Source organism: Zalophus californianus, chromosome 3 (genome assembly GCF_009762305.2).
Source record: "Zalophus californianus isolate mZalCal1 chromosome 3, mZalCal1.pri.v2, whole genome shotgun sequence".
NCBI classification, from domain to species: domain Eukaryota; kingdom Metazoa; phylum Chordata; class Mammalia; order Carnivora; family Otariidae; genus Zalophus; species Zalophus californianus.
Genome location: NC_045597.1, coordinates 138,809,290 through 138,953,468, shown reverse-complemented (window position 1 = coordinate 138,953,468; position 144,179 = coordinate 138,809,290). Strand labels below are relative to the sequence as shown.

General features: G+C 36.3%; 1 protein-coding gene across 4 annotated transcripts; it reads left to right on the top strand.

The window, feature by feature from the left end:
- The first annotated feature begins 41,140 nt into the window (after positions 1–41,140).
- Positions 41,141–125,813, top strand: LNPK (lunapark, ER junction formation factor). 4 transcript variants are annotated; one of them, XM_027590834.1, is made up of 14 exons: positions 41,644–41,777; positions 47,580–47,672; position 48,738; positions 49,182–49,223; positions 50,469–50,656; positions 69,526–69,584; positions 77,198–77,238; positions 83,491–83,574; positions 83,657–83,708; positions 97,459–97,671; positions 106,202–106,307; positions 107,742–107,812; positions 115,708–115,878; positions 124,799–125,813. In XM_027590834.1, exons 1-14 carry the CDS (start codon positions 41,647–41,649, stop codon positions 125,032–125,034), a joined length of 1,488 nt encoding a protein of 495 aa, XP_027446635.1. In that variant the 5' UTR covers positions 41,644–41,646; the 3' UTR covers positions 125,035–125,813. The 4 variants fall into 4 exon arrangements, with proteins under 4 accessions (XP_027446633.1, XP_027446635.1, XP_027446632.1 ...); XM_027590832.1 differs by lacking the exons at positions 41,644–41,777; position 48,738 and adding an exon at positions 41,141–41,445 and having other exon boundaries at positions 47,580–47,668; XM_027590831.1 differs by lacking the exon at position 48,738 and having other exon boundaries at positions 47,580–47,668.
- The last annotated feature ends 18,366 nt before the right edge of the window (positions 125,814–144,179 follow it).

Here is a 144,179-nt window from a genome sequence, read left to right as displayed (position 1 = left end):
CACTTCTTTTCATGAATGAATTCTCTATAGCATGCAATGCTGTTTGATAGCATTTTGCCTCCAATAGAGTTTCTTTCAAAATTGGAGTCAATCCTCTCAAACCCTACTGCTGCTTTATCAACTAAGTTTATGTAATATTCTAACTCCTTTGCTGTCCTGTCAACAATCCTCACAGCATCTTTACCAGAAGTAGCTTCCATCTCAAGAAGTCACTTTCTTTGCCCCTCCATAAGAAGCAACTCCTCATCCATTCAAGTTTTATCATGAGATTGTAGCCATTCAGTCACATCTTCAGGCTCCACTTTTTCTTTTTAAGATTTTGTTTTTAAGTAATCTCTACACTCAACGTGGGACTTGAACTTACAACCCTGAGATCAAGAGTCACATGCTCTACTGATTGAGTCAGTCAGGTGCCCCCAAGCTCCACTTTTTTTTTTAAGATTTTATTAATTTATCAGAGAGAGAGAGAGCACACATGAGCGGGGGGGAGGGGCAGAGGGAGAGGGAGAATCAGGCTCCCGGCTGAGCAGGACCCTGGGATCATGATCTGAGGTGAAGGCAGAGGCTTAGCCAACTGAGCCACCCAGGCGTCCCCCAGGCTCTACTTCTAATTCTACTTTTCTTGTTATTTCTACCACATCTGCAATTACTTCCTCCACTGAAGTCTTGAGCCCTTCAAAGTCATTCATGAAGGTTGGAATTACTTCCAAACTCCTGTTAATATTGATATTGTGGCCTCTTCCCATGAATCACAAATGTTCTTAATGGCATCTAGAATGATGAATCCTTTCCAGAAGGTTTTCAATTTACTTTGCCCAGATCCATCAGAGGAATCACTATGTATGGCAGCTATAACCTATGAAATGTATTTCTTAAATAATAAGACTTGAAAGTCAAAATTACTTCTTGATCCATGGGCTGCAGAATGGATGCTGTGTTAGCAGGCATAAAAACAACATCAATCTCATTGTACATCTCCATCAGAGCTCTTGGGTGACCAGGTGCCTTGCCAATATGCAATCATATTTTGAAAGGAGTCTTTTTTTCTGAGCAGTAGGTCTCAACAGTGGGCTTAAAGTAATCAGTAAACCATGTTGTTAAACAGATGTGTTGTCATCCACAGGCTTTGTTGTTCCATTAGATCTGCTCAGGCAAAGTAGATTGATCATAATTCTTAAAAGCCCTAGGATTTTTGGAATGGTCAATGAACACTGGCTTCAACTTAAAGTCACCAGCTGCATTAGTCCCTAGCAAGAGAATCAGCCTGTCCTTTGAAGCCTTGAAGCCAGGTGCTGACTTCTCCTCTTTAGCTATGAAAGTCTTAGATGGTATCTTCTTCCAACCTAAGGCTGTTTCATCTATATTGAATATCTGCTGTTTAGTGTAGCCATTTTCATGAATGATCTTAGCTGGATCTTCTGGAGAACTTGCTGCAGCTTCTACATTGGCACTTGTTGCTTCCCCTTGCACTTTATGCTGTGAAGATGACTTCTTTCCTTAAACCTTATGAACCAACTCTGCTAGCTTCCAGCTCTTCTTCTGCAGCCTCCTCACCTCTCTCAGGCTTCAGAGAATTGAAGAGAGTTAGGACCTTGCTCTGGATTAGGCTTTGACTTAAGGGAATGTTGTGGCTGGTTTGATCTTCTGTCCAGACCACTCAGACTTTCTCCATATCAGCACTAAGGCTGTTACACTTTATCATTCTTGTGTTCACTGTAGTAACACTTTCAATTCCCTTCAACAACTTTTCCTTTGCATTTGCAGCTTGGCTAACTGGTACAAGAGGCTTTCAGCCTATCTCAGCTTTCAGGCATGCCTCCCTCAGTAAGCTTAATCATTTTTAGCTTTTGATTTAAAGTGAGAGACGTGTGACTCTTCTTTTCCCTTGAACACTTAGAGGCCACTGTAGGGTTATTAACTGGGCTAATTTCAATATTGTTGTGTCTCACGAAATAAGAAGGCCTGAGGAGAGGGAGAGAGAGAGTGAGGAATGGTGGGTCGGTGGAGCAGTTGAATATACAAAACATTTATTGATTTAATTCACTGTCTTCTATAGGTGTGGTTCGTGGCACCCCAAAGCAATTGCAGTAGTAACATCAAGGATCCCTGATCACAGGTCACTATAATAAATATAATAATAATGAAAAGTTTAAAATATTGTGAGAATTACCAAATGGAACCCAGAGACATGAAGTGAGCAAAACTAATTGGAAAAATGACCCTGATAGACTTGTGCAACACAAGGTTGTCACTAACCTTCAATTTGTAAAAACCACATATCTGCTAAGTGTGATAAAGCAAAGCATAATAAAATGAGGTGTGCCTGTACTTAAAAAACTCTTTGTCTTATGGAAATTTTCAAACATTCAAAAGTATTTCTTTGTGTTCTAGTGTGAGTTTTTTATTTGATATGGGGTCCTAAAAGATTCAAGGGTCAAAGGTTATGCATATTTTACATTTTGATAGTGTCAAATTGTCATCCAAAAAATCTGTGTCGATTATATTCCTATCACATATTGTATGAGTGGTACCAAAAACCTTAACCTAACTTGGAAATTTGAGGTACTCATTTTAAAGAAAATGACAAAGCTATTAAGTTTCCGGTTTGATCCACTGAAAGACATTCTCACTATGAAATTTTATTTGCCAATTCAAAAGAGCATTTCATAGAAGGAAGTAAACATGGGTCTTTAGTTCTTTCAGTCCAGTATTTACAGCTGAGGCTATTTGCTATTAAAATGCAATTCACCAAAATTTAGTGCTTAACCACATGAACAACACTTCTGGTTTCTATTAGCTTCCTATCCTTGTACCTCACTGACTTTAGTAATGGCTCTGATGATTTATGTCATAAGCAAAGAATGTGCTTAACTCTTGGCATTAAAGGAAATGTGGCTAAATGACATTCTATAGTTTCTAGTTAAACAAAACTAAAAAAGAAAAGAAAAGAAAGAAGAAAGAAAGAAAGAAAGAAAAAAAGAAAGAAAGAAAGAAAGAAAGAAAGAAAGAAAAAAGAAAAAAGGAAAGAAGGAAGAAAGAAAAACATCAAACAGATTTGCTTAAATTCCCATACTTCTGATTATTTTAAATTCTATCATCTCATTTTTTCATTCAAAAATATTTATATTTAGTTTCTGCATGTCTATTCTATGTACTAAAAGGATTAAAAAATTAGATATGGTTCCTTTTTCTAAGAACTTCCATACATATAAAAATATATATTTAGAGGAATCTTTCAATCTCTTCATCTATCCATCCATTCGGCCACTTACTCATTCAATAAAAATTTGTCTCTAGTGTCTACTCTGTTGCAGCAATGCATTTGGAACTCAAAGTTAATAAAAGATGGTCCCTGTCTTCAAGGAAGGACAACCTAGTGGGAGAAATAGATAATGCTTATGTTCTATGAGGGGATTAGAGAAAGCTTTCCAAGAAAGGTGGCATTATAGATATCTGAAGGATATGTAGGATTTCAATAGAAGGTCTAAGAGGAAGTTCATTCCAGGTTACGGAAGTATGAAATATGCTGGGCAAAGGCATGCAGATGCAAAAGTGCATTGGAAAGCAGGTTGGAGGGGGAAGTTGAGTGATACAGCAGATGCTGAAGTTGAAACTGGAAAAAAGTTGGCTAGGATCAGTAAGAAGAAAGGGTAAACCCTTTTGGGTAAAAATGGTTAGACTTAGAGGAGAAGTAGGGTGTACTTAAACACAACTTTGAAGGATGAGTAGGATTTGATAAGCAGGTTGTAGGTGTGAAAAGCACCAGAGGCAGAGAGAACAGTATAAGCATAGATTTGTGTCCTTAGGGGGCAAAGGAATGGATCTGTGTTGGAAATAAGAAGTATCTAACATTGTATCACATTCTTTCCAGCATTAGGGTTTTCCTGTAGGCTATTTTCTCTGCCAAGAATCCCTCTTTGCCTGTAGCAGAATGCTTTTGATAGCCATTAACAAAAAACCCAAAGTGGATGGACCGGGCATTGATTTAGCCCTTAATTTATAATCCCACCAGGGCTTCATTTCACTGGGATTATCCTGGTTCTTCCCTCTCTTGGATATTGGCTTTATTTTCAAGCTGGCTTTTGTCCTGGTAGAGAGATGGCTGCTGATAGCAGAAAGGCTTTCCCTGATCTCCCAAACTAGAGTCTTCCTGTTCTAGCGCAAGGTATCCTACAATTATCTTTTGTAACACTTACCACCTTTAAGTTATACACTTATTTGTGTGATTATTTGTTAAAGGCCTGGCTCCTCCACTAGAATCTAAGCTAGGTGAGAGCAGCGACCATGAAGTTTTCTCTTGCACGGGTCCCTAGCTGGCACATAATGGGTAAAAATGTGTGAAATGAATGAATGGATTCATCTCAACTCCTATTCAGCAAGGAGAAATCTTACTTTGGTTAGTTTCAAAATTGCTATTGTACCAGGGAGAGGGAACATAAAAATGAATGCTAAGCTCGGAGCTGTGTTACGGTGTGACCCAAAACTGATCAGCGCCATGTACCACAGATAAGGTACTCGAGGAATTACATGGATTGAAAGACTAACTGCTATTGTAAATGACACTGTCAAAAGCTAGTTTTGCATAAAAAGTCTTCTCATCTGTAAAAAATATTCATTCCCACCTTTTTTATATTATCAAGGTATATCGCACAGCAGAGCAAATTTTAAATGCATTTACACAGACCAGGACTATCTTGCTTTTCTTATAATAAATTTTCTGCATCAGAAATACACAATCATGGAACCAAAGCTATAAAGAGGTTTTTATATGGGCTAAGGAAATGATTATAAGTCAGTAGAACTGCTGTCATTCAAAATATGTATTTTGACCCCTGGCTGTTTCAAAATTTATTTTCATATTAATTTTGGTATAGTTTTCAATTAGAGGGATTTTAAAAAAATCAAGTTTTTTTAAAAATTTTTTATTGTTATGTTAATCACCATATATTACATCATTTGTTTTTGATGTAGTGTTCCATGATTCATTGTTTGTTCATAACACCCAGTGCTCCATGCAGAATGTGCCCTCTTTGATACCCATCACCAGGCTAACCCATCCCCCTCCCCTCCTCCCCTCTAGAACCCTCAGTTTGTTTTTCAGAGTCCATCATCTCTCATGGTTCGTCTCCCCCTCTGAGTTACTCCCCTTCATTCTTCCTCTCCTGCTATCTTCTTTTTCCTTTTTCTTAAAATATGTTGCGTTATTTGTTTCAGAAGTACAGATCTGTGATTCAACAGTCTTGCACAATTCACAGCACTCACCGTAGCACATACCCTCCCCAATGTCTATCACCCAGCCACCCCATCCCTCCCACCCCCCACCACTCCAGCAACCCTCAGTTTGTTTCCTGAGATTAAGAATTCCTCATATCAGTGAGGTAATATGATACATGTCTTTCTCTGATTGACTTATTTCACTAAGCATAGCACCCTCCAGTTCCATCCACATCATTGCAAATGGCAAGATCTCATTCCTTTTGATGGCTGCATAATATTCCATTGTGTATATATACCACATCTTCTTTATCCATTCATCTGTCGATGGACATCTTGGCTCTTTCCACAGTTTGGCTATTGTGGACATTGCTGCTGTAAACATTGGGGTGCACGTACCCCTTCGGGTCCCTACATTTGTATCTTTGGGGTAAATACCCAGTAGTGCAATTGCTGGATCGAATGGTAGCTCTAATTTCAACTGTTTGAGGAACCTCCATACTGTTTTCCAGAGTGGTTGCACCAGCTTGCATTTCCACCAAAAGTGTAGGAGGGTTCCCCTTTCTCCACATCCCCGCCAACATCTGTCGTTCCCTGACTTGTTAATTTTAGCCATTCTGACTGGTGTGAGGTGGTATCTCATTGAGGTTTTGATTTGGATTTCCCTGATGCCGAGCGATGTTGAGCACTTTTTCATGTGCCTATTGGCCATTTGGATGTCTTCTTTGGAAAAATGTCTGTTCATGTCTTCTGCCCATGTCTTGATTGGATTATTTGTTCTTTGGGTGTTGAGTTTGATAAGTTCTTTATAGATTTTGGATACTAGCCCTTTATCTGATATGTCATTTGCAAATATTTTCTCCCATTCTGTCGGTTGTCTTTTGGTTTTGTGGACTGTTTCTTTTGCTGTGCAAAAGCTTTAAAAAAATCAAGTTTAACACTTTGAAATATTCATGTCATGAAGTGTGGGTCTACTCTATCTCTCCAAACCTCAGCATTCTGGTTGAAGATGTTTGGAAAATCCACCTATAGAGCATTAATTAAATTTGGTCAAATTATTTGGACAGTCTTAATGTAATTACTTTCTATGCTTTCAGTGGGAAAAAAGTCTCATTGTTGGATTGGTCCTGCAGTGTTTTAGTGGCCATACTATAACTGGTTATTGATTTTATCACTTTTTAAAAAATTTTTATTTATTTATTTGTCAGAGAGAGAGTACATAAGCAGGGCGAGCGGCAGACAGAGGCAGAGAGAGAGAAGTAGGCTCCCTACTGAGCAAGGAGCCCAAGGTGGGACTCGACCCCAGGACCCCAGAACCATGACCCGAGGCGAAGGCAGACGCCCAACCGACCGAGGCACCCAGGCGCCCCTCCCCTAGAATTATAAAGGCATGGCTCCACAATCTTCTAGCTATCAGCATTACTAAGAAGGTTCCTATGATCCTGATATATAATCACTGGAAATTCTTCCTACAGAACCTTCTTGATATCTCTCTTTTTAATTTGTATTCTAAAATTTCAAAATAACATGCTTCACCGTGGATCTATATTTTATTCACGTGTACATGTGAGTTCCTTCAATCTGAAGACATGTCTTTCCTTCTGGGAAATTTCCTTGTATTATTTCTTTTTTTTTAAGATTTATTTATTTATTTTGAGAGAGTGAGAATGAGAGAGAGAGAGTACATGAGAGCGGGGAGGGTTAGAGGGAGAAGCAGGCCCCTCGCCGAGCAGGGAGCCCGATGCCGACTCCAGGATCATGATCTGAGCCGAAGGCAGTTGCTTAACTAACTGAGCCACCCAGGTGCAGTATTCAGGCACTCGTATTATTTCTTTGGTCATTTCTCCCCCGACTCCCTCCTCAGTTTTTTTCTGCTCTACTTTTCCAGAACTCAGATTAGCAAGTCTACTGCTAATTGTGAACAGAGAATTGTGACAGCACCACACAGAAGCCTTCTCTCTGCTCCGGGACGTCAGGGCCTCGGCTGGAGGATCTGCTTCCAAGGGGGCTCGCTCACACAGCCAGCAAGATGATGCTGCCAAGCTGGTTTCCTTGTCACAGGGCTGCCTGAATGTCCTCATGACCTGGGAGCTGGCTTCCCTGACAGTGAGGGATCCAAGAGACCAAAGCAGAAGCAGCAAGGTCTTTCATGACCTTCCCTCAAAGTCACATGCTGTAGTTCTTCCAGTTTGGTTGCCCATGCAAGTCAGCCCATATTTATTCGCTGTTCATTGACATAAAAGGCAAATTCTAGCCTCTGCTTATCACTTTTTAAAAAAAGATTTATTTATTTATTCTAGAGAGAGAGGGAGCAGGGGAGTGGGGAAGTAGCAGAGCGGGAGGGAGAGGGAGGAGGGGAAAAATCTCAAGCAGACTCCTCACTGAGTACGGAGCCCAAAGCAGGCTCAATCCCACAACCTTGAGACCATGACCCAAGCCAAAACCAAGAGTTGGATGCCCAACCCACTGAGCCACCCAGGCGCCCCCATCCCCCCCTTTTTTTTTAAGATTTTATTTTTAAGTAATCTCTGCACCCAACGTGGGACTTGAACTTACAACCCCAAGATCAAAAATCTCATGCTTTACTGACTGAGCCAGCCAGGTGCCCCTGATTTTATTACTTTTTAACATAAACATATTTTTGCATTGTTGTGCAGAAACAACCAAAGCATCATGTGTTTAGGTTCCTACTAGAATATGTGAAGAACTTTATATTTAATTTGATTTCATTTTTTAAAATAATTTTTATTGTTATGTTAATCACCATACATTACATCATTAGTTTTTGATGTAGTGTTCCATGATTCATTGTTTGTGCATAACACCCAGTGCTCCACGCAGAATGTGCCCTCTTTAATACCCATCACTAGGCTAACCCATCCCCCCACCCCCCTCCCCTCTAGAACCCCCAGTTTGTTTTTCAGAGTCCATTGTCTCTAATGGTTCGTCTCCCCCTCCGACTTACTCCCCTTCATTCTTCCCCTCCTGCTATCTTCTTCTTCTTTTTTCTTAACATATATTGCATTATTTGTTAATTTGATTTCATTTTATAGTCTTTTTCCAGTCTTAAGTTATTCTGAATTTACAGAGCCTGAAATTTTTAATTCAGTAGTAGTGATATGGAAATTAAAGATTTAAGTCATTTCTTCCGTAGGGAATCTAAAATCAGCATTTGGTAGGGTGGATGTGGGCTAATCTATTTAGTATAATAAGCATTTTATTAGGCAATCTCTGGGGGTAAGCATTCATTTGGGAAAATAAATCATCAATAAAGGGACACTTTCTTTTTCTGCCTCTCACCCACTGTTTGTCCTTATTGATTATTTTCTTTTTATCTATTTCTTTATTTAATTTAAATTAATTAACATATAATGTATTAATGGTTTCAGAGGTACGCGTCTGTGATTCATCAGTCTTCTATAACACCCAGTGCTCATTACATCACGTGCCCTCCTTAATGTCCATCACCCAGTTACCCCCATCCCTCTGCCCGCCTCCCCTCCAGCAACCCTCAGTTTGTTTCCTGTGATTAAGAGTCTCTTATGGTTTGTCTTCCTCTCTGGTTTCATCTTGTTTTATTTTTCCTCTTGTCCCCTATGATCTTCTGTTTTGTTTCTTAAATTCCACATATCAGTGAGGTTATATGATAATTATCTTTCTCTGACTGATTTATTTTGCTTAGCATAATATCCTCTAGTTCCATCCATGTTGTTGCAAATGGCAAGATTCTTATTGACTATTTTCTATACTATAAAGAGTACTGATTAAAATTTATAAGAATCTCATTATATGAAGAAATAAAGACATTATATACAATTAAAGAAATAAAAATCTCAGGTCCTTACTTTACAACAAGCCATATTTTCTAGAATGTGCAAGACACAGCTAAAGCAGTGAGATGGATTTTTGTATGGCCAAAGGATCTGTTGGCATTTTTTTAATGGGTCATCTTCATATCCCAGTCTTACTTTGTTCTGCTCATGATAACTCTATAGACATGTTTGAAATCATTACACCCTCCACAAAACCAAAACAAGATATTAGCTTTTCATTAAAATGTTTCATTTTTAGAGAAGCTCCTGGCTGTTTCCCAAATCTAGGTTGGGTTTTTAATATCCCATTAAGAGAGCCAGCTTAACCTGGTGAGATAAAAATGGACATTAGGACAATCTGTGTCCCACTGTTATTTCGACAATAACTTTGGATAACTGCCCAAGACTTTTGTGCCCCAGTTCTCCATCCATAAAATACTTTGCAGTAGGTGTTCAGTGTTTGTTAAATGAATGAATGAAATAATAATAACCAACATTTACTTGGTGCTCACAACACGCTAGGTAGTTTACTCGCATTATGACTCTGAAGCTCTATGAAGTGGATGCGGTCATTAACTCTAGTTTATAGAGGAGAAAGTTAAGCTTAATTAGCTTGCTCAGAATCATACAGCTAGCACGGTGTGATATTTGAACCCAGGCTACCTAAACCCAGTGCCTGTGTTCTTAAACATGCTATGATTGAGGCTTCCCGGCTGGCTCCAGGAGGAGAAAGTCAGCTAAAAGCAACTAACAACACTCCAGCTATGCTCTGCCTGGTGAACTTACTCTGTGTTTTGTCTCATCGTTATACCTCTTGAGGAAGGAATTCAGCAGGGCTGGAATCTCTCACTGTGTGGTGTCAGTGGTTTTGGGCTCAGGAAAACTCTTTAACCTTTTGTGTCTTGAAGATTGCATAACTAGGGTCCCTCTAAACCAAAAAGACAGAGTAACTGACCTCAAAATAGGTACTGCCCTTTAACCCCTTTGGGGGTAAGTCAGGGGCATAGAGCTAAGTATCACTGCCATCTCTTCCAGAAATCTAACTAGAACACCTTCAAAAAGAAATCTGATATCTTGTAGAACAAATGGCCAATAGATGCTTTAGACCTAGATGGCAGTGGCTGGGGGGTTTGGAGGAGGAGGCTGCACCCCAGTTTATCGAAGCCTCAGAGTATCCTAATTCATATTTAGAAAGTGTATACATGGGCAGAGAGGCTGAGTTGCTAGGACTCTAAAAACCTTCATTTCATTTTGAAAGCAGTCAGTGCCTATGTGAAGTTCGAGATGTGATTCTATGTTCTTCCTGATGGTTTAGAAACACGTTCCATATTTTGGAAACATATTGAAATCTGATTTATATAGTGAACACAATCTAGGGCGTAAACTGAATATTTTATAAAGCTGAAGTTAAGTGAGAGGGACTCTAGTGACATCGGGGTGTCAAGGGTGTGCTGAGACAGAGCTAACCCCGTGGGTCTTAAATAAAATTGGGGACGGCTGCATATGTGAGAGGTCAAGGGGAACTCACAACCTATTAGATCAGGCATGAGTGACCGATATCAGAACTAAACAGGCTTATAAGCGTCCCTAATCTATTTAAAAAACATCTTTAAAAAAAAATGCAGGTTGGCTGTGAGGAAGAGAACAGAGAGGTTACCCCCGTCAACACAGAGGAGTGGATAGGCATGGAGCAGAGGGGAGAGCTGTGAAGGAAACAAAATGAAATGTGATTTCTGAGTGTTTTCTTAAGCAGAATTGCATATTTGAAAGAGATTCATGCTTCATAAACTCTCAAAAGTACTTATCAAAACACAGAAGACATTTTAAGTGCCCCCTCTGCAAAAAAACAAACAAAACCCCAAACAAACAAATTACACCCTCCCCCGCAACTAGTAAGACTGCGATACAAGCCTTTAGGAAGCAAAATACTCTGTGAATTTTGGAAGCCTACCATATGTCACTGTAACACAACGGAATGTTGTTTTAATGGCTCTCTTAACATACCCTGTAGTGTCTGAGTATTGGATGACACAATATCTTCCTGGTTTAATTGTGCATTTCCCTGCTTCCTTTGGTTTCTGTCTGTCGAAACAAATATTTTAATGTTGACGCATATAAATATAAAAAAATTAATAGTTAATAATGGAACAATATAGTATGCTTGAAACATTTAAAAAACTCAAAGCAAAGTCCACATAAAACACTTTTTAAATTTTCAGTAGGAACCTCTAAAAACAGAGTTCTGTGTTAATAATTTACCTTCCAAATTAGATTCGGGGAGAGACATTTTAAAGCAGTTATTCAAACCAAGTACAATGCATAATTATTTAAAATGGGTGTAAAAAATGGAGGTAACTAGCTCCGAAGAAATTATGTAAAAGAAAACAGTAAATGGTATTAAACTGTTAACTTATAAAATTGAGTACCATAAATGTTCAAGGTACATTTATGATATCTCGGCTCGATTACTTGCATTTACTTCAAGTGTTTTTCCTTGTCAAGATATCTTAATAGCTGCACTTTAATCATTTGAAACGCATTTGTATGCATTTAAGATATTGTGTTTTTGGAATCAAAATCTATTAGGAAACATCTGAATGTCTGATGATATGTAATTATATTAATTAGGAACAACGACAACAACAACAACAAAATGATAAAATGGCTCGGTGTACTCTAAGACACTATAAATAATAACGCAGTCAAGAATGAGGACAAACGGAGGTGTTAGTCATAATGCCGTATAGGTAAAGATCATCTTTTCTTCTCACCACACGTCCTCTTATCTCTGTGTTAAATTTAAAGGAAACTCCTCTTTTTAAAGAATTTAAGAATAGTGAAATGTTATGATTAATTTAATATCCTGGGTAACAAAACAATTGCCACACATATAAAACTTTTCATTTTGGGTCATACGTTTCAAGGAAATATACTATAATAAGGTGACTTTAATATCAAGACTAAGTCAAACAGTTGTATTGCTTGGTGCTTCTGAAGGTACTTTCGTCTTGCAGTGTCGCAGGGCCATCTACAGAAACAGAAGTAATCACTGCCTATGACAACAAAGAATTCTGGTTATGGGAGCTTACGGCATTTTCTTCAGTTCTTCTTTGACTTTATATAAATAACACCCTTAGTGAAATGGTTTTCATAACTTTTCCTAATGGTCTTTTTATAGTACAATAGAGACTTTTATGTTAGATGTTTTCTTCAAAACTCAAAGTCACAAACGACTTGCAGTAACTTAATGTTCTATTTCTTAATTTATGTCTGATTTCATATACTACATTATTAACTAATATTATAATATAAAATGCGATATATAACAAAATAATATATAGTATATTACTAAGTCAGAAGTAAATTCAATCTATCCATCATCCATCTATCCATGATCTATTGTCTATATATCAGGTAAAATCACTGTAATATTACATTTATCATTTGCACGACTACATTGTTTTAAACTCCAAGTTTAATTCGGAGATCAGTGAAGGGAGCATATCCTTTTGAGCTTTAAAACTTTGAAACTCTGTAGTACATGTCTTACTCTCCCCCCCCAATGAAAACAAAATAATTAACATTTCACAAGGCTAAGAGGGGGGCAAGAACATTCTATTCTTTTACCCCAGGTAAGATGGTTTATTTTTAAAAGTATCTTGCAGAGTCAGAATTACAGTTTTACTCATTTCTCTCTCATTGTCTTTTTATGGTAATACTGTTTGACTTCCAGCTACAATGGTACAGTTATGTCTAAAAAAAAGATTAAAATCATAAAAATTATCCACCTTATAAGAACATTATGACTAAAAGGAGAGGCTCCTGAAAAAGTCTTTTAATGTTTTGGAAAAACATGTATCATGTGAGAAAAAGCATTATTATGTTGAGTTTAGGAAAATGTATTTATTTCCCAGTGGTTCTTTTAAGGGAGTTGACATTTCCCATGTTAGACCACATACAAAACAGGTGCATGGCTACGGGGGAGTTTATTTTCCCAGCTGACCTAATCAAATCGTATAGATCCACTTAGATTTTATTCACGGGAAGACACAGGACGTGTATATTATTGTTGATTTTTTAACTCAGGAGAGTTTAAGACAAAAGGTAGAACCCAATAATCTGGTGTTTCTGTGGAATTATGAAGGTAAGTTAATATTAAATATTTGATTTTTGTGCTAGAGGTTGAGATATTTGGAAACTGAGGACATGTTATCATTGCTTTGAATTGACCACCAGGCAGCCTGAGTAATGGCAGTCACATCACTCTCATTGATTATACATCCAAATTTATTAGTGGTTTTTAATAGAAATATTTTATATGCTCTACTAGGATAACTTTTAAGGTAACTCCTTATCTTCCTAGAGCCTTTCTTGCCTCCAAATGTTTACTTGAGTCTGCATCATAGCAATAGTTCCTTTTTACTGAGTGCTTACCACATGCAAAACCTTTTGTATGAGTCATCCCAATTAAACCTCACGAAAATCCTTCTAACGTAGGCATTATTATTATTTGTACTTTACCAATAATGAAACCGAGGCTCAGAGAAGTTAAGAAACTCGCCCAAGGGTCTGTTCATGAATGTCAGAAATGGGATTAATTCAGGTCTGTCGAACTGTAAAATCTGAATTCTTTCTACTACACCAGCATCAGACTCCAGACCTTAAATTCGTCACCAACGAGGCAATATTTTGTTAAAAACGCATACATTTCTTAAAGATTAAACATTTCTGAATGCTTTAACAAATTGTCCTTAACTCATCACATTAACTAATGGGCCGCTTTTTTCTTTTGAGGGTCTGTTTTGTTCCTGTACATGACGAATTCAGTTTTATTATCTAGCATTCTTTTTCTATTTTTACAGATTGGATTCTGTTACACTGTGATGTTCCAGATCTTTAAAAGTGACTTACATAGTTAAGTATTTCACATTTCTAGTTTCTGCTGATTTTTGTGGAAGTCATTGTCTTATCATCGCAGAAGATCCCCAATTTTATTTTTATACCTCTCGGTGGGCAAAGAACTGAAGGCCAGGAAATGCTTCTGTCTAGAAAATACCACTCATTTATTTTTTTGGATTTTGTTTTATGTTATTTTATTTTTTTAGGTAATCTCTACACACAACATGGGGCTTGAACTCATAACCCTGAGATCAAGAGTTGCCTGCTCCACCGACTGAGCCAGCGAGCCGCCCTGATACCACTCATTTAAAAAGAATTGAAATCTGAGTTTGATTTCACAAGAAATGATCAGCAATGCAGAAAAACTGCTTCTGATGAAGAAAGGAAATAAAGATAATGAAACACCAGTTAAGGTTCATGGCCATCATAATTTTCCTTATTTTACATGCAGTGGGCACTTCCCTTATAATTTCTATTGCATTGTTTTGTATTTACTTATCTGCTGTTTTGTCAATGTTCTATAGTGTCATGATTCCTCTTTCATCATTCAAATACTTTATAATTTCACCGGAACAGGACCCCATGTTCTGTTTTTTTTGCCTTTTTTTTTTTTTAGATGTGTTCTTGAAGATCTCAGTGTTTGTTTGTTTTTTTAACATTTTATTTATTTATTTGACAGAGAGAGAGACACACACAGCGAGAGAGGGAACACAAGCAGGGGGAGTGGGAGAGGGAGAAGCAGGCTTCCCGCGGAGCAGGGAGCCCGATGTGGGGCTCGATCCCAGGACCCTGGAATCATGACCTGAGCCGAAGGCAGACGCTTAACGACTGAGCCACCCAGGAGCCCCTTGAAGATCCCAGTGTTATGAATAAATCAGCGCTCAATAAATACCTCCTGAAAGAAAGCTGAAATAATCATTTCTGCATGAAGGGAAGAATTAACACCATTAACTAGGAATTAAACTTTATTTGTTTGTTTTTAAAGATTTTATTTTTTAAGTAATCTCTACACCCAATGTGGGGCTTGAACTCACAGCCCCGAGACCAAGAGTGGCATGTTCTACTGACTGAGCCAGCCAGGCACTCCAAGTTTTATTTATTTTTGAGTCAGAGGAACAAGATGGAATTAAATACCCTTTTATAATTATAAAATCACAGTGTACTTTAAAACACGTGCTTCTTCATGAGCGAACACCAACGGATTAAGCTTTCAACAAACTTAGTTTTTCATGGAAAAATCGCGAGGAAGAAAAATGTTTATTACATTCTATAAAGGCGAAGTCTTAGGCTGGGGGTGGTGAGTATCTCACGGCTCTCAGTTGCAGGTTTTTAAAATGGAAATGGAAAGAGCATAGAAAACTTAATGTCTTTTGGCACAAGAGCATCACACTTTTCCTGAGAAGCTGCTAGGGTTTTGGTTTGTGGGCGTGTTACCCAGGCTACTCATCCTTCATTAGGAACCCAAGAACATTGGTTTTACTATGTAGTTTGTCCTTCTGTATTAAATTTATTTGTAATTATTTGCCAGCTCTTATGGCCTCATATTGTTTGGATCTGGACAATCCGGATAAGCCTTTTCCATGAGAGAAATCTAAGGCATAAGAAAGAGTGATGCGCTCAGAGCCTTTTTTTCTACTTCCGTCTGATCTTTTCCCTTCTTCAGCCTGGTTTTGGGGTACAAGATAAACACCAGGTGCAGCTAGCAATAAAACTTATCTCTGAAGACTCCAGAAAAGATTCATGGGTCCTCTTGGCACGTGCCTGATTTACAATTTAGACATAATTTTTGTTTGTTTGTTTGTTTTGGACAATGACTGAAGTAAGGTCTTGTGGAAATGGCCCAGGATATTCCTGACTCCATAGCTGTCTCCCTTCCACCCCACCAAAGTGCTTGCTGAATTTCTCGAAGCCGGGACAGCAATTAGACCCATAAAAATGAAGTTCATTAATGAAAACTAATTGAAAATTAATTCACCACGACTCCAGGGAAGAGCTCTCATTTGAAATGTTGTGTTGTTAGCGAGTGAGTCTCTAATCATCAGAGCATGGCAAAATACTTCAGAATGACACATAGGTTAATGAGGTAGGGAAGCGTCAGAAGAAGAGTCTTGTAATGCTAAAATAGCCACCACAATCCAAAGGGCAGCCTTGCCCCTCCCTTCTGGCTTCCCTTTCTGCCTCCTTCTGCCTTATTGTCTCATTGTCACTAGGCCGAGCACACGCCACGTTGTTATTCCTTCCCCCAACAAATCTTTCCTAGAGAAGAAATTCCACAATAGCCTCCAAGTGTTGATTCCTAAATACGACTTTTGCAAATGCCGATGTATCTAATCCCTAAAACTTAAGGAGCCCACTTTCTCGTTTTTTAAACGTTGATTATGGAAAATATCAAATGTCTACCAAAGAGAGAATGCTATAATAAAATCCTCTCACCCAACTGCAACAGTTATCTATCAGAGACTTATTTTAAACCATATTTTAGTTAACTCAAAAGAGCAAATATTTAGAGTATTTTCTTTCTCACAGAATAGATATTATGTCAGAACAGGCTTGCTTTTCTTCTTTCTTTCTCATTCGTCTAAAAAATGTTTATTAAAGGTATTGTATGTGCCAGATGGAACCAAGAGAGATGGGACATTTCTTCTTTAAAAATTCTACCTGTATCTCTTCTGAGGGGTCATCTGGGATCTTCTTTGAGCAGAGGAGATAGGTTCTGATTTTATGTTTATATTTATCGATTTTTCTTTCTCTGTTAGGTCCCAGCTATCATTGACATTTTACCGTGTCTTTTGGTCACTTCAAGTGGGATTGTTCTCCACAAAGACATCTATCTTCATTTTGTTTTTAACACATTTCATAGTTATGCTGGTATTAAAAATACTGGTGAAGTGGTATGTGAGGGGCGCCTGGCTGGCTCAGTCAGCAGAGTGTGCAACTCTTAACTCAGGGTTGTGAGTTCAAGCCCCCCATTTAAGTAGAGACTACTTAAAAAAAAAATCTTAAAAAAAAAAGCGCTATGTGAAAGGATCTGATGAATCACTGCCTTTCTTTTCTACAGTATTATTATTTTTGACAGGGAGAAATTAAGGGAAAGATTTTGAAGATAAGTTTTTTTCTTCATTTTGTTATCCTCAGTATCAAATTGTATTTCCTTTATTGTCAGTCCTTTTAGCAAATCTCATCTCTCAACTTGTCCAAAATTTGTTATTCAAAGATTATAGCTTCAATCTCAATCCAAAGAAGGTAATAAATATAATCTCTTTGTTATATCTTACAGAAAGTTTTTAAGAAAGCTATTCAAAACTATTGAACTATCCTGGAAATCTTTAGTATATTCTTTCAAGGCATGGAATTTAGACACAGTAGAGCAAGGTCCTCTTAAAATCCCTTCTTTTTTTCACATACTCCTGTGTATATGAGTTTAATCTCTCACTTCTCACAATGAGTCATTTCAGAACAATTCTGCTGTAGTATGTTCTTTAAAAAATTTTTTTTAAATGTATTTCCTTCCATGTCACATTATTCTGATTTGTCAACTAAATTATTTAGGCAAATACATATTTATGGTATTGCTGTGCTGTTATGTTTTGAAATAGGAAATTTTAAAATGGAAAAGAGGAAACCTGACAGAGTAAAAAGTTAAACAGCCTATGAAAATGCCAAGCACTGCCCCAGGTGGCGTAAGAGATTGGCATTGGGCTCTGACTGTGATTTTGTTATTTATTTCATTGCTAAGAAAAGTGCTTGTGTAATTCAATTTTTAAAAGAAAACTTGATAGAATACTAGCACCCACAACCTTATTAGTAGTAGAGCCAATTTCAGTGGGGAAATGGAGACAGGCAGAAGACATGTGAATTATCTTAATTTTGAATATTTCTATTTAATTTATCTGATATTTTTGGTCAGAGATTTTGCTCCTCTGACCGAATTTCTTTTGCATTTACAGTTATTGATTTGAAGAAATATCACATCGTCTATTTTGGTTTCCTTCCTTGTCCCGCTCTGGGACATACCAGTAAACTATGCTTTGTAAGAAACAACGTGATTATAACACAGTAACATGATGATAGCATGATAACAGGACTTGGCAAATAGGAAGGAAAATTGACTTTAGCTGAAGAGATCCATTAGGAGAGAGGAGCCCAAGATTGGATGCAAGAAGCAGCACATAAAGTTGTCTTCTCCTTCACAAAAATACGAGCTTATGTGTAGCACAAGTACTGAATGAAACATACGGACACATTTCCTGAATTTCTGGACTGGTCTTTATTTTGAAAAGTCATACCCATTTTCTGTGTGTCAAGTTTCTTGGCAGTGAGGGGAATTTTAGAACATGAGCAACATATTTGAATGGCAGTATCAAAGGAAAAAAATATATAATATATATATTAACACCCGGTCAATTAAGTATCTTTAATTTTCCTTAGATAACTAACAATGGAAGTTATAGCTGAGACTTGATCTTGTAAAATTTTTTTAACTGTAAAAACACACACACACCACCACCACCACCAACAGAAAAAAAGAATCTTTGCCGTAAGTTGAGTTTGAGCATTTCAAAGCTGGTATTTGCAAACTCAGAAAAAAGAGCCTTTCATTAATCCATGATTTTGGAAACAGTTACTCTAACCCACAACCACATACAAATACAAAAATCCTAATGGGACTATTTTCTTACTAAGCCTGTAACAGTTTACATTCACCTAATGGCCTGGGGTTATGAGCAAACTACTCAATTAGAGAATTTAGGCTGGTTGCCCACATATTTTAGAGCAAATTATCCTTTCACAAATGCAGAACCCCCTATATAAAACGCCTAACCAGTATTTCCTGTAAAAAAATACTATTCCCTAAATTCCCACCTTGAACCTACTAAGAATTTCTCTTTTTGCTAGGGCAAAGATTTTATGGAAATATTTGTTTTTATATCACATACCTTACTGTTGGTCTTCCTGTGGGCTTGTGTTTTGACTTTAAAGCAGCTAAGAAATTATAATCAAGACACTCCTAAATAAGATATTTCTTTTCTGAGTACTTTTGCTAAGTACTTAAGCTAAGAACCTTAAATTGGAAGGCATAGATCCTGCCAATTCTTTGATAACAGATCTTCTGCTTGGGGGGTTAAATGAGTTTCATGGTTATCCTTAACACTTACTATTTCTTCTTAGGCCTCTTTCATTTAAAAGGGGGTCGGTGCTTCCAATCTATAAACACCCATTAAAAGTTCTCCACCCTTTTATACTTGGCTGCCGGTCTTAATTGTCTGCAGATGGGTGGGTCACTGCATTTTTATTTCAAAGTAGAGATTTGCAAAATGTAAACGAGCCTATTAAAAGTTCTAAATCAAAACTCTCCACATTCACTAAAGGGATCCATGTATGAATGGAGATAGAACACAATCTGAAAGTGTCTTTTGTAACAAGCATTTTCAACCACATCTAGGTAAAATTGTATATCACCACCAAAGCATTACCCATGTATTCGACATAAACACTGCATTGTTAGAAAGGTATTTAAAAATTTCAGGCAAAACTTGGAACTAAGGAAAATATGTGTTTGCAGAACATCATTTTTTCTTTTATTGTAGTTGATAGACAAGAGATGCCACGTAACTTATCCCACATTATACACGTTCACTGGGTTGCGAAGAAACAAAAGCATTTTTATATTTTAGACAACAAAATTGAAATTCAATACAATAGAGACCTGTGGTACTAACCAACCTATCTGATTGCATTGAATATAAAAATCTTAAAATGTGACAATTTTTGGTTCACCTACTAAATTATTCATTTCTATACTGGTAAAATTCCTTTTTAAAAAGTAAACCTCAATTCACAGTTGCTTGTGACTGAGAACTGAAACCTGAGCTAGTTGTTCTTGGCACTGTGGTGTTCTGGCTTATCTTGCCTAAGGGACTGACAGTTTATCTCAGATTCTACGGTTTCTTCCATTCTTCTTTCACTAGCATTTCCCCTAGTCTTGCTTTTCATTAGCCCACCCTGATGGCTGACCACTTCTAATCAATAAATTAAACAGAAGGAAAACACAAAAGTGTGCTTCTTTTATCTCTGGAAATCAAACCCACCACAAACCGAATTTAGTCTGATTTCTCTGGGTCTAAAATAAAATACCCCAAGTAGCACAAGGTATTTGCTAGAAGACCTGCACTGAGAACCAGCCTTAGATATTCCTCATCTTGCCATGGAGGAGGCAGTGGGATTGCTTTGGACTATTTTAGTCACTTTGGCTTTGATCCCCATAATCTGTATCTGGTGGTCAAATTAAGGTTTGACATCTGACAACTATATTTCCTTCATCCTTTCTCTAAATGCAAAGCACAATTTATTTAATTTTAGGGGAATGGGGTTTTCCCTAAACTCCAGTTTTAATATACTGATTATAGTGACAGTATTTAAAAGACGGTCCAGTGTTTCAGATTGCATTTTCTTTTTTTACTTAATTTTTCTGTGTGACAAAAGGGAAGCGGAGGTTGGGTATCTAAATAGAAACAAACAAACAAACAAAACCCCAATTTAAGCTACTCTCCCTTAGCTTGCAAAAATACATTTACAAGCTCTCAACAAAATTTTACTTTTAAAAGCCATTTTAATATTTGTTATCTTTTTCTGAGTAAAATAAGCTGATGCTTTTACATGTGGATCTTATTATGTGAAAAGCTGTCTAAGCCTGCTATTGAACATAATCATATGAATTACGAACTGTGACTTTATTTCTTTTATAATCTTTGTAGTTCTTGCCATTACTTTTACATGTCTATGTCTGGCATTATGTAGCTTTGAAACTATGCCAAAAATATTTATTGTCGTATATCTGGCATTCTCATACTATGTGGCTGATTTTGGTTTCCAACCTGGGCAAACCTTATTAGCAGATACAGTTCTTAGCATTTGTTTGAAAAAAAAAATCATATGTAATTTTAGTACCCCCCTGAAATACAACCTTTTGCACTCTTTGAAACATGTATGGAGTCGAAATTCCAATGCTTGAACTATCTCTTTTTCCAATGTTGAGTAATTTTTCTGTTATGAAGCACATAAAATAGAGCAAAAATAACTACAACAAAAGAAACATGAAAGAATGAACTTAATTGAAAACCAGGACATTTTGAAAAATTCACATGGATGGTCTGTGTAAAATATTTCCCTAGTATGCGAATCCCAGGAAACTGGGGTGGGGTCCGCATGGTACAATGCAGTGCTCGTACTTTGTGGTTCCACGAACTAATAATAATGATAAGAAGCAAAATATGTATGAATACTTCTTTTGCTAATCTCTTTGCAGCTTGGCTGGTAAAATTCTTTAAGGAAATGTTATGAAGATAGTCAGTTCCTGTACTGGTTTATTGTGCTCAGGACAGCACAATGCTCTTCATGTAGTTCATGCTCAATATATATTTGTGTAGATAGAATGAACCATTAGCATTATTAAAGATGTTTTTAAGGTATTATTAAGATGTTAAGGGATATTTCTATTTCTTTTAAAGATTTATTTATTTATTTTAGAAAGAGAGAGAGAGAGAGCACACTCGAGCGGGAGGAGGTGCAGAGGGAGAGGGAGAGAAGCAGACTCCCTAACTGAGTGCAGAGCCCAACGCAGGGCTTCATCTGAGGAACCTGAGACCATGATCTGAGCTGAAACCAAGAGTTAGATGCTTAACTGGCTGAGCCACCCAGGCGCTCCTAAAGGATATTTCTAAAAGAAGGTAAAGCCCAACTCATACAAATCTAAAATGAACTCATATCAAATATTTTATTTAATGCATGAATTAATGAGGGAACCAGTAGAATGTTATAAGAATTCAAAGAACTACATACATGTGGGCAATATGGAAAGTTACAATACATTTACAAACAGAGGCAATACTGATCTATATACAGGGCAATAATCAATTGTATTCTACTGGATATAATTTGTTTGCCTTTCTTTGGACAAAAATCATCTGAATTATCCATTTTCTATAATTTACAGAGTAATAAATACCATGTACTTTAGGTAGTAAACGTTCTATTATTTTAAATTTAATATAAATTATATAAATTATATTATTATAAATTACTGTATATATTCATTAATTTTTTTTGAGTACCTATTATGTATCACTGCATTTGAAGCTGAGGATACAATGGTAATTCAAAACAGCCCTCAGAGATCTATAGTTCAATGTGAGAGACAGACACTGATAAAAGCAGCACAAAAATAAATGTACAATTGTAACTGATCAGAGCCACAGAGGTGTCTGAGAGAAGTCTGCAAGGCTCTGAGAGGGTAAAATTTATAGAATGGTAATCTCAATATAGGTTAATTTGACTTTAAGTGGCATCTACATTTCCCGATTTTTGTATTTATCAAGGGTGATACTATAAATTAAAAACCTATTTTTTTATTTTATTTATTTATGTTATTATGTCACCATACATTACATCATTTGTTTTTGATGTAGTGTTCCATAATTCATTGTTTTCGTATAACACCCAGTGCTCCATGCACTACATGCCCTCCTTAATACCCATCACTGGGTTAACCCCTCCCCCCACCACCTCCCCTCTAAAACCCTCAGTTTGTTTCTCAGAGTCCATAGTCTCTCATGGTTCGTCTCCCCCTCCGATATCCCCCCCTTCATTTTTCCCTTCCTATTATCTTCTTTTTTTTTTTTTAACATATAATGTATTATTTGTTTCAGAGGTACAGGTCTGTGATTCATCGGTCTAACACAATTCACAGCGCTCACCATAGCACATACCCTCCCCAATGTCCATCACCCAGCCACCCCATCCCTCCCACCCCCACCCCTCCAGCAACCCTCAGTTTGTTTCCTGAGATTAAGAGTCTCTTATGGTTTGTCTCCCTCTCTGGTTTCATCTTGTTTCATTTTTTCCTCCCTTCCTCTGTGGTCCTCTGTCTTGTTTCTCAAATTCCTCATATCAGTGAGATCATATAATATTTGTTTTTCTCTGATTGACTTATTTCACTTAGCATAATACCCTCTAGTTCCAACCACGTTGTTGTAAATGGCAAGATTTCGTGTGGGGTTTTTTTTGGATAGCTGCATAATATTCCATTGTGTGTGTGTATATATATACATATATATGTGTATGTGTATATATGTGTATATATATATATATCACATCTTCTTTATACATTCATCTGTTGATGGACATCTTGGCTCTTTCCAGACTTTGGCTGTTGTGGACTTTGCTGCTATAAACATTGGGGTGCACGTACCCTTTCGGATCCCTACATTTGTATCTTTGGGGTAAATACCCAGTAGTGCAATTGCTGGGCCAGAGGGTAGCTCTATTTTCAACTTTTTGAGGAACCTCCATACTGTTTTCCAGAGTGGCTGCCCCAGCTTTCATTCCCACCAACAGTGTAGGAGGGTTCCCCTTCCTCCGCATCCCCACCAACATCTGTCATTTCCTGACTTGCTAATTTTAGCCATTCTGACTGGTGTGAGGTGGTATCTCATGGAGGTTTTGATTTGGATTTCCCTGATGCTGAGTGATGTTGAGCACTTTTTCATGTGTCTGTTGGCCATTTGGATGTCTTCTTTGCAGAAATGTCTGAGAAACCTATTTTTAAAACATTCTATCTTTCTGAGTCAATTACCCAGACAAAACCTAGTAATTCTCCAATACACAAATAAGTCTAATATTCACATACTTCAGTATGGCCTTTCATACTCCTGCACCCATCAGTCCCCCTTGGGTGAGGTAAAATGGGAGGAAGTAAATTCCTAGACACTTTCCAGTGTTGGCACGGTGAAATCCAGTTTCCCTGGGGCATCTTCCAAAAACCAGCCTATTATTTGCTGTTGGAAGCAGAAACACACAAAGAGGTAAAAAGGGATCTGAAGAGCACCTGGGTGGCTCAGTCGGTTAAGGGTCTGCCTTAGGCTCAGGTCATGATCCCCGGGTCCTGGGATGGAGTCCCTCATTGGGTTCCCTGCTCAGCAGGGAGTCTGCTTCTCCCTCTGACCCTCACTCCACTCTCGTGCTTTCTCTCACTCTCTCTCTCTCTAATAAATAAATAAAATCTTAAAAAAAGGGATCTGAAGATATTGGGGAGAAACATTGATAGTGTTTGCCACACCTTATCTGGTCCCCTAACATCTATTCTCTTTTTCTTCCTGAGTACATGGTTAGGCTACATTTCCCAGCCTCCTTTGTCAAGTGTGGCCCTGCAACTGTGTTCTCATTAATGCACAGAGTGGAAGTGATGTGTGCCACTTCTGGGCCTAGGAGAGCTCCATCCATACTGTCGTTCTCCTTCCTGTTGGCTGGGACTCAAGAGTGACTCAGCTTTTATACTATAAAGATAATGACAGTGACCTAAGCTATGATGGTGCAACATGACAGAAGGACTGGGGTCTCTCAATGACTTCACGGAGCAGAACTTCCTGATGATCCAAAGCAGTCACACTGGAGTGTTAGGTAAGAAGTAAACCTCTTCTTCAAACCTCTTGGTTATTGTTGGGTCTCTAGCATGGTAGTCTGGTCTTTTTCTAATTACTACAAGATAGTTTATTCTTATCATAATGTTATATTATAGATCCATTTTTAATTATTTTTGATTTCTTCCATTAGAATACATATCATAACATATTGTAAGAGAGCAGGAGATTTGCCTATCTTTTTCTTGCCGGCAAAAAACCCTCAATAAATACTTATTTAGTGAATAAATGAAAGTGTAGTTACCTTGTCCTACAATAATTAAAATTTATAAAAGCACAATACAATTAAAGAGCTTGCTATAATACTAAATTAGGAGTGATACAGAACAAATGGTAAGGGTTTAATGAAAAGTAATCCAAATGATTAATGAGATAAATATTGATATATTAAAGATGGATAGAAGATAAATGATACAATCTTGAAAAAACAAGGCTGAAGGGCACCTTGGAAAGTGTCTTTTCACACTGGAAAGGTGATTAGAAAGAGGTCGCCAACTGTTTTCCATGTCTGCACAGGAAAAACTAGCAGAAAAGAGCTTAAACTGACTTGACAGAAATAGTGATTAAACATTAGAAAAGGCTCCAGAGTAATATTGTGGAATCTCTGTCCCTGTTGAATTTTAAGGACAAACCATCTGTCTTAGACATTTCAGGCAGAGTCTTGCAGGAAGAGAGAGGTCTGGATTAAATGACTCCTTGATCTGGCTCCTTTTCAATTCCAGGAGTCTTTGTCACTATACAGGGTATCAGAGGATCTGGCAGTGACATCTTTCACTCTAGTGACCAGCCAGACTGATTAATAGGCTTCCCCTATCTATAACTTGAGAGAGTTATTTCTCTGTATGAAGCTGATGGGGTGGGGTGCATAGTAGGGAGTAGAAAGACTAATTTTCCAAAATAATGATATTAAAAAAAAGTATATTTTGTACCTAGAACTCTAAGATACTGAGTAATTTCCATATGATCAATACAAATTAGAAAAGTCCTAAGATTTTTGACACATTTTAAGTGCTAGGTTCTATTTAATAAAATTCATTTTTATAGCAAGATGGAAAGATAATGATTTAATGTTGACTTTGAGTTGACACAGAACAGAGAGAAACACTACTGCTGATATCCATTTATAATACTTATTTACACTGGTATCGTAACACTAGCAACAATTCTATTTATGAATTCTGCATTAAAACTTATACTATATTTATATTACTCATCAATAATAATGTTTGAAAGTCCCTAAAGACAAGCTTTCATTAGGAAAGATTTTCTTAGTCTTAGAAGTTTGCTTTTTCATTACTTAATAATATGGAAGCTATTGTTTTAAAGGAAATATTTTTTTCATTGGGATTTATATATTTTTTGCATTTTGGCACTGAATTATACAAAACAATTAAAATGAAGGATATAGGGGTGCCTCGGTGGTTCAGTGGGTTAAGCGTCTGCCTTCGCCTCAGGTCATGATCCCAGAGACCAGAGATCGAGTACCGCATGGGGCTCTCTGCTCAGCAGGGAGTCTGCTTCTCCCTCTGCCTTTCCCCCCTACTCGTGCTTGTGCTCTCTGTCTCTGAAATTAATAAAATCTTTAAACAAAATAAAATGAAGGATTTCCAACTTTACTAATAGATAATTTTAGTGAAACATTCCATGCTCTAAATCCAAACATAAACTTTTGAATTCTTCCGGGAAAGGTGGAAAAACCCTGCTTTTATATTCTAAGATGTTGTAGTGATTGATTGATTGATTGATTGAGTTAGTTAGTTTAGATAGTTAAATGGTAGACAATAACAAGTTACAACTCAATGGGAGTTTTTTTTCACCAAGGGGGGGGGGAAGTCTAATCAAATTTAGAAGGAAATCTTGACTTCTTTTTATGTAATGAATCTTGAAAGTAAATGTTGCTCTTAAACACATGAAGTGCTTGAGGGCCACTGGTCTTTGCATATTATGCCAGTGTTAACTAACATGGTAGATAAAAATGTTCTCAAATCACAGCAGTAATTGTGATTCTCCCCTCCGCCTTTTTCCTTTGGAAGGAATGATCCAGACACCTGACATTTTTTGATTATGTACCTTTAGATGGATCAACACTAAAAAAAAAAAATGTGATGTTTTCTTTTACTCTCCTCAAAACCTTTCCCCGGAAAATTCTTCATTTGTCAAAAGGAGAACTTTGGAGGTGGTTTTGGAGAGAGACTTAGAACATTTGTAATTTGAGGAAGATTAAATCTATTTTCAAGGAAAAGAAAAAACACGTGAAGTGATGTTCAACCTCCCTCATAATTAGAAAAATGCAAAACTACAATGAGATACCATTTTTTAAAACCTATCATACTGTTGAAAATAAAAATGTGATCATACATTTGGTTGTCTAGGGTGAGGAAAGAAGCACACTCCTGGTGGGAACGTGATTTAGTACAATCTCCATGGAGGGTAATGGGAAATACCTATGGAAAGGATAGTTACATGTATCCTTTACAGATGTATATTGACACACAAAGAAATGGCACAAGCACAAGGTTTTAGACTGCTGTGTTGTTTGTAGTGGTATGAGATCAGAAACAACCTACATATCCATTAATGAAGACTAGATGAAGAATGCTACATGCTTTCAATTGAATGCAGCCACTGAAACTGCTGAGAATTGATTCTTAAGATATATGCAGATAGTGTTTCTTTGTGTAAGAAAAAAGAGAAAGAAGTATATCCATATATTCATAAAATATATCTGAAAAACCCAAGAACTGCCAACAGTGGTTGCCTCCCAGGAAGGGGAACTATGCTACCCGAGGCCAGGGTGAGAGAGACACTTAATTTTTCTCTATGCCCTTTTGCAACTTTTGAATTTTGTATCACATGCATGTGTTATCCATTCAAAAATAAACAAAATGGGGGCGCTGGCTGGCTCAGTTGGAGGAGTGTGCGACTCTTGATCTCAGGGCTGTAAGTTCGAGCCCCATATCAGGTGTAGAGATTACTTAAATAACTAAAACATTAAAAAAATAAAATAATTAAAAAAGGGAAATATTGTGAATAGTATAATAACTCATTTATTCTTAGTTTGAGGATTTACTTACATTTAATACAAAATTATCTTCAGTTTCAACATGTAGAATTAAAGCAATTCCAAAATTTTTTAGATTCTGCTCATACTTTGCGTGGGTTATAATAATGGATTATAATTAATATTGAAAATATGAAAACACACCTCAAAACAATTTAAAAATATGCTCTATGTAAAGAGCACAAGATATCATTCTTTTCTCCTTCACCCTTAAAGTATGAGGTCCTTGAAGCCAGGGACCCTGTACTCGTTCACCTAGAAGGATAGAATGGGAAGAAACTACTTCTTTAAAAAATTATTTTAATTATAAAATATGTATTATATATATTTCAAATTTGTAGTTGTTTTCAAATTGACCTTAAGCAACTGCCAATTTATACTTCCACTAACAGTGTATGAGAGTACACATTACAAATCACATCTTAAGTAGAATATTTGAAGTATTTTACTCCACCATCTCAGAGAAATAGTCATAAATAATTGGGCTAAATAATTTAGATGGAAAATAAGAATAACTTACTGATATATAGGTAGAATTCCTAAAGGAAGCATAAGGTCTCTGAAGTACTCTGAAAGAGCCATTCTGCAAGAGGTTGAAAGTGAAATTTAAACAGCCTCAGTGTACGAAAAAATGGAGTAGTGCATTCTCCAGTGATATCATCTCAATAGAAATGATTGAAAGATTTCCAAAACAGTAAGTTACTTCTCAATAGTACAACAATATTTCTAAGATATAACAAAGGCAATTTGCTCCTATTCATCTGTTGTGGAGGGTCAAGCGTTAATGCCAGAAAAATTAATATTAGGGGCGTTGAAAGATGGCATCTGTAAAGACAACTGAATGTGATGAGAATAATTTAAATTTGCTATGAATCATTACAAAGAGAAATAATATTCCAAAGTCTTCCATCAAGTTCTTTTTCCTTTTTTTTCTTCCATCAAGTTTTGATCACCAGTGCCATCGTGAACCATACTGGAGCCTAAGGCAAAAGGAAAAATCAGTAACACTGATCCTGTCCTTATTTAAATTTTTGATATTTTATTCATCATGAATTCTTCTGTTTGATTTTTTAAATCAAACATCATCCTTGGAGGAAACTGCTACGAAGCTTCTTGACGGGGATTGTAATGATGTGTTCACAGGATCATATGTTGTCTGCAAGATTTGCCCAAGTAAGATATTTAATGTCAATCAATGAAGATTGCTGTATCTTTCCCTTCTGGTTTTCCCTCCTTCACATTTTCCCTTGTATTAGGTGGCTTTGCAGTTGGCTCAGGCATTTTGGGGATCCAGCTTAGGGATAGTTGGAGATGTGTTTTTGGGGTTTAGTGGGATGTATTTACATGGTTTATAGCCACTCCTGTGGCTAGCCTTCTCAGGCTAAGAATAACTTCTAGGCATACTCCCATTGTCCATTCTGACTCACTTGGCATGGTGGTATGAAGGTGCAAGGCCACAGGCTATCAAAAAATGAGTGGGACCTGGGTAGTGGGAATAAATTGTTAGTGGAGCAGACACAAGGTTTGCAATGTATGGAGCCAGAAGGTAGTCTGGGGAAAGTTCTTTCACTCATCAGATGAGTAAAATTCTAAGTGGAGGGTTGAGTTCTCATTAACATCTAATGAAATTAAAAGTTCTTTCCTATACAAAATGTACTTGATAATGCACACATGCAATTATACATACTTCACATTTTTTTTCTTTTTTGAGGGGAATTGTGCAAAATAGTTTATCAGAATTCCTGTGTTTGTAGGGTACATACCTGTAGCAACACTAAAATTACAAGCATTCTATGGATTTTCTGCATCCCAATGTATTGTTAGTTCTCTTAGCCTAACTGGTTTATCTTAGCCTGACAAAGTCTTGCGGTTTAGGAAACTAGGTATGCAAATCTGCCATTAACATAGTGATATAGGCAGAGAGCACACAAGTGTTTTAGTGATGAAACTCCTGCACATACTCATCAAAAAACCAGTGTAGGTAATAGGAGCGATAAGTTACACATCTTTCAGCTCATCGCAATACAGTAACAAATTTAAAAATGCATTTGTATTGCTCCTTCACATGTTTTAACTTCAGGGTTAAAATTTTTTTTTTTTTTTAGAATTAATTGATTATTCTAACATTCAGATTTTTCTGGAAGAAAGTATCCTTTCGGAAGCCAAAGATTTAAATGAAAGATTCACAAATCCTCAAAGTATCAAAAACAATCTTATTACATTGGGATTTTCACTAAAACTGTCAAAATTGTGCAGAAAAGAAACATTCATGAGGGCCAGGAAAATATAGATTATTAAAATCACAACAGAGGAGATAAAGATTATGAGAATCAGGACACTTCCAAAGAGGAAATGAAAAAAGCAGAAGAAATAGAAAATGGTAAAGCAAAATAGAATTGTGTAGTCAACAAAGGTTGACAGCAGCTTCAGGCTGATGACTTCATTGACTTTATTTTTTTTCTTGTCAATATTTTAGAAGAGGTTTTTTTTTAAGTTTTTATTTAAGCACCAGTTAGTTAACATACAGTGTGATAAAAGTTTTAGGTTTACAGTGTAGTAATTCAACACCTCCATACGACACCTGGTGCTCATCACAAGTGCCCTCCTTAATCCCCATCATCTATTTCACCCATCCCCCCACCCACCTCCCCTCTGGTGACCATCATTTTGTTCTCTATGGTTGGGTTTGTTTCTTGGTTTGCCCTCCTCTCTCTCTCTTTTTTTCCCCTTTGTTTTGTTTCTTAAATTCCATATATGAGTGAAATCATATGGTATTTGTCTTTCTCTGACTGACTTATTTTGCTTAGCATAATACTTTCTAGCTCCATCCATGTCATTGCAAATGGCAAGATTTCATTCTTTAAAATGTTTTTATTTTATTTTTTTAAGAGAGAGAGCATGTATATGAGTGTGGGGGTGTGGAGCAGAGGAGAGGGAGAGAGAGAATCTTAAGCAGGTTCTGCTCCAAGCACAGAGCCTGCCTTGGGGCTCCATCTTATGACCCTGAGATCATGACCTAGCCGACATCAAGAGTCAGATGCTTAACCAATTGAGCCACCCAGGTGGCCCAAGATTTCATTCCCTTTTTAATGGCTGAGTAATTCCATTGTATGTATATACCACATCTTCTTTATACATTCATCAGTCAATGGACACTTGGGCTGTTTCCATAGTTGGTTGTTGTAGATAATGCTGCTATAAACATTAGGGTGCATGTATCATTTTGAATTAGTACTTTTGTATTCTTTGGGTAAATACATAGTAGTGTAATTGCTGGATTATAGGGTAGTTCTATTTTTAACTTTTTGAGGAAACTCCATACTGTTTTCCAATGAATAGACTATTTTTCCAAAGAAGACATACAGATGGCCAACAGATACATGAAAAGATGCTCAACATCACCCATCATCAAGGAAATATAAATCAAAACTACAATGAGATACCACCTCACACCTGTCACCATGGCTAAACTCAACACTAGAAACAACAGGTGTTGGAGAGAATGTGGAGAAAGGGGACACCTCATGTACTCTTAGTGGGAATGCAAACTGGTGCAGCCACTGTGGAAGACAGTATGGAAGTTCCTCAAAAAGTTAAAAAGAGAACGACCCTATGATTCATTGACTTTAATAAGGACTGTGGTCTTTCATTATGGCCTGTTACAAAAACTAATGTCATCCAATACTTTAATTAAAGATGTTTTTTCCCTTCAAAATTGTGACTCTAATAATATTTATATAGAATCAAACAGAATATAAATTGGGCAAAGAGATGTTTTTAAAAGGATATTTAAAAATTTTTAAATAATTATACTCTTATGGGTTTATTCTAAGGCAAAAAAAGGTCATAAATGTTGTTTTGTTTGTAAATTATTTTCAACAAGACAGACCTTACTTATACTGGATGGGTTTTCAGACTTAATCAATACATTGAAAGCCCTCAAAAGCTGTGTTTATTCTATGCAACACAAGACAACTAGACATAATAGGACAATATACGCATAATGAAAGTGTTAACCAATAAATAAAGCAGACAGCAAATCCTGCCCCCTTACTGTGGAGCCTATGCTGGCTCTGTCCAGCACTGATTAGTTGGCTATTATTGTTCTCTACTGCTGTGACTGAAAACTCTATGTAGAGCTTTAAACTTTTTTACCAACTGAAAACCCGCCTGTGGCTTTATCCAGTAATGGGAAATAACTTTTTGACAATAGTAACCTGCAGTCGAAAACACCCATGCAGTGTTGTCCGGCAACACAGCTGCTATGAGAGGTGAGGAAAAGGGCTCCTAGCACTCTTTAAAGATATTAATAAGTGTGCAGGATGTACACCATGTGTAGCTCATTCCTTTAATCTGGTAAGAGAAAAAGCTGCCTCCACAGTTGTTAACCACATTGGCATTTACAGCAGTTATTTTCCTTTCAGGTTCCTCTCATAAATGGAGTATTTTACATACATATATCAACTTGGATTTAAAAAAAAGGCCATGTAGGGGCGCCTGGGTGGCTCAGTCTGCTAAGGGTCTGCCTTTGGCTTCGGTCATGGTCCCAGGGTCCTGGGATCAAGCCGCGCATCGTGCTCCCTGCTCAGCGGGAAGTCTGCTTCTCCCTCTCCCACTCCCCCTGCTTGTGTTCCCTCCTCGCTGTGTCTCTCTCTGTCAAATAAATAAATAAAATAAAAAAAGTCTAATATAATGAGTTACCCATTATAAAGCTGTTAAAGCCTTGCAACATAGGCCAAAGACATTTCATGCATCCTAAAACATATTTCTCAAAGATGGGGAAGAAAAACCTCAACACAAAAAAAGCAAAAAACTTATTCAAAAAGTTGATAAAAATAAAATACACAATTTTAACTGTAATTCAGAAGGATGCTTCAAAATGCTTCCATGAGACATTTAAGAATTTGAATCACCTGGGGCACCTGAGTGGCTCAGGCCATTAAGTGTGGGACTCTTGATTCCAGCTCAGGTCATGATCTCAGGGTTGTGAGATCAAGCCCCACATCTGGTTCCACACTCCGTGCAGAATCTGCTTGTCCCTCTCTCTCTGCTCCTCCCCCTGTTCATGCTCTGTCTCTAAATAAATAAATAAAATCTTAAAAAAAAAAAGAAATTGCCATTTTTTAAAGATTTATTTGTTTTAGAGAGAGAGAGAGAGCATATGGGGGAGAGGGTCAGAAGGAGAGAGTCTTAAGCAGACTCCATGCTGACTGTGGAGCCAGTCGTGGGGCTCAATCCCATGACCCTGAGATCATGACCTGAGCTGAAACCAACAGTCAGTTGCTTAACCGACTGCACCACCCAGGTGCCCCAGAAGGGCACCATCTTTTGTCATCTTTAAATCTATTCATAAAGAACTGAAAATAATTTCGGATAAAAAATTAGTGGAATATAAAACAAATGTAAAAAAAAGGTACACAATCAATAAAAATTATTCTGACAAATAACCAAATCACCAAATGCAGGAATTCACTAGAAGGAAGAGATACATTTCAAATAGAAATACTGAAAAGGCTCTAGGATTGTCTGATAATCCAATTAACAAAAGGAGGGAACTATATGAACACAATAAAAAAGGATTTAAAGTTCTTGTTGATTTGACTCCAAATGGCTACTCTGATAAAAGTAATATAAACTCATGCCATTACAACAAGGATATCAAGGCTGGGTAACAAGTGTCATTGATTAAAAGAATATTTCGGATTAATTAGTGCACAAGGAAACTTGAAAGTTGCAGACATCTTGTAGCACATTCTAACGAATCTAACAACCTGATAGCACTTTCTCCACATTTGACAGCCATTCTAAAAATTTACCATATTAAGACAAAGCTGAAATATTTGCCTAAACTGCCAATAATGAAAAAAGTTTTTTAATCAACCAGAAGACTGAATTATCTTTCTACTTTTTATAGAAAATGATAAGGGGCGCCTGGGTGGTTCAGTCAGTTAAGTGTCTGCCTTCGGCTCAGGTCAGGATCCCAGGGTCCTGGGATTGAGTCCCACGTTGGGCTCCTTGCTCAGCAGGGAGCCTGCATCTCCCTCTGCCCCTGCCTCTCTCTCCCTGCTTGTAGTCTCTCTTTCTCTCTCTCTCTCTGTCAAATAAGTAAATAAAATCTTAGAAAAAAAGAAAATGATATTACAAAATCATTGTCACATGGAGAGGCAGTTAAAAAGTATGCAGGCTCAACTTTGATGTGGCCAAGATGGAGAAAGCCTACTAGATCCTATCCCTCAGATGATTACAACTAAAATCTCTCTTTAGACAAAATACAAAAAGCAACTATCCGAGGACTTTGAAAACTAAAGAAAAGCAGATAGATTGGGGAAGAGAGCAAACCTGGAGAAGTGAACCGTATGGGAGTGAGTTTCCCATTTTTTCTTCTTTTTGCTCATGTCTTAAGCCAAGGGTGGGCCCCTGGGAGAGCTGGGGCTTTCATACAGCTAAAACTCAGAGAAATCCTTCCTGTCCAGAAGACCAGGAAAGGGGATCTCTGTGGGCCAGAGAATGTAGGAGTAATACTTTTTCTTTCACATCCTCATAGAACTAAGGAAAACAGTTTACTTTCTATTACTAGTTTATTACGAAGGTTACAACTCAAGGCAGCCAAATAGGAGAGATGCATAGGGCAGAGTATGGGGGAGAAGGGATGGCACAGAACTACCATGCCCTCTCCAGGCGGGCCACCCTCCCAGCACCTCCATCTGTTCACCCGTCTGGAAGCTCTCTGAACCCTGCAGTTTAAGGGTTTTTATAGGGAGTTTTAAGTATTTTATAAATCTCTATCAGGCTAAAGAAGTGCTTCTTTGGACCCTCACTTTATACCACGTTAAAAATTAACTCAGAACGGATCAAAAAACTGAAGGGTTAAAATTATGAAACTCTTAGAAGAAGACCTATGGTCCAAATATAAAACTTTCGTGTGTCAAAGTACAATATCAAAGGAGTGGAAAAACAACCCCCAGATTGGGAGAAAGTGTTTTACATTATATATCTTTGAAGCGTTTAATATGCGGAGAATATAAAGAAACTCTAAAGTCAAGAACAAAACTCTACAGGTTTTAAGATTTTATTTATTTATTTGAAAGAGAGAGAGGAGCAATCCGGGAACCCTGTTATCATGACCTGAGCTGAAGGCAGACACTTAACCAATTGAGCCACCCAGGCGCCCCTCCTTAAACTTTTTAAGTTGTTCACAATTTAGCTACATTCAGATCTGCATGGAATTTTATTTATATATTCCATCTGTTATAGATGGAATAATACAGCTTGAATGAGAGGTTTGGTTTAGTATCTACTGTTTGGGAAAATTAGCTCTTATGCTTCCTAAAAAATGAGTTGTATAGTTAGGATTTCCAGTTGTCTAATTTCAGAGGTTTGTCAAGGAAATCAATTCTACGGTCTTTCTCATGTATTGATTGGTTCATGTCTTACAGTTGCAAGTCTTTTCCTCCATCTTCATTTTTCCCCTCTTTCCTCATTTCTTAGGACTTTCTTTTTCATTTCTCTCATCTCTTTTCCATTCTTCCTTCAAGCTTTTGCAATTTCCTCCCCCCCCCCCCCGCCACTGACAAATCCCTGGCATTTTCCAATTCTCTCCTTCTAGAAGACATTTTTTCTATACCCAGTTTTCCATTGGTGGTCACTTTGCAAATCATCATGACTTAATTCCTGTTAGCTACGGCTACACATGTTTTACTAAGCTCCTGAGGGCAGAAAATTTGTCTTTCAATATTTTATGCTTTGTAAAACACCATGTACTCTTATAACTCATATTAACAATAAATCTCAGTATAAATTAGCTAACATTACATCTTCTTTGTTTTATGTGTAAGCTTTAAATGCATAAGAGTGAAGACTCAAGTTTCACCAGCTACCTGATTTGTTATGTGTATCATTAATTTTTAGGTAGCATTAGAATGCCACCTTTTGGAATTACTGGGCACCAAGACAAGAATTTATTTTAACCTCAGTTTATATATATTTTGTTCCAGAATAAGCAAAAGAAATCTTTTTCCATTGTAAGAAGAAAAGGCTGCTCTCTTTTTCAATAACTGGATTGAACTCACGTAGAATTGTCTACATGCCAGGATACCTTGGGTTCTAGTTTTAAATCATGTCTTTCAGAACAAATGGTCTCTGGAATTATGTATTATTGATGACAATAGGAATCTTTACTATTAGACTTGATAAGTATCAATATCAAAATATATAGATATTTTCAGAGTTATTTCACACCAGTCTAGACTCTGTTTCCTCACTTTTTTTATTGGAACATGGGAACCACACTTAGCACACATTTACTTCAGAAAAGTGTGATGAACAAGTCCCACCCTGAAGTGAGCAGATATTGAGGCGCTGCATTGCTCATTCTGCAGTATACTGAGCTCTTGGCCTTTGTTGCTGTGCTTTCCCTGATTTGTTGTCCCACTGCTCCGAGGTACTATTTTTTTTTTAAAGATTTTATTTATTTAATTGTCAGAGAGAGGGAGAGAGCACAAGCAGGGGGAGCAGCAGGTAGAGGAAGAGGGAGAAGCAGACTGCCCGCTGAGCCTGGAGCCTGATGCGGGACTCGATCCCAGAACCCCGGGATCATGACCTGAGTGGAAGGCAGACGCTTAACCGACTGAGTCACCCAGGCGCCCCTCCGAGGTGCTATTTATCTTGTCTACCAAACCCACCTTCAGGCGGTAGCTGAGAGTAGCTTGCAGGGTACCTCTCTCTTGAGCATTTTTACTCTGGATTCTAAAAGGTGAAACAATCTCAATCACAGGATTTGAGGAGTATGACCTTCTTGCTATCATCATCCAGGCTTACTTGATGAGCCAGCAAAAATATTTTGCCTAATTAGAATGGTGTATATTGGCCACAGCGACTTCTTTCAAGACACGTTTCTAAAGGCAAGGGAAACAAAAGCAAAAATGAACTTTTGGGACTTCATCTGGATATCAAGCTTTTGCACAGTCAACAAGAGGCAACCACCGAATGGGAGAAGATATTTGCAAATGACATATCAGATAAAGGGCTGGTATCCAAGATCTATAAAGAACTTCTCAAACTCAACACCCAAAAAACAAATAATCCAGTCGAGAAATGGGCAGAAGACATGAACAGACACTTCTCCAAAGAAGACATACAAATGGCTAACAGACACATGAAAAAATGTTCAACATCACTAGCCATCAGGGAAATACAAATCAAGACCTCAATGAGATACCACCTTACACCAGTTACAATGGTAAAAATTAACAAGACAGGAAAAAACAAATGTTGGCGAGGATGTGGAGAAAGGGGAACCCTCTTACACTGTTGGTGGGAATGCAAACTGGTACAGCCACTCCGGAAAACAACATGGAGTTTCCTCAAGATGTTAAAAATAGAGCTAGCCTACAACCCAGCAATTGCACTACTAGGTATTTACCACAAAGATACAGATGTAGTGAAAAGAAAGGGCACCTGCACCATGATGTTCATAGCAGCAATGTCCACAATAGCCAAACTGTGGAAGGAGCCAAGATGCCCTTCAACAGATGAATGGATAGAGAAGATGTGGTCCATATATACAATGGAATATTACTCAGCCACCAGAAAGGATGAATACCCACCATTTGCATTGACATGGATGGAACTGGTGGGGATTATGCTAGGTGAAATAAGTGAAGCAGAGAAAGACAATTATATGATTTCACTCATATGTGGAACATAAGGAATATCGAGGAGGACCACAGGGTAAGGGAGGGAAAACAGAATGGGAAGAAATCAGGGAGGGAGACAAACCATGAGAGATTCGGGACTCTGGGAAACTGAGGGTTACAGAAGGGATGGGGGTGTGGAGGGATGGGGTAACCAGGTGATGGGTATTAAGGAGGGCACATGTTGGTGATGAGCACTGGGTGTTATATACAACTAATGAATCGTTGAAGATTACATCAAAAACTAATGATATATGTTGGCTAACTGAATGATAAAAAATTAAAAAAAGCTTTCTTTTGATGCCATAAAACATTACCACAATGTTAGCATCTTAACACTCATTTATTCTCTCACTGTTCTGTAAGTCAGAAATCTAGGCACACCGTGACTCAGCTGGTTCTCTGTTCTGGGTTTTACAGGTTGAAATCAAGGTATCAGCAGGTTGTGTACCTTTCTGGAGACTCAGGGGAGACTTTGTTTTGAGGTTCATTTAGGTTGTTGACAGAATTCACTTCCATGCAGTTGTAGGACTGAGTTCTGTTTACTTGCCAGCTGTCCACCAGGAGATGTTCTCATATTCTAGAGCCTGTCTACATTCCTTGGCTCATGCTCCTTCTCCTCCATTTGCAAGATCGGCCACAATGGGTCAAGTCTTTCTTATGCTCTGAATCTCTGACCTCTTCTTCTGCCTCATCTTTTGCCTCAGCTTCCCTCTTCGGCCAAATCTCAGTGACTGACTCCAGCTAGAGAAATTTCTCTTTGCAAGGGCTCAAGTGGTTAGACTGGGCCCACCTAGATTATTCAGGATAATTTTTTAAAAAGTAATCTCTACATCCAACGTGGGGCTTGAATTTACACCTCGGATATCAAGAGTCAGATGCTCTACCAACTGAGCCAGCCAGGCGCCCCTATTCGGGATAATTTATAACTTTAATTCTATCTGTAAATGTCTTTCACAACAGTACCTGGATTAGTGTTTTACTGACTGACCAGGAGATGGTAATCTTGGATGGACGTCTAGAATTCTGCCTACTATAAGGTTTGAGACCCATATGATGAAAATGACATTATTTTTGGAGAATGTATAAAGACACTTGAACAAATATAGAGTTATGCCATATTCCAGGAAGGAAAGGCTCATGTGGAACGATATTTTTGCACCTGAAATTAATACACACCATTAAAGAAAGTTTTATAAACATTGAAATGGGATTGGGGGGAGGTTCTTGATAATCTGATTCCAAAGATAAGAATAAATGAATAAAAATGACAGAGTAGGAAAAAAAAAGTGTATCCCCCAATTCATTTTATGAGGCTAATTAGTATAACTTTTATGGCCAAACCCAAAGAAGGACATTACCAGAAAGAAAAATCACAGATCAGTGTAATATAGTAACGTTCAGCAATGAAAATGAATGAACTAATAGACAACATCCACATGGGTGAATTTTAAAGACATAATCTTGGTCAAAAGAATTCAAGACATGAAAAATACTCACTCTAGGATTCTATTTACATAGGAATTCAAAAACAGGCATAAGCTATATTTTTAAGAATGAATAACTAGAAAGAGTGTGAAGCAAGAAAGTAAATATGCTAATAAACGTGGTGGTTATTTCTGGGCATTTGGGGGTTATAAGGGATGAGATACACTGGGGCCTTTTGGGATATTGGTAATGTTTTGCATTTGACCCAGCGGGGTCACATGAGTAATTTGGGTTACAGTCTTTAAGTACTACACTTCTTTTTTGTGAACTTTTCTGTGTTTGCTGTATTTCCCATCACAAAAAATAATTCCAATCTTCTTTCTTCCCCATACTTCCTGATTCTTCCTCTAGTTAAAAGCATCTACAGTGCCTCATAGAGACTCAGAGTTGTTACAGCAAGACTGCAAAGAGAACAAACAATTTAGTCTTTATTTTTCTTTAAATATTTCATATATTTGTCAGAGAGAGGGAGCACAAGCAGGGAGAGTGGCAGGCAGAGGCAGAGGGAGAAGCAGGCTCCCTGCTGAGCAAGGAGCCCTGGGACTCAATCCTAGGACCCTGAGATGACAACCTGAGCTGAAGCCTTAACCGACTGAGCCACCCAGGTGTCCCAATAATTTAGTCTTTAAAAACAAAAACACTTCCAAAGTAGGTTCTCAAGAATAAAAAAAGCTTTGACAAGAGAGAAACATAGCATCTGACTCTATTTTCCTTCTAACCCTGGCCAGATAAGCTAAAAAAAAAACAAACCCTGAATTGGGAGGAATATATGCAGTGTAACTCTGAAGAAGATTGGGGGTGGGGCAAGATAGGGAAGGATGAGGTTTGATGGGAGTGGTGGAAAAAGAGATCAGTGTGGCACCTGGGTGGCCCAGTTGATTGAGCATCTGACCCTTAATTTTGGCTCAGGTCATGATCTCAGGGTCCTGGGATGGAGCCCGGCATCAGGCTCAATGCTCAGCTCGGAGTCCGTTTGAGATTCTCCCTCTCCCTCTGCCCTTCCCCCCACTTGCTCTCTATCTCTCAAATAAATAGATCATTATAAATTATTATTAATAAATAGATTTCATTTATTTGAGAGAGAGTGCATGAGTGGGGGTGAGGGGCAAAGGAAGATGGACAAGCAGACTCACCACTGAGCAGGGAGCCTCATGGGGGGGCTCCATCCCAGGACCCTGGGATCATGACCTGAGCCGAAGGCAGATGCTTAACAGACTGAGCCACCCAGGCACCTCTAAAATCTTTAAAAAAAAAAAAAAAGAGAGAGAGAGAGAGAGCATCAGGGTTAGTAGAGTGCCAATTTGGTAGACAGGGCAGGAGGCCTGGGCTAAGAGCGGGGGGACAGGACCCATGGGCAGAAGGAGCTAGATGGGGGTTGTGAGGGGTAGCTGATTATACACTTTCAAGTTGGGAGGGGGTTACGGACAGCACAAACCTTCAGCCCTCCCCTTGCCAGGCCCAGTCTCTCTTCTTCTGGAGCAATTACCTATGGAATTTTGTCTCAGAATTAGGTTTTTGGGATGTCTGGCTCCTGGCTAGTTCTTCTTCGTCTCCCCCCTCTTGTTTTTTTCCCCCTTACAACAGACCTTGATGGCTCAATTAAAACTAGAGAACAGATCATTAGCAAGTGGAAAACATTTCTTCCCTGTTCTCTTAGGAAAAGATATTCTGAGGTGAGGAGATATATTTGCATTAACTACACAGGCCTTTTAAAAAATATACTTTGAAACAGCAAAAGATGAAAAATGAAATGGTTAAATTTCCATATCAAAATAGATGAAATGTTTCTTTTCCTATTTTCTTCTAGATTGGAAAAGTACCTGACCCAGAGTACACAAGAAGTAAAGTTTGGTCCTCTTCTGTTCATCCTTTCAAGCTTACAAAGCTGTAACTAGAGATTTTAACAGTGAGGACAAGCAACTCCACAGTGAATTATCTGGTAGCTTCCAGTATAATATATTACTCTTACCAACTAGATCCTACGTTCAGTTTCTTACTTTACCGTACCTGTTTGCTTTGTCAAAGTTTAAATGTAGCACATTAAAACGACACTCTTTAAAAATTATGGAAACACTATTTTAAAACGTGAATGTAACTAAACAAAATAGAAAAACCCCATGAAAAATGTTTGCACAAAGGGTTAAAACATGTCACAGAGGTAAAACATGACCAAAGCTTTTGCTTGCTTTTCAACCCTTCTCCACTGTTTTTGTGGTTCAAGTATCTTTTGTTTAGACTTGTCATTTCCAAATGACTAGGAAATTGAACGCTCTGTAGCCAATGTTTCAAATATGAAGTGAATGCAGCCTGGGTAGTTTACTCGTGGGCCCACGTATCAGGACCTGTGAAGGGAGTATTCTTGAATTCATTGTTTTAAGATAGAAAACTTGGCTTATGTTATCCATGGGTTTGAAATCAACATCTGGCATTTGAAGCTTACCACACACGGGTGAGGTAAGCGTCCTGTCATCAAATGACCCTTTTTGACGTCCACGAGTGATTAAAGCAAGCACTCCTGGAGTCCAGGCTTAATTTTCTCCACTGGCTTGTTTGGGAACTGGCCTCTTCTAAGCTCTGTAGTAGCATTAACTTGCTCGGCTGCCGGCTGAACGACAGCTGATCCTGGGACTCTTTAAGGCGGAGTCCTTGCCAAACGCACCCATCTCCACCCTCAACCCCACTCGTCTCTCTCGGCGGTCTAGGACCACCAGGATCAATTTCGGGGTTTTCTTTCTCCAGTAAGAGTTGGCAGAAGAGGCTTGAAAACAAAAAGAGGAGGCAGAGGAAAAGAAGTAACAGTAGAGGTAAGACTCCTAATAAATGGCATCCCTGCGACGCGACGATGAGCACCCTACTTGGCCGCGGAAGCCAGATGGACAGGCGTCCTGCGGCCAACCGCCGGACAGGCCCGCCCCAACTGCCCGCCCAGGTCACAGTCACGTGACGGCGGAGCGGCGCGCGCCGGCCGTGGCGCCGATTGGCTGGCGGCGGGAGCGCGGGGTTTGATGGGAAGGAGTTGGCCGGGCCCATCCCTCTGTCAGTGGCGGCTGCTGCCTGCTCCGGAGACAGCTTGCGCGGTGGCCGCCGAAGCTGGCAGACGTGGACGCAAGCGCCGGGCTTTGCCCGCTTCTTGCAGGTAAAACGCTCAAAATGAGGGTAGTTGGGGGGACTCGGCAGAGAGGAAGTGCGCTGAGCTTTTCTCTGGGAATTACGCTCCCGGTTTCCCTGCTTGCCTCTCCCCGGCGCCCCCGCCCCACTCCGAGTGGCCTGAGAGCGCTAACCAGTGTCGCCTCCTGCTCCCCTTGATTTCCCAGCAAAGTGCCAGGGGTGACTCTGGAGTAATAGAGAACCCTTTTGGCAAACCCCCCTCGCCACCGCCTCCCGTGAAGGAGAGGTGGTCTCCCAGCCTTGTTCTCGGAGAGTCCGGGGGGTGATTGGGTTGAGTTGAGCATCAGCTCTTTGGCCCACCTATGTCGAGACGAAGAGTCAGAAGGATCAACGCTAAGCTGTCCCTTTGAGTGTTTTGTCCGTCTCTTTTTGTCTGAGTTTGCGGAGGCGCCACGAATTGGACAGATTGGGAGAGACCGAAAACTGTCAGTGTCATGCTGCTCGGCCCAGTCATGTGGGCGTGGATTACGTGCTGCTCAGAGAAGCCTGTCTACAACCGTTGTTCTTATTTGAGGGAAGGTGGGCGGTGTAAGGGTGGAGGGAAGGGCGAGGTTGCGTAGGTGTCAAACGCACGTCCTTAGGAGAAGAGCAAATCTAAACTACCTCAGTAGTTTTAATTGATGGCTGGCTCGGTTGGTGGAGCATGGGACTCTTGATATGGGGGTTGTGAGTTCGGGCCGCATTGGGTGTAGAGATTACTTAAAAATAAAATCTTTTAAGGATAGTTTAATTCTTTAATATTGTGTATGGGGATTGAGAGAGTTGGTATTAGTGAACTCAGTTTTGCTGATGGTGCCCTCATAGTAATAAAACCGGTGACTCACTGAATTTTCCATGTTCCGCTTTTCCCAGTTGGCGTCTGGTTTATGTCACTTGTTTTCTCCTATCTCATTGGCCTGGGTGTCATCATTAACATAACTGACCCTGTTCAACAGCAGTGTGTGTGCATGTGAGTAAGCTTGGCTTCAGGCATGTGTTCGGACTGGCAGGGAATGGCAGGGAATAATAATCTCTTGTTCTCAACAGCCCCCATAGTTCCATTTTAGGAGGAAGTTGATTTTGAACATGTTTTTAAAAACAAGAGTGGTGCGTTTAAAATTAGAATTCTAAGTTTCTCTGTCATCTATTAAGAACAACGCACCACTGTTAATAAATTTACAGTGTTTGTATATCATTAACTTCACAGAGAATCTAAGAAGCTATATGGCTATCAACCAGGTATGATTTAATATAGAGAGCTTTCTACTTAATAGTCATTTCTTGGTAGTGTTTAGTTCGGAATGGACATCAACTTATCATGAAGACCAGAATTAATCAGTGTATAATAAAAGTGCTTTTAGAGGTGTACTTCTTTTCAGTAATTTTATTTTTGAGCAATAAATGCGGTGGTTTGGGATATTTCAGAATTTCCTCTTCAGTTATGATATTTGAAAGAGTTCTAGAACAAATCACTTTTAATCTTAAATTGAATAGTACAATAGAGAGGCACTGTTGATGGTGACTGAATAGTTTGCACTTAGGTCTGGAACTTGATAAACATAAAAGTTAACTTTCTTGGCTGTTAAAGGCCTGCAAGATTATTTTAATGGAAGAGTCTGCAGAGTATTTTGTTTTATTTTTTAATACTAGAGCAAATGAGGGCAATACAATTTCAGTTAAAATACAAACTGTAATTTGTTTTTCCAATTTTAAAATTATGAAAATAGGTACTTTATAAGAAGTTAGAAAGGTGTCTATGTGAGGAGTATTGTCTGTACTACATGTGCTTCCTGATAATAGTGATAATAATGGCTATAATTTATTCTGCGCTCACTACTTGTTGGACACTGTGCCAAGTGATATATAATTTCATTTAATTCTTAAAACAGTTCTGTGAAGTGTAGGTATTTTCACCACTACATAGATGTGGAAACTGAGATTAGAGAGTTTAATTTACCTAAGACCACATTGTTAGTATGCAGCTGAGCCATATTTTGATCCAGACCTTTTTTACTCCATTATTTTACTTTTCTTGAAGATTTATTTATTTTAGAGAGACAGCAGGGGGCGGGGTGAGGAGCAGAGGGAGAGAGAATCTTAAGCAGACTCCGCACTGAGCACTGAGCCCCACACAGAGCTCCATGTCATGACCCTGAGATCACAACCCCAGCCAAACCAAGAGTCAGACGCTCAACTGACTGTGCCATCCAGGTTCCCCTCCATTATTTTAATACGAACTTGAAGTGAGCTGAAAATTTAAGAATGACATGGCCCAAGATTTTAAATTCTGACACCCAAACCTGAGTGAATATCAGTTAATAGGAAACATTGAAATAATATGGTGGGCATTGTTATTTATTGAAAAACATATTAGATGCCTCCAGCTCTTAAGGTCATGTCAGGTGCCATTGTGATATCAGAGTGGGAAGAGACTATACATTCATGGAAGAGTTCTTGGGGATAAGCCACTTGAGATTGAGCAATCTGTCCACTCAAGGACAAACATTGATTTATGCTTCAGAAAGAAATGCTAGTTATTTGCTTCCCATATATTTTGCATGTGTTCGAAGAGATGGACTAGGAAACGGCAATGACCACAGCAGTAAAAACAGTTTGTATTGAGAAATTAGTTATGTGTCGGGCACTGCTGTAATACTTTCGAATGCATTATGTCACTTAAGCCTTTCGACACTTAAAGAGGGTCCTTAACTATCCTTTTTTTCCTGATGAGGATATTGAGTAACTGAGAGGTTAAGTAACTTATTTTCCCAAGGTTTCATAGTAAGTAATGGGCCACAGGAATTGGAGTTAAGATGTTTGTGTGGCAAGGAGGGAAAAAGTGTTTGACAATAGAAGAGGTATGAAATTAAATTAAATTTATTTAATTTTGTTATGCTTTCATATCTTTTGGAAGATACTACCATTACATGAGTATTATAGCAAATTAGCTTCTTTAACAAATACTGGAATTTGGAATTTTAGGAAAGTTGCTGGAACAATGAGGGTTAACTTGTTCTTTACGATCCTGAAAGCATGGATAGGCATTTAATGACTATTTACCCTAATGTCGTTTTAGAGGACAGGTTTTAAAGCATAATACTCTGCTTCAGGGATCTTAAAGGCTAAGCCATAGTTTGATTCATTAACATCAAAACAATTCTCCAAGCAAATAATTGATGTCAAGGTTGGTATTAATTGCAATATTATACAGACATTTCATATTACACTTAAAAAATGATGTGCAGAGAACAAGTAAAGGCAGTACTTGCAGACTTTCAGTACCACTTCTGCCCCTTGCTGGTGCTAGCTGCCAAAATGATTTGGCAAATCATTTAGCTACTCTTCCATGCAGATTTAAGCATTCAGATTTAATCAGATGAAGGAATTGGGCCACATGATACACTGTACCAACACTGTCTCTTGTGTTTATAACTTACTTTCCACTTCAGTAGCTCTGTTTACCAGCTATTTGAGAATGTCAGCGGTGCTTTCATATATCTAATATATAAATATTCCAATCTAATTTATATAAAGCAGATTTTATTTTTGATTTTCTGTTAATGAGAATAACTATTTGCTTCATAAAAAGTCACAACTAAAATGCTGTGTCTGGCTATGCTACTTAATATTTTTGGGAGCAAATTACTTCACTTCTCTAGCCTCAGTTTCTGACATAATAAAATTGGATGATAGTAGTATCTAAATAATAAAATTCACGTAAAGCATTTGTTTTAGGGCCTACTAGAGATAAAGTGTTTGTCAAATATTTAACTGGTATCTTTATTGTTGTCATTACTTTTTTAAAAATGTTATTTAAAAAAATTATTTATTTATTTTTTTAGTGAACTCTACCCCCAACATGGGGCTTGAACCCGTGACCCCAAGATCAAGAGTTCCATGCTCTATCGACTGAGCCAGCCAGGCACCTCTGTTATTACCTTTAAATATTAAAAATTCTGATTTGTGATGGCTACAAACTTAACTCGGAGGCCTATAACTGTTACAAACCAAAGTGTGTAGGTCAGTTGTGTATAAAACACTGTGCTAGATAACCATACAATTAGTTCCCAAATAGTAGGGAATTACTATATACTTTGAAAGTACCAAGTTAAATGGTTCATATAAATCCCTGCCCACAACCAGTCACCTTTCTTGGTGAGTATTTTTAGCATCTTAAGAAGGTTTTAAGATCTATTTAATGTTTTAACTGAGAAATTTATACTTCTATTCATTAAAGTTCCTGGACTTCCTACAACTGCATTTTAGAAATTTGAATACTGAGTTAATATTGAAGGATTAATAGTACTTAGGTTGCAACTTAAATGTGACTTATAACATTCATTTATAAACACCAGGATTTTTTAGGACAGTTTGTAGATATTTCTGGTCCTAGAAATCACTTTGTAAGTGAAAGTATTTTATACTTAGGATCTTTGTTATTTCTCTAACCAAGAAAGTCCAAGATCGGTATGCCTTATGCTAATCCAATCTATAAACAGTGTTGCAGAGTGAATGTGTTTACTTGGTACTGGTGTCATTTTTTATTACATTAATGGTTTTAAAAAATGTGCGAATTATGGCCTAACATTTTTGTGTGTGGAATGAAGTAGTTTTATACACTGACCGTATGTCACTATACCTGGTAAAGATATGTAAATTTGAAAGTATACCTATACTATTTCTTGTTAAAAGGATAAAAACTTATATAATTATGGACTGGTAAATTGATTTACAATCTAAGATGGCTGATACATTTTCATCCACATGGTAATATTGTAATACATTTGAGAGTCATAGAAAAACGACTAAAAGAAGATAGATACACAGCTAGCTGACATGAAGGTCTACTGGCTTGAGGGACTTAGACACAATTTCAGAGAGAAATGTTTATTTGGGTATTGGAACAGTAGTGAACAGAGCAGAGGTCTGAAGATAGGGTAGCTTTGTGTGGTTTTTTTGTTTGCAGAGGGAGAGGAAGAGTGAGAATTCCAAGCAGGCCCCACAACCAGTGCAGAGCCCAACTTGGAGTTCCATCTCAAAACCCCGAGATCATGACCTGAGCCGAAATGAAGAGTGGGATGCTCAACCTACTGAGCCACCCAGGCGTCCCTGAAGATAGTAGCTTTGAATCCTGTTTCTTCTGAGCTATTGGGCAAATCACTGAATGTCTTTTCACTTAATTTTCTTATCTGTAAAATGGTAATAATGAAGGCTATCCTGTGAAAAGTGCTGGTATATTAAGTCTAATTTATGGAAAAGGAAATTAAAGCTCAGAAGCATTAAATGATTTGCTCAAGCTTACTAATAGTCTTGTAACCGTTATTTTCTTCAACATCCATTGGCTTTCTGTTATTACTCATAAAATGATATTATTCTAAACATTGTAAAACACCTCTAATTCCAAATAACTAGTGTAGTTGGGAGACAGCTGAATGATAGAAATGTATCTAAGCATGTAGAATGAAAGTAGTATAGTAAAACTTTTCTTACAACATTAGGGGACCCACTTTAAAGAACAGCAAGTTGCAAAGTGGTATGAATATACACTGCTAAAATGCCTTGCCATTTAAAAGCCTTTTCAGCTTTATTTTCACTTTTAAATATGTCCTGGTGTGGAAGAAGGGATTTCTTGAAGGGTAGATTCTATCCCAAGACTATCTGAACTAAACTTCCACATAAGTGGAGTTCAAAGAAATTAATGTTTTATAGTATTTTTGGGCAGTATTGCAACATCTAAATTTGTGGGTATAGTGTGTGTTTAACTTAAAAATTTTAAATGCTTTATTTCTAGCTGTGAATTCTTTTGGACAGTTGATGATATTTATCATTGTGCCCAGTTTCTACACATAAAAGATGGGTGGATTATTTTCTCGATGGAGGGTAAGTAAAGAAAACTTTCTTTACAGCGAGTTCTTAGTCTAATATAAAGTGTCATATAAACCTACTTGTGAAAATCTTCTTTGTGGTATAGACTTGAGTAGAGCTTGATATTATACCTAATTCTATTTAATTTTCTTCCTTCCCTTATGAGAAGGAGTAGAACTGTTAAAGTTCTACTTGCTATATAGGTATCTTAATGACTGTTTAACATAATTATTTTACTTTGATTTATGAATTATTTTTATTTATGCATTCATGCACAAATGGTTATCTTTTCTTGTTTTCTTCTTCTGTCGCCTACATTTCAATCTTATTGAACTATTTGAAATTATAGTTGTATGCTACATAATACTTATGTTTTTATGGGCTATATCTTTTTGTTTATTATGTATTTGCTGAAGTCATACTAAATACACTTTTAGGAATTAGAGGTTAAAATTTGAAATGCAGTTTGATTTTATTGGTTAAGGCTTTAGAGGATGTATCTCCAATTTAGTGCTATAAAATAAAAAATATATTAATGTTCTTTTCTAATATGAGAGAACAAACTCAGACAAACTACTTTGCTTATTTTTAACTCCTTTTTACCATAATGAGTCTAGCAATACTGGGTAGACTAGTTGCACTGTTACTGGAAATGCTTTGTTTTGGGTTGGTATTCTATTGACTCTCTGCTCCTCCCTTTAAAACTTTATTACAGTTCTGCTTGAGGATCAAATTTATCTACTTTTCCTTTGTCTTTGTTAGGTTGAACCGTATGAAATTGCCAATATTCAACCATTTTGACTTACATAAAAAGCAATTTCATACGGTTCAATCTAATGTTAACAACTCTTGTGGGAACTACAATGAATTGATATCCATTGCCCTCCTATATTATTGAGTATATAATTGGTAAGTGGTTTCTCAAGTGTTGTATGAGACATTTTGGCTGGTTTTTATTCTGGGTGTCTAAAAAATATTTTTAACAAACTGCTATAATGAAGCATTCTTAGATGTCTTTTTAAAATCTGATCTTCAGAAAAATAGGAATTCGGAATGAAGGTAGACTATTGATTTTGACTTTCAGAGTCCTCAGTGAACTTTCAGCAGTAGTAAATCAGACCATCTTTAGTCTTGAGCTTTTAAATATATGATTTCTTTTGAATAATAATATCTAAGAAAATTTTTCTTGGAGGAAAACTTCTTTCTCTATAAAAGCATGTTCTATTGGGATTAGGAATGGTAGAAATGAAAAAAAAAGAATGGTAGAATTTGAGCTGTTGGAGTTGAAAGTACTGCTAGGACTAAAAAGTCAAGTAGGAAAATGCTTATTTCTATAACCTTATGTAGTTCTGTTTATAATTATAATTCTATTTAAATCTAAATCTCATTAATAAATAGGAATACATATTGCTTGACAACATTTGAAAAAACTTATTTTTGAATTAAAATGTTCTATGATTTTATAAGTCAAAGTGTTTCTAAGTTAGGGGTAACAAGTTTTAATGTCTCATATCTGTTTCTATAACAGACAAAACCTTCAACTGTAGAAGTTCTGGAAAATATAGATAAGGTATGTTTTTTGGCTCTGGGGTGTTTTAATTCATCTTAGGTATTGCATAAGTATTATTTCAGTATATGTATATTATTTTGGAGACTGGACCGGGTTTGGGAATTTACAGATGATATAAAGTAAGCCTGAGAACGTTAATGTTATTTTATTTCAAAAAAAATCGGAAGTCTCTCAGTGACTTAAGAAGACTGTGTCACTAGAACCTGTTAGGTTGAAATTAGATGTATATAGCATGGTGTAAAGCAATGTTACAGATAGGATAAAGTAGATTATAAGATAGTCTGCAACAGTTTTTATCAATCTGAAAAGTCATAAACTTCATTATCAAAGATGGTTATTGCTTAGGAATATTGAGAGTGATGAATAGATGGAAAGAATCTAGTATGGGTCACTGTTTCAATTTTTATTAATTCTTTTTGTAGCCAGATTTTTAAAATTAATTATTTTTTAGCCAAAATTTTTTAGACCTTATACAGGGAGAATTATTATTTATTTAGTTTAATAAATAGTATTTATTGATGTCAATTTCATGCTTGATCTTTGCTAATTTGGTAGGTCAAAAATAGTATCTTAATTTTTTATTTATTTTTAAAGTTTTTATGTATTTATTCATCAGAGAGAGAGAGAGAGAAAGTGAGAGAGCGAGCACAAGCAGGGGGAGTGGCAGGCAGAGGGAAAAGCAGGCTCCCTGCTGAGCAAGGAGCCCGACATGGGGTTCTATCCCAGGACCCTGGGATCATGACCTGAGCCGAAGGCAGATGCTTAACCTACTGAGCCACCCAGGCATCCCTTAATTTTGCATTTAAAAGAGTGACTTGTCATGGGTGCCTGAGTGGCTCAGTCCTTAAGTGTCTGCCTTTGGCTCAGGTCATGATCCCGGGATCCTGGGATTGAGCCCCACATTGGGCTCCCTGCTAAGCAGAAAGCCTGCTTCTCCCTTTCCCACTCCCCCTGCTTGTGTTCCTTCTCTCGCTGTGTCTCTCTCTGTCAAATAAATAAATAAAATCTTAAAAAAAAAAAAAGAGTGACATGTCAGGATAGGCATTTTCATATGTTTTTAACTTCATTTCTAATTTTCTTTTTCATATTATGTTCTTTTTAAAAATATTGAGATATTATATTTCATTGACTTTTAAGAGTTCTTCCTATATAATCTATCATTTAAAAATGTTTTTGTTAATATTTTGATTTCTTTATGAAATTTGAGATTCAATTCAATAATATAGGACAATTTTCTCTTAACAGGAAATTCAAGCATTGGAAGAATTTAGGGAAAAAAATCAGAGATTACAAAAATTATGGGTTGGAAGATTAATTCTCTACTCTTCGATTCTCTATCTGTTTACATGTTTAATTGTATACTTGTGGTATCTTCCTGATGAATTAACAGCAAGACTTGCCATGACACTTCCATTTTTTGCTTTTCCATTGATGTAAGTAAATTGTTCTTTTAGTTGACCTTTCTTCTTTTTGAGCAGTTAAAATATATTCAGTCTCTTTTTATTGTGAAATAGTAATGTTTCAGATTGAGTAAATTTGCTTTTTTTTTCCCTTTTGCAAAGTATTTAAAAAAGTAAACCAACTGTATTAAGCTTTAATTTATAATTCAGCATACCTGAGGAATATGACTCAGTGACATTAGTAATAATGGCTCTATATGAGAATCTTGTAATTCTCTAATAGATGGTCATGCCCCCCTAGGGATATAGGGCAAGGAGTGGGCATTTCAGATTGTGGGTAGTTGTAAGTGAGGGAGGGTTTGTAAAACAAATAAAAAATAACTGCCCCAATGATTCTGAATATATTCTATTCATCCTATCTCTTTTCCCCCTCTTTTTAGTCACTGCTATAAAGCAATTGACTCTTATTATAGAAATATTTTATAATATAGCACTTTACTGAAGGTGTGCCATGATTGAGAATTTTGAGAGACAATTGAATAAAAAATTGGTTCATTCACTCTACAGATATTTATAGGTACCAATTTTGTAGATGTTGGAATATAATGGTGTATGGTATACAAAAATACAAAATCTCTGAATGTAGATCTTAGACTACATACATTAAATTAAGTAATAAGTATGATGAGTATCATGAAAGAGAAGTGTCAAATGCTATGGGAACATTTACCAGAGGCTCTAACACTATCTGTGGTGGAGGTGGGGGTCAGGGAAGAGTCTTTGTATTCATTTTCTATTGTTGCCACAAATTTAGCAGCTTAGAACAACACCCATCTGTTGTATCACAGTTTGTATAGATCAGAAGTCCAGGTGGCTTGACTTGGGGTCTCTGCTTAAAGTCTTGCAGGCCTAAATCAAGGTAATCAATCAGTTGGACTGGGATCTTATCTGGAGTCTCTTGGGGGGGAGAATCTTCCAGGTTTAGTCAGGTTGTTTGCTGACTTGTGCCGCATCTCTCTCACTTCCAGTTCTGCCCTCAGCCCAGGGAAAGCTCTGCGTTTCAGGGTTTAACTGATTATATTAGACCCACCAGGATAATCCAGGATAATCTCCCTTGCTTAGAAACAGCTGAGTAATACTTAATTATATTTGCGAAGTCCCTTCACAGCAATACCTGGATTACTGTTTGATTGTATAACGGAGGATGGAAATCTTGGGGAGGAAGAGAGATAGCTTTAGAATTCTGCCTACCACTGCCTCCCTGAGGAAGTGACCTTTGAGTTTGAGACTCAGAGGATGATTATGTGTTGCAAGAGTGGTGTGACATGGTGGATAATCTTTTAGGCAGAAGAAATGGCATATATGAAGGCCCTCAGGGGAATAGAGAATGGTAGATTTAAAGAATTGAAAGAAGGCCAAAGTCTGGTTTATAGGGAAAGTCTGGATAGTTAGGCAAGGGGTATTTCTTGTGGGCCTTATAATCCATAGTAAGGATTTTAGGACTTAATCTAAGAGTAATGGGAAGCCATTGAAGATTTTTAAGAAGGAATATGATGTGATCAAATTGTTATTTTGAAAATACTATTGAGGCTACACTATGGAGAATAAGTTAGAGCGGAATAAGAATGGATCTAAAGCAGCAAGTTAGGTTATGGTTGTCTAGGGGAAAAATGATTGACAGTGATTTGCAACTGAGTGGAAGAGAAGCAGATGGGCTGAATGAGACTTGAATGAATATTGAAGAGACTTCGGAGGTAGAATTGAAGTAGTATGGAGAGGCTCTTGGTGATTGGATGGGTGTGAGGTGACAGGGAATAATTGCCTCAAGGATAAAATTTAAGTGTATGGCTTGGGAAATTTGATGGGAGTGTCATTCATCTAAATAGGGAATACCATCTAAACAGGGAATCCCATGAGGAAGAGCAGGTTTGCTCATTGAGATTAAACTACCTGTGTTCTATTTGGAGAGAGCTGTCAAGTGGGATGGTTAAGTATGAGTATGAAGCTCAGGAGATAAATTTGAATGGGAGATATTAATTTAGAATTGGGCAGCTTATAAATAGAGCCACCATCTGTTCATTCAGTAAATACTGGGCACCTGCAGGGTGTTAGGTATTGGACTAGACCCTAGTGATTGAGAAAGTAGTGACAAGATCTGTGCCTTCATGGAGCTTACATTCTATTGGGATTGGACAGGTAAAAAGTGAGAGACAAGTAAAGAAGTGCAGTGAAGAAAATAAACAGGGTGATAGAGAGGAACAGGCCTCTTTTGAGAAGAACTAATGTACGAGAAAGAATCAGCTTGGGAAGAGTTGGAACTTGTGGAAGATAATTTATATATATATACAGTGTATGATAGCATATGTATCCATAGAAAGATGTACGAAAAGATTATCCTCAAAATATTAATGGAAATTCTCTTTGGGTGGTGGAATTTTTAGTAGTTGTTTCTTTCCATATGTTTTTTGGTATTGCTTGAATTTTTTACATCAGTGTATTCTTCAGATCCTAAAAACAAAAACAAAAATCCAAGAGTTGAGGGAAGGTCTTTACAGGAAGAGAGAACAAAAAATACAAAGGCTCTCAGGTAGGAGAGAGCATGACTTATTTTAGGGTCAAAAAGATCAGTATAAGGAATGTGTGATTGAGAGAAAAAGTGATAGGGGGTGTGTTTGCAGAATCAGGTAGTATCTGGATCATGGGAGGGTCAATGGCCTAGGAGTTTATATTTCATTTTGGGTGAAATGGGAAGCTTGTAAAGGTTTTAGTGGAAGAATGGCATGATGAGATTTAAGTCAAGAGGATCATGTGTACTGCCTGTGGAGATTGAGGAGGACAAGGGTAGAAACAGGGAGATCAGCTAGGATGCTGTTATAGGAGTTTAAAGGCAAAGATGGATTTGACATCCCAGTGGCAGTGGAGATGAATAGATGACTTGGCAGTATTTCAGAACTACAACTGAGACAACTTGGCGGGAGGAAGTGGAAGGTAAGGGAAAAGAAGGAATTGGGTGATATTTAGGTTTTTTAGTTTGACATTTGGCAGGTGTAGGATCTCTTTTTTTGGGACTGATGTAGTAAAAAAATTTGTTTGTTTAGTCTTTAGTGCAGGGCATATTTTCAAGTTGGAACTCCTGGAGATCACAAAATTATAGCTTTGTATATAGATAAAAGAGCCAAAAATTGAGTGCATGCATATTACCAAATAAAATCTCTGCCATTTTATTTTTTTTCTCTTTTGGAATTTTTTGGAATGCTTCTTATCCCAGGTGTGGCAGTAGATTTCATAATGCTGAGCCCCTTTCCCTTGTTCGTTTCTAGTTTTTTATAAAAAGAGGGGAGAAAAGAAATTTAGAAAGGGAATAAATGTGTTTGAAGCATCTTGAAAAAACTCATTTGACCTCCATTTCCATATGAAAATTGATTTTTTGATTATGAAAGATTTTTATCTACTTGCAAAAGAATGACAGGGAACTTTACTGTGCTAATTGTAATGGCTCTTCACCATCTGATTTACTGGATCTGCTATTATGCTGCAGAAGACTTTTTTTGGGCAAATAAAGCATATTACTAATTGTTCTTAAAAGTAGAAAAATGTAATTTCTTTAAGAATGTCTGTTATTTCTTCAGTTTGATCTTTCTACTATTTTGAGTATGAGGCTCTATTATCCTTACTGTGTCCTTCTGCCTGTTCTGCATCACCTGCATCTAGTATTTCTTGGTTTGTTAGGCTTCAGAGCCATTTCTCACTTTGTCTCATTCACATTTGTGACCTGGTTCTCAGCTGCTGCAGCTTCTATTTCACTGAGCTCTTCACTTTTGGAAGCATAGGCCAGTTATCAAAGAATAGAATTGTCCTCCTGATTGATGACAATCAAAAATAAAATACAACAACGTGAAAGTAGATGTTGTGGTATGTAGAAGGAAGACTTACTACAGGACATTTTCTTTTGTGTGAGCTATTGCCTTAGCTTATTCCTGGACTTTTTTCTTTTGGAAACAAATTTTGAGGTGTAGACCAGGGTTTACTTAAAGAAATGGAAGCAGAAAGAGCAATAAAATGTAGTGTTTTACTTATCACTGTCTATACTGATTATATAGCTTAGAAATCTACCTGATAACTGTAAAAAGTGACTGTTATTTCTGCATTCCAGGTTTCCCAAATGCTTTTACTGGACAGAGAAGTCATGGATTCAGGACTGAGCATATATTACATAATCATAACATATCTTAAAATTATCTTTTGTGATAGAATATCAATATTCTATATAAGATGCTGTAATTTTTATTATATCTTCTTTCCTTCATATGGAGGAACTTGGTATGATTCCAGCCTATTATGTTTTTGCCTCTTAGATTCAGTAATTTATATCTCTGATCTTTTCAGCTATTACTGAAACAAATTATAATCTAAATGCTGAACTTATTTCATAGGAGTCATTAAGGCTATGGTCCATGGTGAGGGAAGGTTTGGATTACAGTTTAAATTTTGTATTTCTTGATTATGCTGCCAAGTATGCATTACTGTGGGAATTGGTTCATTTTCTAAGAATGAACAACCATTAAGCTTTGTCTCCACCCTTAGCTAACTCTACAAGCAATCTTAGACTTTTACTTCTGGATACTTTATTCTTACAGATTATAACTTTCTAGAAATTTCATTCTCTGTAAGATCATTACAGAGGCTTATTGGCATAAAACATTGACTTTCCCAGAGGATTTAACAATATTTTCCTTCTGTTTTTTTTTTTTTTTTTTTAAATTCCTCTTAAAATGGGGTTAGGGAGGGGAAAAGTTAAGCAAAGAAACTGAGGAAGGTTGTCTTATCCCTGTTTTTTTATGTTTTCTTGTTTTTTTTTTGTTTGTTTGTTTTTTTCCTACTTAAATTGAAAGCCATTTGAGGATAGGGCTTTGATCTTACACAGCTTTTAATGCCTCCTTCCTGCTCCCCCTCAAACTAACTGGTAAGGGCGCCTGGGTGGCTCAGATGGTTAAGCGTCTGCCTTCGGCTCAGGTCATGATCCCAGGGTCCTGGGATCGAGTCCTGCATCAGGCTCCCTGCTCCTTGGGAGCCTGCTTCTCCCTCTGCCTCTCTCTCTCTCTCTTTCTCTGTCTCTCATGAATAAATAAATAAAAAGTTAAAAAAAAAAACTAACTGGTAAGAGATATTTCCTCAATCCATCTAGAAGAGTTGACAAGCATAGTTTGTAGCCTTTTGAGGAAAGTTAAACATTTCTTTCATGGCACTCTAATAAGAATACAAAGTACCTTTCATCAACTGTGGTTGGCTCTTAAAGGAGAAGGTATCTGTGAACATCTCTTGATATTTACTCAAGGAGAGTATTTTTTTTTTTTTAAAGATTTTATTTATTTATTTGAGAGACAGAGAGAATGAGAGAGAAAGCACATGAGATGGGGGGAGGGTCAGAGGGAGAAGCAGACTCCCTGCTGAGCAGGGAGCCCGATGCGGGACTCGATCCAGGGACTCCAGGATCATGACCTGAGCCGAAGGCAGTCGCTTAACCAACTGAGCCACCCAGGCGCCCTCAAGGAGAGTATTTACTAAGAGGTTTTGCTAGGTAAGAAATCATTTTGCAAGCATCCATTTTACAATATTGATAGATACTTGAATATTGATGGTTGATAGATATTTGAATATTGATAGTTATTCACTTGATAGAATTCTGTACTTAAAGAATAATGTACTGAGACATAATTAAGAGACAGATCCTGTTCTTGGATGGGAAGATTTAGTATTGTTATGAGATTAGTTCTCCCTAAATTAATCTAAAAATATGTGGTCACAATAAAAATATCAACAGTACTTCAAAAATCTTGGCACACTTATTCCATACCTTTAAAAAAAGGATTTACTTATTTATTTGAGAGAGAAGGGGGAGGGGCAGAGGGAGAAGGGAGAGAGAGAGAATCTCAAGCAGAATCCCCACTGAGCATGGAGCCCAACAAGGGGCTCAATCTCAGGACCCCGAGATCCTGACCTGAGCTGATATCAAGAGTTGGACACTCAACTGAGTAAGCCACCCAGGTGCCCCTCCATACTTTTTAATGGAAAAATAAACACATAAGAATAGTCCTGAAAATTCTAAAAAAGGAGAGGAATGAGAAGCAGAGGTCTGCCAGGCATCAAATACATTATAAAACTTCATTAGTTAAAAGTTTGCTATAGTGTATAAATAGTGTATAAAATAATTAAAAGTTTGGCACAGTGTATAAATAAATAGTGTATGAATTAAGTTTGCCACAGACCAAAGAAAGAGACACAAGAATCCAGAAATAAATCCCCAAAAGAATTTTTGCATATGATATAGTATGATCTTTATGGTTTTTATATATGATAAAATGACATTTCAAATCAATGGTGTTGAGTTATATATAAAAAATTTAATAAATATTTAAAATATATAAAAATATATAAAAAGAATTAAAGTTAATTCAATTAAAGAAAAAAGCTTGATTCCTGCCTTATTCCTTATACCAAAATAAATCACTGTTATTAGTTTGTCGGAATGTGAAGGTAATTCTTGCTAAAGCTTTTGATAGTTAAATAAACTGACAGCATAGTAAACATAGTTCTAAATATTGATACCTGTATATCTTTTCATTTTTAGCTTTATATATTGCTAAATTTCATCTAAAAACAATAAATTGGATGGGGGTTATGTGGTTGTTGGAAAGACAGCATCTAAATTTGACAGAAAGTACTTCATGTATGAAAGTTGGTGAAAAACCTTCCATGTTTTGTTTGGAGGTTTGTGGAATGTTAATCCTTTTAGTAAAAGTGAGGAAGGTTTGATTATATTGATTGAGTTTTAGATATTCTGCTATATTTTAACATTTAGCATTTTTAATTTTAGTACAGTAAAGCACTAAGTATTAAGGATTTAAAATATTTACCATAATTTCTGTTATATTGAGGTTATATTGAGGTTCCAAGTATTCCGTTAGTATACCTTTATAATTTTATAGTGCAAGTCACTAGATTATATATAACAGAAATTCATACTGTACTAATTTTTCAAATAGTATCAGTTTCATTCAGAAAAGAACAACTGGGATGATTTGATGAAATAAGGGAGAGTTTTTAGTATATTTTAGAACTGATTGTATATTTGAACTTACTAATTTTCCATACTAATTCTCTGTTCCGCTACAAGAATCATCTTGTTTTTTTTTTTGTTTTGTATTTTTTTCACTATTTTATTTATTTATTTGACAGAGAGAGAGAACACAAGCAGGGTGAGCTGCAGAGGGAGAGGGAGAAGCAGGCTCTCCACTGGGCAGGGAGCCCAACATGGGGCTGGATCCCAGGACCCTGGGATCATGACCTGAGCCGAAAGCAGACACCCACCCAACTGAGTCACCCAGTTGCCCCCATCTTGTTTCTAATAAGTTTTTCAGTTGATCTTTTTGAGTTTACAAGTGTTGGGGCACCTGGGTGGCTCATTCGGTTAAGTGTCTGCCTTCGGCTCAGGTTATGATCTCAGGGTCCTGGGATCAAGTGTCATGTTGGCTCCCTCCTCAGCAGGGAGTCTGCTTCTCCCCCTCCCTCTGCTCCTCTTTCACTATTGCTCTCTCAAATAAATAAATAAATAAATCTAAAAAAAGTTTATGAGTATTCAGACATTTGTGAACAGCAATAATTTTACCACCTTTCATATTTTTTGTCTGATTTTTTTTTTTCTTTTGGCTAATTATGTTGGCTAGTACCTCCAGGACAATGTTAAGTTATAGAGAAAATAGTGAATATTCTGGACTTGTTCCTTGGGAATGCTTCTAATGTTTCCCCATTGGACATTATTTTGACTTTTGGATTGAAACATTTTATCATGTTAAGGAATTTTCTACCCACATTTAGTTTTCTTTTAAATCAAGAAAGATTGTTGAATTTTGTTAAATGCTATTTCATTATCTATGGAAATAGCCATTTGATTTTTTCATCTTATATCCCTTAAAATGATAGATTATATTAAATATTGAATTCAAAGATTGAAATCCTGAATTCCAGGAAAATTTCTACTTTCATAGTTGTAATCATTTTTTATAAACATTAAAAGTTTTTATTTTTTAATGCTCTAGGATAGTTTAAATAGAACTGGCATCTGTGCTTTATAAGTTTGGTGGTATTCTGAGCTTGGGGCTTTTTATGGAGGGTGGCTCTTAACTTTTTAAATTCAGTAGTAGTTAATCTTTTTGGTTTTCTGCCTCTTCCAAGGTTAGTTTTGTTAATTATATATATGTAATTACTCATTCTACAGTTTTAAAGATTTATTTATTTTTTGCGAGAGAGAGAGAGCAAGAGGGGCAGAAGGAGAATCTGAAGTAGACTCCACAGTGAGCCTGAAGCCTGATGCGGGGCTCATCCCACAATCCTGAGATCATGAGTCTAAGATCACGACTGGAGCAGAAACGAAGAGGTGGGTGGTCATCTGACTGCACCATCCAGGCGCCCACTCATTCTACAGTTTTAAAATATATTTCTGTAGAGTGTTGTAATAGTAGTAGTCATCACTGTCTCTTACTGATTTAAAAAATTTTTTGTATGGGGCACCTGGGTGGCTCAGTTGGTTAGGCTTCTGACTCTTGATCTCAGCTCAGGTCTTGATCTCGGGGTCATGGGTTCAAGTCCCGCATTGGTCTCTGTACTGGTTGTGGAACCTACTTAAAAAAAAAAAGTTAAAAAAATTTTTTTGTATCTATGATTATTGCTTCCTTATTGTTTCTTATTTTGTATATTTGTACATTTTCTCTTGTGATTGTTTTTATTAGTTGTTTATATATCCTTTTTCTCTCAAAGAACCAGCTTTTAAAAAATTACTTTTTATTCTTTTTTTCCTCTTAGGCTTATTTTATTCCTGTAACTTAAATTGGATACTTAATATATTTATTTTCATTCTTTCTTATTTATTAATGCAATAAATACACTATATGTGTATTTGAGGTCATGATATTTTCTGACCACTGCTTAATTTTATTCCTCATGTTTTGATATGTAGTGATTTGCCTTGGTTATTTTCTAGATACCATGAATTTTTTTTTTTAATTTAGTGTTTGTAATTTAAGCATTTTTCCCAGGTGATAAATGTGTGTTTGTATGTTTGGTCTCTGGTTTAGTTACTGTTTCTAGTTTTACTGTATTGTTTTCAAAGCATATTGTTTAATATTTCTACCTCTTTGAATTTATTGAGATTTTTTTTGGTCGTATGCTATTTGGTCAATTGTTGCCTTTCACGAACACTTGAAGATGTATTTTTTTTTTTCAGGTACGTAGAGTTTAATAATATCAATGAAAACTACCTTCTTATGTTGTATAGTTCTGTATTCTAGTAAGATATTTCAACTTCTCTCTGTTTAGTTTTGCTTTATGAATGTTCTTTTAAAAGAAACCTTTTTGTTTTGAAATAATTATAGATTCACATAAAGTTGCAAAAAAACACAAAAAAATGTACAAGCAGGTCCCATGCATCCTTCACCCAGCCTTCCCCAGTGGTAACATCTTGCCATGAGTACAGTAAAATATCACAACCAGGAAACTGATGTTGGTTCAACTCATAGAGTCTATCAGATTTTACCAGTTTTACATGCACTTTTGTGTGTGTGTTTTATATTTCTACGTAATTTTATCACATCTGTAGCTTCATGTCACTACCCCACAATTCAGATTCAGAACTGTTTTAAAACCACAGGACTTGGATTGCTTGGCAGGCTTAGTTGGTGGAGCATCATGTGGCTCTTGATCCTCAGGGTCATGAGTTCAAGCCACACTTGGGTGTTGAGATTGAATAAATAAATAAATAAATACCACAGGGCTCCTTTTTGCTATCCCTTTGTAGTTATACCAACCCTCCTCACCTGCCCCATTCGTAACCCTTCCACCTACTAATCTGTTTTATATCTCTATAATTTTGTTATTTCAAGAATTATGAGGTCGCATAGCTTATAATCTTTTGAAACTGGCTTTTTTCATTTGGCATATTCTTGAGATCCATTCAAGATGTTAAGTGTATTAATAGTTTCTTTTTATTGTTGAGTAGTATTCCATGGTAATGATGTACCACAGCTTGTTTAACTATACACTTGTTGAAAGACATTTGGATAGTTTCCAGTTTTTGGCTATTACAAATAAGGCTTCTGTGAACATTTTTATATAGGCATTGTCTGAACATAAGTTTTCATTTCTCTGGGGCATATATTCAAGAATGTAATTTCTGGGGCATATGGTAAGTACATGTTTAGTTTTTAAAGAAACTGCTAAACTTTTTTTTAGAGTAGATGTACCATTTTACATTTCCACTGGTTGCATATAAATGATCTCTTTTCTCTACATCCTTGTCAGCATTTGGTATTTCACTATTTTGATCATTCTGATAGGTATGTAGTGATATTTCATTGTGGTTTTAATTTGCATTTCCCTAAGGGCTAATGATGTTGAAACTCTTTTCATGTATTTATTTGCTATTAATATCTCCTCTTCTGTTCATGTCTGTTCATGTCTTCTAATTTTCTAATTGGGTTAATGGTCTTTTTGCTGTTGAGTTTTGAGAGTTCTTTATATATTGTAGATACAAGTTATTTGTTGGGTGTATGGTTTGCAAATATTTTTTACCAGTCTGTAGTTTGTCTTTTTAGTCTCTTAATAGGGCTTTTGCAGAGCAAAATTTATTAATTTTTCCTTTTATGGATTGTGCTTTTGTTGTCAAGAACCCTTCCCTAACTATAGGTTCTGAAGATTTTCTTCTTTTTTTTTCTATGCATTTTTTCTTCTAACATTTTACACTTAAATTCATAAGCCATTTTGAGTTAATTTTTATATAAGGTGTGAGGTTCGTGTTGATTTCTTTTATTTTTTTCTTTCTTTCATTTTGCCCATGGGTGCTGCGTTGCTCCAGCACCATTTGTTGGAAAGGAGCTGCATCATTTTTTAACACTATGAAATCACTTTCTTTTTCTAGTTTAAAGCTTTCTTGGGGGGGTGGGGGGACGGGGAGGTTCTTGAATTCAGCTTTGTGGGGTATTAAGATACAACCCTTGTTTTGTTAGTATTTGCCTAATATACTTTTGCCCATGGTTTTATTTTCTTCAACTTTAAAAAACTCTTAGTTTTAGGTATTAGTTTATATTATAGGGTTGGGTCTTATTTTTATGATCTAGTCTGAAAGTCTTTTGCTCTGATGAGTTCAGCTCATTTACATTTATTGAGAGGAAAGATGTTGGTCTAGGTTTTGGAACATAATTTTGCATTTTGCCTTTTTTTAAAAAAAAAACTTAAAAATAAATCTCTATGTGGTATGTTTACTTTACTTTTGCCCAGTTATTTGTAGGAGGCTTGTGTGAGTATAGGCGCATGTCTTTCCACATTCCAGGCTATCTAGAATTTTCATAATGATCCGGGATTTAATGTGCTAGTTTGTTCAGCTTTTATCTTTCCCCAGCCAATGGGGTTAGGCAACTGTGTATTTTTTCCTAATACAAAACCTCTTTTCTCTCCTGCCATAGAAACAATGTTCTTTGTAAACAGGGTGTTTCTCAATGGTTTCTCTTTAAGTTCTGTCTTTTCTGTTTTCGTTGTTGGAACCAAACTGAGGAGTTTCTGCCTATAGCACGTGTGTCTTCTTATTGTTATAAATATGGGCTTTAGGCTTTACACTTTGAGAAATTTGTCTTGCTACCGCTTTGTGAGATAAGCAGTTTTCCTTTTCTGCTTGCACTCTTGATCTCCATGATCTCCATTACTTTTGGGAGACTGTCCACATATTTTGAGAGTTGGGTTTTAGCTATATCTTATTTTACCAGGACAGGAATTTGTTTTTGTTTTTGATCTCCTTGTTGTTTAGAATATTTCCTTTTTTTAAAAATCTATTTGAGAGAGAGAGAAAGAGAGAGTGAGCAAGAGAGCACAAGCCACGGGGTGGGGGGAGAGGCAGAGGGAGAAGCAGACTCCCTGCTGAGCCAGGAGCCATATTCGGGGCTCGATCCCAGGATCGTGACCTGAGCCCAAGGCAGACGCTTAACCAAGTGAGCCACCCAGGCGCCCCTGTTTAGACTACTTCTAAGAGGAGAAGAGGGAAATGGAAATTATGCCACTGTTGTCAAAGTAGGACTCAGTAATAGTGTCTTTAATAGCTTCACAAAACATGTTGCTCTATTTTCATAAATTATATTTAATTATTAAGAAAGCAAAAACCGGCCTGGTGATGGGTATTGAGGAGGGCACATTCTGCATGGAGCACTGGGTGTTATGAACAAACAATGAATCATGGAACACTACACCAAAACAAATTATGTAATATATGGTGATTAACATAACAATAAAAAAATAAAAAAAAAAAGAAAGCAAAAACCTTTATTGCAGTAACTAGCACATAGATTTCTGAAGTACCTTTTTCCCCCCTAAACTTTGTTTTAAAAATACAAAAGAATTTCATTTAATTTAGCCTTGAAGATTAACATACTATATATGTTCTGCTGTTCAAGTCTTGAAGGAAATGTATATTGTTTGATAGCTCATTTTCTCCAGCAGTAGTTCTGATAAAAACCAAAAGGAGAACCTCTTGTCTGCAAAGGGGATTACTGTGTTTTATTTTGAAGTAAGGGAGTATATTTCAAATCTTGTAGTTTTTACACTTTGAAAATTATATATGCTTTTGAAAAATAAGAAAATTTACTGATTTCCTATGGAATTCTAGTCACTATCTCTACAGTTCCTTCCAGTGTTCTCTGTTTTCCTGTACTTTTTTTCTTTTTTTCTAAATCATCTCTCTGCTGCCACTATTTCAGCGGGTTTGTAGTGGAGAAATAGTATGAGTTTCCTGTTGTAGGATCCTTGAGAGTTATGAGCAGTATGTCTAACCTCTCCTCTCCCTTCCCTTGATAAGGACAATGCTCAGTGTCTTTTATTGCTTAGGTAGTTGTCTGAGTCATAAAAATGAATCACCACAACATAAAAAACATGTTTTGGTTATCTATTGCTATAATAAGTTGCCCCAGAACTTAGTAGCTTAAAACAACAAATGTTTATTATCTCTCACAGTTTCTGAGGGGCAGGAAGGAATGTGGGAGCAGTTTAGTTGGGTGGTTCTAGCTCAGGGTCTTTATTCATATATAAATTGCAGTTAAGCTGTTGGCTGGAGCTACAGTTACCTCAAGGCTTAACTAAAGATATGGAGAATTTACTTCTAAGCTCACACATGTAGTTTGCAGGCCTCATCTCTTCACTGGCTCTTTGCCAGAGACCTCTGTTTTTTGCCACATGGGACTTCCCATAGAGTTCCCTGAATGTCCTCATGTCATACTAGCTGGCTTCCCTTAGAAGAGAAGAAAGATGGTGAGTGGAAGAGAACTAACATGGAAGCTGCAGTCCTTTATAACCTAATCTTGAAGTTACATACTCTTACTTCTGCCATATTCTATTGGTTACACAGGCCAATACTGGTAAGAGAGGACTACACAAGGTGTAAATACCAGGAGACAGGGTTCACTGGTGACTACCTTGAAGGTGAACTCCCAAGAATAGCAATGAAGTATTTTAGAGTAAAGAAATACCATAAATTCAGATACAATGTTTTTCTTTTCTTTTCTTTTCCTTTCTTTTCTTTTCTTTACCTTCTCTTTACCTTTTCTTTACCTTCTTTTCTTTACCTACCAGGAGCGAGGGCTGGAGGGGCAGAGGGAGAGAGAATTTTTTTTTTTAATTTTTAAAATTCTTTATTTAAATTCAATTTAGTTAGCATATAGTATATTTTACTAGTTTCAAGGGTAGAATTTAGTGACTCATCAGTTGCATATAATAACCATTGCTCTTTATATCAAGTGCCCTCCTTAAGGCCTATCACCTAGTTACCCCATTCCCCCACCCACCTCCCCTCCATCAACCCTCAGTTTGTTTCCTAGAGTTAAGAGTCACTTCTGGTTTGCCTCCCTCTTTGTTTTCATCTTAATTTATTTTCTCTTCCCTTCCTCTATGTTCATCTATTTTTTTTCTTAAATTCTACGTATGAGTGAAATCATGTGGTATTTGTCTTTCTCTGACTGATTTATTTCTCTTAGCATAATACCTGCTAGTTCCATTCACATCATTGCAAATGGCAAGATTTCATTCTTTTTGATGGCTGAGGAATGTTCCACTGTGTATTTATACCACATCTTCTCTATCCATTCATGTGTCGATGGACATCTGGGCTCTTTCCAGACTTTGGCTGTTGCGGACATTGCAGCTATAAACATTGGGGTGCATGTGCCCCTTCAGATCACTATTTTTGTATCCTTCAGATAAATACCTAGTAGTGCAATTGCTGGGTGGTAGGGGTAGTTCTATTTTTAACTTTTTGAGAAACCTCCATACTGTTTTCCAGAGTGGCTGCACCAGTTTGCATTCCCACCAACAGTGTAGGAGGGTTCCCCTTTCTCTGCATCCTTGCCAACATCTGTCATTTCCTGAGTTGTTAATTTTAGCCATTCTAACCAGTGTCAGGTGGTAGCTCATTGTGATTTTGACTTGTATGTCCTTGATGCTGAATGATGTGGAACATTTTTTCATGTGTCTGTTAGTCATTTGTATGTCTTCTTTGAAGAAATCTCTGTTCATGTCTTCTGCCCATTTCTTGACTGGGTTTTTTGTTTATTGGGTGTTGAGTTGGGTAAGTTCTTTATAATGGATACCAGCCCTTTATCTGATAAGACATTTGAAAATATCTTCTCCCATTCTGCCGGTTGTCTTTTCGTTTTGTCGACTATTTCCTTTGCTGTGCAAAAGCTTTTTATCTTGATGAAGTCCCAATAGTTCATTTTTGCTTTTGTTTCCCTTGGCTTTGGAAACGTGTCTAGCAAGAAGTTGCTGTAGCCGAGGTCACAGAGATTGCTGCCTGTATTCTCCTCTAGGATTTTGATGGATTCCTGTCTCACATTTAGGTCTTTCATCCAGTTTTGAATTTATTTTTGTGTATGGTGTAAGAAAGTGGTCCAGTTTCATTCTTCTACATGTGGCTATCCAGTTTTCCCAACACCATTTGTTGAAGAGACTTTTTTCCATTGGATATTCTTTCCTCCTTTGTCAAAGATTAGTTGACCATAGAGTTGAGGGCCCGTTTCTGGGCTCTCTATTCTGTTCCATTGATCTATGTGTCTGTTTTTGTGCCAGTACCATACTGTCTTGATTACAGCTTTGTATTAGAGCTTAAGTCTGGCTTTGTGATGCCACCAGCTTTGGTTTTCTCTTTCAACATTCCTTTGGCTATTCGGGATCTCTTCTGGTTCCATACAAATTTTAGAATTATTTGTTCCAGCTCTGTGAAAAATGTCAGTGGTATTTTGATAGGGATTGCTTTGAATGTATAGATTGCTTTGGGTAGCATAGACATTTTAACAATATTTGTTCTTCCAATCCATGAGCATGGAATGTTTTTCCATTTCTTTGTGTTGTCCTCAATTTCTTTCGTAAGTATGCTGTAGTTTTCCGAGCACAGATCCTTTACCTCTTTGGTTAGGTTTATTCCTAGGTATCTTTGGTTTTTGGTATAATTGTAAATGTATCAAATTTACAATGTATCAAATGTAAAATGTAAAATTCCTTGATTTCTCTTTCTTCTGCTTCATTGTTAGTGTATAGAAATGCAACTGACTTCTGTGCCTTGATTTTATATCCTGTGACTTTGCTGAATTCCTGTATCAGTTCAAGCAATTTTTGGGTGGAGTCTTTTGGGTTTTCCACATAGAGTATCATGTCATCTGCGAAGAGTGAAAGTTTGACTGCTTTCCCTATTTGGATGCCTTTTATTTCTTTTCGTTGTCTGATTGCCGAGGCTAGGACTTCCAGTACTATGTTAAACAGCCGTGGTGAGAGTTGACATCCCTGTTGTATTCCTAACCTCAGGGGAAAAGCCCTCAGTTTTTCCCTGTTGAGGATGATATTCGCTGTGGGTCTTTTGTGTATGGCTTTTATGATATTGAGGTATGTTCCCTCCATCCCTACATGGCGGAGAGTTTTATTTTATCAAGAAAAGATGCTGTATTTTGTCAAATGCTTTTTCTGCATCTATTGAGAGGATCATATGATTCTTGTCCTTTTATTAATGTAGTGTGTCACATTGATTGACTTGAGGATGTTGAACCACCCCTGCAGACCAGGAATAAATCCCACTTGATCATGGTGTATAATCCTTTCAACGTACTGTTGGATCCTATTAGCTCGTATCTTGGTGAGAATTTTTGCATCCATGTTCATCAGGGATATCGGTCTGTAATTCTCCTTTTTGGGGGGGGGTCTTTGTCTGGTTTTGGGATTAAGGTAATGTTGGCCTCGTAGAGTTTGGAAGTTGTCTTTCCATTTCTATTTTCTGGAACAGTTTCAGAAGAATAGGTATTAATTCTTCTTTAAATGTTTAGTAGAATTCCCCTGGGAAGCCATCTGGCCCAGGACTCTTGTTGGGAAATTTTTTTTTACTAATTCAGTTTCTTTGCTGGTTATGGGTCTTTTCAGATTTTCTATTTTTTCTCGTCTCAGTTTTGGTAGTTCATATGTTTCTAGGAATTTATCCATTTCTTCCAGATTGCCTAATTTGTTGGCATATAATTGCTCATAATATTCTCTAATAATTGTTTGTATTTCTTCAGTGTTGATTGTGATCTCTCCTCTTTCATTTATGATTTTATTTATTTGGGTCCTTTCTCTTTTCTTTTTGACAAGTCTGGCTAGGGGCTTATCGATCTTATTAATTCTTCCAAAGAACCAGCTCCTAGTTTCACTGATGTGTTCTAGTGTTTTTTTATTTTTTTATTTCTACATCATTGATTTCTGCTCTAATCTTTATTATTTCTATTCTCCTGCTGGATTTAGGCCTTATTTGCTGTTCTTTTTCCAGTTCCTTTAGGTGTAAGGTTAGGTTGTGTATTTGAGACTTTTCTTGTTTCTTGAGGAAAACCTGTATTGCTATATACTTCCCTCTTAGGACTGCCTTTGCTGCATCCCAAAGGTTTTGAACTGTTTTTATTTTCATTTGTTTCCATGAATTTTTAAAATTCTTCTTTAATTTCCTGGTTGACCCATTCATTCGTCAGTAGGATATCATTTAACCTCCATGTATTTGTGGGCTTCCAAATTTTTTCTTGTAGTTGCAAGTTTTATAGCACTGTGGTCTGAAAATATGCATGATATGATCTCAGTCTTTTTGTACTGGTTGAGACCTGATTTGTGACCCAGTGTGTGATCTGTTTTGGAGAATGTTTTCTGTGCACTTGAGAAGAATGTGTATTCTGCTGCTTTAGGATGAAATGCTCTGAATTTATCTGTGAAGTCCATCTGGTCCAGTGTGTCATTCAAAGCCCTTGTTTCCTTGTTGATCTTCTGCTTAGCTGATCTGTCCATTGCTGTGAGTGGGGAGTTCAAGTCCCCTACTATTATTGTATTGTTATCAATGAGCTTAATTTTATTTTTAATTGGTTTATATATTTAGCTGCTCCCAAGTTAGGGGCATAAATATTAATAATTGTTAGATCTTCTTGTTGGATAGCCCCTTTTATTATAATGTAATAAATATAATCATCTCTTATTAAAGTCTTTGGCTTAAAATATAGTTTGTGTGATATAGGATGGCTACTCCAGCTTTCTTTTGATGTCCATTAGCATGATAAATGGTTCTCTAACCTCCCACTTTCAATCTGGAAGTGTCTGGGTCTAAAATAAGTCTCTTGTAAGCAGTATATTAATGGTTCTTGTTTTTTTAATCCATTCTCATACCCTATGTCTTTTGACTGGAGCATTGAGTCCATTTACATCAGAGTAATTATTGAAGGATATGAATTTAGTGCCATTGTATTACCTGTAAAATCACCATTCTTATGGATTGTCTCTGGTCCTTTCTGGTCTTTGTTACTTTTGGGCTCTCTCTCTGCTCAAAGGACCCCCTTTAATATTTCTTGCAGGGCTGGTTTAGTGTTCACAAATTCCTTTAGTTGTTGTTTGTCCTGGAAACTCTTTATCGGAGAGAGAGAATCTTAAGCAGGCTCTATACCCAGTGCAGAGCTGACCCAGGGCTTGATCACTGGATGGCCCTGAAATCATAACATGAGCCAAAATCAAGAGTTGGATGCTTAATCAACTGCGCCACCCAGGCACCCCTACAGTATTGCTTTTATAAAATTATGAATAATGTTTGTATGCATTCTGCCATGTTCTTTGGAGAAAGAGGTATTTTGCTATATTTACATTGAATTTAAGAGATTATCTTGACAAATTTGTGATTAGGATCATTCTTTGATTTACTTTGAATATCATTTGATGTTTTACTGATGTAAGGCCCAAAGAATTCTCATAAAAATCTTTGAAAGATGGTGTTTAGCTAAGTTTACTTATCAAGTACTTATTTGAAGGTAAGCTTTTTTTCTTCTAGATAGCTCAATTTATTTAGTAGAGAAGATCCTTCGAATGTTAAGTAATAGGGAAGTAGTAATAACTTACATTTGTACAATGTGCTGGATTTGGGGTAAAATGTGATTTTGCCTGAGTACATGGGAATAGACAGATTTTTGGAGTTGATGCTTAGTAAGAAGGGATTCTATAATTTGTTTTTTGGGGGGGGGAGTTTCATAGACCCCTTACAGAGTGATGAACACAGTGGTCTCTCAGAGAAATACACTTACGCACACAAAGGCAATTTCATAATTCTGGGGTACCCTAAGAAGGTCTGTGGATTTTAGATTGAGAACTCTTTTGAAAGCAGATGTAGACCTCTGATGTCTTTGAATGAAAGAGTACTTCCTGGTTTTCAAAATATAAAGGGAAGCACTGTACTGAACTCTAACTGGAAATGTATATTTGTTTTCATTTTATAAGGCTTCTAATTCACTTACCCTAATGATGGGTTTTGTTTCTCAATTTTGCTTCCTCTGTAGCATCTGGAGCATAAGAACAGTGCTTATTTTCTTCTTTTCCAAGAGAACAGAAAGAAATAGTAAGTTTAATTTCTAAGTTTTTATAAATACATTTTAAAAAACACCTTCTTATAGTGCATTGGTTTGTAACTGAATGTAACTGAAATGGTGTATTGAAATGACAGTCTTGTAAATATTGAAGGGTTGTTTACTGTCAAGCATTTTGAATAATCAAGAAGATTCTCTTTTTCATTTGTATTATTTTTGTCTTGTTCATTTAGAATTTTTTTACACAAAAAATTCATTTCATTAATTCATCTCTTACATTGAGAGAAAGTATTTGTTAATCTTTATACAAAACTTACATTATTATAGAGTAGAATATAGACATCTTTTGATTTATTCTATTAATTGTACCTTTCTCTTTAACCTCACAGCTCCTAGGCTTTTGTTTTTATGGAAATATGCAAATTATGATAATAGTTCCTTCTGTATTCTGTGTCTATAGATTTTAAAGTTTTTCAGGTCTTAAAAGTATGAGTTATAATTAAATAAAGATATATAAATTTCATTTAAATGTACTTTATTGTGACTTCTTTCTTGTTTTAACTTTTCATTGTGGAAAATTTCACATACAAAATTACATATACAAAAGTAGGGTGAATAGTATAAGTCCTCGTATACCTATCATACAACGTAAACAGTCATCAACTCATGCTTAGTCTTGTTTAATTTTTAACCCCACCTACTTATCTACCTACTGTATTATTTTGAAGTATATCCCAGTTATATCTATCCATGACAGGCTTTTTAAAAAAATGCATTATACAATACATTATAATTAATATAATGTAATACATTATCATATCTGAAAAAGAATTCTTAATATCATAAAATATTAAATATATTTTGTTTGATTCAAGATCCAAATAAGGTTCATACAGATATATGACTTTCAAACTTCCCCCCCTGAGTTATGACTTCTCTTCAACCTGGTTTAGGCTCACTGGACTAGCCCAATGACCATTCCTTGCAGATACCCTTGATTCCTTTGCCCCTCTTTTCCATCCTACTTGTCTGGCAAAAACTGTACCTTCTTTAAATACTATTATATGCTTATCTGTGACTGGCAAAACTCTATCCTGGTTAAAAACTTTTATAAGCTTAATCTATCTCTGCATCAGAAAAGCTAAATTTATTAGAGGAAAATCATACAGCATAGTGACTAGACTTATTTTTTATTTTGTTAAAAAGATTATATATTTTTTATTTATTTGAGAGAGAGTGCATGAGTTGGGGGGGGGATGGAGGAGCAGAGGGAAAGGGAGAAGCAGACTCCCTGCTGAGCAGGGAGCCTGATGTGGGGCTGGATTCCAGGATCATGACCTGAGCCAAAGGCAGATGCTTAACTGACTGAGCCACCCAGTGCCCCTGACCAGACTTATTTTAAATCTATGATTGTAAATACATGTACTGCTGCACAGTCCTATTTCATAGTTCCCTAGAAAATTTGCTTTTTTCTCTTTGAGAGTATTTTTTTGAGATTGTATTTCTCTTCAAATAACTAATACCTGCCTTCCTACAAAAAAACAAAAACCAAACCAAAATAAAACCAACCAACCAATCAAATAAAAATTAAAAATTCACAGATAAGCAAAATCGCACAAAAATCTACCTGGCCACTCTCATGTGATAGTCTTACTTTATGGAGAAAATAGATATAAACAGATGAGAGCTACCTCCACCACCAAATATATCAAGTTAGCTCCATCTGTTGCTCAGTATGTTGTCATCCTTCAATGGTAGTCTGGAAAACTGGCCTTGATTCTATCTATGGCTAAGCCCTCCATTTATGCTTTGGATTCTGGATATTCTGGCCATCTCAAGAACTTTGTTCTTGCAGTTATCTCTTCCTGCAGTTATCCTCTTTTGTATTAACTATTTCTATTGGATTGTCTCTATTGGTGTATAATCTCGCTTCCATATAATCAACTAAGGGGGAGAAACCCTATCCTGACTTCATATTCCCTTTAATCTACCATGCATTTCTCTCTCCCCTTCAGAGTCCAATCATCTCTACCTCCACAGTTATTTCAGATCTGAACTTCTAACCTGCTTTACTACAACTACTGTTCTAATTCAGGTGATCATCATCTCCTACTTGTACTAGGAGTGGCTTCCTAACTAGTCTATTTTTAAGGTATAAATTAATTGTGTCTTTTCTGCTTCAAATTCTCTAATGGCTTCCCATGGGAGCCATAGTAAATCTGAATTCTTTTAGCCTACTTTCTGGCGTATGCCCATTCGCTAACTTCATCTCTCTCTACTCTTCTTTTTTCACTTTTGCTCCAGCCACACTGGCTGTCTTTTTGTCCTACAGATAAGTTTTAATTCTCTGAACCTCGGTTTCCTAATTTGTAAAGTGGAAACATGTATTATCATCATCATAAATGTGAAATATTTGTTTAGGAAGGATTATTATGAGTATCAAGTGAAACTACCAAAGTATATAAAAACTGCGAAGTGTTAATATACATGTGGGCTGATGGTAGTGATTTTTCTTTTTTAAAATAATTTTTTATTGTTATGTTAATCACCATACATTACATCATTAGTTTTTGATGTAGTGTTCCATGATTCATTGTTTGTGCATAACACCCAGTGCTCCACGCAGAATGTGCCCTCTTTAATACCCATCACCAGGCTAACCCATCCCCCCAACCCCCCTCCCCTCGAGAACCCTCAGTTTGTTTTTCAGAGTCCATCGTCTCTCATGGTTTGTCTCCCCCTCTGACTTACTGCCCTTCATTCTTCCTCTCCTGCTATCTTTTCTGTTCCTTATTCTTTTTTATTTTTCTTGTCTTTTTAATTTTTCTTGTCTTATTTAATGGGTTAGGACTCAGTATAATAGTGAGTTGAAGTGGGAGTAGCAGATTCCTTGTTTAGTTCCTGATTCTCAGTGGAAAAGCTTTTAATGTTTATCAATAAGTATGATGTTTGCTGTGGTTTTAAAAAATATTGATAACTTACTATCAGATTAAGGAAATTAAGCTTATGGTGTTGTTTCCAGTGATATTTTGTAATATGGTAGATGCCAGGAGGACAGGAAGAAGTTTAAAGCAAATATGCTCTCTGACCTCATGGAATTAACAAAATAGTAGAAAATATAAGAGTGCTTGGATATAATATAATATATATATAACATATATATATTAATATTCTCTTTTGTATTGTATAGGATATATAATATAATATAAGAGTGCTTGGAAACACCTTTCTAAGGAAATTAAATGTATGAATATTTTAACTTACAAATAGGCACATCAGAACGTGGTTATTATATCATGGAACTCTACATCAAAAACTAATGATGTAATATATGGTGATCAACATAACATAATAAAATAAAATTAAAAAAAATAAAGGGATTGCTTTAAAAATTTATTTCAGGGACCCTTTTATTTAAAAAAATTTACTAATTCATTTGAATAGGTATTACATGTACATTTAAAATAGACTTCAGAAAAGATTATCTTACAGTCCTACATAAATTTCTTTTTTAGCATAAAGTCAGGTGTACTATATATGTTTAAGCCTGAAGCTATTGATTGTGTCCTTGCTTTTTGTTCTCTATTAGTTTATTTCCTTTGTTTTATACCTTGGACCTAGTATAGATTAAGGGTTGGCAAACTATAGCCTGTGGGCCAAGTCCTGCCCACCACCCTGTACAAGTCATGATTTAAGAATGATTTTTAGGGGCGCCTGGGTGGCTCAGTTGGTTAAGCATCTGCCTTTCAAGGTCCTGGGATCGAGCCCCGCATCAGGCTCCCTTCTCCTCAGGGAGCTTGCTTCTCCCTTGGCTACTCCCCCTGCTTGTGCTCTCTTTCTGTCTGTCAAATAAATAAATAAATAAAAATCTTTAAAAAAATGATTTTTACATTTTTAAATCATTGGAAAATTCAAAAGAATATTTTTTGATATTATATTTATTGAATTTGAAATTCAATTTTTTGTTTTTATTGGAGCAAAACACTGCCCATTCATTTAAATGTTGTCCGTAGCTGCTTTCATCCTACAGTGGCAGAGTTAAGTAGTTGTGACAAACTGTATGTAGTGCTCTCAACACTTCAGACTGTTGGAGGATGTACAACAGATCACACTGACAAAATTATAACTTGACATTTCATGTGCCGTATATATTGTGACAATTTTAGTTTTTTTTTAAATTACCAGTGCATACTCAACATGCAAAAACAACAAAAGAAGAAAAGGTTGGACTTTGAATGTTGCATTTTTGGGCACAGTGGACTGTGGATTATTTTGTTATCAAAACACAAAGCATTGTATTTATTATTCAGTGACATTATAGCTGTGCTAAAAGAATACAAATATACATTGACATTACCATAGTAAGTACTCATGACATTCCCAACTCACAGAAAAGCAATGGTCAGAAAAATTAGAGCTTTTAAAATGGAATATCTCATCATAGCTGAATTTCTTCATAAAAATAAAAAGTGAAAACGGAGCTTCAACCAAATAAGTTTCTGAGTGGCTTATTAATGAAGCAGGGAAAGTCATTTATTTACCGATGGTGAATTAATTAAATTGTGTTCATTGCAGCAGCTGAAAAAATGTGTTCAGAGAAGGTATACTTGCTTAATTAGTAAGTAGCCTTTTGGCAAGAACAATTGCTTGAAGAACTGAGAATATTGGAAGCAAAATAGTCAATTTAAAAACATGGCAAATGACTTAAAGTGATCTTCCTTGGCTCTGATATAGCTCAGTTGTAGTTTATTTGAGGAATCAATACTGACCTTGAAGTTATTGAATTAACTTCTATGTAAAGTCTGTGTAAAACAACTCTAGGACAGAATATTTTCAAAGTTGAAAAAATGCCAATTCAGTACAACCTGAAGTGGAATCTGCTAAGATGTATTATAAATATTGGTGGTAAAATATTTCCAAAGAAGATATACAGATGGCCAACAGACACATGAAAAGATGCTCAACATCACCAATCATCAGGGAAGTGCAAATCAAAACTACAATGAGCTATCACCTCACACCTGTTAGAGAGGCTAAAATCAAAAAAGATAAGAAACAAGTTTTGGTGAGGATATGGGGAAAAAGGAACCCTTGTGCACTGTTGGGAATGTAAATTGGTACAGCCACTGTGGAGAATAGTTTGGAGGTTTCTCAAAAAATTAAAAATAGAAATACCATATGATCCAGTAATTCAACTATTGGGTATTTACCCGGAAAAAAATGAAAACACCAACTCAAAAAGATATATGCACCCCTAAGTTTATTACAGCACTATTTGCAGTAACCACAGAAGTAACTGAAGTGTCCATCAATAGACAAATGGATAAGGAAAATGTGGTGTGTAGGTAAATATATACATATACAATGGAATATTAGCCATAAAAAAGGATGAGACTGTGCCGTTTGAGAAAACATAGACTTAGAGGGTATTATGGTAAGTGAAATAAGTCAGACTGAGAAAGACAAATAACATATAATTCTACTCATAAATGGAATCTAAAAAAAATGAATAAACAAACAAAAGGCAGAATCAGGCCTGTAAATACAGAGAATAAACTGATGATTGCTAGAGGAGAGGGGGGTGGGCGATTGAGCAAAATGGGTGAAGGGGAGAGGGAGATATAGGCCTTGAGTTATGGAGTGAGTAGGTCATGGGAATAAAAGGCACAGCATAAAGAATACAGTCAGTGATACTGTAATAGTGGTGTAATGGGATAGATGGCCGCTACATTTGTGAACATAGCATAATGTATAAACTTGTCAAATCACTAAGTTGTATACCTGAAACTAATGTAGCATTGTGTGTCAACTATACTAAAAAATGTGGGAAGCAGAAAAATGCTTATTTGGATTAATTTACAAACTTGTGAAACTTAAGCATTTAAATTTTGTGGTTATTCATTGTGTTATGTGACAGTAGGTACTTTGCTGAGCATATTTGAACTGACCAGGTGTTATTAAATTAGTGTCAATGTGGAACTTCATTTACTCTCATGAACTTGACTATTGTCAGTTATGTGAACTTTAATCAGAAATAGAAACTATCGTAACCTGCCCAGTCCCACAGCAGTTTGATGGCTCAGCAGTGGTAAAGTTTTATCGTGATATTTTGAGCTCAGGGCCTAGAGTGTAATATTTCTGCCTGAAAAGAATCACCTTCAACCACTGTGATCGAATGCTGACTGGCTTTGGAAAATTAGCTTTTGCTGCAGAGTTGATAGTGGTCCTTAATGAATTCAACCTAAGATTGCAAGACAAACAGTCCTTATGTGCAAAACCTATACTGCTATGAAGTCATTTAGAAAACAAATACCATTGTAATGACACAAAGTAATTTTTAAAAAAGACTGCGAAAAGCTAAAACAAGAAGCAAGATCTCCATTCCCCCAGAAATTTGCAGCAAGTACATGATCCAAGCTCAAACGATAGTTCCAGCAGTGTTTTTCACACTTGATCTTAGCCAAAAGAGAAGCAATCCAGCAGTGATTTTCAGACTTCAAGAAGTGCAAAGGAAATTTCCATATTTCAAAATCCATTTAACTGTACAATTGAGGGGCTTCCACTTATCTTCAGTTGGAAGTGATTAACGTGCAACATAATGATAAGAAAAGGCAAATATCAACAGAAGAATTAAAGAATTCTATAAATGCCTTCCAAACAATGACTACTCAATTAAAATCATGTGCTTGAGGATTGATTTCAGTATTTAGCAGTACCTATATGTGTGAAAAAACATTTTCAAAAATCAGATGTGTAAAATCCTATGACAGATCAACATCGACATATTAATATTTGCAATCAGTTTTGATGATAGGGAACATTAACTTTGAACCTCATTTAAGTGAAATGTTATCTACTTACCCAAAAGAAAATAATTCTATTCTTTTCAGTGATAGACCTATGTTACAAAAAATTGAGCTCAATTATTATTGCATTTGAATTTTGTCAATAAAGACTTGTGGAAATTTGTTTACTCTTTTGCTTTAAAAGTACTGATTTGATTTTGTACTGATTTGATTTTGCCTTTTGGCCCATAATGCCGAAAATATTTACTGTCCGGCCTTTTATAGAAAAAGTTTGCTGAATTCTGGATTAAGGGATAAATATTTGGTTGGTCTTCTGTAACTATAGATGACTATTCTCTTTAAATAGATGTTAGCAGACTTTTTTTTCCCCTTTAGTAGTAAGTCGGCTAACACATTAAAAACTAAAATATTTTGAAAAATTATAGTACAATCTTTGTATAAGTTTGTATTTGGATTTTTACATAAATAATATACTTTGCTTTGGGTATTCAGGTGTTTGCTACTCTAGAAGTTTAATGAAGAAATAATTTTATCTATAAATTTAAAAATTAATAATTACTTATTCTATTTGATAAAATGTTTTGGTCTTTTTAAATTTTGAAAGTTTTATTCTATATAAAGTCAATTTTTCCCTATTTAGCTTTGTAATATGTAGGCAACAATATGGAATATATATGTATAAAGATTGAGATAATTTTTATCTGTACACATCAGTGAGAAATTCTAAGATAAGAAAGTTTTCTTATGGTTGCTTAACATATATTATTTGGCATATTATTTTTAAGGTATCTAAGTATCTTAATATCTGATTTAGCTTTGATTTAAATCTTGTTTTCTAGATGAAGCACTGGATGATTTAAAATCCCAGAAGAAAAAAATAGTAAGTTAACTTAACTTAAAATTAATTTATATAAAACAAATACGTAAGAACTGAATGCAGTGTTTATCTGTTATACGTTATGACCATCCAAGTAACAAGTATGCTTTTAGATAGCATTTTAATGATGAAGCTAAATTATGAATATTTTTGCTAGTTAATAATGATTGACAGGAAAAGTAGTTATGTGGACTGTTTTTGAATCTGAGAATCTTTGCAGTTGGAAGCTGAGAAGCAAGTAAATGAATCATTGGAGGATTAAATGAGGCAGAGGGGTAAAAAGGTGGGTATCCAGATTGATTATTAGGATTTAAAAAAGGATCATCTATCTACATATGTCACTTCTCAGGTTTTCTAGACACAGTAAGGCTAGGTAAGGCTAGGAGAGAGGGAATCAAGAAGGTTGGTTGTAAAAGTCAAATTTAACGTGAAAAGGCTGAAGGAAGGGGGAAAGAAAGAATTTTTTTCTTTCATTTTCTATCAGTAGCTCTGATCACATGGGTATCTTGTGGGGCCAGATAGATGCGTCCTTCAGATGTTTGGAAAGGGGGCCAAGCATAAGAGAAGAAGAGCCCTAGATATTTAGAGGGTGTTATCATACTCTCTAATAAGTGAATTGAACTTGTGTTTGACTTGAATTTATATATGCTTTTTTATATAATTATTTTTGAAGTATGAAAATGATAATTTTCATAACAATGGCTTGTTATGTAGAAACTTATTTAATGAAATTTAATCAGATGCATATGATCAGTGTATTTTAGTGTAACATGTAATAAGTAACAATTATGTATGAAACTAATAAAAAGTATGAAGGTTAAGATTAATGTAAAAATTGTTCTGTGAGGGCGCCTGGCTGCCTTGGTTGGTAGAGCATGCAACTCTTGATCTTGGGGTTATGAGTTCAACCCCCACATTGGGCCTAGAGCTTAAAAAAAATTGTTTTGTGAATTGGTAATAAAAGACACTGGTCTTGAGGGTTTAAGTGCTTGAAAAATAAAGGAACTTTAATTCTGAGAGGATTTCCTCTTTCTTTGAGCTTCTTCAGTGTTCTGTGAGTTATTTATCAACATTGCATTGACATTTTTAATGGTCCTGAAACATAGAAATATTCCCTTATTTCTTATTATATTTCTTGCATTCCATGCATTATGTAACAGCCAGAAATTCAAAGTGAGGAAATACTGATGGTTCTCAGTAATATAGAAGTTGTGATGTGATTGGCTTGGTTTGCTGATGTGATAAAAAGAAGAGCTGATAGAGGTGATCGGAGCCAAGCCCCACTTGTACCACAATGGAGAAATTTTTATTAAAGTAGAAAATAGAAGGAGGAAGACAAAGAAAAAAGAAGAAAATTAAAAAAAAATTTAAGTGAAGAGAAGCTGACCCAGTTTCAGTGCTATCACATGACCAGAAAGCAGAATCTTGGAGAACAGGTGATTGGGCAAAAACTTAGTAAGTAACGGATCCGACTTGGAACTCTGTGAAAAGACAAGCCAAGCTATTTACTTCTTTAATAGCCCTTGAAGGAATCACAACATAAAGCTGCTTCATCTAGGCCTCACAGTTGGAAAATTCAGTTCAGGGTCAACAGTTGTCTTTATCTAAATGGTTCAAGAGGCGTCAATATTACAGAATAGTTTAGTGTGTCATATATCTTGCAGTATGATTAAAGAAAAATAAGTTGGCTGCTCCAACTCATTTTATTAATTAGGGAACACAATTTGCATTGACTTGACTGTTGTTGGTTATGACTGTTGCTACTAGAAACTAGTCCCTGGCCTTTATTACTCAAGCTCTTAATAGAGCTGCTTTGTTTGAGTTGCTTTATACTTTGTTTAGAACAATAGGTGTTAAGGATGACCGTTAGTAAGGAGTATGGTGCTTGCTGATCATTGTGCTGGTAATGAGAGGAAAAAGAAGGGGTACTACTTTTGAACAAAAGCTAAATGTAATCAAATTGATCTTGTTCATGGATATTTAAGTTTAAACTCTACATTTTTTAGCTTTAAAAATATTTTTATTATTGAAATGCCTGTAGGAAAATAACTGTCAGTCTAAAATTACCCAACTCCTATCCCTCCTCTTTCAATAACAAGATGAACACAAATTACATTTACTACTTGACATTTATTAAAGGTGGTTTCCTTAGGGATGCATCTCTTTATTCTGAATAGATTTGTAATATAATTTGTAATTTGTATAAGTGTAATTTGTAAGAATGAACATGAATTATTAATTGATTAAAAAGTTAAATTAGGAAAATTAGTATCTTGACAATGTTTTAAATCAAGGACTTAATGTATTTATTTATTAAAATAAAACTAAGGATCTTTATCTAAAAATCTCCCAAGTTTAGATGTGTACATTTTGCTACTCAAAAAAAGTTCAGCTTTTTAAAAAAAATTAGTTTAATAGGTAATCCCTTTGCATCCATGAGCATTCCATCAAAACAGTTCAAAATCAAGATCCATCAAAACACGAGTTGAAATTTAAGTGGGTTCATGAAAATGCTGTACTTTTCCAAGAATAGTATTTCTGTTTTTTTTTTTTTTTTTTAGATTTTTTTTATTTATTTCAGAGAGCGCGTGAGGGGCGTGGGGGGTGGGAGATGAGCAGGGCGGAGGGAGAGGAGAGGGAAGGGAAGGGAGAGAATCTCTAGCAGGCTCCAGAGGCGGGGCTGGGTCTCATGACCTTGAAATCATGACCTGAGTGGAAACCAAGAGTCGACCTACTGAGCTCAGCTGACTGAGGTACCCAAGTGCCCCTTAAGAATAGTATTTGTATGTGGTAATTCCTTTCTGGCATTTCTCAGGAATTTATGTTTTTCTGAATCCTGAGAAAAATCATTTGAGAAATTAGGAACATGGGAGGAAGTGTTATAATTCTCTGAGTATTATAACCTAACAATAAACTACAAATGTTACTGGTTCAAAGGAATCCACTAATGCCAGTTGAAAGAAAGAGCAAGAAATACTGACATGCTGAGCTATAGGTTAATATGGATATTTGTGGGAACAGGACAGGAGCATGCAGTAGAGAAGTCTTACAATCTGATTAATCAGTCAGTCTTGCTTTTGTGGCCATATTATGTTTTATGGGCCCCGTCTCTTGTTAATGGTGAGTTATTCTTGCAAATAAGTAATAATAAGCTTATACACATGGTATATTTTATGTACAGTCCTGTGAATGACATCCCATGAAATAAATTTTAGAAGCAAAAAAGTCCTTAAATTAGCAAGTTCAGCATGTAATTCTGACTTCACTAGACTAGAAGTTTCAAATGTTACATTTTTATATTACCCAATAATGTTTGCTGCCATTTTCCAGTATTTGAATATTCACTGTAGGCTACAGATCTTTGTAAATACTTTAACAGAAGAACTACAGAGAGAAAAGATGTGACTATTATTTTGGAGTACTCCTATGTGAAATCAGAAAATGATGTAAAATCTAACTAGTAAAAACAATATTGATTTCAGCAGTATAACCAAAATCAGGGTAAGCAGACAGTATTTTCATCATTGTGAAAAAGATGAGTTTAAATAATGCTACATGTACCCTAACACTTTGAGTTGAAGATGCTTTGGGGCATACCCCTAATAGTTTGACCAGTCAATATGTAACAAAAGAAATTTTTCTACATCTAGAATATCTGCCACAAAGCAAAGATCAAGAATATTGGATAGAGCAATTGATGTTTTGTGTGTTTTAAAATTTTATTTCAAGAATGATAATTTAAATATTAAATATTTGCAGGACTGCCTTTTAAAATTAAAAAATTTTTTCTGACATTTGTATTAATGTTCCCTTCTTTTAATCTTATCTATGATAAAATGTCTATATCAAGTAGAAATAATTTTTACATGTTATTGAAATATATAATCTTGTCAAAATATTGATTCATAATAAACTGTTTATTATTTTCTTTTTTAAATAAAAAGCCCTGAAACTTTTGGTATAATGTATCACAGAAGAACAATTCACTCATCTTTATATTATTCATTACTATTTAAAATTAAAAAAAATATTATGAAAAACACAAAACAACTTATACTTTAGGGAATTCTGAGAATCTAGTATTTCATTCCTGAATCCTGGGATGGATATGTGGGGTATTTGGAAACACTGCTGTTTTCCGACCCATTCTGAATAATTGGGTTATCACTAAAGATTATGTGTTATTGTGTTAGGTACTGTTATAGGCTCTCTCTCTTATATTATTATATTTAAAGTGCCTAACAGTGCTATGAAGAAAATATTAGTGTATCTGCTTTACAGAAAGAGAAACCAAGGGCAGTGGAATTGCTCAAAGTCTTTCTAGGTAATTAAGAATAGAGATGTGCTTTGAACCCAGATTTTTTCTGGCTTCAGAGTTTAAAATTTGTTTTTTACACTGGTCAGAATGTCTCTATTTAAAGAAGTTATTCACTTAAAATGTTGTATGGATACATGTGTTTATTAAGCTATTTGAAAAATTTTTGTTAGAAGTGCTAAAGAAAAGGGGAATAGATTTACATCTTTTAGTGCTTTACAAAATGACTTTATTGAAGATACTTTACATAAACATAGACATAAACATGAATACTTGCTGAATGATGTACCAAGTGTTGCAATCATTTGATGAAATTGCATTTTGGTTTTGAGTTTTCTGTGTTGTTTTAAAAATCACAGTGTTATCTAATCTTTTTAAGCCTAGCAGTCATCTTCGTCTAGAACTGTGCTGCCCACATCAGTGGCCAAAAGCCCCACGTATCTTTTAAATTTACATTGTTTAAAAGGGAATAAAACTACAATTCCATCCCTCAGTTGCACAAGCAACATTTGTCACATACGGCTTAGTGGTTACTGTATTGTGAAGATATAAACCATTTCTATCATTACATAAAGTTCTTTTGCAACAACATTGGTCTAAAACATCAAAAATTAATTTGTAGAGATCAGGGATTTAGTTCAGTGATATTCCATGTAGATTTAGGGATATATGCTATATCCTTTTTCTATCTTGATTCCCAGTTTTTCTCAACTCTAAAGTGACACTGCAAACATTTCCTTTACATCAGAACATTAAACTTGCTTGTTTTGAGAATTTATCATAATTTTGAAATAATTAGGAAAATGTTTTAGTTTTACTAAACCAAGGTTAAATCATTCATCTAAGCACTTAGCTTCTTAAATGTTGAATTGAGTCTTTAATGAGGAATCCATTAACTACTATTGGGTGGCATATTTTTAACTATTTTTTAACTTGGTAAATGTCTCTGTATTGTATTCTAAAATAAATGACCTTTTGAATAAATATGACATTTAATGAATCTACGTGGCTATCAGTGGCCACTGAGAAGGAAAAGGTCCCATTCCAGTTTTTACAAAGCATTTTCTTCTACACATTAGCTATTCGTCCTAATACAAGTGTCTTGTACTAAAATTGAACTTTTTCTGATACTGGGCCATAGCTGCTAAAATGATAGTTTACTAGTTATTGCTTTTTAAATTAAACCCTGTATTAAGCCATATAGTGACGTGAGTGTATTGTAAATAAAATGCCATAATAATGAACTCTTTTAATTACAGTCCCTAGTGTGTGTATAGAACTCAGTTAAATTTTTACTTAAATTCTTACTATGGTTTCTTTCCCTCTAAAGTTGTTTGAATCTAAGTAAAAAAGGGGGAACTTCAGCTTTTAAAGACATTTGAGCAAATTCCATGGCTGTTCTCCCAGTTAGTGAGTTTTCACTGCATTTGCAGCAAGCTAATTGCTTCTGCTAATAAATAATCTAAAATCGATGCTGACAGCAGTTAATTGGCACAGAGATTTTATTTTGTAAAGCTCTTGGCTAACGACCTTCTTTAAATTAATAGCATTAAGTGCTATGAGGAAATAAATCTGAGGAATTGCCTGTCATTTGCTTGTCATGTCTAATAACTTCCAATAATGAAGGCTGATAGATTTTTGCACATTCCATTATTGAAGTTGGTGCATGTAATTATTCTCCTCATTATATGTAAACAATTAGCAGTATTTGGTATTTCCTTGCAGTAAAGCTGTTAAATACAAGTAACATATTAGAGGTTAGAAGCCATTTTAAAATCTGGATTTTAATTATTTGAATGTAGGAAGTCTTTGATGCTATCTGGATATATTATATGCTGTTTATTTTAAGCATTGTACTTGAACACTTTTGGAATAGGACTTATAAAAATAAGTTGTGTATGTTTTAAAGTGTGACAATTTATGGAAATTTTTGTTCGTAGCTTGAAGAAGTCATGGAAAAAGAAACTTATAAAACGGCTAAGTTAATTCTTGAAAGGTTTGATCCAGACTCAAAGAAAGCAAAGGTAAGGCTGTTATATCACTGCTATTTTATTATAAATAGTGCATTATAGTAGGTCACTGTAATAATGTTATCGTAATTGACAGGAGTTTGAGCCGCCATCTGCTGGAGCAGCTGTAACTGCAAGACCTGGACAAGGTAAATAACTTTGTAGAAACTGCTGCTGCTGTTGGAAAGATCCATATTTATCCAAGTGAGTTCAAAAGTGTGATAGAGGTGTGTAAAAACTTACGTAGAATGCTTTTATATGAATTCATATTTGGTAACATGGGTTATGACTTGGAGTGAATGGCAATAAATTTATTTCATTTTGATTTTTCAGGAATATGTTGAAAAGTAAAGATGTTATCTGTTGAGATTAAATATGTAATTGGTTTTAAGCTTTTGAAATTTAAACAGTTTCACCAGTATTTTGTAAGGTTTTTTTCCCCTTTCAAATAAGAATCTCTTAGAACACCTTGTGAAAATTCTTACAGGGGCACCTCAGTGGCTCAGTTGGTTAAGCATCCGACCCTTGGTTTTGGCTCAGGTCATGATCTCAGGGTCGTGATATTGAGCCCAGCTTCCGGGCTCTGTACTCAGTATGGAGTCTGCTTAAGTTTCTCTCTTCCTATCCTTCCACCCCTCCCCTCCATGCTCTCACTCTCTCTTTCTCTCTCAAGTAAATAAATAAATCTTAAAAAAAAATTCTTACATTTTTATGATTTATTTTTGAGGAATTTAATGAAGATTTTTGTCAAGCTTGAAGTTTCTTCTAAATACTTTTATTTAGGAAGATAACATAATTTAGAAATTTTGAATTTCTAATAATTTAGAAAAAATTGGAATTACTGCTATGTAATAACATTAACTCTTTTTTTGAAGTTTTATTACCAGATTATTAGAGAAACCATCATTATTATATCATTAAATATTATGTAAAAGTTAAAAAGTCACTATTTTAAGTGGCTACATGAAGTAATTCTAATACTGACATGTGAAAAGATATTTTTGAGTTTGCATTGGCTTTCCTTTTTGTTTTCTTCTCTAGAATATAATAATATAGTTTATAAGGCTTTTGTTGCAATATAGAATATATTATTTTTAAAAATGTAACTTTTATTCTTATAAATCATCAGAATTGTAACTTGGTTTATAATGTTAGAATGACATTTAGAACTTGGAGAAGTCAATTCTTTTATAAATGTCCACAAAGACCATGGGTACTAAATAAGCCATAATAGTTTTAGGTTTTCTGATTGGCAGAGCTATATGGGAAGAACCCCACCCACTCCCATTTTCTGTAAGTAGGATTTGGTTTATAGAAATATAAGCCTGATGTTTTGATGAATGTAAAAGTTTACATATGATGAAAATAAATTAGATACTTGCACTGAAACTCCTGCCTTCATAATCCGTTTAAATTTTTCTATAATTTATACTTTCTAGTAATTTTAAAAAGAGTGGTCTATAGGCCAGGTTTCTGTAATTTTTATGGTATTTTGTATAACTGGCACTTACTTTTCAAAAATACTTTAACTTGAGGAAATATGTTTTTTAAATGTGATATTTTGCAGAAAACTGTTGCTGTTACTTAAAATAATCTGTTCTCTCATTAAAAAAAAGACATATGACCTCTTTACTAACATTCTTAAGTATTTATTAATATTTAGGCAACATAATTTCCTTGAAGAATTAAATTCATTTTTCTTCAGAAGCTTTTGAAACCCAAATACATTTTTTTCCTTCTGATGTCATATTGTAGTTATAGAAAAACCATTGCTGGTCTCTCTGCTCTTGATTCCTGTGGCACTGCTTTTGGATATCCTTCTAGGGAAAATTAACCCTTAGCTATAATATAAATGAATTGTTTATTTAAAAGAACGTTTTAAATAATTCTTAGGTGCAAACATCATGGAGAATACAGAGATGAATATAATAGGGTTTTTTACCTTAAGCTCGTAAGCTTTTTTTTCTTTAAAAAATATTTCTTCTGGAGTGTCCTGTTCTAGCATTACTAGTTCTTCCAGGTCTGTAAGTAATTAATTGGTGTTCGGAATTTTTTCCTTATTTAAAAAAATTCTAAACTATATCTCAACTTCATTCTACTTTTTGAGAATTATAATTGAGTTTTGTTTAATCTTTTCAGATCTCTTTTAGGTTTCTGTCATTTTGTAGGTGACTTAGTCATACATTCCATTTATGTTTAAGTTCTGTGTTCCTGTGAATTTAGTCCAAATATTTATGTCTTTGCTTGAACCATTGTTCATTCATTCTTTCCTTCCCCTCTTTCTCCTCTCTCCCTCTCTTTTCTTCCCTTTCTTGTCTTTTCCCTGTTTCTGAACTGAAATAGAAAGAGGGGAAAAAGTACTAAATATGTGTGTGTGTGTGTGTGTGTGTGTGTGTGTGTAATGCAAAAGAGCTAGTAAAATAAGTACGTATATATATTTTACTAGCTCTCTTGCATGATTGCTGAACCAGAACTGTGATTCATGTGTATAAGGTATCTTTTATTTTTTATTACTTAGTGCTAATGATATATATTATACTGAGATTGATTATAAAATTTGAGAATAGTATTCTTTGATTTGCTTAGGTTTAGCACTAAAAGGAGTGTGATATTTACTGGACACAATACTAACCTGACCATCTCCTCCTTTTTAATAAAGTTAATCTTTTAGAATATTTTTAGATTTATAGAAAAATTGCAAAGGTAGTACAAAGAATTCCCATATACCCTTGTACTAAGTTTCTGACATCTTACATTAACATAGTACATTTGCTAAAATTAATGAACCAATATTGATTCACTATTATTAACTTAAAGTCCATAGTTTATTCAGATTTCTTTAGTTTTTTATCTCAGGTCCTTTTTCTGTTTCAGGATCTCATCCAGGATACCATATTACATTTAGTTGACATGTCTTAGGCTTTTTTGGCTGTGCCGGTTTCTCAGACTCTCCTTGTTTTCCATGACCTTGACAGTATAGTCCTGACCCCTTTTTCATAAGGAATTTTTATTAGTGGGTGCTTAATCTTAGAAAATCAGTGTTATCATTTGATATGAAGGAATAAATGAACATAAAAGGTAGATATATGTGTATATATACATATTTACATTTAATAGAATGATATGGTACTTCGGTGTTTAGCATTTATTCTAGTTCTGTAGGAATCATAGACTGAGAGTCGGGAAGGCTTTGTCCTTAGCAGATTAAAAAGTAATGAAGTTTGGGGGTGCCCCTGTGTGGCACTGTCTGTTAAATGTCCAATTCTTGATCTCAGCTCAGGTCTTGATCTCAGGGTCATGAGTTCAAGCCCTGTGTTGGGCTCCATGCTTAGCATAGAGCCTACTTAAAAAAAAAAGTAATAAAGTTTGGATTTAATGAAAAAGTGGTATTTGCCAGTATAATTTTCTGAATAGATTCTAGAAAATAAAGAAATTGAGATATTTGGGGTTGGTAAGAAATTACATTTCTTTTCAAAGTTTTAATTGCCCTGCAGGAATAAATTGACTTAATAATAAATAATAAATAAATAAACAAAATAGTAAATAAAAAATGACTTCTATGTACTAATCTCTGATTTGTTTTTTATTTATTTATTTATTACTTATTTATTTTTTTTCAATAAATATTTACTTGAGTGTGTGCTCTTTGCCAGGCATTGTTTTAGGCCCTGGGGACATAATAGGGAACAAAACAAACAAAAAACTGTGTGTGTGTGTGTGTGTGTGTGTGTGTGTGTGTGTGTGTGTGAAATAGCCATGTATATACGTTTATATATAAAATGTTAGATGGAGGAAAAGGAAATAATGCAGAATAGGGAGTGCCTTCGGTAAGGTGGGTGGGTTGAAGTTTTAGATAAGGGTTATCAGGGAAAGCCACATTGATAAATTGACCAAAGATATGAAAGAAGTGGGGGAATGAGCCATGCAGATATCTGAAGGGAGAACATTGCAGACAGAGGAATTGGTAAGTGCAAAGACTGAGTAGACAGCAGGCCCAGATTGCTCTGGAAATAGCAAGACCAGTATGGCTGCACTGGATTGAACAACGGGGAGACTAGTAGGAGGGGCGGTAAGAGAGGAAGGAAAGGATCGTACCGTTTAGGGCCTTATCGAGTGTAGACCATTGTTAAGAATTTCAGTTTTCAATTACTTTAAAAGAATTTGGTTTTTGTTTGAGCAGAGGATTGACATGATCTAAATTATGTTTTAAAGGGAAGGTTACTCTGTTGAGGCTGTAAAGGGAGCAAAGGTAGAAGCAGGGAGACTACGTGGGAACCTATTGTAGTAATCTAGGAAAGCATTGATGTTGGCTTGGACCGTGGACCTTCAGTAACAGTGGAGGTGGTTTAAGAAGTAGTCAGATTCTGCATATATTTTGAAGTTAGAACCCAGATTACCTGATGGATTGGATATGGGGTGGGAGAAGGAGGAATCAGAGATAACTTAGGATTTTGGCCTGAGTAACTGGGAAGATGGAGTTGTCATTTACCAAGATGTTAGAAATTGCAAGAGGAACACTTTTTGGGGAAGGGGGAAGTTTGAGGTGATGTGGTGAAGAACAGGGTTTGGTTTTTGGACATGTACATTTGTACATGCCAGACATTCAGGTAGTATTTTAAGGAAGCAATAGAATATAAGTCTGGCAAACAGGAATTATCTGGGTTGGAGGTTTAATCTGGGTATCATCAATATGTGGATGGTATCAAAACCATCAGATTACCAAGGATGTAAACATGGAGAAAAAAGAGAAAAGGACCAAGACTGCCCTGGAGCACTCTAACCTTAAGATGTTGAGAGTAATGAAGAGGAACCATAAAGAGAAACTGAGAAATGGTCAGTGAGAGCAAATCCTGGAGAATGTGGGGTCCTGGATGCTAACTAAAGAGAGTGTTTCAAGGTAGTGATCCCCTATGAGAAATACTGCCAGTTAAGTTGAGAGTCGAGAATTGAACATTGATTTTGTTGAGGGCCATAGTGACCTTGAAAATAAAGGTTTTGGTGGAAGAATGAGGGCAAGAGCCTGATTAGAGTGGGCTTAAGAAAGTAGGGGAGTAGAGAAGTTGGAGACAGAAGAGACTATTCTTTGAATAAGAGGGAATGGAAAAATGGGTAGCTGGACGGGGGAGGATTATGTGTATGTGGGTGAACATATGCTGTATGAAAGAAATAGCATGCTTGTATGCTACCGGGAATGGCCTAGAAGACACATAATAATTGATGATGGAAAGAGTGGACACAGTTGTTGGAAAACTGTTCATTAGGAGGCAAGAAGGGATAGGATTTAGTATACAAGTGTGGGAGTTAGCTTTTGATGGGAGTATGCATAGTTCATCAATAGTAAGAAGTGAAGACAGAGAACATGGGCAGATACAGGTAAGTGGTGGGAATTGTCTTTTGATTGTATCTGTATTCTTAATGAGAGTGAGAATGGGGAAGATGTTGGGGGCCTGAAGAGAATATATAAAATAAATCTCTAGGGGAGTGAGAGAGTAAATGGATTAGGAAAATGTAGGAATGCCAGGGGACACTAGTGTCTGCTTAAAGTTAACAGTCATGAATTTGGGGCACCTGGGTGGCTCAGTTGGTTAAGCATCTGACTCTTGGTCTCAGCTCAGGTGTTGATCTCAAGGTCATGAGTTCAAGCCCCACGTTGGGCTCTACGCCCTGTGTGGAGCCCTACTTACAAAGAAGGAAAAGAAGGAGAAGAAGGAAGGAAGGAAGGAAGGAAGGAAGAAAAAGAAAGAAAGGAAAGAAAGAGAAAAGGAAGGAAGGAAGGAAGAAAAAGAAGAAGGAAAGAAAGAGTAAGTAAGTTAGGTGACAGTCATGAATTTAAAGCATGGTTGTGCATGCTTTCCAGTTGTGTTTAGCTGTATGGGTACAGGCGTGGAGTAGGAAGAGAGTTGGTCTAAACCAAGGTTGGGGTTTTACCTAATGGATTAAATGAAGTGGTAAAGGGGCAACGGAGGTGAAATTTTTCACAAGGGAGTGATTATAACAATGTATTATGGGATCTAAGATGATCATGAGGGAAATAAGGACATGAGAGGAGGATGATGGACAGTCAAAGGTGTTGGTAGTATTAATATAGGGGTCTGCAAACTACGAGATCTATTTAATATGGCTCTTGACCTTAGAACTGGTTTTACATTTTTCAAGTGTTCTAAAAAATAAGGAAGAATAAGAATATGCAAGAGAAACTGTATGTGGTCCGCAAAGCCTAAAATATTTACTATCTAACACTTTACAAAAAAAGTTTGCTGACTGCTTTAATAACTAATGGATCATAGATCCTCTTGGAATTGAAAGAATAATTGAGGAATTAATCTGGAAAGGTAACTGTGGTTTCAGAGTGGGATGCTTGAACTTGAAAAGGGTGCAGTTATCCTTAATGGCAAGGTTCTAGGATTAGGTTATGACTATAAATCCTTAACAGGCTCTCCTATATTTGTTTCAAAAGGAAGCTACATATGCATTTTTTTTTTTTACCTTTGTACATAACCCTGCATCTCTACTAATGAAATTAACAAAAGAAAAGTCAATTGTATTCTCCCACAGCTAAATTTGAAATCAATAAGTATTGCAGAAAAATTTAATGGCTCTAGAAAATGGATTATAACTTATTAAGTAGGTTTTTAGAGTTTACTCACTTGTGTTCCATGGCATATATGGAAGATTAAAGTAGAAATCACTAATCTTTATTGATCTTCGTATTTTGCTGTTTTTTGGGATGTATGTCTGATTAAGAAAATCTGGAAAACACTGGTAAAACAGTAAATTCACTTTTTTGGGGTGTTCTTTACTTAAGTGTCATATCTATACTGTTACAGTTATCTGTTGTATAACATGCCACCCCAAAACTTAGTGGCTTAGAACAACATTAATTTGTTTTGCTCATGAATTTGCAGTGTTGGCAAGTTTGGTAAAGATTGTTCATGTTTGCCTCACATCTCTTGGAGCTACCTGATGGGGCCTGGAAGATATCCTACCAAGATGGCTTATACATGTGGCTGACAAGTTGGTGCTGGCACTTAGTTCCTCTCCACATGGACTTCTCTCATGGGGTCAGTTGGACTTGCTCCAGTGTGGTGACTGGGTTCTAAGAGCAAGCAGCCCAAGAGACAGAAAGTAGTCCAGAAAACTGGGGCACCTGTATTCTCTTGGATAAATGGTAACAGAGCACAGATTCAAGGGAGGAGACATAGACATCCTCCCTTCCCCATTTGATGGGAGGCAAATCAAAGAATTTTGGACGTGTATTATAAAACTGCCACATGTACCTTAAAAGGCATTTAGATGCCCATCCATTTTTCAGTGTTCTTCTTAAATGCCACCATTACCATGAACCCTCCCTGCATCCCATCACCGAATTTAATCTCCCCATTCTTGGACCCTCCACGGTACTTGGACCCTCCACGGTACTTTGTTGGTTCCTTTTTTTATGGCACTTACCTGGTGTTTCATGATTTTGTGTTATCTTTGCTTGCCACCTCTATATGCAGCTCTGTATTCCATTCAGTAGTGCCTAGCTCAGAGTGGTTGCTTAATAAATATATTGAGTTGAAGGAAATAAAAGAAAACTTTTTTTTTTAGAATTAATGAATTTTATTTAAATGTTGTAAAGTAGTAATTTACCAAATGGGACCTTGATGAACGGCAAGGTACAGGTTGTTTAAAGTCGAAAGAGGTAGGAGACAAAGTAGAAATAAATCATCAAGGTGATGAAAAAAAGTAAATGTTGAGATAAAGAACTATAAAGCAAAACATTCTTTTTTTAATTGAACTATAATTGACATACAACATTAAATTAGTTTTAGGTGTACAACATAGTGATTTGACAATTGTGTGCATTACAAAAGACTCTCCAAGCTAGGTGTAGTTACCATCTGTCACCATACAAAGTTATTGCAATATTGTTGACTATATTCCCTATAGTGTACTTTTCATCCCAGTGACTTCTTTGTTTTATAATTGTAAATTTGTATCTCTTAATCTCCTTCACCTATTTTGCCTCCCTGCCCCCATTCTCTGGCAACCACCAGTTCTCTGTATTTATGAGTCTATTTTTTATTAGTTTGTTCATTTGTTTTGTTTTTTTAGATTCCACGTATAAGTGAAATCATATGGTAACTTGCCTTTTTCTGTCTGACTTATTTCACTTAGTATAATACCCTCTAGGTCCATCCATATTGTTGCAAATGGCAAGATCTCATCCTTTTTGATGGCTGAGTAATATTCCATTATATGCATATGTGTGTTTATGTAGACAACGATGGATTTGCTTTTGGCTTTGTTGAGGCAAGTGACATCCAGGTGGTATGGTTTATAGGTGATTGATTATTTTATATGGAGCTCAGGAAAAAGGTTAAGGTTATAGGTACAATTAGGAATCATTGGGACTTATAGATGATAGTTCTTCAAACCATGGGATTGAATGAAATTGCCCAGGGAGAGAAAATAGAGTAAGAAGGCTATGGCAAGAACCCCCGGGAATTAAATTTAATGGTAGAGGGAGAAGGGAGGAACTCAGGAAAAAGACAGAAGGAATGATTAGAGTTAAAAGCAGAACTAAACTGGTGTCTAGAAAGTTGAAGTGTAGTAGGGATGGCATCTGCTGTCATAGTCTGCAAAGGGTCAAGTTAAGTAGAAGACATATGAGGTCATCGAATCTGATAGGTTGGACAGAGTTGAGGGCACTGTTGTAATAAAAACTGGGATTTGTATCCTGCCTCCATCTCTTATTTACTGTGAGACTTTTGGCAAGTTACTTAGCTTCTGAGCTTTGGTTTCTTCTTTTGAAAACCGAGGGTTGGAATTATCTCAAAGAGTTAGTCTAAATATTGGGTGACATTAGTAAACTCACATTAAGCACCTATTATAGTTCCTAGCAGAAAATAGGGATTTGATAAAGAGTAGCTGTAACAGTAATGGTGATAAGTTTGTTGGTAACCAAACCAATGGTGCCTTCAGTGGTAAGTGATACTGTGGTAGCTAAGAAAGAGGACAAAAAACAGATGGTGTTAGGTCGAGGAGTGAAATGTTGGGGAAGTTTTTCTTTCTCTCTCATTCTCTCATTCTCTTTCTTTCTCTCTTTCTTTCCTTCCCAAAGCTTTTCCTCTATGGAAAGGAAGAGGTTATGGAGTCATTTTGTTACTAAAAAGTCATCCACCTATTGAGAAAACAATTTAAGTAGAGAAGTAGGGCTGAGTTTAAAGTAGCTTATTATGAGTAGGATATGTAGAAGATGATACAGTGAATATAGACCTTAGAGAACTTTTTGAAAGTAAAAGGAAGAGATGCCAGGTGCCTGGTCCTTATTTTGATTATTTAGAGGACTCGTATAAATTTAAACAATAGAGACCAGAATTTATATAAATTTAAAAATAGAAACTGTCCTGAAGCTATATCCCCAGTCTCACTTAACTACATTTAGTAATCACTTACAAAGAGCCAAATTCACCCTAAGTTTAAGAATATCCACTTTTGCATATGTGAATCATTCAAAGGCTTTTTCTTGATGCTTTTTCTTATGAGGCTTAGAACTGGACATAATGTTGAGAAAACCTTTGACCAGTGCTAGAGAAAATATGAGGATTGTCTTTGTAGTTTTGCCAACACTTTAAGGAAATTTGAAACCCAGAGTCGATAGAAGACTTTTTTAGTTTGCATAAGGAACTGGTGGTATTGGCTAGGATGAAAATCCAGGCCTCCGAACTGTAGTGTGGTATATTCTTCCTACTATAGCTTAATACCAAAATGAAGATAAAACCCTCTACAAATAATCAGTGTTTAAAAATCTGATAAATCAAGAATTATTTGTTTTATAGAACATTTATCTCAAGAATTAAGAGCAAGCTAGAGCTATAGGTTTAAGTTTTTGCATAAATTTTGAATTTACACATTTAAATAAGTTCACAAATAAGTTTAGGAAAACATTTAGTTTGTACATTAATATCTACACTTTATTTTAATTTTTGCTTTAGAAATTCTAGGTTGCTTAGCTTTTGATTTATTGTAATCTCTGGAACCTTTAGATGAATACTACTTCTAATAGTTTTTGCTTATTAAGTACTTATTAAGTACCTGTGCTTTGGTTAAGCCCTTTGCATTGCTTATCTCATTTAATTTTTACAACAGTTAAGAGGTAAGTATTCCTGTTAAAAGGAAGCTGAACTGAGATTTGTTAGCAACTTGGAAAAGGCTGCATGTACATCTAATAAATAGGGTGGAGCTGAAATTTAAATCAACACAGCTTGATCCCAGAGTCTGCTTTTTTTTTTTCTTTGTAGTTTCAAGTTTTTATTTAAATTCCAGTTAGTTAACACAGTGTAATATTAGTTTCAGGTGTAGAATTTAGTGATTCATCACTTACATACAACACCCCGTGCTCATCACAAGTGCTGTCCTTAATCCCCATCACCCATTTAACCCAGCTCCACCCTGCCTACCCACCTCTCCTACAGCAACCCTCTGTTCTCTGTAGTTAAGAGTCTGTTTTATGGATTGCGTTTTTTCCCCCTCTATATTCATCTGTTTTGTTTCTTAAATTCCACGTGTCAGTGAAATCATATGGTATTTGTCTTTAACTTATTTCAAGCAGAGTCTGTGCTTTTTAACAACTATCTTGTTTTATCATTATTTTAACCGACTGAGCCACCCAGGCGCCATTTTATCATTATTTTAAACTTTGTTTTCTTTTGTTTATTGTAATATAGAAGTTTTAAATATCATTTAGATTCTATTTGCTTCATTTTGAATTAAAAAATATAGACATGTACTCATACTTGGTGGGTATAATTTTTATTGAATTAGTGATTGATCACTGATAAGGATGTTGAAATATCCTCCAGTCAAGAATTGAACTTATGGAACACTCCTTATGATACTTTACCAGATTGGTGTGAAATGCTTGGTAAATCTTTTTTGTGGGATGGTATTTTACGTTTAAATGCAGGAAAAGTTAAATATAACCAATACAATACTTTGTTGAATAACAAAGTTTTTAGAGTAAATGTATTACAGAGTATTTGTGAATGGCAAATCTTAGATGATTTAAATGATAAATTTTAGATGTTTTAAATTGAGACTACCAGAATATTTCATAACACCTTACCAAATACAGATTTGGTGTTGTATTGCTAGCTATTTTCACCTATTGATATTGTAAAGTTACCTGCTTTTCCTTTGAAAACAATGAAACTATGTTTTCTCCCTTTCCTCTTTCATGTCATTTTTCTCCTTTTTCTGTCAAAATTTAGATTCAGAAATTATTAAGCCAAGTCTCTTTCGTGGAATGCTAGACATGGTGTCCTTTGTAACCTAGCTAGTTATAGACCTCGACTTTCGGTAGTTCATGAGTGATACGAGTGATGTGTGTTAAAAGGGCACTTTAATTGTCCCAGGGTAGATGCACATTCAGAGAAAGCAATTTCAAGTCTTTGTGCAAGAAGTGAAAGAATAATAACTACTTTTGATATAGTTTGATACATATTAAACTTCTACTTATCTGGAAGAAAAATGTCATTTTGTAGAGTTATGTTTTAGCTGAAAATTGGCTAAAAAATGATTTACAGTTTTTGATACCTTGTTTTTGTTTTTTGTATTTTTTTTTTTTAAAGATTTTATTTATTTGACAGAGACACAGCAAGAGAGGGAACACAAGCAGGGGGAGTGGGAGAGGGAGAAGCAGGCTTCCCACTGAGCAGGGAGCCTGATGCGGGTCTCGATCCCAGGACCCTGGGACCATGACCTGAGCCGAAGGCAGACGCTTAACGACTGAGCCACCCAGGTGCCCTGATACCTTGTTTTTTTAAAAATTAATTTAAATGACCAAATCTTAATATAATTTCAATGATCTTAGTACCTTTTGTAGCATTTTTTTTTTTTTTTTAAGTAGGCTCCACGCCCAATGTGGGGCTTCAATTCACAACCCTGAGATTGAGTTGCATGCTTTACCAACTGAGCCAGCCAGCCAGGGGCCCCTCAATACCTTTTGCAGAATTTCATGGCTTTCCCAATGTGTAACCACCTTTTAAGGTGTTCCTTGTGAGTAAAAGATAATTAAGTAACCAGCTAATTGGCAGGAGATATTAGGATACAATTAGATCAGGTAAGATCTGAAAATTCTATATAAACTGCATGGAAAATAGCCAGATATAAAGGTAGTTCCATTTATCTCATGATGATCTGCTTGTAATTTATTATTTTGGTGGCTAGGTTAGAGACTAAATTAAGAGCCAGAGGAAAATTAGTTTGTCTTAGTAATTACAGCTCACTAATTGGTCATTTGAAAATACTTTGTGTGGGTGTACTGGGTGGCTCAGTCGGTTAAGCGTCTGCCTTCAGCTCAGACGGGGTCCCGGGGTCCTGGGATCGAGCCCCATGTCAGGTTCCCGAGGAGGGAGTCTGCTTCTCTCCCTCTGCCACTTCCCCTGCTTTTGTGTGCGTGCTCTCTCTCTCTCTCTCAAATAAATAAATAAAATCTTTAAAAAAAAAGAAAACTTTTTAAAATTAAAAGAAAATATATGAAAAGACTGTCATCTGAAATATTATGTATTTGATAAATGTGAGCTATCAATACAGACATCATTTAATCCTTATAACAGTTCTATGAGTTAATATTATTATCCTAAATTTACAGATAAAGAAGAGAGGTTTAGTGAAGTTAACCCATCTGAAGTCATGTAATGCTGCTATAAGCTACAGCCAAGATTCTGACCAAACTTTTCTGCTAGATTGTAGTGAACTGAAACCTGATGCTAGAGCTGCACTTTTAGTTGCAATGAACTCTTCATGAAAATCTTTAACTGTCAAATACAGTCCAAATTTAAATTTTTTTTTCTTCTGGAAGTGTGCATTTTTACCAGTCATGCCAATTAAAATTTAACTTCTTTAGTTTCAGCCTACTATTTCAGGATTTGTGATAATTTAAGGTGATATGTAGAATTAAAAAGCAATAAGCACTTCTTGAGATCTTACCGTTGACATTCAAGTAAGATATTGGTGGGGAGGGGAAATGATAGAACTGGATTTTGTGTTACGGAGTTAGGGGATCATGAAATTTTCTGTAAAGGGCCAGATAGTAAGTACAGTAAATGGCTCTGACAGCCATGTGATCTCTTGTAAATGCTCAGCTCTTCTAAAGCAGCTGTAGACAATATGTAAACAAAAGAGTGTTGCCATGTTTTAATAAAACTACTAAAAGGAGCGGGAGCCTGGATTTGGCACATTTACCACTGCCGTTACAGAAAATCTTGTAATTTCTGCAACTAAAAGATAAGACTTATGATGATACTGCTTATGTAGAGTGGAAGTTTTCCTTTATTGAATGTATTGGCAAAAAAAAAAATTACCAAAAGGCAGTAATAGTATAAAGGAGATTGGGAATAGTACCTAATAGTAAAGACTACTTTTTCAGCATTTCTATGACTACTTAGATTAAGTACCTCATAAATTATTTGATAATTCCAGAATATACTTATTCACTCATTTCTTAGAATTAACCTTTTTCTTGAAGAAACAAATCTGCCATTTTCATCAGATTTTTCACAAATTTTGATAAACTTACTTTCCTTTATCATAAATTAGGAAGGATTACTGTGAAAAGACATGACACATAATTGGGTGATGATTTTATTTTATTTGAATTTATTTTGAAAAGTGGTATCTGTAGATAGATCAAGGCTTTTGTGTAAATATATGCAGTTGGAAGTGTAGGGTCAGAAATGGAGTACTGTTATAGTCAGTTTTCAATGTTACATCTTATAAACTTCTCATTACAAGAAGTTTTGACCCTACAGATGCTTTCTGGTGCTACAAAACTTTATTAAACGTGAATCATTTTGTGGTATTGGCTAATATGGATATTAAGTCAAAAATGCACTTTTTAATTCTTATTCTCAGAGATTCGTCAGCGAACTGCAGCTCAGAGAAACCTTTCTCCAACACCCGCGAGCTCTAGCCAGGGCCCTCCTCCACAAGTTCCAGTATCTCCTGGACCACCAAAGGACAGTTCAGCCCCGGGTGGACCCCCAGAAAGAACTGTTACTCCAGCCCTATCATCAAATGTGTTACCAAGACGTCTTGGATCCCCTGCTACTTCAGTGCCTGGAATGGGTAAACAGAGCACTTAATGTTATTTACAGTTTATATTGTTTTCTCTGGTTACCAATAAAACGGGCCATTTTCAGGCAGTATGGAAATGGCATTTCATTTGGAAATAGCAGAGCAGTTATCTGATTAAGCAGGAGTTCCATATTCAATTAGCCATAACTCTTTACAGCTGGCACCTTGTGATACTGAAACCTATTTCTTGAGCTCATTTAACTGTTATGGCTTCTTTGTTTAAATGGCAATAAAACTTTGTGGTATTCTGTAGTCAACGGTATAGCATATCTTTTTATATTCAGCTTTAGAATGACTCCAGATTTATATAAAATGGGGATAGAAGAGAACACTTTTGGAATATATTCATGCTTTTTGCTAAACTCTTCACATATATTTTTAAACATGACAACATATTCCAGGAAGACTATTTCTGCATTGTGGTATACAATACTATTATTGTTAATATGGGCTGGTAGATTTTTCTTTTATTTAGCGGTTGAACCTTAGTATTTTCTGACAGATACTTTAGCATAAAGTTCTATTAAATTAACAACTGCCTTAATTTCATTTCTTTGGATTCTCTTTTTTCAGTGTGGTAGATCTCTAGGGGAAGATTCCATTTTTGGAGTGTAGTAGATTATATTACCCTGCAGCTTTCTTTTGGAGTGTGATGGGACATGGAAGTCTACTGCTTCAGCAGATCACATTATTTTATATAAATTTCCATGTCAGATCCTTGAATATGATAGTAAATTATTTATCTTATTTTAAGATATTTAATTCTAATTTAAATTACTTTGGTATTTCATGACTAATTACTAACATATGATTTATAATGATTTTGAGGTTAGCCAGTAGTTGATATCAGGTATTCAGGACACTTACATAATAAAAGCAATCTAAATGTTACTATGACAGGAGTTTTTTTTTCCTGCTTTTCCTTCAAAGAAAAGGAGCATAAGATTTTAGAAAACTAGAAAACTGTTAATTTATAAACAAATTAAAACTGGCTACAAATGAAATATATATAAATCGTAACTTTTAGTTATTGAAAAATACTTCTAAACTTGACATATAATGATGTCACAAGGCACCCATGTATTTTGTGAAATTGAGAAAAATTAAGTTGAAAATTATTTTATCTTTCTGTTATTTGATTGATTTGAGATACTCATGATTTGTAAAGTTCTTAATAGTTTAATGGAAGAACTTTTTTTGTGTGTGAGAATGCATGAATTATATACATTTGTGTATCTAAGTTTTAAGGAAATAAAAGTCTAGCAACTTGTATAAAGTAATAAAAACTGTATTGCACATATAAGAATAGGGTTATAGAGGGAACAATGGCCTAAATTTCATGATCATGTAAATAAAACGTATTTTACTGAAGTTTTTGTTTTCCATGTAGAAGACTAAGTTGTGCAATGCCAAAAATATGAATGAGTTAAGTGATTTCTTATAGAGAAGATTAATAATTCATTTTTTCATTATGCCATATTTATGGAAGAGAATCAGTTTAATGTGTATTACCACAGGGCTCCCATATGTTTGAAAATTAATAACCAGCAGGTACTTGATAATTTGCCAAGCTGTGTAAAAATGACCGGTATTCCTACAATGATTGCTCTTGATGTTTGTATTAATTACTGTTATCTGTAATAGCATAAATATGAAGATGTGTTATTTTAAAAGTTAATAGTATGCGCAGCATTTAGGATATTTTTATGAAATCTGTTGTTTTATGTATCCAGATTCCTTTATGGACATTTTCATTTTAAACATACAGAAATAAAATATTCCAGCAAAAGTTAATTTGACTTAAATGTTTTCAAGATATAATTTGGCATACTTATTCAAGTTGAAAATTTGATGAGGAATGACACTTAATGTGTGCAATCAGATTTACTTTTTGATCATAAATGATTGAATGTTGTTAATACAAGTAAACCAGTGACTTCTCTGATGAAATCTGAAAAATGTTCTTGATTTGTTATACAAAGAACTTATTCTAGAACCCGAATTTCATTTGTTAATTGCTACAATTTTGACATCATTTGCCCTTTTTTAGATGGTAACAACCTTTAGGTTTGTGGTTATTTACAAAGCAAATCTCTTTGTTAGCCTTTAAAATATTAATATAGTATTGGTACTCTAAAACCATTCTTGAGCACTTTAAAGTTTTGTCACAGTCATTTTGAAAACCTTATATCCTTATATTGTAAGGCTTAATCCAACAAGGCCTCATTTTGTTGCAGTCTTCTATGAGGTCTCCCTGTAAACCTTCATTGCTGCCCGTCTTATTCTTATGTTCATCCAGCCTTGCTTTACAAAGGCAAACATCACTTACTTATTTTATTCTCTTTCTTCTCAGTGCTGCCTTCTGTGTTGTCTCTTAGTTCAGAGTATCACCTACAAACAGTTCTTTTTCAGTTTTCAAAGATTGTGGTTACAATTCATAACTCTTTATTTTTGTTGTTAATGTTTTTAAATGATGTAAGTCATTTAATCAAACTAGGTTATTCTTCCACTCTCCACTCTCCATTTATCTCTTTTGATATTGCCTGGTTTATTACATGAACACAGTATATTTCTGTTTATTTAGACCTTCAGTTTTTCTCAGCAGTGTTTTATAGTGTGCAGTATATAAGTTTTATACATTTTCTTGGTTAAATATTTATGTAATTATCTCCAATTTTTGAGCCTATTGAAAATGGCTTTGTTTTACTATCTCCAGTTATTCATTGCTAAATATACAAATATATATAGAAATACAATTGATTTTTGTATATTGGTCTTCTATAATCTTGCTAAACCTATTAGTTTTATTAGTTTTTTGATAGATTCTATAGTATTTTCCATAGACTATCACATTGTGAATAAAGATAATTCTTTTTTTCCAATCTGTGTTCTTTTTATTTCTCATTCTTGCTTATTACACAAACTAGAACCTTTGGTACAATGTTGAATAGAAGTGGCAAAAGCAGGGGAGCCTGGCTGGTTCAGTTGGTGGAGCTTGCAACTCTTGATCTTGGGGTTGTGAGTTCAAGCCCCACATTGGATGTAGAGATTACTTACAAATAAAATCTTTAAAAAAAAGAAGAAGTGGAAAAACGGACCTTCTTCCTTATTGCTGATCTTAGGAGGAAAGCAGTTACCTTTTCACCTTTCCACATGGTGTTAGCTGTAGGGTTTGTTTGTTTTACGTAGGTAACTTTTATCAGGTTGAGGAAGTGCCCATCAATTTCTAGTTAGCTGAAGATTTTTATCAGTAATGGATGATGGATTTTATCAAATGTTTTTTAATGCATCTATTGAGATGCTTAAGTGGGGTTTTAGTTTATTTTTTGTTTTCACATCTGTTAATGTAGTGAAATAAGTTGATTTTTAAATGTTGGACTACCTTGCTTTCCTGAGATAAATCTGACTTAGTCATGGTGTTTTATTTTTTATATATATTGTTGGGTTTGATTTGCTAAAAGTTTGTTAAAAATGTTTATATCAATGTTCTTAGGGATACTGGTCTGTAGTATTATTTTTTCTTGTAATGTCTTTGTCAGGTTTGGGTATCAGAGGTATAAGAAAGTATTCTGTCATCTTGAATTTTACAGACAGTTTTGTGTAGAATTTATATTATTTCTTCCTTAAATATTTGGTAGAATTTACAGGTTTAAGCATCTGGGTCTGCTGTTTTCTTTGTGGAAGTTTTTTTTTTTAAACTAAAAATTCAATTGAACAAAATCTACAGACTAATATCTCTTAGGAACATAGATATAAAAGTTCTTTATAAAATTTTAGCATACTGAATAATTATTTCTTGTTGAGTGAACTTTTGTAATTTGGTAGTCTTTCAAAGGATTGTATTGGCATGAAATTATTCATAATATGCTTGTAAACAATAGATTTATGCCATTTCTCTCATTCCTGATGTTAGTATTTTGTATCTTCCCTTTTTTTCCCTGATTAGTCTGCTAGAGGTCTATCAGTTTTGATATTCTCAAAAGAATCAGATTTTCTCTATTATTTTTGTATTTTCTATTTTATTATTCTGTTTATCTTGGGTTTAATTTGCTCTTCCTTTTTTTAGTTTCTTAAGGTGGAAGCTGAATTCATGAATTTTAGATTTACCCTCTTTTATAGATGTTTTAGTGTTATAAATTTTCCTCTACCTACTGCTTTAGCTGCATATCATAAGTTTGATATGTTGTTTTTTCATTTTCATTCAATTAAAAATACTTTCTAACTTCCATTTTGATTTTTCTTTGAACCCTTGGTCATTTAAATGTATGTTAGTTAGTCTCCAAATATTTGGAGATTTTCTTGTTGTCTTTCTGTTGCTAATTTCTAATTTAATTCCATCATGGTCAGAAAACATATGTTGTATTGTTTAAATTTTCTTAAATGTACTGAGGCTTGTTTTATGTCTCAGAATATCATCTGTCTTGGTAAATGTTTTATATTCACCTGAATATATATTCTGTTCCTGTTGGATAGAGTGGCTATAAATGTTAATTAGGACAAGTTGGTAGCACATAGTATTTTTCAGATCTTCTCTATCATTACTGATTTCTGTGTTTATTCTGTCAATTATTGAGAGGAAGCTGTTGAAATCTCCAACTGTACTATTGTATGTGCATGTGTATAAATTGTATATAGTATTGTGTGTGTGTGTGTATATATATATTATATATACACACAAGTATATATATAACATACACAGTAGATATGTATTTATTTCTTTTTGTAGTTTCTATTAGTTTTTTGCTTTATGTGTTTTGAAACTCTGTTATGATGCACATATATATTTAGGATTATGTTCTCTTGATGAAGTGACTCCTTTGTTATTATAAAATTACCCTTTTTATCCCTGATAATATTCTTTGCTGTGAAGTCTACTCTGTTTGATATTAATACAGCTACTCCAGATTTCTTTTGATTAGTGTTAGCATATTTATATATGTGTGTCTATCATTTATTTATTATTATTTTTAAAGGATGTATTTATTTTAGAGAGAGAGAGAGGGAGAACACAAGTGGGGGAAGGGGCAGAGGGAGAGGAAGAGAGAGAATCCCAAGCAGACTCCACACCGAGTGTGGAGCCCACCATGGGTCTTGATCCCACAACCCCAAGATCATGAACTGAGCTGAAACCAAGAGTTGGATACCTAATCAACTGAGCCACCCAGATGTCCCTCTATCATTTATTTTTAACCTATTTGTGTCTTTGTATTTATTTATTTTTTATTTATTTTTCTTTTTGGTAAGCAACATATATCAGGTTCTTGCTTTTTTATTGTGACAATCCATGGCTTATAATGAGGATGTCAGGCTACATACATTTAACTGGGTTGGTGTATTTGGGTTTGAGTTTAAATCTTCTATTGTGCTATTTTTTTCTTTTTTTCTTTTTTTTTTTTAAGATTTTTATTTATTTATTTATTTGAGACAGAGAGAATGAGAGAGAGAGAGAGAGAGAGAGCGCGCACATGAGAGGGGGGAGAGTCAGAGGGAGAAGCAGACTCCCCGCCGAGCAGGGAGCCTAATGCGGGACTTGATCCAGGGACTCCTGGATCTTGACCTGAGCCGAAGGCAGTCGCTTAACCAACTGAGCCACCCAGGCGCCCTATTGTGCTATTTTTTTCTACTTGTCCCTCTGTTCTATTACTTTTCTCCTTGTCATCTGCCTTCTTTTGAATTGAGTATCTTTATTATTTTATCTTTTTTCATTGCTTTACTAGCTATATTGCTTTTTCATGTTATTTTAGTGGGTCTTTTGGGGTTTACAGTATGTATCTTGAACTTATAACAGTTCATCTTCAAGTGATATAATACCAATTCACAAATAGTTTGATAATCTAACAACAATATACTTACATTTCTCCTCTCCTGGCCTTTGTGCTACTGTTGCCATACATTTTACTTCAATATATGTTAATTCTTTTTTTTTTTAAGATTTTATTTATTTATTTGACAGAGAGAGACACAGCGAGAGAGGGAACACAAGCAGGGGGAGTGGGAGAGGGAGAAGCAGGCCTCCCGCCGAGCAGGGAGCCCAATGCAGGGCTCGATCCTAGGACCCTGGGATTATGACCTCAGCCGAAGGCAGACGCTTAACGATTGAGCCACCCAAGCGCCCCTACTTCAATATATGTTATAAACCCTACAACAAATGATTATTTTTCCTTTAAGCTATCAATTATTTTTCAAGAGTTTTGGATATTTATCCACATGGTAACCATTTCAGTTATTTCCTTTGTACTACCTCTTTCTATCTGGTGTCATTTTTCTGTCTTTTAACATTTTTATAGTGCAGTTCTGCTAATGATGAATTCTTTCAGTTTTGTATGTCTGAAAAAGTCTTCATTTTGCTTTCATTTTTAAAAGATGTTTTTACTAATACAGAATTCTAATTGATAGTTTTTCTTTAAAAATATTGCTTCACTTTCTTCTGGCTTGCTTATTTTCTGATGAGAAATCTATCATTCTTACTTCTGTTTCTCTGTATATAATGTGTCTTCTTCTGACTGTGCTATGATTTTCTCTTTATCACTGGTTTTAAGCAATTTGATTGTCTCTGCCTTGGTGCAAAATTATGTTTCTTGTGCTTAGGGTTTGTTGATATTCTTGGATTTGTGGGTTTATAGATTTCATCAAATTAGGAAAATTTTTGTGCATTATTTCTTCAAGTATTGGTTTCTTTTCTCTCTCTTTTCTTATGGACTCCAGTTATATGTATATTAGGCTGCTTGTGTTTGTTCCACAGCTTGCTGATAACTTGTTTATTTAAAAAATTTTTAGGCTTTTCTTTGTGTTTCATTATGTATGGTTTCTATTGCTATATCTTCAGGTTTACTTCTGTGCCCTCCGCGTCCAAACTGCTATTCATCCCATCTGCTGATTTTTTATTCTAGACCTTATAGTTTTCATCTGTAGAAGTTCAGTCTGGGTCTTTTGAATTTTTTCCATGTTTTGACTACACACATTGAATCTTTCTTCTAGATTCTTAGTCATATGGAATATGGTCATAATAAGTGTTTTAACATATCTGTATACTAATTCTATAAACTGTCATTTCTGTTGATTTTTCTCATGCGTTGTATTTTCCTGCTTATTTGTACATCTAATAATTTTTGATCTGATATCAGGCATTATGAATTTTATCTTACTGAATGCTGGATGTTTTTATGTCCTTATACAAAGGTCCTCTGAATACTTAATCCAAAAACCTGTGTGTTATGACGTTTTCCACTCTGGCTGCTGAGAACATGCAATACTTTGGCCCCATGTGAACACTGTTACCTTTAATATTTGGGGGCATTTTCTTCTGTGTACTCAGATAGTTTCATCATACACATGCACCAGTCAGTAGTATTTTGAGCAGTCTTGGGGATCTTCTGTAGATCTTTGGTGTTCTTGCTCTGTGCATTCCTCTTCCTGTGAACCCAAGCTGCCTTGGTCTCTCCAGAGTTCCATCTTTATCTCCTCAAACTCAGGGATACTGATACATTTCAGCTGGACTTACCCTCCCTGGGCTGCTGCCTGGGGATTTTCTCCAGGCAATAAGCTGGGGCAGTTGTTGGACTCATCTTCCTTACTTTTGGTCTCTCGGGGATCTTTATCCTACATTGCCTGTTATATATGTGTCTTTAAAATACATGTTTCATCATATATTTTGCAAAGTATTTTAGGTGGGAAGGTAAATCTGACCCCGGTGACTCTATTATTGCTCCAAATGAAAGTCTCCTAATTTGTTATTACATAAGATTTTAAGTGTAGGGGCATTTTATTTATTTATTTTTCTTTTAAAATATTTTATTACTTGTATAATCCTACAAAAATCTATTCAGTTATATCTATCCATACATGTATATACATGTTTTTTAAATTTTTTATTTTTAAATTATTTTTTAAATTTAAGTTTACTTAACATACAGTGCAATTCAGTAGAATTCAGTGATTCATCACTTACACTCTTATTAAAGAGGATTGTTGTCCTCTTTAATAAGAGCCTGGGCACTTAAAAAATTAGTTTGTACAGAGCCCAGCATAGTTTCATTTCATAACATAATGAAACTAGTACAGAGCCCAACATATTCAATAGATTATGTTGATGGTTTTGATATAGAACATAATTTAACATTTTTTTGGTAGTGTAATATTTTTATTTTTTTATTTTTTTAAAAGATTTTATTTATTTATTTGACAGAGACACATGAGAGAGTGAACACAGCAAGGAGGGGGAACGGGAGAGGGAGAAGCAGGCTTCTGCTGAGCAGGAAGCCCGATGTGGGGCTCGATCCCAGGGCCCTGGGATCATGACCTGAGCCAAAGGCAGATGCTTAATGACTGAGGCACCCAGGTGCCCCTGTAGTGTAATATTTTTAATGAAAACTTGAATGCTCTGAAGAGATGTATTTTTGTTTTGTTAAAATCTTTCGAAAATTCTGACAAGCATGGGTAGTACTTGGTAACTGAAGTAAAGTTTAAATGTATTTTATACATATATATTTTATATTTATTTATTTATTTATTTATTTACTAGGTCTTCATCCTCCGGGTCCACCTTTAGCAAGACCCATTCTCCCCCGAGAACGAGGTGCTCTGGATAGAATTGTTGAATATTTAGTTGGTGATGGTCCACAAAACAGGTAATGTTTATTAAGGTGGTAGGTAAGTGAAAATGAGGAAAAAGTTTATTGGTCAGGGGGTGTGTGTGTGTGTGTGTGTGTGTGCGCGCGCGCGCGCATGTGTATGCGGTAGATGTTCTACAGTTTTGTGGCTCTTATTTCCTGATTTTAGAACATAATAGAATATTTTATAGCCCTGCAAAGAGTACATATTCAATTGTTTTTCAGTAAAAATTTGGATAAAGTATCTAGATAAAATACAGAAAAATATATAGAGAAAACAAAATAACGTTATGTGGTATTTTTAGAGAAACTGTATCATTCATTGAAACTTTAAAGCTCGAAGAGCAAACAAATAGCGAAAACTTGGTAGGTTGTAAGAAATGGAGTTTTAGGGGCGCCTGGGTGGCTCAGGCATTAAGCGTCTGCCTTTGGCTCAGGTCATGATCTTAGGGTCCTGGGATCGAGCCCCGCATCGGGCTCCCTACTCAGCGGTGAGTCTGCCTCTCCCACTCCCCCTGCTTGTGTTCCCTCCCTCGCTGTCTCTCTCTCTCTTTCAAATAAATAAATAAAATCTTTAAAAAAAAAAGGAGTTTTATAGATGTCAGTACTGGAATTGGTGATGATGATTTTAACAATGAGGACAATTTACATATGTTTGACACTTTTAGTTCTCAAAATACTTCTCCACTTATTGAATTTTTATGATAACCCTAGGAAGGCAGGGATGATGTGAGCAGAGCAACTGTCATAGTGTAGACTTTTAAAAAATACTTAGAATAGTAGAGTAGATATTTCACAAGGTTATGGTTAATATTATTTTAATAAAAGGACTGAATTTAATGTTAATATAATACATTATATATTACTCAAAACAGACAAATTGTTGTTTGATAGGGCCAAGTATTTGTTAAGTACATACACCGAGAACAGAGAGAGTATATAAATAGGAAATGAGGAAGATGTATAACTAGGATAGATATAGGAATCATGAAGTATGAAGTTAACCTTTGGATTGGACTAAACAAATTAAATTCATTTCTTTATTACAGACTTCTCAGAGGTTTTAATAACAGTCATTGTGGATCTCTAAGGGGTTCCATCTTTTCCAGTCTTATCTAGTCACAGATTTGGGGTCTGTCATCCTCAGAAATATATGTTAGGAAATACTGAAATTTAAGTGGTCTGTTATTGACTATGTTTCTGTTAACTTAGTATGGATATATTCATTTGACTCATGACTTGTTTTTAATTTGGTGTATAAATTATATTTTAAAAGGCTTACAATTTTGGCTATGTTTAAAAAGTATTGTTCATTGTTTACTAACTAACATTTAAACTGTTAATGACATATTTTGCTATGCTAAAATATAAGTTAGCTGTTGGCTAAAGTAGCCTTTCCATGGGCTTTGTCTGCATTTGTAACTGATATGTTCATTTTTCCTTTTTGTTTAGGTATGCCCTTATATGTCAGCAGTGTTTTTCTCATAATGGCATGGCTTTGAAAGAAGAATTTGAATACATTGGTAAGAACTATTGGGCGGTTAGATTTAAATATTTTACTCTTAAGTATTTTATTCTATGCCAATTCCTATGTAATGTCACTTTGTTGTAGGTGCCCTGTATGTATTTTTCAGGCATATTGTTCTTATTTTAGAACACAGAGCAAAGCAGGAAAAACAGTGCAGTTGTTTTCCTCCTACAGTGTACAACTTCTAGGTCAGTTTTCTCAAACTTCACTGTGTATCAGAATCACCTGAAGAGCTTTTAAAGATTATCATGCCTAGGACCCACCTACAAAGAGTCTGTTTTAATTGATCTGGGGGGAGGCGGACAGGCTTTTTTTTTTTTTTTTTTTAAAGCACCTCAGATGATTCTCATGTGTAGCTACTATTAAAAAAAATTGCACTAGATACAGCAAGATGGCGGAGGAGTAGGAGACCTAGATTTTGTCTGGTCTCAGGAATTCAGCTGAATAGGGATCAAACCATTCTGAACACCTACGAACTCAACAGGAGATCGAACAGGAGAGTAGCAACAACTCTCTGAACAGAGAAGCGACCACTTACTGGAAGGTAGGACGTCCGGAGAAGTGAATCCGAGGCGATATTCGGGAGGATAGACGGCGGGGGAGGGGCCTCCGCCGGCCGCTTCTGGCAAGTGCTAGAGCCGCGGAGCACAAAATCGGACCTTTTAAAAGTTGGCTCGGCAGAGGGACGCCGCTGCAGTGGCTAAGCGGGGGGTGGAATCCTCCCGGGACAGTGTGGTCTCAGGACCCTTGGGGTCACAGAGAGACCGGGGTGCCTGAGTGCGCCAGAGCTCCCAGGTGTCGGGGCGGGGAAGCCGGCTGCAGATACGGAGCAGAGTCGCGGGCTCTCAGCTCGGGGTTCCCATAAACTGTGATCTGCGGCCCAGTCGGGGCACGGCTCCCCCAGCAAGGACCCAACAAGCAGCAGATCCGGGGAGACTCCCCTTCCTTCCCGGGGAGGAGCGGTGCGGGAACGCACTGCAGGGATCTGCTCGGTTTGGAGACTCCGAGCGGGGTCGGGTGCCAGAGATAGCAACGCTCGATCACAGGCCGGGTGAGCACGGAGTGCGGCCGGAGACCGGGGACACGGGAGTGACTGCTTTTCTCTGGGGGCGCACTGAGGAGTGGGGCCCCGAGTTCTCGGCTCCTCCGGGCGGAGACTGGGAGGCCGCCATTTTCGCCCTGGTCCTCCAAAGCTGTACCGAGAGCTTGCAGGGAACAAAAGCTCCTGAGAGCAAACTGGAGCAGCTTCCTTAGCCCGGACCAACAAGGGCGGGGCAATTCCGCCTCCGGCAAAGACATTTGGAAACCACAGCAACAGGCCCCTCCCCCAGAAGATCAACACAAACAGCCAGCAAGCCAAGACCAAGTTGATCGATCAAGGAGAATAGGAGAACTCCAGCGCTAGGGGAATACTGCACATAGATTCATGGCTTCTTTTTTTTTTTTTTTTTTACCATGATTCATTATTTCATCAAAGTTAATTTTTGTTGACTTTTTTTTATTTTTCTTTTTCCCTTTTTCAACCAACATCTTATAAATCCCTTTTTAAAAAAAAAAAACAAAAAACATTTTTTATTTTTTTTTCATTTTTAGAGTCATATTTTATCCCTTCATAGTAGTTATCCTTGTTTTTGGCATATATATATAAGTTGTTCTCTCTTTAAAATTTTGAGGTACAGTTTCTTCTAACAGATCAAAATATACCCTAAACCACTAGTGTATGGCTTTGTTCTAGTCTCCTGCCTGATCACATTCTCTCCCTTTTTCCTTTTTTTTTTTTTCCTTAAATCTTCTTTCTTTTTTCAAACAACTTATCTTACCAAGTCCTGTTATAAAATCTTTTATAATTTTCATCTTTACAGTCATCTTCCATCCCTTCATTGTATCAACCCTTATTTTGTACATATATGTCTTTCTTCCTTTAAAATTTTAGGAGGCACTTTTTTCTAACAGACCAAAATACGCCCAAAATCTAGTGTGTGGCACTGATCTATGCACTAGCCTGATCATATTTGATCATATTCTGCCTTTTTTGAATTGTTTTGTTTTTGTTTTTATCTTTTTTTTTCTTTTTTTTTTTTCTTTTTCTCTTTCTTTTTTCTTTCTTTCCCTTTCTTTTCCCCTGGTTTCAGGTCTTTTCTGATTTGTATACAGTATATTTGCTGGGGACGTTGTAAACCTGTTAGCCTTTTGTTCTCTCATTCATCTATTCTCCTCTGGACAAAATGACAAGACGAAAGAAATCACCTCAGCAAAAAGAACAAGAGGTAGTACCGTCAGCCAGGGACCTACTCAATACGGACATTAGTACGATGTCGGACCTAGAGTTCAGAATCATGACTTTAAAGATACTAGCTGGGCTTGAAAAAAGCGTGGAAGTTATTAGAGAAACCCTTTTTGGAGAAATAAAAGAACTAAAATCTAACCAAATCGAAATCAAAAAGGCTATTGATGAGGTGCAATCAAAAATGGGGGCACTAAATGCTAGGATAAATGAGGCAGAAGAGAGAATCAGCGATATAGAAGACCAAATGATGGAAAATAAAGAGGCTGAGAAAAAGAGAGAGAAACAACTACAGGATCACAAGGGCAGAATTCGAGAGATAAGTGATACGATAAGACGAAACAACATTAGAATAATTGGGATCCCAGAAGAAGAGAGAGAGAGAGGGGCAGAAGGTATATTGGAGCAAATTATAGCAGAGAACTTCCCTAATGTGAGGAAGGAAACAGGCATTAAAATCCAGGAGGCACAGAGAACCCCTCTCAAAATCAATAAAAATAGGTCAACACCCCGACATCTAATAGTAAAACTTACGAGTCTCAGAGACAAAGAGAAAATCCTGAAAGCAGCTTGGGAGAAGAGATATGTAACCTACAATGGTAGAAACATTAGATTGGCAACAGACCTATCCACAGAGACCTGGCAGGCCAGAAAGGACTGGCAAGATATCTTCAGAGCACTAAACGAGAAAAATATGCAGCCAAGAATACTATATCCAGCTAGGCTATCATTGAAAATAGAAGGAGAGATAAAAAGCTTCCAGAACAAACAAAAACTAAAGGAATTTGCAAACACGAAACCAGCCCTCCAAGAAATATTGAGAGGGGTCCTCTAAGCAAAGAGAGAACCTAAAAACAGCAAAGAGCAGAAACGAACACAGAAAACAGACAGTTAACAGTCACCTTACAGGTAATACAATGGCACTAAATTCATACCTTTCAATAGTTACCCTGAATGTAAATGGGCTAAATGCCCCAATCAAAAGACACAGGCTATCAGATTGGATTAAAAAACAAGACCCATCAATATGCTGTCTGCAAGAGACTCATTTTACACCCAAAGACACCCCCAGATTGAAAGTGAGGGGGTGGAAAACCATTTACCATGCTAATGGACACCAAAAGAAAGCTGGGGTGGCAATCCTTATATCAGACAAACTAGATTTTAAAACAAAGACTGTAATAAGAGATGAGGAAGGACACTATATCCTACTTAAAGGGTCTATCCAACAAGAAGATCTAACAATTGTAAATATCTATGCCCCGAACATGGGAGCAGCCAATTATATAAGGCAATTAATAACAAAAGCAAAGAAACACATTGACAACAATACAATAATAGTGGGGGACTTTAACACCCCCCTGACTGAAATGGACAGATCATCTAAGCAAAAGATCAACAAGGAAATAAAGACTTTAAATGACACACTGGACCAAATGGACTTCACAGACATATTCAGAACATTCCATCCCAAAGCAACGGAATACACATTCTTCTCTAGTGCCCATGGAACATTCTCCAGAATTGATCACATCCTAGGTCACAAATCAGGTCTCAATCGGTACCAAAAGATTGGGATCATTCCCTGCATATTTTCAGACCACAATGCTTTGAAACTAGAACTCAACCACAAGAGGAAAGTTGGAAAGAACTCAAATACATGGAGGCTAAAGAGCATCCTACTAAAGAATGAATGGGTCAACCAAGAAATTAAAGAAGAATTAAAAAAATTCATGGAAACCAATGAAAATGAAAACACAACTGTTCAAAATCTTTGGGATACAGCAAAGGCAGTCCTAAGAGGAAAGTATATAGCAATACAAGCCTTTCTCAAGAAACAAGAAAGGTCTCAAATACACAACCTAACCCTACACCTAAAGGAGCTGGAGAAAGAACAGCAAAGAAAGCCTAAACCCAGCAGGAGAAGAGAAATCATAAAGATCAGAGCAGAAATCAATGAACTAGAAACCAAAAGAACAGTAGAACAGATCAACGAAACTAGGAGCTGGTTCTTTGAAAGAATTAACAAGATTGATAAACCCCTGGCCAGACTGATCAAAAAGAAAAGAGAAATGACCCAAATCAACAAAATCATGAATGAAAGAGGAGAGATCACAACCAACACCAAAGAAATACAAACAATTATAAGAACATATTATGAGCAACTCTATGCCAGCAAATTAGATAACCTGGAAGAAATGGGTGCATTCCTAGAGATGTATCAACTACCAAAATTGAACCAGGAAGAAATAGAAAACCTGAACAGACCTATAACCACTAAGGAAATTGAAACAGTCATCAAAAATCTCCCAAGAAACAAAAGCCCAGGGCCAGATGGCTTCCCAGGGGAATTCTATCAGACCTTTCAAGAAGAATTAATACCTATTCTCCTGAAACTGTTCCAAAAAATAGAAATGGAAGGGAAACTTCCAAACTCATTTTATGAGGCCAGCATTACCTTGATCCCAAAACCAGACAAAGACCCCATCAAAAAAGAGAATTACCAATATCCTTGATGAACATGGATGCAAAAATTCTCACCAAAATACTAGCCAATAGGATCCAACAGTACATTAAAAGGATTATTCACCACGACCAAGTGGGATTTATTCCTGGGCTGCAAGGCTGGTTCAACATACGCAAATCAATCAACGTGATACAATACATTAACAAAAGAAAGAACAAGAATCATATGATCCTCTCAATAGATGCAGAAAAAGCATTTGACAAAGTACAACATCCTTTCTTGATCAAAACTCTTCAGAGTATAGGGATAGAGGGTACATACCTCAATATCATAAAAGCCATCTATGAAAAACCTACAGCGAATATCATTCTCAATGGGGAAAGGCTTAGAGCTTTTCCCCTAAGGTCAGGAACGCGGCAGGGATGTCCACTCTCACCACTGCTATTCAACATAGTATTAGAAGTCCTAGCCACAGCAATCAGACAACAAAAAGAAATCAAAGGCATCCAAATCGGCAAAGAGGAAGTCAAACTCTCACTCTTTGCAGATGATATGATACTGTATGTGGAAAACCCAAAAGACTCCACCCCAAAACTGCTAGAACTCATACAGGAATTCAGTAAAGTAGCAGGATATAAAATCAATGCACAGAAATCAGTGGCATTCCTATACATCAACAACAAGACAGAAGAGAGACAAATCAAGGAGTCTATCCCATTTACAATTGCACCCAAAACGATTAAATACCTAGGAATAAATCTAACCAAAGAGGCAAAGGATCTGTACTCAGAAAACTATAAAATACTCCTGAAAGAAATTGAAGAAGACACAAAGAAATGGAAAAACGTTCCATGCTCATGGATTGGGAGAATCAACATTGTGAAGATGTCAATGCTACCTAGAGCAATCTACACATTCAATGCAATCCCCATCAAAATACCATCCACTTTTTTCAAAGAAATGGAACAAATAATCCTAAAATTTGTATGGAACCAGAAGAGACCCAGAATAGCCAGAGGAATACTGAAAAAGAAAAGCAAAGCTGGCGGCATCACAATTCCGGACTTCCAGCTCTATTACAAAGCTGTCATCATCAAGACAGTATGGTACTGGCACAAAAACAGACACATAGATCAATGGAACAGAATTGAGAGCCCAGAAATGGACCCTCAACTCTATGGTCAACTTATTTTTGACAAAGCAGGAAAGAATGTCCAATGGCAAAAAGACAGTCTCTTCAACAAATGGTGTTGGGAAAATTGGACAGCCACATGCAGAAGAATGAAACTGGACCATTTCCTTACACCACACACAAAAATAGACTCCAAATGGTTGAAAGACCTAAACGTGAGACAGGAGTCCATCCAAATCCTAAAGGAGAACACAGGTAGCAACCTTTTCGACCTTAGCCGCAGCAACTTCTTCCTAGAAACATCGCCAAAGGCACGGGAAGCCAGGGCAAAAATGAACTATTGGGATTTCATCAAGATAAAAAGCTTCTGCACAGCAAAAGAAACAGTCCACAAAACCAAAAGACAACCGACAGAATGGGAGAAAATATTTGCAAATGACATATCAGATAAAGGGCTAGTATCCAAAATCTATAAAGAACTTATCAAACTCAACACCCAAAGAACAAATAATCCAATCAAGAAATGGGCAGAAGACATGAACAGACATTTCTCCAAAGAAGACATCCAAATGGCCAACAGGCACATGAAAAAGTGCTCAACATCGCTTGGCATCAGGGAAATCCAAATCAAAACCTCAATGAGATACCACCTCACACCCATCAGAATGGCTAAAATTAACAAGTCAGGGAACGACAGATGTTGGCGCGGATGTGGAGAAAGGGGAACCCTCCTACACTGTTGGTGGGAATGCAAGCTGGTGCAACCCCTCTGGAAAACAGTATGGAGGTTCCTCAAACAGTTGAAATTAGAGCTACCGTTCGATCCAGCAATTGCACTACTGGGTATTTACCACAAAGATACAAATGTAGGGACCCGAAGGGGTACGTGTACCCCAATGTTTATAGCAGCAATGTCTACCATAGCCAAACTGTGGAAAGAGCCAAGATGCCCATCGACAGATGAATGGATAAAGAAGAAGTGGTATATATACACAATGGAATATTATGCAGCCATCAAAAGGAATGAGATCTTGCCATTTGCAACGACGTGGATGGAACTGGAGGGTGTTATGCTGAGTGAAATAAGTCAATCAGAGAAAGACATGTATCACATGACCTCACTGATATGAGGAATTCTTAATCTCAGGAAACAAACTGAGTGTTACTGGAGTGGTTGGGGGTGGGAGGGATGGGGTGGCTGGGTGATAGATATTGGGGAGGGTATGTGCTACGGTGAGCGCTGTGAATTGTGCAAAACTGTTGAATCACAGATCTGTACTTCTGAAACAAATAATGCAACATATTTTAAGAAAAAAGAAAAAGAAGAAGATAACAGGAGAGGAAGAAAAGGGGAGTATGTCAGAGGGGGAGACGAACCATGAGAGATGATGGACTCTGAAAAACAAACTGAGGGTTCTAGAGGGGAGGGGGGTAGGGGGATGGGTTAGCCTGGTGATGGGTATTGAGGAGGGCACGTTCTGCGTGGAGCACTGGGTGTTATGAACAAACAATGAATCATGGAACACTGCACCAAAAACTAATGATGTAATATATGGTGATTAACATAACAATAAAAAATTAAAAAAAAATTGCACTAAATTAATTATGCTTCTTAAATATGGCATACTACATTTTCTTGGGCAAGTGAGCAGGGTTCTGGATTTTAAAATACCTAATGATTCTAGTGACTGGAAATATAATTTCTGTAATACATTTTAGATTATTATAGATTGTTTTTCTATTGGATAACCTGCTGTGTAACTTATGATCTTTTCTGTTTTAAAAATAATATTCTAATTTTAATAATAATTAGAAAGTATGCTTGAAAATTAGCTTTTGTTAGAGCACCTGCTATATTATTAAAGCCAGGATTAATTTCACAAAGGATAAATAATTTTTGAAGGGTTCTTTTACTTCTTTGCAAAAGTAATCTTGAGAATTATCTCATTAGTCCTTGAATTTATTTTGCTTTATGGTTTTATTTATTTATTTTTTAATTCTCTGCAGCTTTTAGATGTGCCTACTGTTTTTTCTTGAATCCTGCAAGAAAAACTAGACCTCAGGCTCCAAGACTTCCAGAGTTTAGTTTTGAGAAGAGGCAGGCAGTGGAAAGCTCAAGTTCAGTTGGTCCCTTGCCCTCAAGAAGTGTGATTTCATCAGAGAACCAGATCAGTGAAGGTATGAGTATGTTAATTAAAAAGTTTTATCTCTTAATAGTGTTTGCTATTTAACAATAAAAGCATAATACTTTTAGATAAGAATGGATTAATTTATGAGATTTTGCAACACGCATGTATCAGCTATGTGTTTCAGTGTTAAAATATAGGTTATACTGTGTTAAGCAGCATCTAGCAACAGCTAGGTAAACACTGTTTATGGAGTGACGTCTTCGTGTAACTGCTGGGAGATCTGACCAGTAATGTTTTCATGGAATCATTTTTTCAATTTATTTAAGTGAAGCAGATTATAAGAATTATGCAACTACTTATAAGGGTAAAATTCTGATAAGGTTTATAATTAACATTGGTAAAATAGGTTTTTGCCTACCACTGGAATTGGTAAGGTTACCAGAAGCAGGAAACTTTGGATTTGGAAAGTCATCCTTGCATTCTTTGGATAACTATGTTGGTAGGACTGGTATTCCTTTGAAACAGTTTTTTGGGGTCTGCAAGATTAACATTGCTAATGGATGCCTTTGATGTAAAACAACCTTATTTTAGAGAAACAAAATTTATCAGAATTTCATTGGTTTTTAGAACTCACCTTGTAATTCTGTTTTAGGATTTCTTGAGGAAGTTTCATGAAAAAATGGAAAAGAGATGGAAGATCTGACTATTAATTGCCAACTATTTCTTGTTAGTATTAGATAGGGAGATGTTTGTTAAGCCGCTCTGAATGATGAGGATGCTAAAATTATGGCACAGGCCATGATATTTTGGTGCTATGCCTGATATAGAAAAAAAATCCGTATTAATTTAGTTCACATAGTTTATTTAGCAGTCAGTATTCATCCTTTTAATTTCTTAGAATTCTCATTTACATATATTTGATTTCTTCTTATACAAGTGCTGAGTAGTAAAAAAATTCCTTACCTGAGAATAACATGAGACAGTGAATTTTCAGATATGAAAAGTTTAGTATGAAAATTTGAGAACCCTTTTTTTTTTTTAAACTTAAAGAGTGAACCTTAAATATGTGTGTTGATTTAGACTTGGCTTTTGGCTTACTAACATGTATCAAAATGAATTCGAACACAGATAGTCATGACAAGAAGCCTGTATTCTTTCAACATGGGATCAATACCTTCACCTTCTCCAAGTCTGCAACATCAACTCCAAACATAATCACATTTTTGCTTCTGCTTAAGTCATGCTCTGAACTGCATGCTGTCACATGCAATCACCTGCCTTGCTATTGCAGCCTGTTGAAACAGAAAACTAAAGAATTTCATAGTGAAGATGCCTAGAGGAAAAATTGAAGTCCTTTCCACGAGTAACCTTGCTTATGAAAGCTAAAGTGAATATTTGAAAGCTGATAGTTGGGACAAAAAAACAAAAGAAAGAAAACCAACAAAATAAAAATCTTGATAATGAGTCCCATGCTTTAAGTAAAATCTTCTGCTAAGGTTGAGGTGGATAGTTAGCAAACAACACCCAGCTATACCTTTACTTCTCATCAAATCTAGGAGGAGCAACACCCTAGATGTCTCATTTTCTATCTGAAATCTCCAGAACGAAGTCTAACTGACTCAAACTCAGCCCTAATAAGATAATGTTAATAGGTGAAGACAAAACCTGAGGCAAGGTCTAACAACTCTGTAGCACTAGAAACTGAAGCAACAAATCCATTTGGTTAAGATAGTCTTTGGAGTAGTAACTTTTTCATACTTCTCTTTGGATTCATCAAAATGGCTATGAGAACCTTTTACTTCTTTGGCTTTCCAGAAGATTGAAACTTTTCTCCAAGACTACTGTCTCACCACTCTGATATACAGTTACCATTTCCAAGAGATTAGGAAGTATTCTGGTGAAAGATGAAGCTGCATTTATTTTGAATGCTGGTGGCATACCTTCATGATTATATTGAACTAATAAGTAAGACCATATCATCTCAATCATCTCTCTGTGCTGACAGCCAGTGTAAGTGAGAGCTTAGATTTCTGATTTCTGCATTCTTGATGTGAAAACTTGAGGTCTAAAAAAATCTTTTCTGCATTAATTTATATATATATATATACATATTTTTAAGATTTTATCTATTTTTGCAAGAGTGAAAGAGAAAACACAAACAGGGGGGAGGGGCAGAGGGAGAAGCAGATCCCTGCTGAGTAGGGAGCCCGATGTGGGGCTCAGTCCCAGGACCCTGGGATCATGATCTGAGCCAAAGGCAGATGCTTAACCGACTGAGCCACCCAGGCACCCAATTTTTATATATTTTAAAGTAGTGAAATAGCTCCTTGATAGTAGGAGAAACTGCAGAGATTAGGTTATTGAATTCACAGAGGGAACTAAAGGGTAACTTTCTTCCATATGAATTTTCCTTTCAACAAATATTCTGTAACTATTTGTATGAATAATCTTGAATCATTAGAAGCAACTTTTTTAAGAAAAATCTATGATGCAAGACTTTGAGTTTTGTCTTGATTCTGCTACTGGAAGATTTTGCATTTAGGATGAAACATAAGGCTTTTGAAAAATTTTTGGATCACTCTTTAGAACAACTTACGAAATCTTGGAGTTTTCATCAAAGAAGGAGGCCTAGAAGAAATTTCTCCCATTAATTACTCATTTGGATTCCTAGAACTTTCTTCTAGAACTGTGTGTATCCAGATGCTTTGGTAATACTGTATTAAAGAAACACAAGAAATTAAGACTAGGGATTGTCTTTTTATGTAAGAGCATACTAGATATGGTATGCCAAAGTAATGAACTACTTTTAAGTTACTCGGTTTCTTTTATGGCTAAATGAGTAGTGAATCTCTGCTAAGCCACAATAAAGTGGTTTATCAGTTTTGCTTTTCTAAGATGTGCTTTCCAAAATATTTGATATGTAGCATTCTTTTTTGTTAACTATGATAAATAATTAGAATAAGAGGTTTCTACATTGTTAGTGTACCAGTAGCGTGATTTTAGGCTAGCCTGTTTAAAAAATGTTAATATTGTTTTAATTACTCAGTTGTATTTGTCTAGATCTTATGTAATTATTTTAATAAAAGATAGCTTTTATTCAACTGGAAATAACTTTCTAATAATAAAACTCATGGCATTTAATCAATACTATCAAAAATATGGGGTAGTTAATTGGGTGATGGGCATTAAGGAGGGCAAGTGATGTGATGAGCACTGGGTGTTATACGCAAATGATGAATTATTGAACTAATGATGAAACTAATGATGTACTATATCTGAAACTAATGATGTACTATATATTGGCTAATTGAATTTAAATAAAAATGAAAAAATAAAATAAAAATACTATCAAAAATAGCAAGTAAAATTTATATAAGGTGAAATTTATTTTGGTAATCTGATTTCTGCTTTTTTCTTTCTTTTAAGCAATGTATTGTTACCGTTAGGTTATGTTGAACTAGAGAAAATTCTGTTTTTACTATTGTTTGTTATGATGCTCTACGAAATTGAACTATTTGATAATGTAAATTTTGTTGAGTTATGTATTTACCAGATCCAGAAAGCTTGTACCTTTATTGATATTTAATTATATACTTCTTCCTCAGGATATAAACATGCCTATAGTATCTTTTTGCTTGTTTGTTTTAGACCTAGAGATCTTTTGGCCTTTTGATTCTCTTTCCTAAAACACCTTCACCTAGTAATTTTACATTGTTGCCTGATAATGACATTTCTTACTCATCTAATGGATTTGTTCACCAGTGGTAAATAACAGTATTATTATTAAATAGCATTCTGTGGGCTCGGTATGAGCTATTTTCTCATAGGTGGTTTTATTTAATTAATTTTATTCATTGAGCCATTGGGTTAAGTTTTGAGATGAGATTCATATCTTTGTTCCTTAATTTAAGTTGGCCATTTTCCTTAAGGCAGAAAGTCTTGTAAAAACTGCTTTGCCTTAATTATAACAGTTTGCAATAAACTCCCCCACCCCCCTGCCAAAAAAAAAAAAAAAAAAAAAAAACTGCTTTGCTTAAGACCTGTGAGTTCAAAGACAAACTATCCGTTTTAATTTAACAAATTCTCCTTTGGGTAAATTTTATAGTCTACACATACAGTGGGTACTGATGTGTTAGCAAGGCAAAAGTTTGATGTGTTAGCAAGACAAATTTTTGTTGTTATTGTAAAAAGGAATAAAAAGTAAGAATCTAAATGAATTCCCCAAAATATGAAGGATTTTCAAAGGCATAAACTAAATAGAATCATGTTTTTTTACCCCCTGTGGAAAGGAAATATATGAATCTGTTTTGCATTCTTTAATTTTCTTAGAAAATTATTTAAGAGCTAGAATAAAAACCAAAAGGTACAGTGATGTTCTTACCTATTTTTACATGTGTGTGGTTTATAGATGAGGCAGTGGTATTCATTATACAGTTAATACTCAGTTTTACGAGTTTGAGTTGTCTGAGTTGAGGCTTTGCCCAAACAACTGTAAGCAGATTGTTACAATTTGGTAGAAAAAGCTTTCTCTCTCAAGAACACTGGGGAGAGGGGCAGGGGGTAGGAGTGGGGAAAGGAACAAATTCCATAGATCATTTTTGTTTTATCACATTGTGATATATTGTTTCCTTGACATTATGGATGCCAAAGTTGATTTTAAAAATTTTCTTACAGATGGTTTTAGGTCATTTGGGTAACTGTTTTAATTTTAGACTTAAGCTGGTGTTGCACAGGGGAGAAGAAGCCTGTTTAATTAGTGTGAACACATGGGCTGGTTTCTTTTTTAGTATTTTATGCCCAAATATTGACATCTTCTATAATGTATTTTATATCACCAAGCTGTTTTAAACTATAACTTCATAGAAAAAATTTGCTGTTTTTATTAGAATAGGCAAATGATATTCTCCCATAGAAATAAATACTTTTGGAATACATTTAATTATCTTATTATAAAGTTCTGTGGCTTAGTTCTTAAACATGTAATTCTCTGTTAATCTTGCACACCTAATTCATTTAAATCTTGTTTGGATGACGTTTCACAAAATGGCATTGGCATCCAAAAATCGAGTATCTGTGTCATTTAGACTGATGCGTGCATTATAGGCATCGTGACACATACCAGTTTTTATGTAGTATTACTGCTCTTAAAATTACTTTTCTGCAAATTAACCTGGGGGTAGAAAAGTAGTCATTAATAAGCTTTTTCATTATTTCAAGCCCTACCCATCATTTCATCAGTTTTTAGTCTTCTGTATATTCTTTGAAATACAATAAAGTATTGACAAGCAAGCTTTGGTATGATGTCATTTTCTAATTATGATAGCCTATGGTATTTCTTAGAATTCATCTTTATACATTTAAAAATTTAAGTATTATAGTAATTCTTTTTGTATTATCTGCCTCTAGACCCCAGAGTTTTTTTTAAATGTAATTGGATTTGACCAGTGATGTGTCTGTTTCTGAAAATAGTTACATCGCAGAGCTTTAATGTGATAGATTATGAACTTGAGTACCTCTCCTGTTTAAGTTCAGCACTGAGGCAGTTGGTCAGACAGAATATGACTAATTATCTGAGCCTCTATTCACCTAAACACATTTATTGGGGAATTGAGTCCCAGATTCTGAGCTTCTTGTCTTTTCATTTAGTGTGGCTTTGTTGGTTTGTTTCAGAAGGCTTTCTAAAATATAACAAATTGTAAAGTTCTTGGCAAGTAAGTATTGCTCAGTGGCCAGAGAGTTGTGGAAAACCGTGACTCTTAAAATTCTACCCTGCATAAATTCTGGGAGGGTAGAATTACAAATGGTTGGCGACTCCTGAACTTCCCACTGAAAAACTTGCTTGCCCTTGTGGCAGAAATTATCTGTACCTATCCAGAGAGTTTCATTTGCATTTTCTGCTTTTCCTTTGTGCACTGGAACATTCAAATAACAAAACTTGAATGACCTACTGCTTTTCTACCTTGATTTTTATAAGATTCCAAGTGGTCCTTCAATATCATTTTCAGTTCTTTTTAAGATAAAAATAGCATTTTCATGACATTTGACCCAAGTAGGATTTGTGAACATTCCTCACTACTTTTTGTGATCATATGAATTTTTATATAGTAAGACCTCATTAAATTGGATGTCCCTAACTAGAATTTTGGCCTTTCATTTTATATATGAAAGAGGGAAGGAAGTTGTAATTAATTCTGTAAACTAGAGTCTAAGATATCTGTTTAAAGTAATAATTACCTTTTAGTATTTTTTTAATTTTTTAAAAAAATTTATTGTTATGTTAATCACCATACATTAGATCATTAATTTTTGATGTAGTGTTCCATGATTCATTCTTTGTGCATAACACCCAGTGCTCCATGCAGAACGTGCCCTCCCAAATACCCATCACCAGGCTAACCCATCCTCCCACCCCCCTCCCCTCTAGATCCCTCAGTTTGTTTTTCAGAGTCCATCATCTCTCATGGTTCATCTCCCCCCTCCGATTTCCCCCCCTTCATTCTTCCCCTCCTGCTATCTTCTTTTTTTTTTTTTTCTTAACATATATTGCATTATTTGTTTCAGAGGTACAGATCTGTGATTCAACAGTTTTGCACAATTCACAGTGCTCACCATAGCACATACCCTCCCCAATGTCTATCACCCAGCCACCCCATCCCTCCCCCCCAACTCCAGCAACCCTCAGTTTGTTTCCTGAGGTTAAGAATTCCTCATATCAGTGAGGTGATATGATACATGTCTTTCTCTGATTGACTTATTTTGCTCAGCATAACACCCTCCAGTTCCATCCACGTCGTTGCAAATGGCAAGATCTCATTCCTTTTGATGGCTGCATAATATTCCATTGTATGTATATATCACATCTTTATCCATTCATCTGTGGATGAACATCTTGGCTCTTTCCACAGTTTGGCTATTGTGGACATTGCTGCTATAAACATCGGGGTGCACATACCCCTTCGGATCCCTACATTTGTATCTTTGGGGTAAATACCTAGTAGTGCAATTGCTGGATCATATGAAAGCTCTATTTTCAACTGTTTGAGGAACCTCCATACTGTTTTCCAGAGTGGTTGCACCAGCTTGCATTTCCACCAACAGTGTAGGAGGGTTCCCCTTTCTCCGCATCCCCGCCAACATCTGTCTTTTCCTGACGTTAATTTTAGCCATTCTGACTGGTGTGAGGTGGTATCTCATTGAGGTTTTGATTTGGATTTCCCTGATGCCGAGCGATGTTGAGCACTTTTTCATGTGTCTGTTGGCCATTTGGATGTCTTCTTTGGGAAAATGTCTGTTCATGTCTTCTGCCCATTTCTTGATTGGATTATTTGTTCTTTGGGTATTGAGTTTGATACATTCTTTATAGATTTTGGATACTAGCCCTTTATCTGATATGTCATTTGCAAATATCTTCTCCCATTCTGTTGGTTGTCTTTTGGTTTTGTGGACTGTTTCTTTTGCTGTGCAAAAGCTTTTTATCTTGATGAGGTCCCAATAGTTCATTTTTGCCCTTGCTTCCCTTGCCTTTGGCGATGTTTCTAGGAAGAAGTTGTTGTGGCTGAGGTCGAAGAGGTTGCTGCCTGTGTTCTCCTTTAGGATTTTGATGGACTCCTGTCTCACATTTAGGTCTTTCAACCATTTCGAGTCTATTTTTGTGTGTGGTGTAAGGAAATGGTCCAGTTTTTTTCTTCTGCATGTGACTGTCCTACCTTTTAGTATTTTTAAAGTCTTGGCATGAGTGTGTGGAGATTTAGATAATTTGTATTTATTAAAACTGATAATGGTAAAAGCATGAATTTCTAAGACCTCCACTTCCATGTGTGCATATGGTACATAATTTCTTTGCAAATCTATTAATTAATTTTATTTATTTAGCAAGACTCTGACCTATACTGTAAAAGAACTAAATGTGAGCATTTTAGTAATGTAGATTGGCTTTTCCTTCAGATTTTTTGAATTAATAACATTTGTAGTATATCATAAGGGATCTTCCATGAGCATAGTAAAATCTGCTTATTTGTTTGGCTGATGTGGTTTAACCATATTTCTCCTAGCAAGGGTGTTTGTTACTATTTATTATAAAAACAAAAGCTAGATTTTTATTTTTGACTTGGAAATTAGGAGGCTCAAAGCTTTCTGCTTCTGACATTCCCTCCCTCATTTCGTTCTTTAAACTTTAAAAAATTAAAGGGACTTTACTGAATAAAATTATTATTAGGGGTTTGAACTTAATGAAACTCAAAAGAGAATTTAAAGGGAGTAAATTTTTAGATAGGAACCAAGACCCTCACTTAGCTTCCACTATGGAGACAGAGACAAAAGACCCTTCCCTTTCTCTTCCTTGTATTCTAGGTATGTAGCATATTCTGACCAGAGATTTAAATCCTGAGAACTTGTCTTGTAGAGGGATGGGGGGAGACTTGTCATGCCTTTGGAAAAGGTGGATCCAGACCATCCCAGTCTTTGGATAATAGAGAGGTAAATCAGTGTGGGAAATAGCACTACCTGCACATGCACGCACACACACACAGGTACACATTTATTGTTTACAGAGTTGTCTGTGTGCAAGGGAGACAGCTCCTTCAGAAAACATAATCTGGGAGTTAATACATTGGCTTTGTTTGCCGGGCTGTTGTCTTATAGCACATAAATCTGTTGGGACTTCGTTTGAAATATTTGGACATTTAACTTACAAATGCATCTTTAGGAAGGTTCCTAAATATTATGAAAGTTCCTAAATTTTAGGCAAATAGAGGGCTTTAGATAAAAGTATATTTATAGGTTTGTTTTCCCCAAATTGTTTTTTTCTTCATTCATACCAATTCTTCTATGTAATAGGGAGTTAAGTACATATTTTAAAAGATTTTAAGGGTAATGTTAGACCATTCTCCTGTTTCTTTTATCTTTTGTTTATCTTACATAACAGTTTTAACTTTGGCTATTCCTAAAGTCTTGACTCTTTATCTTTTCAGAATCTGTACAAGAACAAGATGTTCTTGATAGCAGTACAGAGCAGACAGATGAGAAAATACCAGATACAGAGCAGACAAACCAAGGGGCTGAAAAAGTATCTGGCACAGAGGAACCAGAGGAGAAACAAGAGGCCATGAATGAGGACGCCTCAGTGAATGAAGCCAAATCGCCGGTCCCCAGAGCTGATTCTATTCCTAATCCTGAACTCAGTGGAGAATCTTTGATGGCCATGTAGTAAATGCTTCCACGTGCCTTCAACTGGATATTTGTAGTCTTTTTGATGTCAGTTATTGCTTTCTTGGTGGTGCTTTCTTTTTTTTCCCCTAAGGTTATGCTTGATATCACTTGAATTTAGATTGCTTGGCTATTTCAATATGTCAAAGTTGTAGCTCCTGGGTGTTAAATTAAAGGCAAGTGATAGCAGTAAAGTAAGAACCTTTGGAATGTATAAAGACCCACGCTGTTTAGCCGGCTTTTAGATGTTTTCTTCTACTCTAAAAGTAAACAAAATAGCATTCTTGTTTTCTCTATGTGTGACCTGTAAATAGTACCATTTTGACATAGGAAGAACTTTGGTTATGAATAAGTTCTAATGGTGTTCATTTTAAGGAATGAAACTCAATTAAGATTTTTAATCATTCATCATCAAAAATGGGTAGAATTTTAATTCTTGAGATATTTGCAGGGGGGATGTCTATTTAGGCATTTACATTAAGTGGTAAGAAAGTTATAACTGTAACTATATAGGCATTGGTACGAATTCTCAGTAAGAATGCAATTGAACAGTCAAGTGCAGTGTTTCTTTTTTGATGTTTCTTATTTTGCAGCTGGGCCAAAGGCACATGATGTATATAATTAGCTTATGTTTATATATTAACACATAGGAAATATCTCTGCACTTGACTGTACTTGAATTCTGAGCATTATTTATACTTGTAAAATAATGGTGATATATAAGTGAATTTTGTGCTCTTGCGTGTATTTTGTTAAGGAAAATAAAGATGATCTGGCTGCGGTTTCTTTTTGTTGAATATCTAGACTTCTTCAGACAGTGTCTTGGTGGATGACTTGGCCACCTGAAAACTCTTAGTAGGAGGAGCTCACGGTACAATTAATCTATAGACTCTTCTGAGAGCAAATTATGATGCTTCGGTTCAGACTAATTGCTTTTCAAATTCAGAGAAATAGTGACATTTAGAGGTTCTAATCAGAGATTAGGGTTTTCTGATTCAGGAAAACCTGAAGCCATTTGTAATTTTTAATTTTGAGAGACAAGTAAGTATTGAGAATAGGCAGTTAGTTACTAGTAGTAGTTCATTGGATTTAATATATGTATTAAGGATTAACTGGGAAAAAATTTCACCCAGAATGGTAATTCTTGGACCTTAATACAGCGTGGTTATCTTTTTTTATCTTCCTTTTATCTTTCTTCTCCATTATTAAGAAAATTGAAATCGAAGAGAGGCATATATAGGAATGGTATATATAGCAAATATTTCTAAGTTTAATAAACTAAATACATAGTTTATTAAAAATTTAATAAAATAACATTTGTCATTTAAAAATTCATCTTTATGATTTATATCTTATATCTGATAGGTATTTTAATGAATCCAGTCTGTTAATAGTCTGAGGCATAATGGTATAGGGACCAGAGTTTTTCAGATCACAAAACTGGGTTTAAATTCTAGCTCTGCAATCTTGGGCAAGTCACCCAACCTCTCTGAGACAGTTTTTTTCAACTGTAGAATGGGAAGTATAATGCCTACTTTTTGGGGTATAGTGATGATTAAAAATAATTTATATGCCGAGCTCACTGCCTGATAATTAATAATTAAGCAAATGGCAACATTTTATATTATTGATATCCTTGTGAAATATGGAAGGGGTGTAAATTCTTCCTTTTGCAAATAAGGAAATGAAAAAATAATATGAACATATAATTTAGCTACTCAGAATCAGGTCAGAGTTTTCTGCATCAACTTTTCTCTGTCATATACATGTATATAAATAAATACATAGATGAAAGAAATAGGAACCTGAAACTATGGAATATAATCTTTGAATATAATATTTTTCGGGGAAGGTGGATCTCAGGTTTTGTACATTACTGGCCCATAAACATTTTAGTAACATCATGCTGAGTCTTCTTGTTTGTTTGTTTGTTTATATTTTTTTGGAGTGGGTGGAAAGGCAGAGGAAGAGAGAGGATCTCAAGCAGATTCCCTGCTGAGCGTGGAGCCTGATGTGGGGCTCAGTCTCACCACCCTGAGATCATGATCTGAGTTGAAATCAGGAGTCGGATACTTAACCGACTGAGCCACCCAGGTGCCCCAAGTCTTCTTGTTTTAAAACATTCAACTTCTGATGTACATTGCTTGAAAACGAGGAGTACTTCAGAGAAATATAATTGAATGATAGAATCAAGCAAGTATTATGAGGAATATCTTTGAAAGAAAAATGGAAGCAGGTTAAAAGGGGATTAGTAGGATGAATGCAACAGGTAACATGCTGTAATTGTATAGTACCCTTTAAAATAGAAAAGGTTATTCTGATATTGTAATAAATAGTTGTTTTTTTTTAAATTTTTTATTGTTATGTTAATCACCATACATTACATCATTAGTTTTTGATGTAGTGTTCCATGATTCATTGTTTGTGCATAACACCCAGTGCTCCACGCAGAACGTGCCCTCTTTAATACCCATCACCAGGCTGACCCATCCCCCCACCCCCTCCCCTCTAGAACCCTCAGTCTGTTTTTCAGAGTCCATCATCTCTCATGGTTCGTCTCCCCCTCCAGCTTACTCCCCTTGATTCTTCCCCTCCTGCTATCTTCTTCTTCTTTTTTTTCTTAACATATATTGCATTATTTGTTTCAGAAGTACAGATCTGTGATTCAACAGTCTTGCACAATTCACAGCGCTCACCATAGCATATACCCTCCCCAGTGTCTATCACCCAGCCACCCCATCCCTCCCACCCCCCACCCCTCCAGCAACCCTCAGTTTGTTTCCTGAGGTTAAGAATTCCTCATATCAGTGAGGTCATCTGATACATGTCTTTCTCTGACTGACTTATTTCACTCAGCATAACACCCTCCAGTTCTATCCACGTCGTTGCAAATGGCAAGATCTCATTCCTTTTGATGGCTGCATAATATTCCATTGTGTATATATACCACTTCTTCTTTATCCATTCATCTGTCGATGGACATCTTGGCTCTTTCCACAGTTTGGCTATTGTGGACATTGCTGCTATCAACATTGGGGTGCACGTACCCCTTCGGATCCCTACATTTGTATCTTTGTGGTAAATACCCAGTAGTGCAATTGCTGGATCATATGAAAGCTCTATTTTCAACTGTTTGAGGAACCTCCATTCTGTTTTCCAGAGTGGCTGCACCAGCTTGCATTCCCACCAACAGTGTAGGAGGGTTCCCCTTTCTCCGCATCCCCGCCAACATCTGTCGTTTCCTGACTTGTTAATTTTAGCCATTCTGACTGGTGTGAGGTGGTATCTCATTGAGGTTTTGATTTGGATTTCCCTGATGCCGAGCAATGTTGAGCACTTTTTCATGTGTCTGCTGGCCATTTGGATGTCTTCTTTGGAAAAATGTCTGTTCATGTCTTCTGCCCATTTCTTGATTGGATTATTTGTTCTTTGGGTGTTGAGTTTGATACGTTCTTTATAGATTTTGGATACTAGCCCTTTATCTGATATGTCATTTGCAAATATCTTCTCCCATTCTGTTGGTTGTCTTTTGGTTTTGTGGACTGTTTCTTTTGCTGTGCAAAAGCTTTTTATCTTGATGAAATCCCAATAGTTCATTTTTGCCCTTGCTTCCCTTGCCTTTGGCAATGTTTCTAGGAAGAAGTTGCTGCGGCTGAGGTCGAAGAGGTTGCTACCTGTGTTCTTCTTTAGGATTTTGATGGACTCCTGTCTCACATTTAGGTCTTTCAACCATTTCGAGTCTATTTTTGTGTGTGGTGTAAGGAAATGGTCCAGTTTCATTCTTCTGTATGTGGTTGTCCAATTTTCCCAACACCATTTGTTGAAGAGACTGTCTTTTTTCCATTGGATATTCTTTCCTGCTTTGTCAAAGATGAGTTGACCATAGAGTTGAGGGTCCATTTCTGGGCTCTCGATTCTGTTCCATTGATCTATGTGTCTGTTTTTGTGCCAGTACCATACTGTCTTGATGATGACAGCTTTGTAATAGAGCTGGAAGTCCGGAATTGTGATGCCGCCAGCTTTGCTTTTCTTTTTCAATATTCCTCTGGCTATTTGGGGTCTCTTCTGGTTCCATACAAATTTTAGGATTATTTGTTCCATTTCTTTGAAAAAAGTGGATGGTATTTTGATGGGGATTGCATTGAATGTGTAGATTGCTCTAGGTAGCATTGACATCTTCACAATGTTTGTTCTTCCGATCCATGAGCATGGAAAGTTTTTCCATTTCTTTGTGTCTTCTTCAATTTCTTTCATGAGTATTTTGTGGTTTTCTGAGTACAGATCTTTTGCCTCTTTGGTTAGATTTATTCCTAGGGTATCTTATGGTTTTGGGTGCAATTGTAAATGGGATCAACTCCTTGATTTGTCTCTCTTCTGTCTTGTTGTTGGTGTATAGGAATGCCACTGATTTCTGTGCATTGATTTTCTATCCTGCCACTTTACTGAATTCCTGTATGAGTTCTAGCAGTTTTGGGGTGGAGTCTTTTGGATTTTCCACATACAGTATCCTATCATCTGCAAAGAGTGAGAGTTTGACTTCCTCTTTGCTGATTTGGATGCCTTTGATTTCTTTTTGCTGTCTGATTGCTGTGGCTAGGACTTCTAATACTATGTTGTATAGCAGTGGTAATAGTGGACATCCCTGCCGCGTTCCTGACCTTAGGAGGAAAGCTCTCAGCTTTTCCCCATTGAGAATGATATTCGTTGTAGGTTTTTCATAGATGGCTTTTATGATATTGAGGTTTGTATCGTCTATCCCTATACTCTGAAGAGTTTTGATCAAGAAAGGATGCTATACTTTGTCAAATGCTTTTTCTGCATCTATTGAGAGGATCATATGATTCTTGTTCTTTCTTTTCTTAATGTATTGTATCACGTTGATGGATTTGTGGATGTTGAGCCAACCTTGCAGCCCAGGGATAAATCCCACTTGGTCATGGTGAATAATCCTTTTAATGTACTGTTGGATCCTATTGGCTAGTATTTTGGTGAGAATTTTTGCATCCATGTTCATCAGGGATATTGGTCTGTAATTCTCCTTTTTGATGGGGTCTTGGTCTGGTTTTGGGATCAAGGTAATGGTGGCCTCATAAAACGAGTTTGGAAGTTTTCCTTCCATTTCTATTTTTTGGAACAGTTTCAGGAGAATAGGTATTAATTCTTCTTTAAATGTTTGGTAGAATTTCCCTGGGAAGCCATCTGGCCCTGGGCTTTTGTTTTTTGGGAGATTTTTGATGACTGCTTCAATTTCCTTAGGGGTTATAGGTCTGTTCAGGTTTTCTATTTCTTCCTGGTTCAATTTTGGTAGTTGATACATCTCTAGGAATGCATCCATTTCTTCCAGGTTATCTAATTTGCTGGCATAGAGTTGCTCATAATATATTCTTATAATTGTTTGTATTTCTTTGGTGTTGGTTGTGATCTCTCCTCTTTCATTCATGATTTTGTTGATTTGGGTCATTTTTCTTTTTGATAAGTCTGGCCAGGGGTTTATCAATCTTGTTAATTCTTTCAAAGAACCAGCTCCTAGTTTCGTTGATCTGTTCTACTGTTCTTTTGGTTTCTATTTCATTGATTTCTGCTCTGATCTTTATTATTTCTCTTCTCCTGCTGGGTTTAGGCTTTATTTGCTGTTCTTTCTCCAGCTCCTTTAGGTGTAGGGTTAGGTTGTGTATTTGAGACCTTTCTTGTTTCTTGAGAAAGGCTTGTATTGCTATATACTTTCCTCTCAGGACTGCCTTTGCTGTATCCCAAAGATTTTGAACAGTTGTGTTTTCGTTTTCATTGGTTTCCATGAATTTCTTTAATTCTTCTTTTATTTCCTGGTTGACCCATTCATTCCTTAGTAAGATGCTCTTTAGCCTCCATGCATTTGAGTTCTTTCCGACTGTCCTCTTGTGATTGAGTTCTAGTTTCAAAGCATTGTGGTCTGAAAATATGCAGGGAATAATCCCAATCTTTTGGTACCGGTTGAGACCTGATTTGTGACCTAGGATGTGATCAATTCTGGAGAATGTTCCATGGGCACTAGAGAAGAATGTGTATTCCGTTGCTTTGGGATGGAATGTTCTGAATATGTCTGTGAAGTCCATTTGGTCCAGGGTTTCATTTAAAGTCTTTATTTCCTTGTTGATCTTTTGCTTAGATGATCTGTCCATTTCAGTCAGGGGGGTGTTAAAGTCCCCCACTATTATTGTATTGTTGTCAATGTGTTTCTTTGCTTTTGTTATTAATTGGCTTATATAATTGGCTGCTCCCATGTTCGGGGCATAGATATTTACAATTGTTAGATCTTCTTGTTGGATAGACCCTTTAAGTAAGATATAGTGTCCTTCTTCATCTCTTATTACAGTCTGTTTTAAAATCTAATCTGTCTGATTTAAGCTGCCACCCCAGCTTTCTTTTGGTGTCCATTAGCATGGTAAATGGTTTTTCACCCCCTCACTTTGAATCTAGGGGTGTCTTTGGGTCTAAAATGAGTCTCTTGCAGACAGCATATTGATGGGTCTTGTTTTTTAACCCAATCTGATAGGCTGTGTCTTTTGATTGGGGCATTGAGCCCATTTACATTCAGGGTAACTATTGAAAGATATGAATTTAGTGCCATTGTATTGCCTGTAAGGTGACTTCCTGTATATTGTCTGTGTCCTTTCTGATCTATGCTGCTTTTAGGGTCTCTCTTTGCTTAGAGGACCCCTTTCAATATTTCTTGGAGGGCTGGTTTCGTGTTTGCAAATTCCTTTAGTTTTTGTTTTTCCTGGAAGCTTTTTATCTCTCCTTCAATTTTCAATGACAGCCTAGCTGGATATAGTATTCTTGGCTGCATATTTTTCTCGTTTAGTGCTCTGAAGATATCATGCCAGTCCTTTCTGGCCTGCCAGGTGTCTGTGGATAGGTCTGTTGCCAATCTAATGTTTCTACCATTGTAGGTTACATATCTCTTCTCCCGAGCTGCTTTCAGGATTTTCTCTTTGTCTCTGAGACTCGTAAGTTTTACTATTAGATGTCGGGGTGTTGACCTATTTTTATTGATTTTGAGAGGGGTTCTCTGTGCCTCCTGGATTTTGATGCCTGTTTCCTTCCTCACATTAGGGAAGTTCTCTGCTATAATTTGCTCCAACATACCTTCTGCCCCTCTCTCTCTTTCTTCTTCTTCTGGGATCCCAATTATTCTAATGTTGTTTTGTCTTATCGTATCGCTTATCTCTCGAATTCTGCCCTCGTGATCCTGTAGTTGTTTATCTCTCTTTTTCTCAGCCTCCTTATTTTCCATCATTTGGTCTTCTATATCAATGATTCTCTCTTCTGCCTCATTTATCCTAGCAGTTAGTGCCCCCATTTTTGATTGCACCTCATCAATAGCCTTTTGATTTCGACTTGGTTAGATTTTAGTTCTTTTATTTCTCCAGAAAGGGTTTCTCGAATAACTTCCACACTTTTTTCAAGCCCAGCTAGTATTTTTAAAGTCATGATTCTGAACTGTAGGTCCGACATCGTAGTGATGTCGGTATTGAGTAGGTCCCTCGCAGACGGTACTACCTCTTGTTCTTTTTGCTGAGGTGATTTTTTTCATCTTGTCATTTTGTCCAGAGGAGAATAGATGAATGAGAGAACAGAATGCTAACAGGTTAACAACATCCCCAGCAAATATACTCTAAACAAATCAGAAAAGACCTGAAACCAGGGGAAAAGAAAGAGAAAGAAAAAAGAAAGAAAAAAGAAAGAAAAAGATAAAAACAAACAAAAACAGAACAAAACAAAAAAAAAAACAGAAAATGATCAAATGTGATCAGGCTAGTGCATAGATCAGTGCCACACACTAGATTTTGGGCGTATTTTGGTCTGTTAGAAGAAAGTGCCTCCTAAAATTTTAAAGGAAGAAAGACATATATGTACAAAATAAGGGTTGATACAATGAAGGGATGGAAGATGACTGTAAAGATGAAAATTATAAAAGATTTTATAAAAGGAATTGATAAGAAGTTGTTTGAAAACAGAAAGAAGATTTAAAAAAAAAAAACAGGAGAGAATGTGATCAGGCAGGAGACTAGAACAAAGCCGTACACTAGTGATTTAGGTTATCTTTTGATCTGTTAGAAGAAACTATCTCAAAATTTTAAAGAGAGAACAACTTATATATATATATATATGCCAAAAATAAGGGTAACTACTATGAAGGGATAAAGTATGACTCTAAAAATGAAAAATAAAAAACATTTTTTTTAAAAAAAGGGATTGAGGGCGTCTGGGTGGCTCAGTTGGTTAAGCGACTGCCTTCGGCTCAGGTCATGATCCTGGAGTCCCGGGATCGAGTCCCACATCAGGCTCCCTGCTCGGCAGGGAGTCTGCTTCTCCCTCTGACCCTCTTCCCTCTCATGCTCTCTATCTCTCATTCTCTCTCTCTCTCAAATAAATAAATAAAATCTTAAAAAAAAATAAAAAAGGGATTGATAAGATGTTGGTTGAAAAAGGGAAAAAGAAAAATTAAAAAAAAAACAGTTAAAAAATATTAACTTTGAAAAACTAATGAATCATGGTAAAATAGCCATGAATTCTATGTGCAGTATTCCCCTAGTGCTGGAATTCTCCCGTTCTCCTTGATCGGTAAACTTGGTCTTGGCTTACTGGCTATTCGTGCTGATCTTCTGGGGGAGGGGCCTGTTGCCATGGTTCCCAAATGTCTTTGCCGGAGGCGGAATTGCCCCGCCCTTGTCGGTCAGGGCTAAGCAAGCTGCTTGGGTTTGCTCTCAGGAGCTTTTGTTCCCTTCAAGCTCTCGGTACAGCTTTGGAGGACTAGAGTGAAAATGGTGGCCTCCCAATCTCCGCCTGGAGGAGCAGAGAACTCGGGGTCCCGCTCCTCAGTGCACCCCCAGAGAAAAGCAGTCAGTCACTCCCGTGTCCCCGGTCTCTGGCCGCACTCCGCGCTCACCCGGCCTGTGACCGAGCGTTTCTATCTCTGGCACCCAACCCCGTGTGGAGTCTCCAAACCCAGCAGATCCCTGCGGTGCGCTCCCGCGCCGCTCCTCCCGGGGGAGGAAGGGGAGCCTCCCCAGATCTGCCGCTTTTTGGGTCCCTGCTGGAAGAGCAGTGGCCCGACTGGGCCGCGGATTACAGTTTATGGCCACCCCGAGCTGAGAGCCCGCGCCTCGGCTCCGTCTCTGCAGCCGGCTTCCCCACTCCGATACCTGGGAGCTCTGCCGCACTCAGGCTCCCCCGGTCTCTCTGTGACCCCTGAGGGTCCTGAGACCACACTGTCCCGCGAGGGTTCCACCCTCACCTTGGCCACTGGAGCGACGTCCCTCAGCGGAGCCGACTTCTAAAAGTTCCAATTTTGTGCTCCGCGGCTCTAGCACTTGCCAGAAGCGGCCGCCGGAGGCCCCCTCCCCCGCCGTCTATCCTCCCGAGTATCGCCTCAGATTCACTTCTCTGCACGTCCTACCTTCCAGTAAGTGGTCGCTTTTCTGTTGAGAGAGTTGTTGCTATTCTTCTGTTCGATCTCCTGTTGAGTTCGTAGGTGTTCAAAATGGTTTGATCCCTATTCAGCTCAATTCGTGAGACCAGACGAAATCCAGGTCTCCCACTCCTCCTCCATCTTGCTCCAAGAATCAAATAGTTAATGGTTTCAAAGAGTGGTAAAATGTTCTATTTCTGATTATTAGGACTAGTGTAAATGAGGGAAAACAACCTACTAAGTGCTATTAGTTAGAGTGATCTTAACTTCCCTACTTAGAAATGCTCAACAGATATTTTCCAAGCTCTTCTCCTTGTGTCCTGAGCGTCGTCTACAAACACAGTCTGGCTTCTTCGTCTCCACCCCTCCTCCACCGTTATGCTGTAGCCTCCAGGGCTCTCCCAGTTCTGTGACCATGCTAAACCCAGTCCTGCATTAAGTCTCAGCTTAAAAGTTCTCAGAGAGGGATGCTCTTAAATTCCCTAATACACTCTGTCATGTCACTTTCTCTCTACTAATGGTCCTTATCACAGTTTTTAGTATTTTATTTATTTACCAGTTTGCTGTCTATCTTCACAACATACAGGCTGTGTGTGCAAGGCTCTTTTATGTCTTATTTACCTGTATCTGTGGGTCTAGCACAGTGCTTGACACATACTTTTTATGTAAGTGAGTAATTTAGTTGCTAAATGCAGTGAAAACTCTTAGTCCTTAACTTATTTCACTGCTTGGCAGTATTGACATTGTTGAGCACTCCTTTTGGTTTGAAACACTTTTGTTTTCCTTTGGCTTTGGCGCTCTCACACTCTGGTACTTTACTCTCAGTGTCCTTTACAGGCTTCTCTTCCCCTGCCCATCCACTCAGTACAGGTATTCCATAGCTTCTACCCAGTGCCAGCATTTCTTCACTCTGCATATTCTTTCTCTGGAGGATCTCATCAACACCATGGATTTAATTAACACCCATCTCTCTGATTCTCTAATCTCCAGCCTTGATCTGTGTGCTTCACTTTGGATAGATACAATCGCCTGCTTTCTAAATGTCTTTTACAATCAGTATATTAAAAAATGAACACTATTTTCTCCTTCAAACCTACAAAACTTAAAAAATATCATGTATTTGAACTACAGTGCCCCCCTCAGCCCCTTTCCCCTTTTTCCTACATCTTCACTGTCAATTTCTGTCTTCAAAACATCTTCCAGTTAGTTTTTCATTTCTCCATCCCATTGACATTAATAATGATAATAAACATTTGCATTTACTCTGTGCCAGGCAACATGCTGTCATATGTGCCTTATTTGTTCTTTGGCGTAACCCTGTGAGGATTTTTATTTCTGGATTATAGATGAGAAAACTGAGCTGTAGAGAGAGTAAGCAGTTTGGTCTGGAAAATCTGGGATTTGAATGCAGACAAATAACTTTAGAAGTTTGCTCTTAATTACTGTCCTACTGCCTTCTCATTCAGGCGTCCAGTATCTCCACACTGTCTCTTCACTGGTTTCTGTCTCCAGTCTTGCCCACTTGCTATCTATTTTGTGCATATGTCCTGAATGAGTTTTCAAAATTGGAAAAGGAATCCTGCTGCACCATTGCTGAAACCCTTCAATGATTCCTCATTGTTCTTGGGATGAGGTCCAAACTGACTGATAGGGCCTACAGAGCCTGTAGAATTTTGCTTCTACTTACCTCTGGCATTTCTGACCATAACTATTGCCACCATGCCCACCCCACTTTTAATGTAGCCATCTTAATGTTTTCTGTGGTTTGTATATGCCAAGTTTCTTCTAATCCCCCAGCTTCCTCTTCCTCTGCCTGGAATATCCTCCTACTCGCAAAGACACAGGGACACGCAATAAATAGTTGCCGAATTGCATTGAAATAGTAGTAGTTAGAACCAAAATTTGGAAATGTTGCTAGTTGTTGTTAACCTATGCCTTTTATTTCTGAAATTCCTCTTTTTCATGCATGACCATATACAATACTGTTATGGAGAACATGATTGATTCAGGAGAGTTACAGCTGTGTGTGTGTGAGAGAGAGAGAGGGTGAAAGGGAGAGATACTCTAATTATGTAATGATTTTCATTACGTATTGTATGCTGAATGTCAGAAAAGCTGAATGACTTACACAGGTCATAGGGTTAGCTAGCATCTGAACTAAGCCAAAACTCAGATCTCAACTCTTAGTGTAGGATGCTTTATATTGAACCCCAATTTTACACTGCCAATTGGTATTGGTGTTGGAGTTTGATTACTTTAAAAATGTGACATGTTTTCTTATTTTTTTTCTAATATTACTTGGCAAGATTACAATATTACTTTTTGGATTGTGTGCGAATTAGTCAAAGGGCCGAAGAACAGGGATAGTTGACGCAATTATGAATAGCTATTTTGAAACAATCATGGAGAACGGAGCTGCTTTAGAAAATCAGAAGAAAATAATGTAAGTTATTATACAGTATAACCAATTCATTGTAAAAAAAATTGTAGAAGAGTTTTAGATATAGTTTATGGACTCCCAAAGATCTATTATAAATAATTCAAGTACTTATGTAAAGATGAATCAAAATAAAGATCGTGAATTGATGATCTGCTAAATCTTAGTTTGTAATTTGACTTGTTTCAAAGTTATTGAAGTTCTAAATATATTAACTCCACCTAGCAAATAAATGTATTCAGGCTCTGAATTTAGACAAAAAAAAATTATAAATAAAGCAAAGTACATTTATTAGAATATAAACAAAAATTACAGAATAGAAACCTCATTAAATTGTATCAGTCCATAAACTATTAATTTGTCTCAACCTAATTTCTTTCCTTTTCAGAAACAAATGTATATTTTCTACTTCAATACTATTTAAAAATGTCTTTTTAAAAATTGTTGTATTTATTCGATAGTGGATGTTCCCCCGAGTGCCCTTTTGCTTGCCTTTCTGTGAAATTTAGACTCCATTTACTTTTCCATTCTTTCTCCTCCAGAGGTCCTATTATGTGGCTTAACTTGTACCTACTTGTGGACTTTAGAAGAAAACACTATCCACTTATATAGCTCTATATGATTTGATGTTTTTTACAACCTAGATTTTCTGCTTTATGCATTTTTCTCTAGTTTTTTTTTCCCTCATATTTATACCTTCCTTTTTCTTTGGCAGCAAAAATGGTAGAGGTTGGAAGCACTCAGAGAAGATTAAAAAGTGTTCTCAAAAATCTCCTTCATAAATTAGTTTTTTAAAGTTCTTATTCCAGGATTATATGAGAACAGGCCAAATTTTCAGCTGCCAAAGACTTTTACCAGATCCCTGGCATTTGACTTAGGAAAACTGGGGAAAATCGTTTATTTTTGTGAAAATAAATATTTTTATCTTAGTCTGATTTTGAAGGGTGAAGAAAGTAGGGAATTAAATGAACATTTTTGGAATATCCACTCCTGGTCAGACAGTGTGCTTTAGATACTTTCACATGCATTCTCTTCCAACCATGTGAGGAGGTGGAATCCAATCAGGCAGGAATTAAGTTAATTCCCCAAGACCACTTAGTTTATGGATGTTGTAAATGGAATCAGAACCTAGGATTTTTAAGTCCCTGTCTATTCGCTGTGAGCCTTCTCCTCTTTTGGTAGCTGGAAGAATAGACTAATGCTCTTTTGGATGTCTCATATTTTTGTGATAATTCCAGGTGTTGCTTCAGGGCAGTCTTCTCAGCTGAACGCTTGTCAGACTCTCTACTCACCCAAATTAATAGTTTATGGACTGATACAATTTAATGAGGTTTCTATTCTGTATTTTTAAATTTTTATTCTTATGTTTATATTCTAATAAATGTACTTTGCTTTATTTAAAATTTCATAAATTCTTTCATAATTTATCTCCTACACTTGACTATGAACTCCTTGAAGGCAGGGCCATATCTGTTTTTACTTATCAATATATTCCTAGTGTCTGGCATGTAGAAGACACAGTAAATTCGCTGTTGAATAGATAGTTATATGCACACACACACACCCGGAATGGAAAATACTGTTGTAGTCTTAGTGCAGATTTTGTAGTGTGAGCAATTGTGTAAATCTCAAATTTGAATTGTTGAGTAGGGAGAGGGCCAGATAATTTGATCCTCACAATTTAGGCAAACTCCAATTGACTCCTTTGTCTTTTTTTTTTTTTTTTTTTAATCCATCATCCATATTGCTGTAGGAGCTTTCTAAAACACAAGCTGGAGGGGAGGGGGGAGGGGGGATGGGGTAACAGGGTGATGGGCATTAGGAGCGCTCTTGATGGAATGCATGAGCACTGGGTGTTATATGCAACTGATGAATCACTAAACTCCACCTCTGAAACTAATAATACACTCCATGTTATTTGATTTAAATAAAAAGAGAAAACACAAGTTTAAAAAAATATTCTAAGGCTCATTTGTATATGGCTGACTCCTTAGGTGGCTTATAAGGATCCCCTTTTCTAGCTTTCTCTTCTGCTACTCTCCCTTATGTTCTGACCACAGAGAAGTATTTGGTGCTTCTGAGAGACGCCCTGCACCGAGCTTATGTGGTGCTATTCTTGTTAAAATCTCATTTCTTTAAGACCCAGCTTTATATCTTCTGAGTGACATCTTCCTTAGCTTTCCCACGCAGTTACTTGCTTTTTTGTTCTCATTGTACTTTATACATTATACGTAACTTGTAGTCTTCGGACCTCTTGTAACTCTGCCTCCCTCATTTGGTTGTGAACACTGAAGACAGGCTGTGTTTCTCAATTTTTATTTTCTCACTCTTGCTCTCTTCAAACAACACAGAGCTAAAACCTGGTACGGTATGGTGCCCACTACATGTGTGTTTAGAGAGTGGATTCGTATAAATAATAGACCTGACTTGGTTCCCTAGTGGTTCCTGTGCTACCTCTCTCTGAAATGCACACCTGTAAGTGAAGTAATTACGGCTTGAAACTGAGGAGGACTAGCTCAAGATTTGAGCACGTGGAAACCGACAGCACACGGAGGGTGGGGAGGACTCGCTTATTTTTGTATTCCTAGTGCCCAATGTAGATGCTCAATAACTAGATGAACTGAACTGCACATGACCTAAGGGCCGATGTACTAGGTGGGATTACAGTGTGGAAGCTCTTCTCTCCCTCACGTGAATCCATTATTTGGGCAAGCTTTCTAAATTGTATACAAAATAATTTGGTTTCATAAACTCCCGTTCTTGATGATCTCTACATTCCCCACCCTCTGATCTCATATTTTACTCACCCATAGAATGTGATGTTTTAAAATATTTTTGTTTTCCTGTATATTTTTATCATTTTATATCTGACCCATTTAATGTTATATCTGATGTTAACGTAGGAATTTTCTGGATTAAGCAGGTGCTTTTTTGACATTGTATCTGGTGGAGCCTAGATACACACACACATGAAACACAAGTAAGGAATGTTTTTTCTTTTAGTATATAGGCCATTGGAATTCAGACCTTAAAGTTGAGTACTTGCCTCAAAAAATACTAAAAGGTATTGTATATTGTACATGGCAGGTGTAATTAAAACCTGCACTAATACATATTTTATGAATTATAGTCAGCTAAGTTATTTTTTTTTCTAAAAATGAAATGAGTGTTTTGTGCCTTATTGTCTATAGCAAGAATGCTAAATGCTTTGCCTACCTGTCAAGAGCTGACACATTTTATTAAATTACAGTGGTTTGCTTTTTAAAAAATATTTTTTCCTAGGAACCAACAGGAATCAAGTTTTGGAATGAACTTGTATTTTTGATTATGAGTGTTCACACAACCAAATAATACATGAATTTTTCAAATAGGATGCTGTGAATTTTATAAGCTGAGTACAGACAAATAAAATTGGTATGCTTGAAACATGTTTTGGGTGGATGTTGTGGATTCTTTTCAGCACATTTTTTTTCTTTTGGTTTTTGAAGACCTGGATTCTTTTTGTGTGTTTGTATGATCTTTCTTCTTTTCAACAGGCAATCTCCTGTAGTCGGGCTTGAGGAAATTAAATAGTATTTTATTTATTTAAAGACAGCCACAATCATCACTGAAGAGTGGCATTTTCTCTTTCCTGCTGTCCCTCCACCTCTGCCCACCCTTCCAATCACACCCCCAACCACCAAAGGAGAGAGCAACAGGTTTTAGTAGATTCAGATACAAGCAATTTATCCGCCCAGCAAATAATTGTAAGCAATAGTTTGAAGCAATTGTGAATGTCCAGCATTCCTTTTAGGGCAGGGTGTCACAAAACTACTAAATTGTGTGTTGGGACGGGAGTGCCATGTATTTGGAGTTGGAAGAGGAGAAGTGGGGAGGAGAAGTCTTAATAAAGAAGTAGAATTCAGGGCTGCTGTGTTCCAGATGAGTAACAAGAGGTATGGCAGTCAACACTTACGTTTTTAACAGTGCCTCCAATACACATGTAAACAATTTGTGCATTATAGGTTTTATTGTCTCTAAAGAGTGATTTATGTCCTTATTTCTGCATTATTGTCCACAAGGTACTGCCCTCTGTCAGAGGGCCTGTGCTATCTAATTTTTTAGACCTTTGTCTTCATTAGTACAGCAATTTTAGCTTGTGATCATTGTACAGGACCTCACTGATAAGCTAAGACCGTATGAGATTCATAGTGCTGACATCTAACCTTGCCACTGGCTTCTTGACCCCTCTGCTTCCGAAACATGGGTTCATTTAAAAAAAAAAACAAACCCAAGGTAGACCTCCATCTATTTTTCACACACATTGTGGGCAGTTTAAAGGTTGGTCAGAATCAGATACTGTGCTTTCAAATTTGATAATGTATGAGTACAGAAGGATGACCTTTGATACATAGTCATACATCAACATGACATGAGCAGTAAATGCTGCAATTACCTTTACTACATTGAAATGGGGTTTTAGTTTTCATCCTCAGAGCAATTATTGCAAAAGCAAAAAAATGCATTTGAGTTCTTATTATGAATTTTGTAAACTTAAGTATCTTTAGAAATAGTCCTAATTTATGTCCTTATTTTCAGCATGAGTTTGGTTTATATATGATGCAGTAGTTCACCACCAGAAGATGTTAATTGCTGACCTGATCATTTTTAGGCAGATTGTGGTAAAGCTATTTTGTGTTTTATGAGTAGGTTATTTTTCAAAAGGATTAAATGCTGTTTCTTTACCAAAGAGTTTTGCCACGTGTGTTTTCAAATCTACTGAAGTCTGCTCCCAGTGGTCATCTAAAGGAATATTTAGTGATGACAGGGACGTTTATGTTGTGGCAATACACAGCTGTATGTGGCTTCGGCCATTCTTCATGGGATTGTTGTCCCAGTGTGCTAATTTATACATCCATTTCTCCTTTCGTGAGTGCCTTCTACGTGTCAGGCACAGGAGATGCGGTCCCTATTCTCAGGGAGCTCCCAGTCTAGCAGCTGTGTTTAGGCTAATAGTTCAGTTCTGTCTTGAGAAGTCCCAAGACGGGAAAGCAGTACGTTGACCCAGTAAGTGCTACGTGAAATGTATGCTGAACTTACACAGGCAGGAGACCAGCTGTACGTTTGGATTCTGCCACTTTCCAGGAGTATGACCGTGGGGAAGTCACATAACCTCTCTGAACCTTAGTTTCCTTGGCTATAGAAAAATAATATCTAGTGCACAGAGCTGCTGTGAAAAGTAGAGAACAGGGAAGTCTAGGCCAAGTGTGGCCCAGAACAGAAACTTCCTTTTCTACTTCCCATCCTTCTTTCATCACCCCCTACACTTCTCCATCAGCCAGTTTACTATTTCTCTATATACATTTTTTTTTTTTTTTTTTCTGGCGTAGAGCTGGATAACAGGGTCCACAGGCCTCCAGAAATTGCCCACACCATTTTGTATGGGTGCACGCACAATTTTCCAGGGAGAGAATACCTAGCCCTTATCTCATTTTCAAAGTTGGACCACGAGTCAATAGAGCAGGTGTGCGGTAGCTCTCTTCTAGAACAGCGAACTAATCAAAGAGATTACTTAACATTACCGTAATATTTGGATTAATGATGTAAAAAAATCAATTGAATCTCAAATACCTTTTCCCTGGGCATTAAAGAATCATTCAAATAATCCCCATGGCCAGAAGCTATATGCCAGGTACAAAACAGCAATGCTGTACCAGGGGCAAAATGAGTGTAAAAATGGAACTCCAGGGCGTAGGTCTTGCATGATTTTAGATTGCTGATAGCTTTATCAGTGATCATGTTTAGACAATGAGAACTGCTTAAAACTTGTCAGTGAAGCTGAATTTTGAAAATAAGATGGGGATGTTGTAAGGGATCACAAGGCATCTTACTGGATTTTGATATTATAAATATTATAGTTCTACCCCTCCAATTGTTCTTTAATTGCCCCCGCCCCCCTGAACCTCCTGCTTGTGCAGTGGTGTCATAAAGTTAGGGTTTTTCCCCCAACACCTGCTTATTTTTTCTCTCTTGTGTTTTTAAATGTTTTTTAAAAGACTTATTTATTGGGGCACCTGGGTGGCTCAGATGGTTAAGCCTCTGCCTTTGGCTCGGGTCATGATCCCAGGGTCCTGGGACCGAGCCCCACGTTAGGCTCCCTCTCCTTCTACTGCTCCCCCTGCTTGTGCTCTCTCACTCTCTCTGTCAAATAAATAAATAAAATCTTAAAAAAATATATTTATTTTAGAGAGAGAGAAAATGTGTGTGTGGGGGGTGGGGTGGGGAGAGGCAGAAGGAGAAAGTCTTAAGCAGACTCTGTGCTCAGCACAGAGCCCCAGGCCGACTCTATCTCACGACCCTGAGATCACGACTTGAGCCGAAACCAAGAGTCAGCCGCTTAACCGACTGAACCCCCCAGGTGCCCCTCTTGGTTTTCAATATGAGAAATCTAAAGCACAGTGGTAAATTTAAAAAGTTGTTCACTACATTCTATCGTTGTAATGCATTAACTGTTGTTCTTAGGTTTCCTTTTAGTCTTTAGTCCTTTTAGCTTATATGCTTTATAAATTGGTATGTGCACAGTTGTATCCTTACACCAAACTGAGTGAGGTGCTCTATATGGCTTCCCATTTGCCTCTTGTAATTTCCTTCACGTGGGCTGTTGTCACACTTGTGAGTCAACTACCGTCCATTCGGAAGCACCTGAAGGCATGGACATCTGATAATGAGAAGAGGCTTGAACCCACACTTTTTACAGACCACACAGCAGCTATCAAGCGATGAGTGTTTTCCGCTCGTACTCAGGCAAGCATGGACTGAGGGCTCGGATGCCTGGCCCTGTTCCTTCCCCTAATATCTCCTGTTCCATTTCTCCTTCAGAATTAGAGTTCGAGTTTGTGCATTTGCTTTGTAGGTCTAAACATACAGCATTGTAAAATGAGGTTCATCACAGAATTATTTTTGATAGTGAAAAAAATAGGTAATCAGTATGCTCAGGGTGGGGCAGTGTTAAATGCACTTAAATATTTTTGAAGTATTTGTAATAATGTGAGAAAATTTTCATAATTTAATAATGAGAGAATAGTGGATATCAGTTTGCACAGTATTGCAGTCTGATACTGTATCCAAGGATATATAAATGTAAAGAGACTGGAAAGAAAGAAAACCAATTTTAATTATGTTTGGGTTATAAAAAATGGCTTACTTTTTTTTTCACCTTCTTTTCCTGTATTTTCCAAATTAAATATAAAGAATGTATTACTTTCAGCATTTCTAATTT

Bases quoted from the DNA above. Each gene is read 5' to 3' on its own strand.
- LNPK (XM_027590834.1), top strand. From the start codon at position 41,647: ATGGGAAGGAGTTGGCCGGGCCCATCCCTCTGTCAGTGGCGGCTGCTG. The intron at 77,239-83,490 runs GTAAGTTAACTT...TTTTGTTCGTAG, and splicing joins AATCCCAGAAGAAAAAAATA to CTTGAAGAAGTCATGGAAAA. The intron at 83,575-83,656 runs GTAAGGCTGTTA...CGTAATTGACAG, and splicing joins CAGACTCAAAGAAAGCAAAG to GAGTTTGAGCCGCCATCTGC.